Source organism: Haemaphysalis longicornis, unplaced genomic scaffold (genome assembly GCF_048455015.1).
Source record: "Haemaphysalis longicornis isolate Haplotype H1 unplaced genomic scaffold, Haemaphysalis longicornis Haplotype H1 scaffold_9, whole genome shotgun sequence".
Lineage (NCBI taxonomy): Eukaryota > Metazoa > Arthropoda > Arachnida > Ixodida > Ixodidae > Haemaphysalis > Haemaphysalis longicornis.
Window position 1 is genome coordinate 46,190,146 of NW_027526460.1, and position 144,179 is coordinate 46,334,324.

At 46.7% G+C, this 144,179-nt stretch overlaps 3 protein-coding genes and 1 pseudogene across 6 annotated transcripts; 1 reads left to right on the top strand and 3 right to left on the bottom strand.

The window, feature by feature from the left end:
- Window positions 1-14,525: 14,525 nt before the first annotated feature.
- On the top strand, window positions 14,526-24,538 carry LOC144151905 (digestive cysteine proteinase 2-like). Of its 4 annotated transcripts, none has more exons than XM_077683069.1 (8): window positions 14,526-14,661; window positions 17,079-17,202; window positions 18,625-18,771; window positions 20,816-21,011; window positions 22,202-22,393; window positions 22,749-22,914; window positions 23,213-23,321; window positions 24,252-24,538. In XM_077683069.1, the coding sequence occupies exons 2-8, from the start codon at window positions 17,177-17,179 to the stop codon at window positions 24,349-24,351; spliced, it is 936 nt and encodes a 311-aa protein (XP_077539195.1). In that variant the 5' UTR covers window positions 14,526-14,661; window positions 17,079-17,176; the 3' UTR covers window positions 24,352-24,538. The 4 variants fall into 4 exon arrangements, with proteins under 4 accessions (XP_077539195.1, XP_077539193.1, XP_077539192.1 ...); XM_077683067.1 differs by having other exon boundaries at window positions 18,630-18,772; window positions 20,823-21,011; XM_077683066.1 differs by having other exon boundaries at window positions 18,630-18,771.
- A 5,604-nt stretch (window positions 24,539-30,142) lies between these two features.
- Window positions 30,143-90,744, bottom strand: LOC144151534 (neuropilin and tolloid-like protein 2). The gene is made up of 8 exons (XM_077682624.1): window positions 90,517-90,744; window positions 71,409-71,653; window positions 69,016-69,206; window positions 58,765-58,962; window positions 53,234-53,387; window positions 50,891-50,982; window positions 45,531-45,686; window positions 30,143-34,674 (listed from the first exon to the last, which is right to left on the bottom strand). The coding sequence occupies exons 2-8, from the start codon at window positions 71,651-71,653 to the stop codon at window positions 34,382-34,384; spliced, it is 1,329 nt and encodes a 442-aa protein (XP_077538750.1). The 5' UTR covers window positions 90,517-90,744; the 3' UTR covers window positions 30,143-34,381.
- On the bottom strand, window positions 86,786-88,304 carry LOC144153165 (uncharacterized; annotated as a pseudogene).
- A 21,579-nt stretch (window positions 90,745-112,323) lies between the features above and the next one.
- On the bottom strand, window positions 112,324-121,121 carry LOC144152588 (uncharacterized). The gene is made up of 2 exons (XM_077683897.1): window positions 120,782-121,121; window positions 112,324-113,174 (listed from the first exon to the last, which is right to left on the bottom strand). Exons 1-2 carry the CDS (start codon window positions 121,021-121,023, stop codon window positions 112,832-112,834), a joined length of 585 nt encoding a protein of 194 aa, XP_077540023.1. The 5' UTR covers window positions 121,024-121,121; the 3' UTR covers window positions 112,324-112,831.
- Window positions 121,122-144,179: the final 23,058 nt, after the last annotated feature.

Genomic DNA, 144,179 nt, shown 5'->3' on the forward strand with positions numbered 1-144,179 from the left:
GCATCAAGGTGCCTTCATTTTAAATGCCGTCTCTGCATGGCGATGCCAACGTGGGGATATGCCGGTCTGGTACCAAAGCGCCTATGCAACACTTCCGATAAACGCTATCAATGTTTTCTTTGGGTCTGAAAGCACTGTGAAAACTTTAGTTATCGCCAGCACGACGCGGCACTGCGTAATTTGCTGGCCGCATCAGGTCAGCCTCGCGTTTATGCTTTGCTTTTGTGACAACCCTTTTTTATAGTTAGCTACCGAAGGCGCTTATTGCTGAAACTGGATGGAACACGGCCCAATGGCCGCTACACCGCTCCAATGACGTAATTTCGGGGGTCGAAAAACGCCAGTACCGGGAAAGAGAGAAAACTCTTTTGAGCACGTTTCTTAGTTACCTCATGGGCAGAGATCAGCAATTTTTTGGTGGAATTACTTCGTGAAGCCCTGTTCTAAGCACCGGATGTGTTTGTTGACTACAGTCAGAAAGCCTTGAAGATTTTGAAAAAAAGGTTGATAAAAGTGTGGTCCCTTTAAGGTATCCATCATTGGGCGTACGCTGAAACCTGCGATCCTACGGCGCCTCATCGACGGATGGCGAACTAACAGTGGAAACGCGGATATGTGCGGTCCTCATACTAGGCTTAAGGCTACGGTTTGAGCTCTCCCTTTCTCAATGGGTTCCCGCACCTTGCCGTTCAATGAAGTTGAAGCCGTTTGGTACGTAGTGAGCCGCTTGGCTCACCGTCACGACTGCGTAGCGTTAAGCCTAGATACAGAACTAACAAAGGCGATTGGCCAAATTACTTAGTCATAGTAACTTAGCCGAGAAAGAAAAAAACGAAGGAAAAAATCACGGTGACTCTAATGAGAGGACACACTTGGCTATTAAACACTAATGCTTTAGAATTAACATCCTTAAATCCTTAAAAGTGCTTATTTGGGTTTGTAATACTGCGTTCCCTTTAGACAAGCCCATGCATCGTGTTAAAAGTCCTGAGACACTGTTTACGTGCTTCGAGTGCGATAGCCTGGCTATTCTTATCAGTAGCTTTTCTACTGGTAGATCGTGTTTTGCGTTTCTTTCTTCGCTTTCGTTTCTTCGTCTTTTGGTGCGCATCACTTCAGCCGCCTTTTTTTCTGCTACACCGTGTACGCGACTTTTAGTAGCTTCAGTTTCTTCGTCTTACGACGCAATGACGTCAGCAAGCAATCTGGCAGACGCCAAGTTTCCCTAGATACAGCGTTCTGCGTGCTGGTAACCACCCGTTTTACTCACGTGCAATCACGTTCATGTTTAGGCGGAACACGCTACTCTACAACTTTTTCTTTTCCAATTCCTAGTTTTGTGAAGTTGGTGAAGCGGGCACACTGTCAGTCAAAACTCTCCATGCCAGAAAATCCCCCAAGTGTGTATGTGCCGAGGAGAAATAAACAACGACAACAGTTGTTATACGCAACAAACGTGCGGGGATATCAAAATTAGCAGAGCACTGGGCTGCTACTTGGCTGACCCGGGCTCCAATCTCGATCACACACGTGTTTTTAACAACAGAGCTGTCGAGTGTTACGAGAAAACTCATCCCAGCCGAGAGCACGTGAGCGTGCGCCTCCTGAAGAGCGCCCGACGTCATCCAAGTTTGTGCGTGGGCTTGTGCCACGTTAGGAGCGCGCAAGAAATACCAAGAAAGAATACCGAGTGCGCGTGAGCGTGCGCCTTGTGAGCAGCGCCCGGCGTCGGCCAGCTCGACCTACGACAACACTATGTCTTGCATTCATGGCATGATCTCTCGCGTGCTGTTCTCCTCGCCAGTTCACATTCGTTCATTCCTGAAGTGGAGAACATAGACGACGAGTTCCGGAAGCCGGTTATCGCAGGTTCTAGCGGGGGCTAACGCGATCCACTTTGGGAAGAGATGTGAGAGCTTCGGACAAAACGATCCGGGCCTGCCAGTCATGGAAAGCTTTCAGCGGCAAAGTTCGAAAATCCTTGTGAGGTGCAACAGGCGCGTCTCCGACGAAGGGAGAGGGACCCGCAAGCTCGGCTGTTTCCCCAGTTTTGAACCACTAGTGGAAGCTGCACAATTTTTTTTAACACGAAACGGTTTCATGCCGGGATACACTAAGATTTTACTGACGTCATATCCGTCACGGAAATGACGCCAGTACAACGAACCCAAGAGAAACGTTAGAAAAAGTTTCATTGACGAGGGTGGTGCTGCCGTCTGGGAGAGGTGAAGCGAAGTAGTGCATCATGATGCTAACGAGAGCCGAAAGTTGGCGCTTCGATCGGGAAGCGTAAGCTGCGTCGTTTCTCAGCGCGATGGCGCTGCTAAAGGACAACAAGAACGATGGGGGGAATGCCGCAAACATGATTTGGTGCAAAGAGAAACGCCAGGGAGAAGCGGAGTGCGTTCGCGCGTTCACGGTCCATGCTACGAAGTCGGCCTCTCGCGTTCCACAAGCTCAGCTCCTCGCAACACAACCGTCTACCGTGCACGCCACGAGGCAGGACTGATTTGCCGAAGCGACCCACCAGCAGGACGTCGCTCGCCAAGCACACCCACAATACAGCCGCCGACCCGCAAATCATGCTCCTTTCGCTGCAGATTTCGTTGCACATTTCACTTTCGTGTTTTACTGGTTCCTATGACAGAAGAATCAACCACGGTTTTTTATTTACTCTTTGTAGCAGCTATTTTCTTGGCGGAACAGGTACTACAATAACAAAACTGCGGTTTTTAGCAGAATGGGGCATATGAGGCCTTGAAACCGGAACATTTTGTAGTACTATTCGCCATCATATGAATTGTCTGTTTAGGTACGTGAAAGCTGGAGCCCCAATCCCGGCCGAGTGTCTTGGGAAACCGGGATCTCCACTGGACGGCGTGGTTGAAAACCTTCTGGCCTACGCCTGCATCCGGCCCGCCATGGTGGCCACCAGCGCCTCCGGCGACCAGGACCTCCCGCTGTTTACGTCCCCGTTCCTTAACACAGACGCGGTGATGTACACCTTCGCCTGCCTTAAGGTGAGAGCAGCCGCATTGCTGAAGGGTTGACATGGTGAAGGTTTGCTCGAAAGAAGCTCGGAGGAGAGAAATAACGCGGGTAAGGCGAACCGTTAAATTTACTGTTTTAGTCACAAACTGAGGAGTCGCTCGGGTAAGGCGAACCGTTAAATTTGCAGGTTTAGTCACAAACTGAGGAGTCGCTCGGTATAGTGTTATTCAATGACCTTACAGTTTGCTTCTAGAAAAAAAAATGCATGGAAGCTCGAGCTCACGCGCAAGACTTGAATGGCAAAGCTCTTGTAAGTGATCATTGACATACACAAAGGGGGGTCTTAACATCATTGTGGCGTCGTGGCTGATGTCGGCGGCATGACTTTTCAATGACCTTACGTTGAGCAAGGCCAGGGTGAGGTCGTCGTCTTGTTCGACGTTTCCGTACGCCACTCTGCAAGCGCGACTAATCGTCTCTAGAGGATGCATTGCTCGCCGAGCCTCTCGAAGCAGATCGGCTTCTTCCTCGGCCGTGCGAACTATCCGTGGCCGGGCCATGTGGAGTTAATGATCAGTGATCACCTACAGCAGCTTCGACATTCAAGTCTTCTACGGGACAGAGCGCGTGCGCACGACGACATGAGGACGAGCGAGCGAGGGGCGTACGTTATTACGTGTCTTCCTCGTTCCGAGCAAGTGGAGTTTTTTTTTTTAAATGCAGAGCATATCAGTAACTCACGATGTCACCCGCGTTGACGTCCGTAGTCCGCACCGTCGTTGTCCCTACTATATAAAAAAATACTATCCGGCGCCCGGTTTCGATCCCTCGACCCTGCGGGCGGAACGCAATGTACATGGTGCTCTACCCACTGCGCCACAAAGACGACACAGAGTGGGACGCTACGAACGCGCCTTATATCGTTGACTCATTCAAATTGCTGCTGACGAGCGCTCTCTCGTCAGCAGTTGCCACAAGTGCAACAACATTAACGTAACGCAAACTACTTAACGTCGTGCGCCCCCGGAAATGCTCTGCATTTGATCGTGCCCCTTGCGAGGGGGATGTTTTACTGCGTCTTCTCTCGGTCGCGGGACCCGTGGCGCCATCTGGCGGAGGCGCGGCACAACTCGTAGCACTTTGAAAAGATGCGGCGCCAGCCAGCTGTGTGTGCGCGTGCCGCACTTGTACAAATGGCGAGTGCATTGGCTGTCCACAGAGCAAAGCATTCGTGCAAGTAAGCCGTTGCAGTCAGTCAGTCAGTCAGTCAGTCAGTCAGTCAGTCAGTCAGTCAGTCAGTTAGTTAGTTAGTTAGTTAACAACCCCGCAAGCATTTGCGTCTCTTGCTTTGTAATGTTTTCTGTAAGCCTCCTATTTGCTCACCTATTGTGTGTACCAATGTTGGCCAATCTCCCTAAGTGGGTATGCTTAACTTGACGAACGTGCGCTCGGCTTTTTCCTGGTATTTTTAACTGCGGACACCATACATAAACGATTTGCTCAACAGCTTTGCTGTTAAAAAAAGGTATCATACAGGACATTCCCTGTTAGTTATCTAAATACTGCGTGTGCACTTGTATGTACAATATCTCGTTTGTATCCACTAAAACACTTGCTATTTTGCCCGCCACCCCAAACTGTACGCTGTGAGTTATCAGCCTAATAGACACGGAGGAGATAAGGGGCTCTCGCTGCTTTATTCAACGGCAGACGGGCACTGGCCTGGGTCGTTATGGGAACCCACTGGTGAGCTGAGGTAGGCGAGGAAAGCAGCCCTCGCGCAGGGAACCTTTGCACGTGGAGCACGATATAAAGTTCGTTGGGCGGTGGCCCGTTCTGCGTCAAGTCAGTGGTTATTTACACCCCTGTGCAATAGTGTGAGGAAGACGAGAACGTGTGAGCTTAGCGCGAGCCGCATGGACCAGGCGACGCAGCATGACAGGACGCTCAGGCAGTGCGCTCTGAATTCATCATCAGCCTGTTCACGTCCAGTGCAGGGCGAAGGTCTCTCCCATTGACCTCCAACCGATCCTGTCCTGCGCTACTCGAGTCCACAGTTTAGCACCGAAGTTCCGTATTTCATCCCTCCATCGTGTTACTTGTCTTCCCCTTCTTCTATACCCATTTCTTCGTATCCACTATGTTACCGCAACTGACCACCGGTTGTCCGTTGGTCTTATTACATGGCCAGCCCAAGTCCATTTCTTTTTCTTTATTTGAACTATGATATCGTCAACTTTAGTTTGTTCTCTGTCCAGTTAGGTCTTTTCTCGTCCGTGAGGGTTAATCGTAACATTATTCGTATCATGGCCCGTTTAACTGACCTAACTTTGCTTTCTAGTTGTTTAATAAGACGCCAAGTTTCAGCTCCGTATGCCATCACCGTCAGTATGCACTGGTTGTAGATTTTTCTTTTGAGTGACAGAGGTAGCACACTTCTCATTATTTGGGAGTGCTTACGGAGTGCTCCCCAGCCCATACCTATTCTGCGGTAGATTTCTCTCTCGTGGTTGGGGTCAGCAGTAACCACTATCCGAGATAGTTATATTCTGTTACTTCTTCTAGCGTTTCATTTCCCAAGCCTAAGGAGATGTTCTTAATATGCTTATTCCTCATTACTTTAAATTTATTGATGTTTATTTTCAGTCCCACTGCCGTGCTTTCCGAGTGAAGTTCCTCAAGCTATGTTTGCATGTGTTCTGCAGTCTCACTGAGCAAGATTATGTCGTCGGCAAACCTCAAATAGCTCAAGTATTCCCCGTTTATCTTTAGTCTTATGTTTTCCCAGTCAAGCTTTCTAAATACCCCCTACAGACTTGTTGTGACTAGTTTTGGGCGAATGGTATCTCCCTGTCTTACTCCCTTTCGGATCGGAAGTTTGTCGCTTTGCTTGTGGAGGGTTATCCTGCCCCTGCATCCCTTATGTATGTCTTCTAGGAGTCTTATGTAGGTCTCCTCTATTCCCTGGTTTTTCAGGGCTACCAAAATGGCTGCGGTGAGTACGGAATGAAACGATTTCTCGTAATTTATAAATGTCATATAAAGGGGATTACTTGGTTGACAACGTGTGATCAATGGTTGAGTGCCCTTAACTACACCCAGCCTGCTCCCTGGGTTTATGGGTATCTAGGCTGTCACCTATGCCGCTAACTAAAACTTTGGTAAGCAGCTTGTAAACAACAGAGAGTAGGCTGGTGGGTGTGCAATTCTTGATCTCCTTGGGATTGCCCTTCTTAGAAATCAAAATATTGTTGGCGTTTTTCCAGGCTATGGGCACTTTTTTTAGTCTTAAAGCATTCCGAAAATAGTACAGCAAGCTTTTCCAGTACAATATCTTATCCCTCCTTCAAAAGAGCCACGGTTATGCCGTCGTCACCTTCAGCGTCTCCTGTTTACATACCTTAAAGAGCGTTCCCAACTTCCCCTTTAGTTACTAGTGGGACATCGCAGTTTCCCCTGGTCTAACGTTGCTGGCATACAGCCTGGTGTATAATCGTTCTGCCACTTAATTATCTCGCCCAAGTTGTGTGTAATGTTTCCCTGTTCATCTCTGAGTGCGTACATCCTGTCTTTGCCGTTGGCTAGCTTTCTCTTAGTTGCTTTCAAGCTTCCCCTCTATTTGCAGCGTTTCCTCGACCACTGCCATGTTATGTGCACTAATGTCTTAATTTATTTTTGCTAATCAGTTTTGACAGCTGGGCCAATTCAACCTGATCCACCGTACTTGACCCTTTCATGTTCTTACGTTTCGCAAGTAGCTACTTCGTTTTCTTAGTTTGCACGATGCCCGTGTTGTCACTTAGAATGAAGTCAATTTCGTTTTTGGTTGTAACATGGGGACTTTTCCATGTCCCTTTCCTATTCTTTCGTTTCTAGAATAATGTGTTCATTAAGCTCAGGTTATATCTCTCTGCAAATCCTACCAGTGAAGCTCCTCGAGTGTTGCGATTGTCTATTCCTAAGTTTCACACTGACCTTTCTCCCATTTGCTTCTTACCGACTATTGCGTTAAAGTCTCCCATCACAATCGTGAACTGCGTTGTTGCTTTCTTCATTGCTGATTCGACGACCTTGAAGAAGCTATCTGTGGTTTCACATCACAGCTGGTTCTTGGCGCATAGCCTGCACTATCTCTTTAACCTGTACCGCTTGTTTACCTTGATTACAACAGCCGCGAATCTCTCGGTAATGCTGAAAAATTCATCCACGTTTCCTGCTATTTCTCTATGGATTAAAAATCCCACCGTGTGTTCTTTCTTCTGTTGGGGTCCACTGTAGCACAGAATATACCCGCTAGTGATCTCCATGAAGCCTTCTCCTGTCCTTCGCTTAACCCTATAATATCCCACTTAACGTCAGAAAGCTCCTCTGGTAGTACAGGTAAGCTTCCCTCGCAAGACAGAGTGTGCGCGTTGAACGTTGCCAGGGTCAAGTTTTAAAGGCGACCTGTCCGTACTCAGAGATCCTTAGCACATTTCGCTGTATCGCTGATCTGACCACCGCTGTGCACAAGTGCTCTACTGCCCGGGACTGAGGGACGAGAGTTGGATAGTCATGGGAGGTGGCGGCGAATTACTTCATCAGGGTGGCGAGATCCTTCTCTGGTGAGGGAGTGCTGTTTGTGTCCCTAAGAGTCTTCCTAGCGTGGTTGAACCTTTCTAGTGTAGCCCCTTAAGCGTCCGGGATTATTGTTACTTCCGGAGCAGGCAGAACCCTATGAGTTGGGCATAGAAAGCCATATGAAAAATTGCGAGAGAACGAGAAAAGTTTCCGGCCGACGACGGCTTCGCGCGCTGTAGTGGTACTAAGCCAGCGTTTGTCGGTTTTGCCTTTTACCGGCGCGGTTCTGAAGGAGTAAGCTGGCACGCTAACTTGTTAATTAGATTCACTGGCGTCTGGCCATCGGATAGGTAAGCTACTACCATGCTCAAGTGTATAACTGCGAAAAAATTGCTAGTTGGAAGCTCAGCTGGCCAAACAGAAGCTGGTCAAGATAAGCTGAGCTTCTCGGCTGATGTTCAGCTGGCTAGTTTGAAGCTCAGCTCGCGCAGCTCTATCCAAACGTGACCGCCATGAATGGAAGGTTCTCGAAGTAACGGTGAATGCTTGTTTACAATACAGCTTTTGGCTCTCTCTTTACTAAAAATACGCCTAACGAGCTGATTTAACTTGTTAAGCTGTCAGAACAGCAACGCGATAACGCGAGTAGGGCCTTTAAAGGGTCACCTCGTCGCGGAAGTTAGTTGGGTTTGTTTTGCGGGCATTTGACTCAGCGCGGCGCGCGGCCGTCTCGGCGCCGAAGAAACAAAAAACGCTTATCACTTTAAAACTATTGGTGATACGAGTTCAAATTTGGTACAAAGGTGCTGTAGAACTCTATGAAAGAGAAGTGCGAAAGGATTCGAACTTACACGGCAGATTTCCTGAGAAAAATGTGAAAAATTCGCGCACCTCCGTCCAAACACGTCCGCCATGAATGGAATATACTGACGTGTACGACAGTTCCACTTAACTCCGCGTCAATCGTGGGGGGCCACAAATTCTTTAGGGAATGGGTTAGTTTTTTTGGGCGTGACCACCAACTTAGTTGGCAGCACAAAGGCAAATTCTGTGGTTTGTTACAGGACTGCGCCTTGAAGAAAAAAGGGATGCCGACGTGTGGCTTTCCGTTCCAGCGCTTGAAGAACTTTGACGAAGCTTTCTCGTGCCAGTCAAGCCAGCGGTTGTGCAACATCATCTAGGAACCCAGAGCACAACACCCGTGCCCTGATGTCATGGACAAAGTTACAAGTTGACATATTATTCAACGTTGCTTTATAACGGAACTATATGAGCTTTAGAATTTCTCTAATTGAGATAACAGAATTGACTCAAGTGATTCATCAACAGCGTTGTTGGTGTTTCAGCTCCTGAATTGCCTGGCTGAATCGTTCCAGTGATCTATCTGTTTTTGTAGTTTTATACCTGAGTAACCAGCGAGGACTATGAATAAATTACACTTTTGCATTAAAGTTGAGTAGCATTGGTTTTTGTCAACGTGGTTTTTCTTTCATGGTGCAATAAATAGCTAGGTTGTGTTGCTGCTGCAAGCGACGTAAATAAAAAAGAATCCCGGGTTATCTCCAATAATGTGAAACTTAGGGAGGGGCGAAGCATGCAGTTTATAAGTGTATTCTTGGCGCCTTGGCGCTTTTGGCCGACAGAGATTAAACCGTTGAGGGGGTTAAGGTATACCGCTTTACTGTAAAAGTATGTGGTCTTTGAAACACGTAGCACTCAAGCCCGAGGTGTTGGAAAACGAGTGTCCCAGTGTTTTAGTACCGTCACTACATGAGACGAGATGCGACGGCGATGACAGGAGACGCCGACAGCCCAAGCCCCTAAAGAGTTTCGCCCCTAAAAAACGTTTTACACTGAAACCGGATGATTCGGCAAATATTAGTTCGTAAACATTGCTAAGAATACGAGTTGCTGTGTGGTGTTTGTACTTACTGCGTGTTTACGGAGGGTGAAGGGGGAACTGGGGTTACTCTTTTCCTTTTTGGTATACCGTACAGCTTACCTGTAAAGTAGCTCTCTTATTGCACTTATAACTAAAATTACCCTAAATTTACACAGAAATTATTACATCAAAATTTTATCTGTACACGGAAGCCGCACACAGCCAACTTCCTGAAAGGTACGTATACCAAGATGCATGCACTTCCAACGCACGAAAGTCAGAAAAAGTATTCAAGACAAATGAACTTTCAAATGAACTTAAATCCACCGCCAGTGCTATCACACACATCGACCACCAAGCCCGCATACGTAAATATAGTCTCAATGGCGGGCTGTTAGCAATGCCTAAGCAGTCAGCTACTACAGCGGATATCAACGACAATAAACAAGAATATCATGGGGACTATAGCGGTCTACCTGATACCTGGAAACAAATGAGTAAAAGGTAATGAAAGAGCTAATCAGCTCGTCGAGGAGCTATAGTCGGGGCTCCTGCCAACCTAAACTTGGTACTCACTGTACCGACAGCAACTTAAGTGGAGGACTTTTTCCGAGGAAAGAAGGGAACTGCCGATGCCCTCCAACACACCCGCACTACACTTTAATAGGGCAACCTCAGATCCCTTGGATACTACTTCTAGACTACACAAAATATGGGGAGATCCTGCACATCGCCCGCTTCTCACTTTCCAGTAACATGATACTGGACCACAATATTATTTTATTGAACTGCGCAACCATACAGAAGACTGCAAAAGCATCCCACAAAGGATGGATGACTGCAATAAGCGCCAGCCAAGAGAAAAAGCAACTGGCGGTGTTCATCAGGCAACGGCTTGAAGTCGTCACCAGAGGTACAGTGTACAGTACTAGAAGAGAGAGGACCGGCGCTCTCCATCGGTTTTCCCCCTGCACGACACATACCTTCTAGTACACTGTACCAGAGGTCCTAGGCAAGCCCTCGTGCATTATTAAAAGATCTCTCTCTCTCTGGCCTATATTCTTGATGTACATATTTGAACAACAATGAATTAAAACCTCGAGGAATGCAGCGCCTCGGAGGAAAGCACGTGACGGCGTGTGAGGATAAGTGCACCGCAGCCACGGAGTATGCCGATTGTGGAGCATTAGTGGCGTGAAATGACGTCGTCTATATCAGAAATAAATAATCGTAAGTCATTCATCTTGTGAAAGTGAATTACGAGCGAAGCTGTGCAGACGCAGACTTTTGAGTACGGCACGAACTCATTTGTAGTTTTGATCGGTGGCTATCGGGGCGACGTAGTTGCTTCTCCTGCCGTTCTTCCGTAGGGAGAACGTCGCGCCCATCGCGCCCGTCTGCTTTACGCGGGTTGCGGGCACGTCAAAATGTCGCGCGCATCTTGTTTTGTCATGGTCCCTCGGGGCCCCAACTGCCTGACGCCTTCCATTTGCATAAAAATGCATAGTTGGAAAAGGTAACACGTTTAGTCGTTACAACAGCCTAAATGAATTGTATAGGTGGAAGTGAGTTCTAAGAAGCAAAAAATGCAAAATAAAAATATGCCAACAAACAAATGAACGAATTGAATAAAGAAACGTCTGTCTCCACCACCCTCAAGCACCTAAGACAAAAATAGAGAGAGAAATCTGCAGAAAATCAGAGAATTGTGTACAAATGCGTGGCATTCTTTTGCCGCGCTCGTGTAGAGTGTTGATTCTTATTAGTTAAATTTGTTGGGTTTTGTAAATTTTGTTCGACCAATTATCTCCATTTGCGCCACTTAATCTGCAATATTGTGGGAATGCAGGGCGATACGCGGTTTGCCATTTTCGCTATATTTGTATACTTTTCTTTTTTTAAATTTTTCAAAATTCTGTTCGACCAATTATCTGCATTTACGGTATTATAACAATTAAAGGTCGAGAGAGGGAGAGAGAGAGGGAGAGAGTAAAAGAGAGAGAGTGAGAGTGAGAGTGAGAGTGAGAGTGAGAGTGAGAGTGAGAGTGTTGACAGGCAGTTATCCTGGACGCCTGCGCTCCTAGGCTCCCTTGCGCTGTAGCAGCGTCTCCGGCCAGCTCAATGGCCCAGTCTTGATCCACTGGGTCGGAGCTGAGCAATACGGTCTCGTACTGCTCTACACTAGCCATTTTTGCGACCTAACGTTGTCGCATGTGGACAGGCCCACACCATGTGCGCTGTGTCTGTCCTGTCCTTCCACCGGTGGCACTTGTCATAATATTGTCCGTGGTTGCAGTGACAACGCTACCGTCTCGGGGTACGAATTCGTTTGCAAAAGTCTCCAAGCCACGGATTGTCATTTACTGAGGGTAGGAGGAGGTGGGGGGATGCAGGTCCACTCTAGCCTGTACGGAGGAGTGATGTATAGAAAAGGCAGGAGTCGATCTCTGCCCGAACAGCAAAGCGAATGAGCGCTGTGATCATCACCAGCTCGGATAGAAAACCCTCGAGCGGCGTCGTGCACGTTTTCGTGCCCGGCCAAGCCGCCGTGTGCAGGTTCCCATATTTGATATATCTTGCCGGACCGGTTATTATTTTGAACTCCAGTCCTGAGAATTGCGGATGCCTCTGTAGAGATGCGCCCTTGCTTAATTTCTTATAGCAGAGTCGCTCACCACGTATTTGATTTTTGCAGAAGCCGTGATTGCCAAGCAATGGCCGCCTTTTTGCCAACCTCCGGTTGGCTCGTGCGGACCGACCCGGAGCATCCGCTAAATCCACCGCGGAGCTCCCGCGGTGGAACTTCCGCGAAATCTGCATTATTGTGGAAATGCAGGGAGTTACAGGCTTCGCCTTTCTCGCTACTTTCTAATATCTTTCTTATTTCCTGGTTTTTCAAATTTCTGTTGGACCAATTATCTCCATCCACGCTATTATAATGATTAAAGATGGAACTTCAGGGAAATCTGCAATATTGTGGAAATGCAGGGCGTCACACGGTTCGTATTTCTTGCTATTTTTACATTTTTCTTATTTACTGTTTTTTTTCTTCAAAATTATGTTTGACCATATATCTTTATCATTATATCACAACTATTAAAGGGGGACCTCCGTGACATCCGCATTATGGTGGAAATGGACGGCGTTACACGGTTCGCCAATTTCGCTATTTTTTATATATTTGTTTTTTTGTTGGTTTTTCAATACTCAGTCCGACCAAATATCTCCATTTACGCTTTTATAGAGAATAAACTCAGAACTTCCGCGAAATCTGCTTTTGTGGTAATGCAGGGCGTTACATTGTCCTGTCTGATGGGGTTCTCGGAAAAGAATGATACGCATTAAAAGCGCGAAGAAGGAAACTGAAACACAAATTAAAAAGTCGCCCACCACGCAACGCCCTGCATTCATACAAGAATGCATGATTGGCGGAGTGCACATTTATTTGCTGTAACAGCGTAAACTGGAAGTACTTTTCTCGGAGACAATTTGAAAAACAAAACAAAAAAATACCAGGAACACAAAATAACCAATGTCTAAAAAACACCAGATTCGCACGACTTATACAAAAATAGAAAAAAAAATCCCCCCGAAAGCAAACGTAAATGCGCGTAAAAAATGTGAAATTTCACCAACCGTGTAACAGCCCTGAACCAGCCCTGCACAAAAAATTGGCTGGTGGTTACAATACTCCCTCATTCGATATTTGGGCGGAGCAGCAGTGCGCTGAGGCAGCACTCACTCGTGGGTTCTCTGGACGGCAGTGATGATGAGCCTCTGCGTCGGCGGCGCGAAGTGCGTCTCAGGAAGGGATCGCGAACTGCGTATTAAGCTAACGCACATCATAGTTACGCGCACGCCCCCCATCACGTTTTCGCCAAGCGTCGCGTCATCGCGCGCCTCGTACGGGCACAGTATACTGCCCCCTCTCCTCCCGCACCGAACACTTTCGGAGAGCGCTGGCTCGCGCCTTCATGGCCAACCGGCCCCCCCTCCCGATTTCGCGACAGTCTCCTCCTTTGCTTTCTTTCGCTCACTGGTCTTCCCATCCTTCGTGCGGTCACGACGACGGAGACGCCGCTCAGCCCGGAGACGGGGAAAAAGGGCTGCACCCTGAAATGCTTAACTGGGGAGGGTAACGGGTTTAATCGCTATAATAGCGTAAGTGCACAAAACTAAAAAGAGCGAAGAAAACTTGAAGAGAAGCGGCGTAAGAATGCCTACGCATTCGCGGACAATTCTCATAATTTCCGGACATTTCTCCACGTGTAATACGTACACGTAAGAAAATAGGTTGAGTCTTTCTCTGAGAAAGTGGTTCGACAAAGCTCTAGTCGTCACTGGTGGGGTGTCTACGGAGCTGCCCGTGCTGTTTGACTGGTCCGTATGCGGAAGACTGTTCACGTTGTAGTGCCAGAGGTACGTGTTGTATAATCTTTTGAAAGTTATTTAGTCCGTGCGGGTTTGTCTTAAGGCGATTATGCCTGGGAACTGTTTAGGAAGCAAAAAAAAAAGAAGGTGGTGACCTTTTGATACGGACTGGTCGACGATTCCATTGACAGTGCAGTATAAAGGGGGGGGGGGGGGGTTATTGGTCAGACTAGTTTAAGGGGGGGGGGGGGCTTTTCTTTGTGATGCTACACCGATTTTCAACTGATTAAGAGTACGGGAACTTCTAGCTGAAACCATATTGCAAGAAAATTAACTCTATGAATGTTGCCAAAAGCTTACAACACAATTTCTTACAACACAAGAACCGACATCTTTTAATCAACACTGCACACGTATGCATAACTGTTATTGTGGCACCACCAAACTTAACGGTAAAATCGCGGGCATTTAGCGGACGCTCTCAAACACGAAGAAGGCTATGCTACAGCAGAAGAGCAAAATAAACAATATTACACCGAGAATATGGCTTAGCGAATATGCCTGGCGCAGTTTTTGTGCCGGCCAGGCTTTATTTCACAACACCAGCTCAATCGCACTCTTTCTGATAATGTTGGTCTCTGAGCAACAATCCTCTTTGGTAGACATCTTTTAATCGCTCTGAACTTCCCTCCGTTATCTCACTAATGCACTTCTGTGCTGACGTCGTTCTTTCGTGGAAAGCGACAACGGTCTTTTCTCTCGTTATCCAACCCCGCCCGCGGAATGTTTGCTCATCTAACGTGTGCCAGAGAACAACCATCCCGTGTGTGCGACGACGATAACGCCACCGATCCTGGGTAAGTTGAAGCTTTTCCGCTTACATGGGGGCTTTATTTGACGTTTTGTTTGTTAGTGGAGGTGTATGTAAAGATATTCGCCGTCCTCTTTCTTTGGAAGTGACCTCATGATAGCTTCTAAGTACCCCGCATGCACAAGATTTCCGTTTCTCCCAAACATTGAAGCAAGTCCGGGAGAAGAGGTTTATTTTACCGGTTGCAATCACCTCGTTGAACTAGAAGTTTTATTTTAGATTTTTAAACATTCTGGTTCTCAATGACACACAGAATTATGGTAGGCAGTGCTTATAACGTAGCATTATATCTGCAGATTTTCACCTTGCCCTTTCGATGCCCAGCGTGGCTCAAGAGAAACAACCCAATGAATATATTTTTTATCCCGCTCTTTGGTTTTTATTTTCGGCATTTAACGCTATTCGTTGACATACGAAGGTAATCGGGCCTTGGAAATTTTAAAAAGGGTAGGAGCGCTAAAAAACCGAAGTTGTTTACGCCTGTCAACTCGCATCGAGCCCGGCGGCTCGAGGGTCTTGTGACAGGCGAGCGAAATTGTGCAATTTCGTTGCTATTGCAAATGATAACGAAACAAACTTGAGGTTTATGGCCTCTACTTGAACTAATAAATGAGCTTATAGATGCTGATAGAGGTAGAATTCTTATACAACTGATATATATAGCAGCAAGTGCCCGGTGTTGCTCACCTCATTCTGTCCCTCCTAATAAACCTAATTTTCTTTTCTGACGTCATATTTGTGATGTCTGGATTCGTATTAGACCATAAAAATGTTTTTGCAGTCCTCAACAAAAAAAAAAAACAATTATGAGTTTGGGTATCAAAGGGCTATCTACGTCATTGTGCCTTTCCCGTTTTGCCGTTTTTAGAAATCCAGTTGTTGAAACTTAGGACTATACACTCCAAACGTGATCTGCGGTAAACGGCCTTGTCTAAACACGACTTCGCTATCGCCGGCTGCCGGTTTATTTTTACGTTATGGTATTTCTTTCCTTAAACAAAATAGACTTTCTCTTTTTCGATTGATCTTGTTTATATGAGAACTTGTGCCAAACTTACAACGCAATAAAACAATGATAGGTGAATTCTTAATCAACACAATTGGTATACAGTTGAACACGGATATATCGAACACGGATATATCGAATTATTGTCTATATCGAACAGTGCAAACATCCCCTTGAAAATCCCATGCAAAAGTATAGGGCTGTTGTGCGTGTGTATCGAACTCCTGATCACGGGCAAGTTCGATATATCGAATTCCGCGCCGAAGGTGCCCCTGTAAGTTTGCTTCCTCTGATGGGTGGAGCTGATGATAATGTTGACTCATCGCAGGAGCTGCCTAGCTTGGTGAGACAGAGACGGCGTCCGCGGCATTATGTCGCTTCGATGGCCTTCACCAGCTGTTTTCACGCTAGCACGAGGGGCAGCTCCATGATAGCTAGAACGCGGATAGTGGTTGGGGCGAAAGGACATAAAGGAGGAAAAGAAATTTACCGGAGGCACTCTTTTTCAGTGATTGAGCTGTTTGGTGGCTCGTGCAGGGGGACCGTTGTATGTTTGTTTTGTCCAAGGCATTCATTTCGGAGCAACGAAGGCGGGAATTCGTCGGGTGCAGGCTGCTGAAAAGATGTTGGTTGAAAAGGCGTTCGGAATTCCTTGCAGTAGTTTTGAGGGCGATGAACGCATCAACGTTGACGTAAAGGCGAATGCAGCACAACCCGCCCCGGCTATTCCGGAGCTTGTCGGGCGCAAAGCGACTTCGTTGCACGCCTCCAGATGGGGGAGGTGTTCGGTTCGCATACTGAAGATAACGGCACTCAGTGCCTGACAACGTTTCCAACCGCCTACTGCAGTCGAGGTTACGTCAGCGTTATTCGCCTCTGTTGGGGCACAGTGTACAGCGTTGATTTCCTCATTTGTGTGTGTTTGTAATCTTGAAGGCAACTTGGGGAACTTTACGACGCAGGAGAAAAAAAACAAGCGAAGCTAGAAGACATTTCAATGATAAATTAAGTGCGGTGGTCATCATGCTGCGGTTCGGATTTTCCGTGCTTTGAGGGTCGAAACGGTAAACTACCGTTTTCCACGACTTCAGACAACTCTCAGTGATATGCGGAGTTGTCAGATCATCTTCAGATAGGCGTATTTTATATATCGAATTATCGATATATTGAATTCTTTCACGATCCCCTAGGAGTTCGATATATCCGTGTTCGACTGTATACACATACACACTTTCATTTACAAGTAGAATACAAAAATGAGCAACCTTGATTTCAATTTATTTCCGCATAGTGTTTTACGACGAAGTTTCCTTTTCAGAAAACGTCGAGGTACGGTATTGAAGCCAGAAACGTGAAGGGTTATGGATGACCTTACAGAATTACCTATTTCGTTGCAGTTACCCAAAATGCTCGTCTGGCCTACGACAAGAATTTTCGCCTTTGCAGCGCTGTCGGCTGTGGCTACGACAATTCAGCAGCCATTCTTAGACGCTGAATGGGAATTGTTCAAAACGACCCATGGTGAGACTTAAAACCTACTATACCCCACCTTTTATTTCTTGCGCTCTTGAAGTCACAATTATCACAGTACCTAAGTAGCTAAAAGAAAGCTTGTCCTGCTGAATCATATAGTCCTTATAGTACAGAAAAACGCTGCCCCAAAGTGACGTCTGGATATTTTTTCGCGTCTCGTTGTCTTAAATTGATAAGCGGAATGATCAAAATATTGGTTAAAAAAAAAGAAAACGCGCAACTGTCCTGCGGGATTTTTATGCTTAGGTACTATAGGCGAGGTCGGTGGACAACTCCTTCGCAGCTGGAGACGCAAAAGCCTCCAAAAACAAAAAAAAATTCGTATCCGCCTGCTCGCCACACAATATTTAGTATCTCTGCATATCGACTATTCATCGAGCATCGCCATTATTAACTAGTTAGAGGGCAGGCACTCGGGCGTTTTATAACTCTTCGGTAAATAAAAATTTTTTAGGCAACCCTTTTGCCTGACGAACATTACCTATTTCACTCCGAATTTTTGGCCACCAACGACAGATGGCGTTTTATTTTACTTATAAAACCTGTACATATAAGAACAATCTGTTACTGTTATTCATTCAGAGCAACAGTTACCACGTCTCCTCTTGGCAACGTATATTGTGGGCTACTCGATATTCTGGTGAGGCCGTTGCATTCAATACAGTGCTGCCCTCTGTGGTGGGTGGGGGAATTCACATCTTGCCTGTCGGCAAACCTTCCCTTCCGAAAGTGCTGCGGATCAGCTATGAGAGAAAAATGGGCGCGTTGGATCGAGGATAAGAAAAAAACAATTATTACCGTAACTAGACAAGGAGACAAAGAAGGACACGGGACGACGCTAGATTAACGGAATTTTATTGCAATAAACCGGAAAACGTACATACCTAAAGCACCCGATCACGCGTGAGCAATATAACTACGATGACTTAACATACGATTGTTGCTTTTTCTAGCGTTCAATTGCAAGAAATTATGATGAAATGTATGTAATCTCGGGGAACTAATTCTTTATACTTACGTCAAAGAAAGAAAACGCAGTTTGTACATTAAACGTCCGTATAAATCTCTTTAATGTTGTGACTTGGAAGCGTCTAGATTTAGTTTGACTTAATTTGCCTCAGTGCACAAATTTTCATGCTGGAATAGCCAAACCATTGCGATGATATTAAAAAAATATAACAGAATTTTAATTGAATAATAATTGATTGGTCAAATGATTGATTGATTGATTGATTGATTGATTGATTGATTGATTGATTGATTGATTGATTGATTGATTGAATAAACTTGGTTATGTTTTGGTTTCTCGCAGCGGGCTTATCTGGGCCTTGAAACTTTTTTTTTGTCCAGCACTCTAAATGTAAATTTTTGTGAAGTGGTGTTGTACTAATCATATATGCATTTTTCAAGCACAGGCAAATCTTATGCCTCTCCCCAAGAAGAACTTCGAAAAAAGGAGGCGTTTGCAAGAAATTTGGAGTTTATTATCAAGCACAATGAAGAATACCACGAAGGAAAAGTCAGCTACAAACTTGCCATGAATCGTTTTGGAGATATGGTAAAATGTTTGGCCAGTTTCAACTGATTTTATGGATATTGGCTTTTGTTTCTGGATTAGGGGTCTGGGAAAATGAAATCTAGCACTGCGAATCGAACTCAAATATCACAACTCACTTTGAATCTACAGGTATCTTGTAGTCTGAATAGTGAGAGCTGACTGTGAGTATGATCAAATATTTTTAAATACAAATATATTTGTTTTATGTGTATGGAGCTTCTAAAACATCGCTACAAAATAAATATATGATTAGACATTCGGTAATTAGTACATCTGGGTTTATGTACCAGTGCTTAATGCAAAAATGGTAAAAAATTTTAAAAATATATTGGTACAAAATCATAGAGTTGTGGAGCAAACGTTTGGTATACAGTGCAATGACGAAAGTCTGGTTCCTTAGCATTCTCAGAAAAGATAGCAACCCGCCGTGGTGGCTCAGTGGCTAAGGCGTTGCGCTGCTGAGCACGAGGTCGCGGGTTCGATTCCCGGCCGCGACGGCCGCTTTTCTGATGGAGGCGAAAAGCAAAAACGCCGGTGTGTACGAGATTTCGGCGCACGTTAAAGATCCCCAGGTGGTCAAAATTAATCCGGAGCCCTCCACTACGGCGCGCCTCATCGCCTGCGTTGCGTCGGCGCCTTAAACCCCACAATCAAATCAATCAATCAGAAAAGATAGCATATCTGGTTGGCTGCAATCCCCGTGTCATTCAAAACAGGCCCCTGAAAAACTGGTATGACCAGCATTGCCCACAAGTAATAACTGCTGATTTCTCACTCACGGTACCACAAAAAAAAACTGCGAGACAACTTCTGTACTGCTGATAAATTTTACACAAGCAGCGTTCCAGTCCAGCTGACATCATAGCAAAAATTTATTCGCACGAGTATGCCATGCGTTAAGCTTTTTTGCATATCTTTTCTGTTGGGCGGAGAAGCAAACCCAAACAGACAAGTTGTGCGGGGGAGCTTGAAAATTTAGATGTCGTATGGCAGAGCCATCGTCTTTTTATCTGTTAATCGCTTATTTCGAATACTTGAGCACTTCGAATACGTGGAACGATAAAGATTCTCTGAGAGCCGAGTCAAATAGCACACAATTTTCGGGAAGCATTAAAAGGGTCGAATATGCATACGCGTCAATTTGGGATCCTAGATCGCATCGGGTTTGTGTGTTACCGTATAGTTTTTGCTTAAATATCGTTATTATTTGCTTCACTTATTCATTTTTATTTTGAGACTTGGTTTTTTGCTGCTGTATCATGCTCAGGCTAGTAAATGAAGTTAGCACAGCACGTATACAAAACATGCGCACACCTCTTATCCCATGGGGATGACTCATTGTTTACCCTGGGCTCCACCGGCACGGCAGGACCCTCTAAACAATTCAACCTAGCGAATTGATAATGCTGTTTTATCGCTTAGTAGTGATGCAATAAGGTGCGCTGAAATTATTATCATTTTAGCTGATAATTAAGAAATCACCTAGTTACTCCAGGCAATCCGTCGTTTGGTCCAAATTTTAACATACTGAAAATGTTATAACTTTGGTAGAGGGAGGTGAACGTTTAAACACACAATGTTGCGTTCTTAGAGACGTAAATGGGAGGTTAGCAGCAGCATGCTTTGCGCGGCAACGCCATTATAGTCAGAAACGCATGCGAAATTGTTAGTCTAGCCAGACGTATTTCGTTGTCAAGTAATGACTGAGTAGCTGACCGTACTTGCTTGTAAAGTATTTCGCAAAAACTTCTCTTTCCTCGCACGAGCTGCTTCACTGTTGACTACCCTAAGAAAGAAAGTGTATATAGGTGGCCTATAATAAAGCTGCTAACTGTATTATCAGCTCAAAAAATGCCCACACCTTGGTTGCTAGGACTGCAGCCTGTCACACGAAGGACAAAACTATACTACTTTCAATTATCCAGAAACCGAAATAAGTCTAAGCAGCAAACAAGAACTGTAGTCGCGACTAAGCGAAATGCCCTTTATTCGCACGCCTTAAAATTGCATGGAACATTATTTCAAACTACAAAATTATTTCCCGACACAGATGGACTTTCAGAGAGCAAAGAAACGAAACCTGCCGCTCGAAGAAGGAAACAGGTTTGTAGCAGGGTTAAACCGAGAAGTGGCGGCCAATGCAAGTGATCTGCCTGATGAGGTCGACTGGAGGAAGGAAGGTGCGGTGACACCAGTTCCTGATCAAGGACAATGTTATTCATCCTATGCTTTCAGCGCGGTAAGCTATAGCTTGTATTCAATAGCGTGGCACGCATGCACGAAACCATGTGAATGCGCCGTCACTGGTTACTTCGGGCTCCGCGGGATCGCGGTACTTGTCCGTGCTAAGCGCATGATATTGGTTGGACATTCCAAGCTCTAGCCCGCCGAACACAAAGTAATGCCTCGACTCCAATGTGAGTGCGATTTATAACAACTCTGTGGACACCACCATTGAGAATCGGGTCGAAACGGAGCAGACGACGCACGCCGATGTTTTTTTTTTCTACCGTGAGCGGCCGCAGTGGCATAAGCGGCGCTATGTGGCGCTTCGGCCATGTCCGTGGCCATTACAGTGTTGCCAAGCGAAGAAATTGGAAGCTAAGCTTTTCAAAGAATACCACCTATAGTTATGAGCCTTGGCCCCGAGCACTGATAGCTGCACTAGTTTAATATGTTTTATGCACGGCTAAGGTTCCTCGTGTCTGTGAAGTGCGCTCCATAGCGCAAATCCTTTGTGCGTGTGAGTTTTGTTTGCTTGCTTGCTTGCTTGCTTGCTTGCTTGCTTGCTTATAGGCGACGTCAGCCTAAGGAGGCGTCCGCAGGGACGCGAAACAGCATCCGCCATGAGCTATAACTTTACATCAGCCGGCCGAGCACGCGACAGCGGCGCCGCACCGTTGGCGATGTCCTCTCCGCAAAATTTCACAGCAGTACGGTCCCCGTTCTACGGTAAGGGCCCATTTAGTTCCACTACTGCAACCTCAGTATCAGGGGAAAAAATTTATCGTCACCCTGACCTCGTACATATATTCGAAATTACGTGTCTCTTCAGCTTCGCTGGTCTTCTACCTACGCAGAGTGGAATGACTTATCTTTTTTTATATGCTGACTGAAAAAAAAGTTCTGTTCTAGAAAGATGCATTCTTATTTTAAGGCAACAATCTGGCCAGATCGAAATGAAAAACCGAGTTAATGAGTTTGCACATTAGGCATATCAAACCAAATGAGGGCGTCCTAATATTGACTAGATATTTCTCATTGAAAGATGTTTGTAGCTGACAGAAAAGTTCACTATCAATTAAGCATAAAATTAGGTACGGAGAAAAAAGTATTTGTACTTCTACAAACAGTCTAGAACAGAAAATAACCCAGATCTGTAACTGTTTGCTCGTGGTACAAGCGTAAATGACTTTTTTCTTATTCCAGACTGGCGCTCTTGAAAGCCAGATGTTCCGTAAGACGGGAAAATTAGTCAGTCTCAGTGCCCAAATGATTGTCGACTGCGGCCATGTCTTCGGTAACCAGAATTGCGAAGGGGGGTTTATGGATTCCAGTTTTGGGTACATCAAACTGAATGGAGGAATCGACAATGAAGAAAGCTACCCTTACATCGGAACGGTAGGCTTCTGGGATGCTTTTTACGGCTTTTTTCTTCGCTCAGACGTGTTTAATAAGCGAAATAACGGAGTGACTGTGACTGTTCCTAAACGATTGGGAACAGTGCTTGAAGCAGCAGCTAATTGCGGAATAAAGTCACGGGTTTTCGGTCCCGCGGCTCAGCACCTGTAATTACCATTTCGGAATATCGCTACCTTATGAGAACAAGCGCATTGGTTCTAAGAATTTAAGCACAGACAGTCGTAGCCAATCGAAAATTGTGTTAATGATCTTTACTTTGTGCTGGAAAGGATGGTGGTTTATGGTACGGTTAACAACGACTTGACGCTCGTTTTCTTTTTTTTTCCCAAAACAGCAGGGAGACTGCGCATTCGACCAGACTGAAATCGCTGCAACTGTGTCTGGATTCGTCAACATCCGCTCGGCAACCGAGCTGACACTGAAAACTAAATTGGCACAAGTTGGACCACTGTGCGCTTTCATCGACAACAGACACCCTTCTTTCCGTTTCTACTCGGAAGGTAGGCATGGTAGTTTTTACTGTGAAGCTATGTGTGGCTTGGCTCGGACCAAACTTGCGTCTTTCGCTAGAGCCGCATTCAATAAGAACGGTGGTCGCTAAAGCTAGTAGCGATCCTGGAGAAAATATGTACTTAAACTGGCCTTTAAGACGACTCTATCATTACGCTGCGGTATATTTACTTGTCATAATTAGTTCCCAAAAAAGAAAAAGTTGAAAAAAGTGTTGTAGGGTTCCTTTAAGGAAAGCTCCGGATTATGTCAGTCGTCACATATTTTTCAATGACTTTGCACCCCCAGGCGTGTACCACGAGCCCAGGTGCTCACAAGGGGGCAAGTATCACGCCGTGTTGATTGTCGGCTACGGAGCTACCGACAAAGGAGAGAAGTACTGGATCATCAGAAACTCGTAAGTTATGCCTCGCTCTTGGTAGACTGGCAAAACCGCTGTGACGGCCCTAGCGCACGATAACGACCGTTAACGATAGATTGAACGATGACCGAGCCGGAGCGTTCTACGATCATGCCTGGCAGTTGAGTCTAACGAATGCTGCATACAAGCATATCAGAAGGCAGCGAGATGGTACTGATAGCTCAGCTAGGCAAGCACACAAGGCTCTATAGTACACTTTGATGCTCAGGGGAAGTAAGTCGCGTGATGAATTAAAGTTGTGGAAGTTTTGCGCGTGTAAGATAACACCTGGGCTATAGAAGGAAGAAGAAAGAACGAAAAGGCCGGGAGGTTAACCAGGGGTAGAGCCCGGTTTGCTACCCTGCACTGGGGGAGTAGGGCTCAAGGAATAAAAGGGCGGGAGAAAAGGAGGAGATAGGAGTGGGAAAACGCGCACTCTAGTCCCGTTTCGGGCACTATAGTCTTTCACGCAAGTTCGTTTCACTCAGGAAACGTCAAAGGGCTTTTGTCGCCCTCTTCTATGAAGATTGCCGTGGCGAACGGTTACGGAATCATTGAGAGCACCTCAAGATCTTCAGCGTGCGCGCACAAAAAGTAGAAAAAGAGGGCTGTCAGGTAACTTAACGTTGTGTGAAAGGCGTCAACAGGAAACTAAGCAACGGACTTTAATGAAAACACCGCCTAACCAAGCTGTATGTGCGATTTTGTGTGACTCAGTGGTCTCTGGATATTGGCGCCGAATATCAGCAGACGTCCTTTAAGTTTTTATTCACAACACCCGAAAAAAAAGCACAGCTTTGCCCATGAAACCACCTTGGCACTCGCACATACGTTTTACTTTGCGTACTTTACTTTGCGTTTCACTTTGTTTTGCTTTTGCGTTTACTGTCAATGTTGCTCTGTACGTTCGTTTTTTTTTTTTTTTAGATGGGGCACAAACTGGGGCCAGGAAGGATACATGCTCCTGAAAAGAGACGCCCACAACGAATGCGGAATCGGCAGTTTTGTGACGTATCCTGTCATATAATCAAACATATGCTCTTGACGTTTTTCAGCACAAAATATTTAAATTTAAGAAAAAGCCCGTAGGTACTTTACTAAGCCTCTACGCAATTATTCTGAGTCCTAAATCGACGCAGAGAAGGAAAAACAAACACGCGGAATCCTTTGGCCTCTCAATCTCCAAAATGTCAATAAATATGTATGAAGCTTTTTCTCATTCAAATTTTGTGGTTGAGCCAAACCCAAGAGACAACCATTGTGGGCCCTGAGTGCGCGAACTTTGCTTAGATTGGCGTATAAATATTTTATTCGTGGTGCGAATGTTTATTTACGCAAGTTACCTTGAAATGTAAATACATAATTCAAATTTCGATGGTTTAACCCGCAGTAGCTACGCCTCGGCTATGAGGCGCATCAGAGTAGAGGGCTACAAACTAAGTTAAACCACATGTGATCTTTAACGTGCGCCATATTGTGGACAAACAGGAGAGTAGCTTTCGTAGCGTAAGCTACACTGGCCGAGGTTGAGCAGTTTCGCGTGGGCCGTGAAGGGCCATTCTGCGCAAGCGCGAGGAGCATTGGATTGGTTGGGATCGGATCGGATCGGATCGGATCGGATCAAATTGGATTGGATTGGCTTGGATTAGATTAGCTTGGGTTGGATTGAATTAAATTGGATAGTGTTGTATTGAAATCTAATCCAAGTGGAGTACGGGTGTGTTGGGTCTCCCCATTCGCCGGTCTGGGCATTCCAGAGGAGTGATGTCATAGCTGCGGCAGACGCACTGGCGCCGGCGCGTGCCTAGCTGTGCGCCTCCGTTGCGCAGTAGCCAAGTCTGACGCTGCGCAGGAGCCGCTTGATAGCCGTTACGCGTGGCTCCTGGAGAGCCATGCTGCGCATGCGCGAGGAGCAGTGACTGGACTGGACTGGACTGAACTGAACTGGACTGGACTGGACTGAACTGGACTGGACTGGACTGGACTGGACTGGACTGGATTGGATTGGACTGGACTGGACTGGACTGGACTGGACTGGACTGGACTGGACTGGACTGGACTGGACTGGACTGGATTGAATTGGAAATCGTTTTAGCAGCACTACGCATAATGAGCTAATCCTAGACAACCAGGAAGCCTAAGAATAACCAGCTGAACCTTAGCTCACGCTACGTATACCCTGGCATAGCCGAGCTAAACCACTGCTAATTTTGTAGGCATCATCAAAGAAATTGGCGCTACCGGGATCGGGCGGCATACTTGCGCTCAAATAACCTTGTTTCAAATATACATAATGCATATTACACATAACTTGGATTCACGAAGTGAAACGTGACTGCAATGTTTAGTTTAGGTCCCAATAGGTTTGTTACAATGTTTTGTTTAAAGTGTTCATGAAAACAAAATAAAACAAAAATCCCGGGTCATCTCCGCTAACGTGAAACCTGGGGAGGGGCAAAGCATGCAGTGGATAAGTGTATTCTTGGCCCCTTGGCGTTTTCGCCAACGGAGATGAAACCGTTGGGAGCTAGAAATGTACAGCTTTGCTGCAAAAGTCTCGTGTTTTTGAAGAACGAAGCGTTCTAGCGCAAGGCGCAAACGAGTGCCCCGGTATTTTTCAGTACGCGTTACGAAGCGTTCTAGCGCGAGGCGTAAACGAGTGTCCGGTGTTTTAGTACCATCACTACCAGAGACGACGATTACGATGACGACAGTAGACGCTGACAGCCAGAGCCCCTAAGGGGCTTCTCCCCTAGTACAAATTTGCTCAATTTGAAAGACCTAACTTTTGGCAAGTCACTAAGCTCCATTACAGCCGCAAAAGACGCATTTTAACGGAAAAACACAACTACTCTTAAGAAACTAAAATATCGCGTGGCACTTACGTATTATGAGAAGCGGTGACTGGTGATGGGCCGGCACTCAAAACATGGTGGTCAGTGGGTTAACTGCCCGTTAGCGTTCAAGTGGTGATACGATTAAACGGCGCTAGAGGCCCCACTACAATCGTCCAGTCATGTTTCCTGGTTGTGATTTAAGTCGGCGGCTGCCAATTGCACAAACAAGATTACATGAGGTGGGAAGTGGCTTGTGAGTTGCCACTTGATTATTTTAAGTACGGAGCACTTTAGGGGCTCACCTTTTCGCCATAGCTCGATCGCTTGACCCAAGTAGGGCCACAGGGCGTTCCGTCGTAGCGGCTGCCGTCGCGGCGTAACCCAGAGGCTTCGAAAGCCGAGCGGTTTATATAGTCATAAGCGTTCGAAACTCGTGAACCGCTGGCGCTTGTCATACACCTCCCCGTTGTTTAGCGCAAAAAAAACTGCAGGTACATTTGAGGCAAAATATACGTAATTAACCGGCAGCGCCCGCGTTCATTTAGTTAGGAACGCTCGTTGGGTTGATTTTTACGATAGTAGGCAAAAAAAAAAAACGTGGCAGTGCAACTCCGCCACGTGCGGGAGTAAAAACGAGCACAAAAAGAACAGAACTCCCGCCGGCGCACTTTCAGGCAAGGGGCGAGCGAGCACTGCGAAGGCGGGAAATTTGAATTGCACTGGGTGGTAGCAGTGAGCGGATAACGGCGCTACAGCCCATTATGGCGAATCCCCGCTCTGGACTTCCGACAGCTTTCACATTGAGTGGAACGGCTTTAATTTTTTTCAAAATTTTGGGTTTAAATTGGTGTAATTGTAGTCGGAAAAAAGCAGTATTCTCAATGAACCAAACTTGTATTTTGCCCCCTTCAAGTGAGGACGTCGTAGGCCATGGGAATTGGGGAATCGGCCGTGAGCCTCTGACGGCAGGTGACGTCGTCACTAGTCCGTCCGACTTAGTGGGTCTTGAGAATTTTAGTGACAATTGTTATGTCGCAGCTAAATATATGTGTTGATGAAGCGCCGATGTGCTCCCGATGACAGCTGTCATAGTCATTGGCCAGTTCCCTTGGGCCAGCATGTCAACGTCGTAGCCATTACATCAAGGGTCCAGAGAACCCAAAGGGAATTGCTTGTAATTTGGGCCTTTTTCATTGTAAGTTGAAAATGTAAAAGGTAACAAACGAATGAATTGGTGGAGTGGTCACTGGCTTCTGAGGGCACTGTCATCGTCACTGGCCAATCTACCAGAGTGGGTGAAATCTAAGGGTTGACGAAATTTCGTCTGCGGGTGGAAGATTCATAGTTACAAGCGTGAGATCGCCCACCAAAGGTTTCTTTTTAAAAAAAGCAATAAAGACGTTTCGGTTTCCATACGAATGCCCTGCTCACTTAGCGAACAAGGCTCCCTGGGCAAGGCTTCCTTCCGTATGGCAGGTGAAACGGCTGTTTACCTTTATAAAGTAAACCTTTGGTCGGCTATCTCACTGTTTTAACTATGCACCTGAGTGGACATGCCGTTACGCTTATGTTGACCTTCAACGAGGGATTACCTTAATTTTGAGCCCGACTACACGCCAGACAACGACTCGCATTCAGGAGTCCTGGGTTCGTGTCCCGTTTATACTCAAATGCATTTCATTATATTTTCGGCTAATTTTGTTTAGTTTAATATTCGAGCCGTCAACCGTTTTAGGAGCCATTTTGCTGCTACAGACGTTTGCGTAGGTGGTCGGTTTGTCAACTTAGTGGGCCATTTAGATCTTAATAGCAGTCCGTTTTTGCTGTCAGACATCTTTTACGACTTCTGTATGGTACTTTTACTCGTGGTATGAGGCAATTGCTGGTATAACGCACCATTTGCGTACGCTAATGCAGTTCTTCAGGGCCGCTTTATGGTATACGTTCAGGCCAGATGCTCCTGCTTACGGAATTCCGTGATACCGCACTGTGCGCCGAAGAAAATTTCAGTCATAAAACCAGGGGCAAAAGAAAGGTAAACTTCTGTAGCGGAACATATATTTCTGCCCACGCCCTGCTTTAAGGTGCCTCGGGTAAAGTATCCGCCACGAAGAGTGGATATCATTATCTCTCTAGAAACTCTACACGCACCTGGAGGTTTCACTATAGAAATCTATACTGATTCTACAGCAGCAATTCAGCATTTACGCTGCGTAGCCAATGACTCCGCTGCGTCAAGAGACCTAGTGGAGACATACCTCTGCTCTCTGCGGATGTTGTGGATTCACTGTAATACACTCCCCGCGCACACTGCGGCAGATAATGCCGCCCACCCTACCTTTATTACATGGTGAACACATTTGCTTAAAAGCGCACCAAAAGGAAATTTCATCCTACAGTAGTAAGATCCGCGTTGCCCACACGTGCGCTCATCCTACCGTGTGGAACAGACCTCCCCAGTAGACTTGCTCGCTGGTGGGAGGTCTTGCTGCGTAGATTTTGTGTTGGAGTGGCCCTCTCTTCTGCGGTGACTCGAGCGTGGTCTCCACGCTAACATGCGCCGTGCACCGTCACTTGCCCCTTCTGCTGAGCTCCTGCCGAAGTAGCTCACGAATCCCTTATTGTAGAACTGCCGTTCACTCAAAACAGCTAAAACACGACACCACCAAGGCACAGGTCTCCATCCTGGAAGACCCCCTCCCAGCGGTGGCTTTGGGGATTCCATCACCGTTCCCCTTTTGGCCTTCCTCGTCGAGACGGGAGCCAACTTGCATTTGTAAAATAGGCCAATGTATGCCAGAGGGCATGCTATTGCAATAAAGAAAAAGACGGGCTTACAGGCTGAGCTTCAAATTTGCCTATATGAAAGCGGTGTCTATGTTCGGGTACGCCAATTTGTTCACCATTATGCTCATCACCGTTTTGGTTTTAGATGCGAAGCATCTCATGCTCGGGGCTGTGTCCCTCCCTCCCTCGTTGTCGTTGTCCGCCGTCCGCACTCTACTGCGCATGCGCGTCTCTTCAGCCCCGTCAGCGTTGGGGCTGACGTCAGCGCAGTCCACTATAAAAAGAAATAGTTAGGCGTCGCCCGGTTTCGATCCCACGACTCTCTGGCCGCAACGGGAGGGACGTGGCGCTCTTCCCACTGCGCTACAAACCGAGACAGGAGCACGTGCTACGAACGCGCCTTATGTCCTTCACTCATTCAAACTACGTGAAGAAGCTGCTGATATAACGACGGCACGCGAAGCTGAACGTCAGCGGAAACGACGAACTGAAAACTAATGGGAACTTCGGTCGACCCCATGGCTGCTTCGTATACTACTCAGGGTTCCCCTACGGGAAGATGGTGTAATCTTTTTCTTTTTGTAGCTTCCTGAAAATTTGCTGACCACGACCTGCATATTGTTGCGCGTAACGATAACCCATGACGATGCAGTTACCGGTCACAGGTTCTTCTCTTAGAAAACGTTGCCTGGAGCTCTCATTCGGTTGGTGTGACTGGCTGCCTAATTTATACGTAAGTACCATTTTTTTCTTGACACCGTAGTTCTTAACTCTACCTGAGCTTTTAAATAAAGCAACTTAAGTTACCACCCAATCCTTGAGACATTTACATTTGTTTTTGTTCTCGAAGTTTGTGTACCATGACAAAAAATACCCTTAACCTCACTGAAACCCATTCAGTGTTGCTTCTCTTATAAAGCTCTAAGCGGCTATGTTGCAGAGAAATTTAAAATGGCCGAACTGAATGTTGATTTTTCGGCGTCATCTCGGTGTCCATAGCAGGATTAGCGCATGTTAACTAAACAAGTGCACAAATACTAAGAAGGCGATGTTATCCGAATCATTGCTGTTTTCACTACTTAAGGAATGTGCACGGATGGCGCAAGGATCCTAATCGGACGATTTTGTCTCTTAAAAGATTATACAAAAAAATCTTAACAGCGCCGCAGAACTCCCGAAAGAAAGAAGTGCACATTTTCTTGTTTTTATTCGACTTTTCACACATTTCTTTTTCAACTAGGCTCGCAACCTTTACACGACGTGAGGGAAGTATTTGTGTACAAAAGGGTATAAGAGTCTCTGTGCTTTGGTTTTAGTTATATACTATCGACTTCAAAATTCAACAACCTTGAGTTCCTGAGCCTCAAGCCATCTACTTTCGCATCAACATTGTACAGGGTTCTTCTAGCATACAGAATCACAGCACAAGCTACGATGGTTAACATAACGTGAAGCTTACACTCTCGAAGAAGAACTGCGGGGCACACAAACGAACAACTGTGCCTCAAGATTTGTTGTGTATGCCAAACCAACAATTATTTGTTACGCATGTCCACGTTGGTCGGTCCTACACAACTGCTGCTCGTACGGAAACTATACAATGACATTTATACAAGAAATAAGAACAATACACAACACGATCAAGGTACTGTACCAAGAGCGCCGAAACTACCCAGACGGTTTGGTAAAGTTATTAGTAGGTGAGCTAAGCGATCTTTGTTCTTAGTTAATGTAACCGTAGGCACAACCTTGAAGCTGTTTAAAATCAATACACGCAGCTAAGCAAATGCAGCTAAGCAGTGCTCCCTTTAAACGCGCGAAAGTTTCGTGCTGGAGATGTTTGTTTATTATGCCCCACTTCCCAAAATAATCGTATAACGAACGGATCATAAAAGAGTTATTATCTGCAGCGCATCCAACAAAATCTCACAGCCGTACCCAGTCGTTGAGCAACCTTAAACAGCCTCTTTCCGATTTTCTGTTCCGCGCGAATGCAGACAAAAATTATGTAACTTGATGCCAGTTCCGTTATGGTGCTAACAACTGCAATGGGGCTTCAAGAACTCCTTGTTTTAGGCAAACGAGTAAGAACTGGCAGGAGGCATCGCGTTCCCCAAGCGTTTAGGCCGTCTGTAGTAGTTATACGGGAAAGTATACTACGGACGCGGTGGACTCCCAATCGCCATGCTTCCTTTCTTGGTATAACTTCTATTGAGCACCCCTTAGCAAAATCGTGTCTAATATACACACTGTGAAATCTGGACTAGGAATTTACCCTTAGGGCCTTGTTTAAGATGTCGAAACCCATTTCTTGTGGATAAGAATCAAGATCATGGAAGTTCTTAGTTTTATGTCGCGTTCACACATCGCATAAACACATTGAAAAGGCTGCTCAGTGTCAGTTTTCACGCGCTTGCGCTGTGGTTAAGATGGGCGGGCATGTTGACAGCGGTTTTCGCTGAATTCATTTTGGTATAGAACAGAAACACGTAGTGCGCGATGAGTTAAATGTACGAATTACGTGATAATGAACGGCTTTATAACTCAATTGTGGCACAGATACTCAGCAAATGTTCTATGGAAACAAACTCATACCAAAAAGCTCAAGTTATCATAACTCAAGTTCTTAATAGTTTATATATTAACCCGCTGTTTTAATAATTTCCAGCATTGGTATCAGAATATGCGATTGGCTCTCTGAAACTTCTACTTGCTGTGCCACTGAGTAGCTAAGTGCAGTTATCTACAAAACATTGCGTGCACCTGCCTAAAACATGCAACGTCTATAAGTTCTGTACACACTCTATAAATATAATATCGATACATTTACGATTACTTCTAAGCAATCGTTGGCATAGTAACTAAAGTGCATTGCGATATGCGTCTCACGCTGGCAGTACACGACCTATCGTCAAAGGTGAAAATGCTTAGGCCCTTGCCGGTCTAAAATGCCTGAATTTTTTTACGGGTCAAAATTTCTGCCAATGCATGTACTTTTTGACTACCACTTCTTATATGACCTATGGGCAGTTTCGAAATAGTAAACACATACTGGCATTTTAAACGAAACGCCATAGCTCTAGAATACCATTTTGATTGTATCGAAAGGAATTTTAATTTGGAATGTTCACAACCGAAAGAGTTCTCGATTATATGAAAAGGCCTCAAATTGTATTTTATTTTGGCGCCATGCGTGCTGCCTAAAAACGTATCCTGCTCGTACTTGTGGGCGTGAGGCTAGTGTCTGCAGATATTCAGTAACAGTCTCAGACGGCATACAGTCGTGCTCACGTGACCTACAAGCTTCGTTTGCATTCACCGCTTTAAAGAAGTTTTGCTTAAACGTATGGCTCTACAACAGCTACGCAATCGGAAGGTAAGCCTCTAAGGCATAAAGCTTGATTTCAACGTTTAGAGCTAACGTAATTATTCTGGCGGCAATATTGTCTGCGCACTGATAAGAGCCGCAGATGCGCGACAGCGAAAATACCTTGCTTGCAATAAAACAATTCCATGTCGCCGATATGGACACTTAAGTTCTTTACCAGACGGATGCTGCGGTAATTAGCAATTGAGGCCGTTACTTTTGCAGTACAGGTAAAGTTCTGATTCTAACGTGCGCTCACTGCGACATATTGAGAATGACTTGCTTCACTTCGCATCTAGGCACCTGTTTCCTCCTATACTAAGGGTAATGCTAAAAGCGAGTGTTATGCCGAGAGCATGTTTTTGCAACGATGTTTGTGCAGCAAACGTTGTTGCTGCAGCATACTGCGCACATTGGAGCATGGCACAAATGCTTCCATCGTAATCCGGCAAACATATTTAAAAACTACGGCACTCACACGTGGCCAGACAAGCATACACACCTCAAGTGTCTCTAACAGAAAAAACAGAGATTTGCGTTAGGGACTGCAGCAACCTCATTTTTTTACAAGTGAATTTTTTATATGAAAGGGTTTCCAGACAATTTTAAAAAAGCCGGGTGACTGACAAATCAACAAGATTTCTTTTCACGGTGTATAAATCAAACATAATTCTCGTTCGCCTATTGAACGTCATTGTTATCTCCAGTTTCTTGTATAGAACAGTTTCCTCGCACACAGTGCACAAAACGCACACGTTGAAATGTTTCGGGGTCACCGGGAATCTCTGCGAAGAAAAAGCAAGCAAAAACCACGAAATGAACTCGGCGCGAAACAGGCATGTTAATACAAAACACACAGAAACCGACCTTCACACATTTTTTCGACGGTTTCGTATATTACAAAAACAAAGCAGCAAGCATCATTGTACCGCATGGTGCTGTGATGACTCATAACTGCCACGCAGTGGCATCAGTCACGCAACCACATTTGCTTATGCACATAAATACAAGTAATACATGCATATATGTTTCACATCGTTCTTTTTGCCTTAAACCCGGTGAAATAAAACGTACGCGATAGTTTTATTTTGTTTTTTTTTGCTTTCGTTAGAGGCCATGAAGACAAAATACAAGTTTGGTTCATTAAAGGGCTGCTTTACATCGACAACAATGATAGCAGTTTTAATGTGAACTTTAAACGAATATTCAAGATATTAAAAAAGCCAGAGAAGCAGTAACGACTTCTAGCCACTTTTTAGTATTCCTCTGTGACTTCAATCGTACCTGTATTGCGTCGCTGCGGCGTGGCTTTTGAAAGTATTTCACTATTTCCTGAGGTATTCGGTTGGAATAAACGTCCTTCACGGATGGAATAGGGCTGAGTGAGTTCCCAAAGACAAGTTCTCAAAGGCCAGTTCCCAAAAGCCAGTTCCAAAAAGCAAGTTCCCTGAAATTGAACAAAGATGTATTTTGTCATCAGGCCCCTTTAAAATGATCGTGTGATAGCGCGTTGCAAGTTATGCCTGAAGAATAATGACTGCAAAGTTCCCACATGCCACGCGGGGAAACATGTTGCTTGAAATAAACTTTCCGGACGCTCCAAATATCATCAATGCATCAGAGATACGCGCATAGGCTTAGAAAACGCTTCGATTGTTTCAAGAGCCGCCAACGTATATCATGTTTCATCATGCTTTGGCCGCTTCAAACAAACTTGAGCATTTTACACGCACAATAAGGCCAACTTTATTTTTACCGCTTCTGGCCACAGCTGTTCATCTCACTATGCATTTTATAACCCTACTTCTAGTGCATGTTCGCCTAAAGCTGATTGACATGACCCAACAACGGCGGCAGAGCTGTTTTCTCAGCACAAAAATGGCACGGTTACGACCGGTGCCGGGTGTGCCCTCTCAACAGCCCCTTCGTCTTGGCGTCACAATCACAAGGCGACAGAGAATCCGTAATCTACGCATAGTATTTTGTGGTCCACGTCACAACGGAGAGCAGTGGCGACGGATCCCGCCCCATCCGCCCCACACCTAGCACTCCGCTTGGAAGCGCTGCTACACATCCGTGGGCGAGCGGCGAGGCTTGGCGAAAGGGGGCGGCCTCGCGGGCGGCACCGGGCCCGGCAGGTGCTGCGGCCTGTGCAGGCTGCAGTTGAGCTCTGGTAGGAAGGGCGTCTGTCGCGTGGCGCACGTGGGGCTGTGCTCCAGTTGGCGAAGAGGCAGGGCGAGGCCTTGTGCCGCTTGGCCGGCGCGTCGGGAATGGCGACGGCACAGGATGACTGCCATGAGCGCGCACAGCAGCACCACACCGGCGCCGGCACCGCATCCGGCTAGTAGCGGTAGATTGCCTGCGCCGCGCGGATGAGCTCATTAATCGTGGTTGCTCTGCCCCCGTAGGTCGTCTTCACCGTAGCGCTCCAGAATGACCACCTGAACTTAGTAAGTATGCAAATCTGCGAAATGACAGAGCCCAACATACCATTTTGGATTTGAAAAAAAAATGTTTTTGCGCAGGGAGAACAGGCAGGGTGCGAATGGTGTTTTGCAGTGCGCAATGTCCCTGCGCAGATTCCCCTTTTCACTCAAATTGAATGGTGGGGTTTTTCTGGAGCATTGTGGTGAGGACGCCTTACGGGGATTTGTTAGAGTGAAGTACAAAACCGACCTCTGGGATTATAAATTGTTAATCCCAGTAGCTATTGTCACTCTGCAAACGCTTTCAAACGCAACTCCCGTGTGTATTAGTGTATTTTGGCCACGCTCTGAATTTGATGTCGCTATAAAGATTGCTTTATTGGGTAAAACATTATGCGCTATCGTTCATTTTCTGCATTGCTACGACGGGAAGCCGCGCACTCGATGATGAATTCCTGGTAACTAGTCATCACTAGTGATTCTCACTGGTGTTTCTGCCTGTGCTAGAGATATATGCAGAAAACCTGAAGACTAGGCACAAACAGACCCAATTCTGTCTTTTCACACGTGACGACCAGTTTTTAGCGGAATAATAGAGTAAAAGCTTCCTTTGAACTTGAGTAAAGTTTTATGTTTAGACGTTTGCATTTTGTGCCTAAAGGTAAAAGGACAAAACTAGAAATGCTTTGAGATGCGTAATATTGAGTGCAAATTCAGACCACCGCAAATGACCGGTTTGGCAGAAAGCAATGCAAGAAAGCAATGCCACATTATTTCACTGCAAATTTATGCAAACATGACTTGCGACACATTTTTCCCGGCAAGTGACTCTTAAGGCACATTCCCACTGGCGATTTGCCTCGTCGCGCGACGGCGCCCGTCGCGCGATGAGGCCTTGAGGTGGTGTTCGCACTTGCGATGAGCGATGATGCGACTGCGTTCAGCGCAGCTGCTTCCCGACTTGTACGACGTCGTTGGTGCGTCAACCATTCGCCGTCAAAGAAAATGATGTTACGCGACAAAAGCAGGTAGAAATCAAACTAAAACACATCCTACTAACCTGGAGCAATGCCGAAAACATTTTCGGGTTGCGGGAGGAGCAGAAAATAACAAACTCAAGAAGGCTCTTTTCAACATATTATTGCACGAAGAAATGCACACGCTTGCTTTCACGCCACAACACCCGCATCACGGCCCACAAATGTCGCTTCTTTTCACAGGCGCAAAGTTCTGGCGCCACCGAACTCTACGCGTGTTTACCAGTAGCCGATAGAACGAAGGGGCTGCAAGTCAACCTACCGTCTCGCTGTTTCGATGATTACTTGCTTTTACAATCCATACACGCTTCTCCACACTGATGAGTTCCACGCTATTCGTTGATTAGTGCACGCGTACGCTGAAGCCACTGACCAAAGAACCGATGCACACGGGAAGTTGCTTGCCCTCCCGACCCGGCGGGTACAGCGAGCCAGCGGCGGCAGCGGCGGTGGCGGCGGCGGCTCGTCCTCGCCCGCCCGCCCGCAGCGTTTGCATACCGGATGTATAGAGTAAAACTTGTTGCTGGGCTAGTTGGTTCATGATCATAAAAACTGGGATTAGCGCTTTAAAGAACAGGACACACGTAAGAGAAAATGGACAGGACTGGCGCTACTTCAACTGAACTTTTTTCTCTTACGTGTGTCCTGTTCTTTAAAGCGCTAATCCCAGTTTTTATGACGGATGTAAAGAAACGTTTCGTTTCTGGCTACGTCAGCCTACTCCGCGGCCATGATTGGCTTACAGGTTTTGCGGGGCCGTCGCGCGACGAGGGAATTCGGGCTGAGAGCGATCTGCCCCGCCGTCGCAAAACGCCGAAAAGCGACGGCCGGTTCGTCGCTTTGCGACATCGCTTTTCGTCGCGCGACGAGGCGCATCGCCAGTGGGAATGTGCCTTTAAACACGAATTCCAGAAAAGCTAACGCCCCTTCTAACGACAGCGATGGTTAAAACGCTCAACTGTCTTGTGAGGAATTCGTCTGATGCTGTCGTTGGGGCTATAGGAGTTCACAGTTTTGTTGAAGAGACGGTCGCCATCAGTGAGGTCAAGAAAGAATCCATTTAAATCCAAACTGCTTGGACCATGAGGAGAACTTCTTTCTGGGCTTCGACCATGTCGGAAATGCGCAATCGGATAGACGTCAGCTTCATAACGCGAGAGACGAAGTTACGATTGCGACCACCGGAAGCGCTTTTATTTTGAAGCGCTTGACGCGCTTTCGCTTGTAATCATCATTATCGTTTTGTGAAGCAAATTCTGTAAAATTGGCTTTCCAGCAGCGCATTTTTGTGGCGGGATGGCCGCATCAGTAAAGCTTCCCTTTAAAAGAATAATATATACGAAACTTGTTCTGTTTTTTTTTATCAATGAAGCCCACGAAATTACAGACATCGCAAACAGCAGTAAACCGGCGTCGAGGCCTCAATAGTTTTCGCAGGGCCACCCATTTTATTTCTTCCTATATATATTATTCTTCATCAATGAGACTGAACAATCAAGTTTTCGTCTTTTTGCGCTCCGTGAGAAGCGGTTGGATTGAGCTGGGGATGAGTTGTCACCTCCTGGCTTCTTATCTTAAATATCGTACATCAGGATGTCTTTTGTTTTTCATGTTTACCAAACACGCATTTTAGAGCTCGGCACCTGGACCACGTAAAAGTAAGTCCATATTCTGTTTACCACTCGTCTATCCTTGTGGCATTGTAGCGATGAAATTGAGCATTCTAAAACAATAATAACGAAGCTTAGTTGTGAATGTTGGTCTTCTCTGCAAACAACTAAATGATAGACGAAATTATGATTTCTTATCATTATCATGGGGTTTAGGGTCGCCCTACTGACGTTTACATGTCTGCAATTTTGTAGTATCATCGGTCGATATTAAAGGGACTGTGCAACACTTCCGATAAGCGCTTTCACTCTTTCCTTCGCGTCTCGAAGCACTGCGGAAGCTATAGTAATCAGCAGCACGCAGCCGCACTGCGTGATCTGGTCGTCGCTGCAGATACGCCTTCCGTTTCTGCTTTGATTTTGCGGGTTTCTTTTTAAAGCAGCTATCGAATGCGTTTATTGCTGCAAATGATAGAAAGCTGGGCAATAGCGACTACACTTCTGCAATGATATAATTCCAGCGCTTGAAGAAACCAAAACCGGGAAACAGAAAAAATCTTTTGAGCAAATTTCTAAGTTATCTGATGAGCATAGAGCAGTACTATTTGGCTAAGATACTTCGCGACCCCATAATCTAAGTACTGGATGTGTTGGTTGACTACGTCGTGCAAGCATTGAAGGTTTCGAAGGAAGTCAGAAAAAGTGTGGCAGGGTCGCTTTAAGGAAGGTAACTTCCATTCGACTGCATGCGCCAAGAAATTACCAATGAGCAGCGAACCTTAGCCAATTAAATATCAAAGCGGCTTTGTACGGCTGTCCCCTCAGCGATATAACGATCGCTGGTCGCATGCCGTACTATGCTCAACGCGGGTTTTGTTTGAACAAAGGTCGTCAGCAAGGATGGATAATGTAATTACGCTACGCACGCTTTCAAAACGCTGAGTTTACTCAGCCCAATCGTTCACGCGAGTTGCCAGGCCCAGAGAATCCGGTCTCTATCTGCCTCCGCACCGTCGATCGCCTCGTTCTAGACTTATTCCAGGCCATGGCTGCGCTGCGCGATATAATTATGCGCATCGGGGTTAGCGGAAATGCACTTCGCGCCGAACGGCGATTGCTCTCACATCATTCCGTGGGGCTCTAAACGTACCGATGGAGCAACTATTTCCCGTGCGGCCAGAAGCCTAGGGGAAGGGGGGCTTCCCTGGCCCGTTCCTCCGTGGAGCTATTCATCACGGCTTTACGACGTTAGCCGAGGTTTATGCGAAGAGCGATGCGCAGCCGGCCGGAAAAGAGGGCTAGCGTTAAGAAGGAAATGGAGAGAAAGAGAGTAATGGTACAGGGGTGGAACGATAGAAGACAAGCCCTTCTTCCAGACCATGCTTGGCCGCCTGCTTTCCATCGCAGCCGCGGGGAAAAAATTCGAACCAGCTCGGCGCTGCGCTGCTCTCTAAGCCACGCTGCATTTTTCGGCTGTTCCTCCTACTACTTGCTTGCATTTGATCTCGGTGAAATTTTTTTTTCTGCGAAAGCAGTGTTAACCCACCTCGGGAGATTTCGCGGATACAGAAACGCAAACACTTGCTTAAGCCTCTTTCGTGAAGCTAGCCGTATGTTCCGGCTGGTAAATCGTGTGCGCAAATGTTGATGCCAGCAGAGGGGGGTTTCGACGCGGTACGCAATGGCCCCACGCTAGGCCTCACGTCAGGCTTTCAAGTTCAACGTCGTCTACCGTGCCCGCCATGAATGTGTTTTCGGCCCATTGGCACATTCAACGCACTTTCACTTACAAAACACCATGCCGGTTTTCCGTGTATCCTTTTACGTCTCTAGTCACAATATGTCAAAGGTGATCGGAGCCCGCATATACACTGATTCCAGGCAGAGCTGGCATGCCGACTCTATAAAATTTATTGGCACTGTTATATCCACTTGCTTCCTTTATACTCACAATGTAGGGCTTAACACTCTCGTAGACGAGATTTCTGGAAATTAATGGCACTTCAATGTCTTGGATAACATGCTCCCTACCGTGGTACTGACACTGAAGACGTACTGAAACGATACGCTGACGCTGTGTAGCCGTAGCATACGCTCCGAACGCATTTGCCGCCAGATTTGTCATTTAAAAGTCCTTCAGGACTAGGGTCTTCGGGATGCCTTCTTCCACCATTAGGTAGGTGAAGGACGATAATGCAGCCGTTATTTCTGAGAATCCAAGCCCCGAACATCTTCAGCAGCCCTTCGTTATTATATACCTGCATACTTGTGAGACAACCGGCCCATTACGCAGCCATCGCGATCTCAGCTCTCTTCTCCTGCCACGTTTGGTCCCACATAAATCAAACATGCCCCTCTAACACATGCCTTCCTTTACTGCCCTGCGACGATAACGTCGTTTGTACGTAGTGCATAAAGCCGTGGTTGTCGTTGACCGGATTCTTTAGCCATTCTTTTTGTGTATCATAAAATAACAATTTTCATCGCGATTTTTTGAAGGCCAGCAAAGGATGAATCCCTTGTTTTCACTTAGTGACACTACGCAGCACAGCTGCGGTAAGTGGTTGCGAATGCTGCTTGCGTTCAAAAGCCGGGCTCTTCAAGGCGAAAGGATTATATCTTCATGCTTCATGGAACAGGTTGTGAAGTACAGAAAATAGTGAGGTTGTGAAGCGCAGAAAAAGCCCGCACCGGGAAAAAGAAACACGAGCGCCGGATGAGAGACGGTCTGAGAAAATACTACACAGCGAGTGCAGGGAAGGGAAAAATTTTATCCGTTCCACTCAATGTGAAAGCTGTCGGAAGTGCAGAGCAGTGATTCGCCATAATGGGCTGCAGCGCCGTTATCCGCTGACTCTTGCCACGTTTCACGCTCTTTGCCACCCTGTCTAATCCCTCTCCTGATGAATTCAATGGAGGTTTCTACAATGCATTTCAAATTTCCCGCCTCCGTAGTGCTCGCGTGCCTGCCGCCTGAAACTGCGCCAGCGGGAGTTCTATTCTTTTTGTGCTTGTTTTTCCTCCCACACATGCCGGCACTGCCACTTTTTTTCGCTTACTATCGTAAAAACTAACCCAACGAGCGTTCCTAACTAAATGAACGCGAGCGCTGCCGGTCAATTACGTATATTCTACCTCAAATGTACCTGCAGTTATCTTTACGCTAAACAACGGGGAGGTGTATGAGAAGCGCCAGCGGTCCACTAGTTTCCAACGCTTATGAAGATATAAGCCGCTTGGCTTTCGAAGCCTTTGGGTTACGCCGCGACGACAGTCGCTACGACAGACCGCCGTGTGGCACTACTTGGGTCCAGCGAGCGAGCTACGACTACAAGGCGAGCTCCTAAAGTGCTTTGAACTTAAAAGAAACTCCGGAGGAGGATAGACCACTGCCGCACGTGCAATTCGAGACGCTTTCAGAAGTGGAGGCACTGACCAACGTTACTAGAACGTTGGCACTGACGGGGATGAACAAGAGGCTCCTGACAATGGCGAGCAAGCGGAACGAGTTTCGGAGGCTGCTGTCCAGGGTGCTGGTCAAGTGGTGACCTGCCACGGCAGCACAGTTCAACAGCAGATCAACAGAACTTCCAACTAGACTTTTGCCTTCACATTCCTCTAAAGTTTTAAGCATGCACCATCATTTTTTTTTTGTAGTGGCGATTACCCAATCCACTTCTTTCGCGACTTTATACCTTTTCCAGCAGGTATTCTAGAGGAATTTGCAGCGTGCCGTCCGCAGTGTCTGTTTCTGACGTAGGTTAGTATAACAATTGCTGACCGCTGCCTTGTTGGTTCGTGAGGGCCATGGAAGACGTGCTACAATTCGCCACCAGCCACTGATAAGCCGCGATGACGTTGGTTGGGAGACCTTCCAGTGTGGTGTCCGCCAGTGGGGTCGAATAGGTCTCCTAATTGATCTCCAGTGCTTTAATTTCCTGCACAAGGCACTGCACGTAGTCAATAGGCTTCCGCAAACATTTGCCGCCGTATTTTGCTTCAGTCGATGGCACAGACATGAAACGATCGAAAGGCTCTTGAAGAAAGCTCCAAGTGTCAACAAAGCGCTTTTTGACGATGTCGATGTCATCGCCATAACAATAAATTTTTCTTGCCTTGATGTTGCCTTGCTTTTGATGGCGTACTTGGGCCTTTTTACCTACTGCTAGACTGTCGTTCATATTAACACACGTGTTGTGCTGCTCCCAGGAACCAGGTCACTGGCATATTTTTCTTTCAAATGAGAGCATTTCCAAGGCCGCAAGCTTTACAGAACCGTTGCGCCAGAGTTCGGTGCGTTCTTGTTTCAGCCTCGTAAGTAAACGTCTCCTTGAGACCGGTGAAAACTGTTTTTCTTGAGGCATTGATTCCGTTGCCTTAGTTGTGAAAGCGCCCTGTTTGCCGCATCTGCGAACTTTAAAACTGTCACCATCTCAGCGGCGAACTCCGCGGTTTCGACGCCCTCTTCAAACAGTCCATACCGCCTTTCACATCGTCGGTATTTTCCTCCAGTCTTTCTTGTAAGGACGCAAGCGCACCGATGTCGCCGTACCCTAGACAGACTGCTTTATTTATGCTGCAAGCAATCTGCTCCTGCCCAGCAGACCGCTTTTACTTCAGCAGGTTCATCCTTGCTTCCGTACGCCGGTCACGCCACTCGCCTCCCTGATGGACAACTGAAGCCTTCCCGTGTGTCTCTTCTGTAAGGCGTTCCGCCGTGCCGAGTTCCGTGACCCCAGTTGTTGGAAAACTTAAAACGCGATGGATAGCCAGAAAGGGAATTTGCATTTAAATTAATTACGTCGAGTCTGGAAGTTCTAACAAAGCTACCGGAAATTTTTCTTTTTCTCTTCCCCGACTGCCAAGTCCACGTACCGTTGCACTGATGTGCCCGCTCTTTTGCACACGCCATAGCTCTAGCGCGCTCGCGCCAATTTTTACGTTGTAGTTCGTAGTGATGAGAATAATTGGATGAAAATCTTTTGTTAGGGAAGGTACGCCAAAGGTTTTAGCTGTGTTAGAGCAGAAACGAAAGAAATAAAAGCGGTCACTGCAGCACTCGTTAACGTTGAGGTCTCGAAAGTGTTTATTACTAGGTAGTCACAGGGCGACAGCTCCGGATGTGCGCTGTTATGCAAGTCTTGTTAGGACGCTCTTTGAGGTGAATACGTCGCTATGTGGGCGGATAAGGATGTGTATAATAAACATGCTTCGAGTTAAAGGTGTGCAGCGGTGACAGTTTCTTGGTGAATAATTGTTGAACATACCCAGCCTAAGTTCGGAGGTTGGCCGCGAGGCTTGAGTGACAATAGAGGCACCCGGGAGTAAGGTGATGTGAGCACCATTGCTTTTGGTGTAAACGCAACGTTTGTAACAAAAATGTTGATAAAGATCTGGCCAATACAAGATAAGGGCGGAAGATAAGTTAGGTAGCCTGTATGCCGAGTCGTTTGCCGAGTTCCGAGTCGTTTGCGTTCGTCGACTTTGTAGTGATGAATGCGTAACGACGGAAGTGGTGTGGGCGAACGAGGTGTCTCCTTGGCAGTGAGCAGCGGAGTCTGAGATAAAGAACGATCCTGTGCCGCTGCATGAGCCGCCCGTTATCAAACGAATTCGGCTCGCTCCTAGGCAACCAGTCAAAGCGGGCAGTAATATCGTTCCGTTGAAGAATTTGCACTGGACAGGTAATGTCACCCACAATGGAATTAGTGGCAGATGGGAGCAAAGTGCCTGTAAGTCCTCCTAGGAGTCAGTAGGGAGTCGAAGTGAAGTTGACATGACCGTGGTCGAGTCATAGATCATGGATCAGAGAGAAGCGTTGAAAGCATGGAGTACTTCTTCGAAGATCGCATTGGCGAGGTCCAGCATGGGGAAATATCCAGACAGAGCAAGGAGTTCGGGAACGTATAGGCGGGGGCAGTAGATCTAAGTGTAACGCCAGAATCAGTGTATATGTTAATTGCGGTGTGCCACTGTGCCGCCTGTACCAGTAGAATCTGCCAACTGCGTATTCGAGGTTTGTGGCGTCCGACAGGCTGCTAGTGGGCGGCGGTGAAGGTGATCGTTTCCATGGTGCGATACGCATGCAAAATGCGCACGTTGATGACCGTTCATGTTTGTCCCATGCAATGAGTGAAAGCCCTTGGTATCCCCGAGGCCGCTTTGATGGTTGTGCATTGGCCTCCTGGGTGATTGCTGAAATAGGTGGAAGGGGGACCAATTCCTCCACACCTTGGACAAGGGAGGGCCGAGGCAACCCACTAACGGTTGCATCAACTGTACCTGCATGAGTTTCGCGTTATAAAAAAGAAGAATCGGACGAGATCGCAAAACTGGCTTATCCAAATTTGTGCTTGGGCGGTGGAGTACACCTGGGTCTGTTATGTTAAAGCTCTTAGTGTCCATTTTCATAAAAACATGTCATGGGATCTACATATCAATCATGTTATTTCCCGTATTGCAAGGTCTGTTGGCATTTCAGCAAAGATTCGTTTCTTTTCACCGCATGAGATCAAACTAAAATTTAGAGTGTCCTTTTCTTCTCTCATATTAATTACTGTGTCCTTGTTTGGGGGAAAACCACGATAACGAACTTAAATCGCCTACTCGCACTCCAAAAGAAAGCTCTTCGACCTATAGCCAATGAAGATTACCACGCGCACACTAAACCGCTTTTCCATCGTTTTAATTTAGTTTCTACTCGCCATCTTTACTCATAACATCTAGTGATGAGAGACCAATAGAGCATTAATAACTGTGAAAACTTATCAGCGTCCCTTGCAGATCTGACAAACCGGATGCCCATATACAAAACCCGTAACACAGAACCTTGCCTAATACCTTTTTCGAGAACTTCCTATGGGGAACAAGTGCTTCGCTGTTCTCTCCCTACGCTCATAAATTACCTGCACAAACAGACAATAATAACAGAAAATACTAGTAAAGCAAAACTGGGCACATTTTTTGTACATGCTGAATGATATCTTGAGAGAAATTTTGAATTTATTCATATGTTGATGAAATGTTTTCTTCTTATTTGTATGGCACTGTTATCGTGAATAAGTGATCATTTTGCTCTGTGTAGTAATTGATTCCGCTGTTGTGCGCGCTATCTGGTTCCGTGCACTTGACTGTGCTGTATGTTTGCTTGTTGATTTTCTACTCGCTCTACTTTTCTTTACATGTTGATTTTACTCGATTTTACTCTCGCTGTGCCTTGTAAAGCGCGGCCCGAACCCTTGTCAAGTGGACCAGCCTCCACTTATTGTTCGGGCCTCCTTCCAAATGTTCTTTGGAAAAATAAAGACGATTTGATTTGATTTGATTTGAATTATCACCGACTGGCTAACTTTGTGGTCATGACAAATTTGACAAGATCGTATTTTCCTCTGCTATAATGCGGTCGTTTGACAGCGCGCCGCAGTAACCACAGGCTGTGGTGCGTCCCCGTGTTGGTCCGAAAACAAGCCTGGGAATGATCGCAGAAAGGTCGCACATACTCGAGGTAGTGGATGATACGATAATTTATTAATTCTTTCGGATTTTGGCCGAATACAGAGGATAATAATATTGGGTGGGAATTCAGAACTTTGTCAGTCTGCTGGTTTTGCTTCTGAATTGGGAAAATCATCGTAAATTCTAAACGGCTTGAGATTAGGTCTTGTTTTCATAAAGTATTAATTGATCAAGAGGTAGGGCTGAGTCTAGAAGGGGAGATGTATGCAAGCGTGTGTGCATGTGTGCACCCATGTATGTGTGAGTGTATGTATGCATGTAAGTATCCATGTATGTATACATGTATATGTGTGAGTATATATGTCTGGACATGCCTACGTATGTACGTACGTATTTGTGCATGAATGCATGCATGCATGCATGCATGTATGTATGCATGTACATACGCCTACATATGTGCTTACGTATGTACTTTATGTGTGTTGGTATGCAGGCCTGTATGTATGTACGTGTATGTATGTATAAATGTGCACCCAATGTTTTTTCTCACCGTACGAACTCACACTTCCGCTTCCCTTTGTTGTGAATGCAAAACTACTTTGAAATAAAAGGCTCCACTTGTGTAATGTATAGTGAAACTTTCAGTAAACAAAATATTGGCTGAACACCAGGAGCCCCGGCACTCACACTTGTCCTCGTCGCTGAAGTCTTCGTCGCTGCAGTTCGGCAGCCCGTCGCACACGAGCGATCTGTCGATGCAGTACTGCCTCGTCTCCGTGCACGAGCGAGACTCCGAGTTCATGCAGTACTGGCTCCTCGGGCACGTGTACTCTTTGCAGACGTCTGCAAAAAATCACGGTACACATTGATCTCTAATCGAACGATCGTCCACATACACCGACCATCACTTGCACGTAGAATCGGCACAGTTCACCGGGCACATCGCAATTACGGTTACGGCAAGCCCGATAGTCGATAAGAGCTTTCAACCACTCCTATTGATATACCATACTCCCAACCCTGTGGAGTGACGCTCCTCATTGTAGCCATCATACTGATGCGAGAGGGAGCGACAGATGGGTTGCGCGTGAAGCTGGAAGTAATAAAATGCAGACGCTGTCATCTCGATCCCCACCGTAATCGTTCCTCTTTACTCGTTGAGGAGAGATAACCCTTTTCCTTGGGAGGGGCAATAATACAGCGCACGGTCATCAGTAGTAGAGGTCGAGGGCCGGATTGAGCAGGAGGAAAACCGCCGAACACGAAAACAAATATCCAACTGCCTGATGCGCAGAAGGTGTTCAAATATAAAGGCTCCACAATCACAGGCAGCTGGGGCATGCTCATTAGATGAATCTTATCCGATTTACCGAGATGTTTCACCCTGCCCGTGACCAGCTAGTGCGCTTTTCAACCTCATTCGTCGGTACGTCTGCCACCGTCCGCATGGTTAAGTAAACGTCTAGGTGTGCCTGCGAAGAGTGGTACGCCATTCTGGTACCAATCATCCATGCCTGCTGTATGCTACAAAAGGAGCCATAAATGCACAAGAAATTTGTGTAGGTTATCTGCAAGAGTGTACTGGAGCCTAGATCCGGTATATACGTTTCTGCATCAATCAACTCGCTTTCCTCTTGTGCACAGCTTCTTTGTCACCAAACAAAGTTGCATCAGATGTTCGTGAATCTCATTCGGCTCACTAATTTGATCTATAATGTGGTGACTGCATACACTGAGACGGACCGTTTCTTAGTGCGCTGAACGCATCTTTGTATCTTGTCAGCAAATATTACTGACATAATAGCACAGACCAATACAATAACTGGACAGAGTAAGCGTGTCTACTCATTTGATAAAAATCCACCTTCTTTAAGCAGGGGAATTTTCTAAGCTCCAATGGCATGGGAAATGGTTATGACAATTTCTCTAGCTGGCTAGTATCCTTGTATAAATTAAGCGGAAATGCAGGTAATAATAAGGTGTCCTTATCACGCACATCCAATTTCAATTTCGTATCTGTAGGCAGCGAATTTTCGCTGGTGCCAAAAGAGACTGGTATTGAGACTGGCGCATTGAGGAACAAAGTTGTTCAAAGTTTTTACCATTGTTTGCAGCCATTGTGAAAAAATGCCAATGGAAGATTCATCGGTGGATGATATTGTCACAAAGACAAGGACGATGCAGTTGTCTTGAATGAGAAACACGTTTATTGGAGCGAACTTGTGCTCCCCTAACAACTCAAAAGAATACAGAGGCGGCGAAGCAGGGGTCAACAAAGTGACTTGCACAGGCGAGTGTCGTCGAATCGAATGCCCCGGCGTCCGCACTGCAGGCTTTTTATCTTTCGGTGCGCGTGGTTCTCGAAACCTCGATTGACATCGAGAACATAGTAGATCCAAGAAGATTATTCTGGGCTGTTCACGTTAGATCGGAATGCTCTCCCTATCACAACAGATAACACATGCGGCACAGAAAGAATGGAACACGCGCTTCCCTTGGCGCAGAGATAACACAGACCGGCGCAGCCGGGCGGTAAAAGCAAAACACAAATAAACAAACCCAATGTATGGTTCGCGGCATTACCCCCCCTCTAAGAGTGCATCGACCCGATGCTAACATAAGCGACAGTCCGAACAAATGACAATAAAAGTTCGTCATCGTCCGTAGAAAGCTTTTAAGCGAACCACGTGGACGACTTCAGGCCGCGTGCGTTGTCGTGATGTGCCGGAGTCACCATCGGGGATCACTTCGTAGGTAAGTTGGCCAACACGTCGTAGAATCTGGTAGGGTCCGAAATACCGTCGCAGGAGCTTCTCACTGAGTCCGCGTCGTCGGATGGGAGTCCAAACCCAAACACGGTCCCCTGGTTGGTACTCGGCGTCTCTGCGTCGGAGGTTGTAGCGGCCCGCATCGACTAGCTGCTGGTCCGTTATACGAACTCGAGCGAGCTGGCGGGCCTCCTCCGCACGTTGAAGATATCCGTGGACGTCGGCGTTGAGGTCGTCGTCTTCTACGTGCGGAAGCATGGCGTCGAGCATCGTAGTCGGCCTTCTACTGTAGACAAGCTCGAACGGCGTCAGCTGCGTCGTCTCCTGGATAGCCGTGTTGTACGCAAACGTGACATACGGGAGCACTTCGTCCCAAGTCTTATGTTCAACGTCAACGTACATTGACAGCCTATCTGCGATTGTCTTGTTCAGACGTTCTGTTAGTCCGTTCGTTTGGGGGTGGTACGCCGTCGTTCTTCGGTGATCCGTGTTGCTGTAGCGTAATACTCCTTGCATCAGCTCCGCAGTAAATGCCGTTCCGCGGTCTGTGATTAGGACTTCCGGGGCTCCATGTCGCAGCACAACTTGGCTTATAAAGAACTTCGCCACTTCTTGTGCAGTCCCCCTCGGAAGAGCGGCGGTCTCTGCGTAGCGCGTCATGTAGTCTGTCTACGACAATCCACTTGTTCTGTGATCGTGACGTAGGGAACGGGCCTAACCGAGGACCAACCCGCTCACACCGATTGCCGTCGCCCTACCCATACCAGTAGCCTAACCGCCGTAGAAATGCTGATTTCGCACGTGGAAGGTCCCCCAGCCCACGCGGGGGAAACTAAAAGCAGCAACTTCTGGAGGTGAAGTTGCTCTACGGCGAAAAACTGGAAACCCTCCAACGACGCAAGGACGCGCTGAAGACAGTGATTCACGACATGCCCTCATCCCGACGACCCGACCTAACCCTGACGAGACTCCCGAACACGACGACAGCTACACGGCGCGACGCGTACCCGACCTGACCGAGACGTCCGTTGAGAAGACGACGACAACGACGATGCACAGTGCCCGACCGTCAACACGTACAAGCAGAGATACGACGCCCCGACGAACCCAGACGCCGAGGAAGACTGACGTTTGGCGAACGCCAGATCATCGTCCGCTGTGCTACCATTGCGGAGAGGCCGATCACATCTATCGTCGCTGCCCGTACAGGAGACTCGGACTGCGTGGTTTCTCCGTCGACGCCCCACGCCCCCGACCCGGCCAGCGCCCTACTGAGATCTACGAATACCTGTCCAACACCATCCAAGGCACCCCGCGAGCCACAGGCGATGACCTACTCCGCGGCTGTTCGTCGACCCCGCCCTGCTCCAACCCGTCTACAAGAAGCTCCACCGTACCGCCGTCCACTCTCTCCGCCGTCCCCACTGTCGCCGCCGTCGACCGTACCGCCGTACACAGTCCAAACCCAATGTATGGTTCGCGGCAATATAATCTCATCACTCTCCTTCTGTAACTTAAGACTCGGAACGGTGCACGCTCTTGCTCCGTGTGTAGATAACCGGAACGCGGCGTTTCTCGAACGCCCCTCCCGCACCGCGAAAACCGTGCTTCGCATTCGAGCCGTTTCAGTGGTCGCGTTTGCATTCTTTAGCAGCGGCAAGGGCCGCCTGTCATTTGTCTGTTTACCAGCATTGGCATTCCGTCGCTGTCATTACCATTCTTTCCTTTTTGCTGCCCGCACTGGCTGCAGACTCGATTCTACAACTCGCAGAAGAGGTGGCGGAAGCCGCAAGAGCAGTCGAGTAGAGTGACCTGGCAAGCCGCGCTGCAACTTGCCTCCATGACAACGTAGGCAATGTTGCCAAGGCAGCCCTCTCCACATTCAAAGGCAGTTCCCGCCGTTGCGCTACTGTTTTTTTTGCCTGCACGACCAATAAATCTGCGCTTACCACCACACGTATAGTATACAGGAGCTCTCACTGCGCACCCCCCCCCCCCCAACCACACACACACACACGCGCGCACATGTACAGGCACACATTACAATGCTGGTGAAATAAGAAGCACTCAACCGAAGCTGGACCGTGCCTCGCCGTGTAATGTCCTATCCCTATGGCAGTGGTTCCCTTTCGGCCAGATTGTATGAGGCAACAGTTACTCCATGGCATGTGATGCGGTTACTCTTTTCTTTCTTAGTCACGGCAACAAGCAAAATGTGTTTTGTGTGAATAGGTTTTGTTCTTCGCAGTGTGCGGAAGTTTGGTAGCATATGGTGTTATACGGAGTTATGTGTAGTTCGCGGTGTGCGGGGCTGCAGAACCATATTATTTATGCGGCGTGTGGTAGCTATTAATATGCGACGCAGTGTGCAAGGCTACGATCCCTTAAACACGCGCCGTTTGCACGGGCTGGTTATTTTTTATACTGTCTTGATTTTGATCAGCAGAATGGCGAGTTGGGCTAGTTGGTGAAATTGCATTTTGATACCTTCAGAAAGCGCAACACTGAAAAAACGTGAGACGAAGAAAGGGAACACAGGACAAGCGCTTCAGTGTTGCGCTTTTTGAAGGTTTCAAAGTGAAAATTGGTTTTGATCCTCTGACAGAGACTGCAGCGGCATGCTGCTTCCCTACGTCCGTCAGACGCTGAGCAATGCTTCGGCAAATGAGTTAGAGCTGCCATTTCTCTGGAACTAGTATGGTGCAGGGCTACAGTGGTATGTGTGCATGTTGTCAATCTGTGTTTCTATTTTTTTAGTGTAGTAGAATGACATACTGCGCCCATTTCTGTATACACTTACTTTCTTTTATTTTTAGTAATCGGTCCTCTACCCCTTCCTGATGAGCCTGCTTCTCACATTGCGAACTGGCGTGGTGGTCCCTGATTGTTTGCTGTTTGTTTTCATCTACAAAATAATTCTCCAGGGACAATACTTTTGGGCTTTCGCTCCGTTTAATTTATTCTTGTTGGCATTGAGCCTGCCATAGCAGGGCTGAAGTAGGTTTTGTTCTTCTTTTTTTTTTCTTATGGGGAACACGGAATAAATAAAGGAATAAGGAAGGAGTCTCGTAAGATCCAGACGGGAGCATGAACCTTACAGAGCTGGGCATCACGTCATTTTGACTAAAGACATTTTAAACAGTTTTAGGCCGACACAAAGGCAGCGCAATAAAAAATGCAGGAACATACGTAAAATCTAATGAAAGTTCGAAGTTACTTCAAATAACACGCTGTGCAGAGAGGTTCTAAAGTAAATAAAATTGGCGAGGTAGTACTAACCGTTAGGCTGAAAGGTCACAGCCGTCCACACGAGCTTGAATCCTATTATTTGCCCGGGTTGTTGGATAGGGGAGTTCACCGTTGTTCTTAACCTGCAAGCAATGGCACTCCATTTAGAGGGAAACCAGAAGACGTGTTTCTGTCTCTGGGAAACCGAGAACACTTCGAAATATCAGGAGAACCAGTGAGAAAACACGCTACACAAAAGGAGAGACAAGGTACAAGGACAGTCAATGAACATTCACTGGATATTCACTGGACACTGGGTATCCCCCGGACATACAAGGACAGTCACTGGACATTCACTGGGTTTCCTGAACATCATGAACCAACAGGCCTAGTCTTCCAGTTTATTGAAATATCACTTTAACTAAAAGCGCTAATGTTGCAACAGAGAATTTTTGTTAGGCGCCGCGAGTAACGAAACATTATCGAAGTTCCTTCAATAAACACGTAAAAACATATTTATACTTGTTACTGTAGAACGAAAATGTGCAATAAAGTGGTTTATTGTAGTTTATTGTAATCTAGTAATGTAGTGCTGCAATGTAGTAGTGTAATGTAGTGATGTACTAGTACTGTAGTAATGTAAAGTAGTTATGTATTGTGCATATTTATTGCTTGCCACTGAAGCGGCAACACAACTTTTCAAATGCACGCTAAAGAGCAGACATCGTCACCTATTAGAAGTGTACATTTGTGAGTACTGACTCGGGTAATAAAGTGATGGGTGACGTTAATAATACGAGCGTGAGCATAGCTTCCGTGGGCATTGCAGTGCATCCAAGCGAATGTAATCATGTTTCCAGCCACTGGGCAATCACAGGCCCTCGGCGAGGGTTCACTCTTGGCTTCGATTTTTGCCTTTTGATTTTTCATACTACCTCCGCAATAAACACCAGCTTTGGTATAATTGAAGAGGTGCACCGACTAGCCCGCGTGGGTATACTCTCCGTGCGAGCTCGGAACGGCTCCCCAGTTTTTACGACAGCGTCCTTGCCCGTCCCTCAAGAAGTCGATCCCATATCTGAAGGACAGTGAAGTCAAGCCCGCCGGGCAGTCGACCTCTCGGCCGTGGCACACCATCTCCGCATCCCCGCAGACCCTTCCGGTCAGTTCTCGCGGCGGGAAACTTTAATCACACGACGATTCCAGTGGGGAACGCAGCGTACGCGGTTTTCGCTCCACCGATTTCATAGCCGTGAGGCCTCTCTCAGTGCCCCGAGCACCTGCAGCACTTGCCACACTTGGGTTGACCTACAACGTCTAGTGTGGTACTGCCGCCGCAGCCCTCATCGGTGCCGTGCTCTCACCAACGTGCGACTGAGACCATGGCCCACTTCTCTTCAGTGCTGGTGCTGCCCGCCGCCTAAAGCGACTGCCCGGTACGCTATTAGTTTGTGGCGTGCACTGCCGCTCTTCCCCCAGGTCCCGCAGCACCAGCCGTCGGTGAGCGGTTTTGTGTCGATTCGCAGTAGACGATGATACTTACGACTCAAAGTGACCTAAGTGTTACTTCGAGGCCCGCTGAGTCAGTAAATGAAGGCTAATTATTCCTTCCCGCTTTTTTTAACAGCAGAGCTGTTTAAGCTTTCAGTTCCATCGTAGAGCGTTACCAGAAAACTCAGCCCACCCGAGCGCACGTGAGGGTGCGCCTTGTGAGGAGCGTCAGGTGTCGTCCAGGCTTGCACGTGGGCTTACGCCACGTGAAGAGCCCACAAAAAATACCAAGAAAAATACCGAGCGCACGTAAGCGTGCGCCCCGTGAGGAGCGCCCGACGTCGGCCAGCTCGACCTCCGATAACACTCCGCCCAGCGTTCGTGGCGTGATCTTTTGCTTGCTGTTCTCCTCACCAGTTCGCGTGCGTTCGTGCCTAAAGTGGAGGGCACAGACACCGAGTCCACGTTGCAGACACCGAGTTCGATAAGACGGTTGCCGCGGGTTCTAGCGCATGCTAACGCCGTCCACTTTGGGAGCGATGTGAAAGGCTGCGGACAAGACGATCCGGGCCTGTCAGTCGTGGAGAACTTCAGCGGCAAGTTCGGAAATCCATGTGAGGCGTCACAGACGGCTCTCCGACGAAGGGAGAGAAGGCGCCAGCTCCACTATTTCTCCAGCCTTGCACCACTAGTGCAGGCTGCGCCAATGGTTTTTCCTTACAATTCCCCCTATACACGCAGCGTCCAACAAAAATGAATTAAACAAGTTTTTACTCATTCAGTCACTTTGAGGAAGGGGGCATGAGGCTCATGGCTGTGTCACTACTTTAATATGTATCCCGGTATCAGTGGGGGGTAGGGGGGGGGGGGTGCGAAAGGAGACGAGTTGTTAGTGAACGCTACCTGACAAGAATTCGGTTCCTCTTGGACAGCTGAGTCTTCTCTTCGGTGTTCTTGTAGTACTTGAGGTCGCCGCAGTAGCGCTTGAGCTGAACAGGATTCACTTTAAGGTTGGAGTAGCCGTCGAAGATGGCAAGCTCCGCCTCGCCGCAGTTGGCTGAGAGAAAATCACAACAGGAAACGCAAAAGTATTAGGCATCAATCACTTATTCAAGGAATAGAAACGGTGAAAAGGTTGATTTGAGCAAGTGGACACACAGCGCTGACTAACAGCCAAGCTTTGCTGCTACACGCGACAGTACAAATAGGAGAGAAACAAATCAAAAACGAAAGTGTTTGCTTGATAACTAAGCGTCTGTGGCAGGTCATGCTAACACATCTGACGACATTGCCGTTTAATTTAAACACTTCAAATATTTCCAGTGGCCGTTGGCCACGGCAGCGCCAAATGCTGGCGTGCTGTAATAACTTTTATCTCCGGGAATTGTCTCAAAGGCCGTTGCAAAGCGCATTTTGCAAAGCGTACAGGCTACCAACAACACTGGCCAAGATGAGTAATCGTAACTGTTAAAATAAACAAGAATTCCAACACTTGTGTTGGCCTTCACTAATTATTACCGTATTTACTCGATTCTAAGCACCCCCTCTTTCTCACGATCGCGATGCCCAAAGTGAGGGGGTGGTTAGATTCGAAAAAAACAAAATTACCTTAACCCCCGCCACTTTTTTTTTACTGCCGTATCTTGACGAGATGGGCGCAAGGAATAATGTTTTATTTGGCAAACATTCAAAACAAAAATAGGCACAGACCGTGAACCCACCGCTTACGTCTGATACTCAGTCACCCTCATTACCATTCCAGTCCGTTGTGCCGCGTGGGCCGCCGCTCTCAGTATATTCCAGCAGGTCTTCTGTTCCGTTGAAGTTCCTTTTTAAGCGAAAACTTCACAAATTACTTGGCCACTACGACATTTCGGGCCCGCTTCCACGCGTGGGAAATCCACGTTGCCATGGTTGTTTAGAAAATGGGGTGCTTATGTTCGCCTGCATACTCTTTTCCAACAATTTTTTCCCGGAAGTAGGGGAGAATGCTTAGGATCGGGGTTGCTTAGAATCGCGACAATACGCTATGTATGCAAACAAAACTGCCTTTCTGCAGCGCCTGCCGTGAACCACTTTGTCGCGCGCCACACGTTTTTATTTATGTGTTTACATTATTACCTATATTGGCATTTAAAGCAAAGAAATTTTGAGATATAGTCAATGATGTGTGCTCCAAATTGCCCATTTCCGTCCTTGCACTGTTTCTATTCTCCCACCGGGCACCACCTGGCCCTCTTCAACACCATCGTAACTGATTCATCAAGTCGAACAATTCCCCGACTCGCAAATTTTGGAATCTGTTGCACAATGTTTTGTTCTTTCTGGAGCTTCCAAGAAATTAAGGTTCCTAATCTAAATACTATTGGTGTGAGTATTCGTTTCGGTTTTAACAACAGCTATGCTTTTTTTTAAAACGTTACCAGGCGATGGTTCGGCAAGAATTTAAATTTTGCGATAGCCCATATGCGAAGCTGACAAATGAAAAAGATGTCAGCAGGATAACACTGCATGAGCCATATAGCTCGACAATTCAGATACTTCTGGAAGCATTATGAGGGAATTAGCTCTGCTTGTGAGAATTATGAAAATGATTAGTATGAAATTTCATCAGGCAGTGTACTGTAAATAACTAAATTAGACCATTTAATAGGTACAGAGCTACGTGAATGTTCGCCAGTTTTTTAACGTTCTGCCTGTTAATAATTGGTGTAGCCAGTAATAAGAATACTGTGTGACCATTACTTTTTATATATTTTTATGTACTCATAACTGCTTTACGCCGGAAGTCACAGAGAAGGGAACATAGCTATCGAATACACGAGCAACGTGTTCACAGCAGATTCAGCTGCACACGGTGCGTATACTGTCCTGCCATCTGTTTACGCGTCCGGGGAGACGATGCGATCTTGCAAGAGATTAATTATTTTTCCAGCAGCGCAGCAAACGTGTCCCTTGAATTATAATGGTGTCCTCATGATGCGTGGGAAGGCTTACATATTGTGTTTAGCACGAACGCTGGTGTTCTTGCTCCGTGTTTTAGGCTGGGGGATCAGTCATTTTTAAAGGGAGACTGAAGTGAAAATACAAGTAGCCCTAGATAGATAGATTAGCTCACTGAGAAAACGAACACAGCACTCTTACGCGTAGCTTATTTTTAAAATAAGCTAAGGAAATAGCTAAAAAGTGGGTACAGGTCCCACCGACACTTTAGCCGAAGTCACGGAGCAAGAATAAAATAGGAGGGGAAACTGAGCTTCCTGGGGCAGCCTGATAACGTCACAAGCACTTGGCGAACGTCAAGTTTCCGGCATCTGGCGGCAAGCGAAAGAAGTGTGCGGTCATCGCCACGGCCGGTGCGCGTTCTCTTCGCGCTCGCCCAGTCCAACCCGGCCGCGGCATCCCGTCGGTATTTCGCCGGGCCGCCGAAACATTCCGTGGCCGAAGCGAAAGTGTGTGCGCTCTTCTGCGCTTCCGTTGGTTGAAAAGCCCGCCTTCGCGATTAATTGTCTGTCAAATATAAACCGGCCGGTACGAGCGAATAAAAGGGGCATTTTCTTTTAATGCGTAAGCAGTCTTGCGAGAGCAGCAAGCCCAAAATACAAACCTGTAAAGGCAAAAAAATGTAAAACCTGTAAACGCACGGCCTTATCTCGCATGCAATGCGCTCGAAGCGACTTGAGTGCACCGGACAATTTATTGGTTATGCGGCAGTGCACTGACAAGTGCCAGCATCACCGACGTTGCGGGACGATGACGCGCGGATGCGCGCGCGCGCGCTACGTCCGAGATAAACGCGCGTTCCGTTCCCGCGTCGCGCAGCAGCTCGAGCGCATAGCGGTTCACGCCTTGTGGCGAATGCTGCAAGCAACAGTATTGCTTTTAATACATTCAACCAGGTGCCGCTGTCAAATTGTTCGTCGCCGCAGCTGCGGAGCTCCGTAGGTCACCGTAGTTATCATTGTGACATTATCTGGTCGCTCGGTCGTGCCGGCCGCAATGTGCGTTTCCTCTTCTATATATATATATTCTTGCTCCGTGGCCGGAGTGCTTAAACAGTCTGCGTGCGCAACGTCATTCCTGGCGTTGTATGGCGCTACTCGTCCATACACTCCGTGCGGTGGTACCGCTTTTTGAGGAAGCGTGCGAAGCTGCGCAGGAGCGATTGGTTCGACGCCAACATTCGCGAGGCCTCAAAAGAACAATTAGTTTTTATTCAACAAAGCTTCAGTACTGATCGTGGGTCCCGTGAAGGAACATTTCGCCTAGTGGTTCGGAGCCACAAAGGACGTGAGAATTCGGGAGAACACTAGTGATTTGACCGAACCTGACCAAACCGATCCGTGCGTGGTAGCGTTATATTTGGTTGCTTGTATATCGCTATACATCACCGCTGCCTCGCTTGCTTCCCGTTTATCGTAACGCAAACAGTGAAAGCGACCGCAGTACGTGTTTGCGTCACGTTTTATCAGCGTTTCATTTGCGATTTTTCAGCAATTGATGCCTTTCGCCACCGAATAAACGCAATAATGGCTATGGGAAGGTCAGACTTTCGTTTCAAACAAACGTGCCGGTCACCTTCACTGTCCCTATAAAACAATACTGAGACCGGAAGTGTGGGCACGAGTATATTAATTATGATAAACGCGTTAACACTGACATCCCATGTTGCCCTGATGTTTTTAAATTTCCACCGCAACTGTAGTCGTGGTAAGTTGTTGCTTTTCTTACAAGGCAAAACATTTTTTTTTCACGTATGCTTCTGCATCAATGCCTTTCCTGAATTTTCGCTCAGATATGACTAGATCATGCTGCTCAGTGGCTAAGGCGTTGCGCTGCTGAGCACGAGGTCGCGGGTTCAATTCCCTGCCGCGGCGGCCGCTTTTCTGATGGAGGCGAAAAGCAAAAAATTGGCCGCGTATCTGCTCCTTTCGTTGCAAATGTCGTCAAAAGACGATAGTCTTTATCGGCTATTGCGAAGTAAATGCCTCCCTTCGCTTTGCCGCTCACCTCTCATGTTGTTCCTCTTGCGTCGCGCTCCTCCCAAGGTAAAGACGCCAAAGGTTGGCTTAAATCATTTTAAATTTCCCGCGTTCCACTGCTCCAAACCGGGTGTCTCGATGCGAACGCTGCCGTACGGCGAAGACGCGCGTTAATCGAGGCACCCTACTTCAACGTTTATAGAACCGCGTTTCCCTACTCCACGTGCGTTGCAAGCAGAACGTGGAAACTATCTAGTGGAACCTTGCGTAACTGTTGCCGGTTGATTTCTTAAAATGGCGCAAGAAGCTATAGTGGCGCGGGCGACAGTAGGCGACGGCGAAGTGAATTCTTTTTCTGCAGTTGATGAAGTATTTAATTTCGGAAAAGCAAGCATGTTTGATTTTTTTATAAAGGAACACTGCAAATATCACTTCTGTATTGATTTGCTGTCTCATATTTGCGTAATGTCTTGTTCTTCTTCAACAATGTTGACAAGTATGAACCTTACACCGGACATAGACGGGTAGATTTAGCTGTGACTATATAAGACTAATGGGCAGGCATTGTTTTGCTTTGGCCGGGTGGCTGAATCGAGTCACAGACAGACAGACGGACAGACATACAGACATACAGACAGACCAAAATTTCTGGGTTTAAGGAGCCCAAGAAAGACTATCGTCTTTAAAAAACGCCCGTGCGTACGATATCTCGGCGCACGTTAAAGATCCCCAGGTGGTCAAAATGAATCCAGAGCTCTCCATTACGGCGCGCCTCATCGGCTGCGTTGCGTCGGCGCTTTAAACCCTACAATCAAATCAAACTAGATCATGCTTCTTGGTGATATTACCGTCTTATGCCCCTAAAACTTCATTTAACCACAGGCGTAACTAGAGACGTAGATGGGCAGATGAGATCAATACGTTTGCGGGGATAAATTGGTCACAGTTAGCACAGGACCGGGAAAATCGGCATTTGCCCTGCAGTTGGTGTAGACAGGCTGATGATGATGACGACGATGATGTATTTTTTATACCGCAAGAAGAGGCAGGCGCAAGCTGCTAGTAAAATACCCACCAGTCGACGCCCCGCCAACCATTACGGCGTAAAGATTACGCACCACACAATGTTCATCTGGTGACGAAGACATTGTCGCAACAGAAGTTGGCATAATCACGACCGACCTACCACTTTACATAGATAATAAGATAGCCCGAAACAAGATGTAATTTGCTTTCGTGTTCCCACCGGAGGCAATCTTAAGGCAGGCATTAGGCAGCCTTAAATCTAATTCCCACACGTAGGCAATGCGGCTTATGGGGTTAACTTAATTGCACACGAACCATCAAACAATTGTTTGATGGTTCGTGTGCACATTCTTTGTATCCGTTATGGTGGATGCTTTGGGAACCAATAATGGCAAGTAAATTCTTGGATGTCGTAGGATTCCTCACCGATACTTCCCTTGAGCTGTAGTTCTAGGATTCGGATGTAGATGTGCTTGTCGTAATCGACGCGTATGAGCCAGTTACAGTCGACGTCCTTCGGGAAACTCTCCGGGTATCCCGGGGACACGAGGTTCCCTCCCACGCCCGTCAATGTGCCGCCGCAGCCGGATATGTTGCGCGTGGACTGCGGAGGATGAATGAAGCCTGCGGAGGAGGGCGGAGGCAAAGAAAATGAACTTGTTATCGCAGTGAGATGAGACGAAAAAATAGGCAGAATTAATATAACCATTTCAATCAGTTCCAGGACAGTGTCAACGGGAACCCTTTTCACGTTACGTGTTTGAATATATCAGTAAACACTGTGCACTCGCACACCTCGACCATGCCCCACAGCCTTTACGTCCACTCCGACAGGAGCATAAAGAAATTTGTAGTGCACTGAGGCCCTTTGCAGCCACTCGGTGCCGGCAACACGATTGGGGGACTTGCATCCCACCGCTCCACTATATCATATCATTCTGTACACCCAAATACACGTGATTCGTGATAGACGTTTTAACAGCAGAGCTGACTACGCTTGAGCTTGATCCGCCATCATTCGAAAAGTGCGTTCGCAAAAAAAAAATTCCAAGGAAATAATGTAGGGATGACGGAGCGGGCTTTGGAAGAATTTGTGGGAAATCCAGGGCCGTCTCCCCTAGCGTGAAACCTGAGTAGGGACGAAGCATGCGGTAGAGAAAGAGAGAGAGTAATTTATTGAATGGAAGGAAAACGTAGGAAGGTCGGCATGATCGTATTGTCTCTGACCTGCTAATCTGTGGGGGGGGGAGGGTAAGGGGGAAACAGCATAGATAGAGAGGGTGACAGATGTGACAATTGACATAGGGGTGATAGTATAACTATATACAAAATGCCTATGTAATGCACAGTACATGTCCCATAGTTCACTACAACTGGATTGGGCTACAACCTAGCTGCCAAACTGCTGCATTTTAAGAATGCCAGCACTGCCTTGAAGGCCTTGTTTGAACACTGCGGGTCTGACCAGGGTCGCAGCAGGACGTCTTTAGACAATGCCCGATTGTCTAACCGTGCTAACGACGTGGTTGACTTTACGCGGTGATGCGTCTAGAAGGGAGAGTTGCACAGCACATGTTCCATAGTCTCCAGTATGTGAAACGATTCACAGTCACGGTCACTCAAACCACCGATGAGGTGTTGGTAGAAATAAGTAAAAGCTACGCCGAGCCGCAGTCGATGAAAGAGCGACGAGTAGCTTCGCTTAGTCGGTTCGGCCATCCGGATCCTGCAATAAGGGTCCAGTCGATGGAGCCTTCTGTGGCGGTGGTCACGGTGGGCCCAGTAATTCGTCGTAGCGTCACGGAGAGAGGAGCGTTCGTGTCTGGTCTTGCGAAGGAAAGGCGGATGACTACTGCGCCTGCTGAAGCCTTTTTGCCTTTGAGTCAGCCCATTCATTGCCCGACAACCCACAGTGGCCTGAAACCCACTGAATCTTAAAAACATGGCCTTGCTGCACCGAAACAGAACATAGCTCCACCGCTTCTACAGCAAGTGCATAATAACGTCCTTGCCACATAACACCACTGAGGACCTGGAGCGCTGCCTTGGAGTCACAGAACATGGTCAAACCTTGAGGTGGTTCACAAGAGACTAAACTAATTGCCTAACTCCGGGTGGCCACACCAATTCTGTAGCAGTAGAGGTTGTCTTGTGGTCGAGTGTAAACTTCGGGTTGCTCCCAGGCTTAGAATCGCCACAGCCGCGGTTGACCTGGACTGAGTCACAGAACCATCGGTGTAGACATGTGTAGCTCTGGCATATGTGCTTTTCAACAACGCCGCTAAAGTCAACTGTTAGAGAGCCACTGAGGGCAAACAAAACTTCTTGATGATTCCCGGAATGAAAAGGCGGATTGGAGGTCTTTATAGCACCCACAGAGGATTCTGTGAAACCACCATTGGGGCTAAACAAGACGGAATTATGCGTTGGTGACGCGAAACTGCTGCTTCAAAACTGGTTGTGGAGCCTGTGGTGGGAAGAATCGACAATTGATTGCGTGCATGCCTCGTCAGACATCGGATGTAGACACGGAATCGTTCGCACGAAAGAAGTAAATCCATCGGATAGACACGTGCCTCGGCAATCGTACCAAGAGTAGAAATGCATCATGGTAGACCCAAGCAGACCCGTAGGGCTTGTGCTTGTTTGCTTTCCAATGTGCGTAGGAATGAAGTAGGCAATTTAAGAGTGACTGGCAGGCTATAACGAAGGTCGAACCCCCCCAAAAAGAGTTCGGTATAACTGCAGAAGGGCGCTCTCGAATGGGCCCTATCTAATTCCTGTCACGAAACTGAGAACTTTTCTCCACAAGGGCCGGCGGTACACAACAACGCCCAGAAATCTGGGGTTCTTAACGTACGGTATTAAAGTGCCATCAATGGTGATGCTGTTTTTGGACCATTCACTTTCTGGTGAAAAGAGTAAAAGCGCATTGTGCTAGGGACAAGCTCACGCCTTGAAGGCGCAAGTACCAAAATACAGCTCGCTGTACATGCGCTCGCAACTGTGGTCGAGTTACACCAGAAGCCCAGATGCACATATCATCCCCGGACATAATCACTCTGACAGTTTCAGGCATTTCGAACACGATGCGGATGAGTGCAATGTTAAACAGGGTAGGGCTCAGAACTCCACCCTGTGGAACACGACGACTGATCTGGTGGCGCCCTGTCTCGCCAGAAGCCGTGGAGATGAAGATTGTGTGGCCAGTGAGGCAACTCGACATCCACGTGTAGGGACGGCTGCCCACACCCGTGGTTTCTAGAGCATACATAATATCATCGTTGGCAACATTGTCATATGCGCCTTTGATGTTGAAAAACAGTGAACCCACAATTCGGCGATGGTGGCTTTCTTTCTCTACAGTAGACACCAGCTCGATGACACTGTATATGGAGGATCGGCCGCTTCGGAAGCCTGTCATAATATCTTGGTAAATATTATTATTCTCAAGAAATCATTCCAGATGGGCCAGTTCCATTCTCTCCATCACTTTCCAATGCAGCTTGCCAATGCAATCGCTCCGTATGAGGAGAGCCCAAGGGGGATTTTCCTGACTTCAGTAAGGCAACTTTCAGTGGCTTGGAACAGAGCCAGAGGTCCATGTTGCGTTGAACCATTATAGGGGGGCTTTTCGGCCTTCTCTGCCAAGCTGCCAAGGCTTCGAAAAATGCAGTACAGGACGCCATCGGGCCCTGGAGCAGATGAACAGCGGGGGGATGAAAGAGTGGCATCAAGCTCCCGCATCGCAAAAAGGACGTTTAGGCGGTTTTCTGATGTCTGCGGCGTGTGCCTTTCACGGCTGACCACGGCGTGGGATGCATCAACGAGCACTTTACACTATGTCTCGGCTGCTTCCTCTTCACTTTGGCCGAGATGGCGAGCCAAAGCTTATAACTGTATTCAGAGATTTAAGACTCGCTCTTGCCACACGGCGCGCGATGATTGGGCTTGCTGAGGTGGTGGTGTCCTTTTTTGCGTTGTTCCGGATTTAAGCAATTAAAGGGACACTGAAGTGAATTTGCCAAGTTCCCAGTTTTTCTTGCACTGCATAGACTGGCTCATATTACCGCACTTTTCATCGTTTATCCGGTTGATAACTTGGAAATTATTTTATAAAGTGGGAAAGAAGAAAAACTACCATGCGTGGCCTGTGGCAGCCACACCAACTAAAGGCTGTGACGACAGGAGGAGGTGCACCTTGATTAGACGATGTCCAAGGTTAGCATTCAAACAAGTTTCGGTTTCGGTTCTGTAAAACAACATGATTGACATCCGACGGCATCGTTGCATGCACATTCTTAATATCTCAGTAATCGTCGTACCGCGCTTTCGCCATGTTGTCGGCTGCAAAATGCCTAAGATAAGCCTCCCAGGACGGCTTGTAATTGTTGCAATCACTAGCCAAGGCCTACGCAGAGGATGAACGCCCTTCGCGTCACCACAGACGCTCAAATGCCATACGCTTTTCCCTCATATTCGGAGCTTGTCTCACTCATGCCTGTATCGTAAAAAGCGTGTTCGCACCAGGCCAAGGCTCTGCTGATTCTGGCCTGTGCCCACTGCCCGCAATTATTTGGTACTTGTAGCAACAGCACATCAACGAGAACTCACTAGCGCATCAGTGTCAGCATGCGCGTGTTCTGTGAACTCGCTCGTGGAGCAGTGGACGTTACGGCCCAAGAATGGCGAACTTAGTTTAGAAAACCTCAATCTCCCCAATCTTCCAGAATATCTCACGTCTAGCAATTGCATTTCTTAGACGAAAAATCGTTCCCAGACGTATGGTCATGCTGGTGACCGCTGTGCTTGTTCACCCAGCGCGAAAAAGTGCTTCCTGCTCCCTAGTTTTGCACTGTACGGTAAAAGTTTTAGTTGATTTTATTTCCTTAGTACCTATATTGACTTCGCTGACTCTTCTCTCGCCTTCAAGTGGCCTTAGGTTTTCCTACTAGCGTACCAGTCAGCGAAGCGTCGCATGTGCACTAGTGCAGCGCTTGTGTGGAGCGACCCGGACTCGGAGCTTGATACAGTGTACAAACTAACAAAGTAACGAAAGGCACATTCTTCCATTCACAAACGTGTTGTGGCTTAGTTTCAACTGAGCGAACCAATTGCGACGACCCGTCGGCGGCCGGCGGACTAAACGCTGGGTCGACTGACTCTGTCGGAAGGTCGGTGAACCGTACAGTAGCGCAGCCAATTGTCAGCTCATCTCATCCAGACGTCACACGAAAACGCCACAGCAAATGGGCGAGGGTGCAGACAGGTGGACAGCCTTTTCGAATTGATTTTTCTACTAAATAAATTCGCGTAAACGCGCTCAGAGTGTCGAAACATGGCCTATGGACTCCGGACTACAATTTGCGCTAGCAATCCCTCAATGTTTAGAAATCACTTCAGTGTCCCTTTAAATGAGACAGACTGGCCGTAAATTGCCTTCGTGTCACACGCCGCAGCATACAAAGAAGTATGCTTTGCAAAAGAAAACCTGGCGTTAGAAACCGATTTCGAGATGAGATTTAACGAATGTTTGTTAATAATGCAATTAAATCCTGATTACTCCGGTATTTTAAATGTTTAAATCTATTTAGTTCATTCTGAACCAGTTATATCTACGAGACACCTTTTTTTTACCATTGCTTAAGCTTAAATTTCCGTGACATGAGACGATGACAGGAGTCGCCCACAGCCCGAGCCCCCAAAGGGCTCTAAAAAATGCCGAGTTCACTTCACCTCAGGTATTCTGCGACGAATGCTTCGCGTTACGCCGAATCCCACCAATGCGTGGGATCCGCCTTATTTTTTGAGAGCTGTTTAATTTTGGGGCTATCCACTGCTCATACGTCGGGTTTATTGGATTATGGGACACACAATGGCTTCGGAATAATAAAATATGACAAATGCACCACAGTGTTGCTCTGAAGGCATTTATGAAGCTTGAGTACAATCTATAAACATATAGTTCTCATTTTTTATTTATAACACACCCGACGCACAGCAGGTGTTAGACATGAAGTCAATCTCTTTTCGGGAAAATGTAGTGGACGCCTTGCTTCTGCACTTGGTTTCTAGTCAAGCTGTTCAATACGCTGTTATAATCAATCCCACGCGTGGTTTAGTTTTGCTTCTTCTAGTCACTCCGAACTTGTCGATCTCTGGTTTAACTCGCGAAACTTACAAAGTGCGTTTCACTTGCTTTCCGGCCGTATTATCCGGCTCCATCAACCATCCGCTCGAGCCAGTTTTACCGACGCCCGCAGACCCGCCAGTTCGCGGAACGGGATTAAAAAATGGCAGCATCTCCACTCCGCGGATGATGGCGAGGGTGTGGAGTACGGGGACTCGAAATGACATCCAAGTTGCGCCCCGAGTGGCGTCAGATTTGCGCTCCAACCGTCATTCAATTTGAGCCGTGAGTTGCACCTTGATTATTCCCTAAATGAAGCTGTAATTCACGGTTCGAATCAAATTTCGCTTGATTTTTGCTTGATGTTTGTGTGCGCACAGATTGACGCAGACGTACATTGGGAGGTCCTAAGGTACTCCGCACCGTTACAGGCGAGGGAGTAAGCTGTTTGACTCCCGGGTACTAACTCACGTTCGTAGCCCAATGGGTAAGACGACTGACACTAACTCTGTCTTGTCTACCAGACAGGCTCGAATCCTGCCTGTGCCTGTGTGACCTTTTGCGATTGTAAATGCTATGCGCACGGACGTGGACAGACATTGTGCGGTTCTAAGGTGCTCCGCACCTAAAAATGCGCTCTACGCACGTGACGTACGATTCACGATGCTCTGTGCACCATCCTTGCTTATCGCTACCTGCCTTAGTTTCCGCGGCAAATTTAATCATTTTTGGGGGGAGCACCCAGGGCTACACTCACATTCCCTTGTTTGGCATTTTTGTTAAAGCCGTGCAACAAGCCTTGAAGGTAGGGTCCAATAGCAAACTTGTTCTTACTGCTCTTCTGTAAAGGCCCGTCATGGCTATCGTTACGACGGCAAGATTGCAAGTTTCATAGCATGGCCTTAGTCATCGATACAACCCGGTGAAGAAGGTAGACAGATTGTTCCAACCAATTAACTTGCTTGTTGAATGAGATTTTAGCAAGATGAGGCCTGATTTTCTTCTTCATCATCATCATCACTGGTGATTGTTGGGGGAACGGCAGCTTGTATAGGGCAGAGCGAAATTATAGCAAGTGACCTCACAAAATAGAAAAAAACAAATAAACAAATTCACATATACGAACTCCTGTCTCCACAGAACAACTCGTGCTTAAAAAACTAACAAACGCACACTCACGAATGCTTCGTGCTATGGAACGCGTAAAGCTTTTGCCGCCAATTTAAGAGCTGAGTTTTTGCACTTCCACAACCTTTGTTTGGCACGATAAATCAGCGGAACCCCAGCCATCAACAGCTTCGCTGTAAAGGATTCATTCATTCAGTCATCTGTTCAGTCAAAGGATTCAGTCATCTGTTAGAAACATGTTGGAGCAGCTGGAATTGAAACCACTTCACCTGCGTCGACAGGTTGCAAGGCTTAAATTTTTTTTCTGCTGTATAACAGTAAAACTGGTTTATGCAGAGCTATGTATGTACATCCCGCACCACTAAGATCAACCAGATTAAATCACTCTAAAGTTGTACGCCCCTACTTTAGCCGAAGTAAACGCTTTCAAATGTCGTATTTCCCCCGCACAACTGAACAATGGAACACGCTACATGAATATATTGTCCAGTGTACCAATGTTAACTGTTTTGAAAAATTGCTTCTAGCACAGCTGCAATAACCCCTCTCCTGCTAGGGCAGCAGTGCTGCCTGCAGTAGTTGTAAATAAATAAATAAATAAATAAATAAATAAATAAATAAATAAATAAATAAATAAATAAATAAATAAATAAATAAATAAAAAATAAATAAATAAATAAATAAATAAATAAATAAATAAATAAATAAATAAATAAATAAATAAATAAATAAATAAATAAAATATTGGCAGCGAAATTTTTTTTTCCTTTGGCATGGGTTGTGCCCTTTTTAATTAAATTCAAAGGATATTTATTAGCAAGCACGACGAATGATCACTTATAATCATTCGAGATTGCTTTGTTAGGTCCAGTGACGACACCTGAGGTTACATAACTGGACAATCCTTCTGTTGTAAAAAATGAATGCGGATACAACAAGCAAAGACGGATCTTGGCAAAATTTTAAAATCACGCCATTAAACAAGAACGAGCTCAAGAAGCAGCCGCCGTTACAAACAACATGTTCTTACGAGCGCCATAAATTTCCTGCTTTCAAAATTTATATTGTCCCTGAAAAAGAAAACGCAAAGAAGCAGCAAGAAAAAAGGGACACCGGCTTCTTAGAGCCGCTGATAAGGCCTCTTGTTCCAATAATTTACTCTGGAGGAAGGGAGTCCTTTTTGGTGCTGGCCATTCTTTCGGATAAAAGTACCCATCTAACAAGTTTCCTTTCTTAAAAAAACACAGAAATTTTTTTCAGCCCCACGCAGAACAGGATCATCATCATCAATTTTGTAGTCTTGACGACCTTTCTGCGGACTTTCCCGGAATCAAGCTTTAGCGCTTTTCTTTATTTCAATCACGCCATTAAAAAAAAAAGAAAAGCGCAGCACAGGCCAATTTGTTCAAACAGCTTTTGCCTATTCTTTCTTGACATCCCGCATCCGTGCGGCGAATCATTCATTCCATTAAATTGTTCAGCGTTAGCGTTTGTTTTTCACTGGGATGGCGCTGTATAGGAGCCTACTCTATCTTTATTTTGAACCACTCTGCTCAATACGCTGGACTGGATAATTGGCTTTAGGAGACCGCTTGCCACTTGTGAAAAAATAATTTACAAGGACGAAATTGGCAAGATTGTTTCTAGTTGCTTTGTCTTATGTAGTCGTGGAAGCCCCTTTGCGATTTTTCTTGTGACAAGACGGCAAATAAACGCGGTGAAAAATAAGATCAAGCTCTACGAGCGCATTTTTTTTGTTCCTTTTTTGTTACGGCACTCATTTTTTGATCGCTTTTCAAGAGGCTTCGACTTTCATTGAAGCACATTTTTCCCGTAGCCTACGCTTTTGCGAAAATGAGATGACTGAAAATACTGACACAGCATCTTTATTTGTACCATGTTCTTTCGTCTATTGATCACACCGGAATTTTTAATAATATACACCTTTTCGACAGATGTACGCAATTGTTCCGTCTCACTTCGGTAGACCGTCGTATTACGATTAAGTGTGTCATACGGCGGAGGGTGGCATTACGCGTAAAGATTTCGGTAAGGCTACGCGTGTATTGCGGCGGAAAGCTGCATCACGACTGAGATTGTCATTGCGGCGGAAAGACTCGGCGATAAGACATCTTACAATATGGCAGTAGTGTGAGGCACAAGCTCACAAAGCTTGGTCAGTTTGCCCAGCAGCGTGACGAAATTTAGGTGTTTTTCGTAGGTTGTTGCAGGTTTTAGGCGAGAGAGTTTCTCAAAAATGTAAGTGTGAGGCTTTATAAACAAATTGTTGTTGTTGTCCGTCAGACAGCAGGGCTGGAGGCAGTTTCTCTTTACAGTATTCCCCAGTTTCGTGTGTATAAACACTCAACATCTACGAGAAGTAAACTCACTCAGGCACAGCGACAAAGTAAAGCAAAATGCGGCAAACTCTTACTAACCGAAACCGCAAGGGGCGGGAAAAGTATCTTGAAAGAAACACACACAGCGCGCAAAAAAACCGGACGAAAGACGAAGGGATGTACAACACAAGCGCTAACTCTCAACTAGTTTTTATTAGAAACCCAAAGAATATATGCACACAAGTGTGCACATGCGCAGAAGAACAACATACGATTAAAGCGACACATCACACTGTGATACGCTAAAAGATTAAATAACAAGCACACACTCCAAGTTAAAAGAGGCACGTGTCGGGTAACTGACAGTTTACGCAAGCATATGACCAACTATCTTTGCTTCCTTTTCGTGGAGCGTGATGAAAGTCTGGCTAACGCAGTCATCTTGATAGAGGTTTATGTAGAAGGCCTCTACTATCTCCCGAACCTTCTGATTTCTGTGCTCGAAGAGCACTTCGGTATCATCGAAAAGAGGTTCACATCCAAGTATTTCACACTTTTTACAATGTGCGGGCAGATTAGCATACGTGCAGTTTTTCATTGTCCCTGCGTGCTCTCCTAGTCTTATATTCAGGCACTGGGAAAAGTATGTTTCTTTTATCAAGATTTTGTTTAAAAAGCGAAGAGCTTCAGCATTGCCCCATGCGATATCTAGGTAATAAGGAGAGCGTATACATGGCTGCAAACTTTAATGTAGATACGTGACTTGAATATAATATTTTTTGCCAGGCACTACGGAAATGTGAAAAAAAAAATGTGCAGAAATTTCAGAAATTGACTACTCATGCGGAAGCACTCACCCGCCACTTTTATTCATTTTAGTTCTCTTTCCTCCCACCAATTATTGTAATTTACGCTGTTATGACTATTAAATGAGTTAACTTCACCCTTTATGCATAGGCTACACTACCCTCTTACACACTGCAAAGCCTGGAGTACGATCAGTCACTATTGGTTTTTTAGGCATAGAATGCCGCCTGTGGAACACGTTCACATTTTGCGTGCACACTCCGGTGTACTCACTCTCATCGGTGAACTGGTACATGCCGAAGAAGCCCGTGCGCTCGTGCGCGTGGTTGGTCTTGAAGATGATCTCCATGCGCGGCTTCATGGTGAGCAGTGGCACGGGCACATCGACGCCGCAGTAGCGTCCCACCAGCTGCCGCACGTTGCTCACGCTTATCGTGCTGATGTCCACGAAGTCGTTCAGGCACCTGTTTCAATGAGGCACACCAGAGCACAGTTGACTACAGATGGCATTCACTGGAAAGGTTAGCTGTCAATTTCTTCGCTTGGAAACACTGGAAACGGTCACGGACACGGCCGAAGCGCCACGGCCATTGCGCGGCGTGTACCCCTGCGGCCGCATGCCGCAGAAAAAAAAAAACACCGGCGTGCATCGTCTGCTCCGTTTCAGCCCTATTCTCAACGGTGATGTCAACAGAGATGTTATTAATCGCACTCACATTGGAGTCGAGGCATTACTATGCTTTCGGTGGGGGTAGAGTTTGGAGCGCCCAACACACATCACGTTGTTAGCACGGACAAGTACCGCCATCCCGCGGATCCTGACGTAACCAGTGACGGTGCACTCACATGGTTGCCTGCATGCGTTCCTCGCCAGTGACTACAAGCTATACCCCTTCGTACAAGCTGGCTCCACCACGGTTGAACTTTCCGCTTAGAAAAACAAGTGCCGCCCCAGGCAAATCTAATGCTTCCCGACCATATTTCTATGCAGATGTTGAGCAGCGCAGTTTTCTACAAGGTTCAAGAAAGCTTTAATAAATTGTCGCATTTGAGAGTTGTGTTATGTGTGTCATCCTACCGAAACTGATAACTAAACGAAAAAGTCAGGAAGAAGAATTTTCCTCCACAAAAATTTGTGAAGACGCAATTGTTACCAGCTTAAATAACTCTGTTCGAGATGTCAAAATTGTGGCAGAGAAAACGTTGCGAGTTTTTTTTTTTTACGGCCTACGTAAAGAATAAAACCACGGCGCGTATTTTGAAATACTATGGGAGGATCAAGCTGTGTAGGATTTATACAATCATTACTATCGCCGAGTTATATAACCATGTACTACCAGAGAAAATTGCTGTCATTTAAGGATTTGAGAAACTGCATGTCTGAAAACTATGAGGCTGAAATTAGGAAAGATGATTTTTGAAGTGCAAAGCCACAAATATTGCTTACGTGATCTTGAACATAGTGTCACTATAATCCCATTGGGAAGAAAAGTTTAGTACGGCGATTTACAGTTTTCAACTCCCATTATTTTTCTATCATATAAAAGCAGATATATTTGCATCCCTTTAGTACTAAGTAAAGGTTTTGACAATCAGTATATGATAAATTTACTTGTGTAAGCTATTCCAGTTCTGTAAACTGGTCAATCATCGAAACCTGGAGCTTTACCTCGCAAGAAGGTTTTACGAAAGATCAAACATCACCTTTTCGAAAGCTTCCGCCCTGTTTTTTTGACACTACACTCTTCGTAATCTTTTTCTTCTGCTTCATATTCACCACAAAGAACATAAATTTTGAAGGCTGCACTAATTCAAGTGTTGCACACGCAGTTCAGTTAGCACTAAACTCATCCAGGTCTCGTGATTGGCGGTCAATTATTGTATAAAGAATAGGTTCTCTGATGGAAGACACATCTTACAGAAGAAATGTTTTAGCGTATACATCTGGCCACTTTCAAAATTGTCCTTTTTTTGCCACGGAAAACTCAATACTTGGTTTATGGGAAAGGGGGGATGGAAAGGGTTTGCAGGCACAACGGCATGGTGCCCCTTCTTGGGTGGACACAGTCACTACGACACCTTTTGCGTTAAAGGTTTGCGGAATGTCCGCAAAGTTCAGAACAGCCTACCTTGAGGAATAATAGTTTATTGGGGCTGTATAGTTGCGGTTGTAGGTGGACGTTGTACCAACTCTAAAGGCAAACTTGGTGACCACATGCGTCATTAGACTTTTACATCGCGAAGCTTCGAAATGAGAAAAACCCAAGCTATACTGGTCCCAAATTAGCGTGTGTGGTTGGCCAGCTTGGTATGAAAGTGAAGAACATGACAATAAACACGCACTACGGTGAGTGTCGAGACCGGCCTATACTCCCTTGCCTTCTGGTTTATTGCCAGACTGGCCAGCTGTTTTGAAGTTTGCGAATGGGAAATTTCCACACTTACTGAAGCTAACGCGAACTGCTCTCTCTCCTACTCCAGCGATAATGTTAAACATTTTTTTTATTACCCCGCATAAATTTAATATGTTTTGACGACTGAAAACAGTCATCTCTGAAATTCCCTATGTGTCTTTTGAAACGTGGAGGCTGTCAACACGAGCTGAAGTTATACCCCGTAAATGACTTGCAACCACAAGAAATCTCGTGCGAGGGCCCGCCGCTCACCCTTTGGAGAATGGCGGCTCCAGGTCAAAATGTAGGAAGGTGATCTTGAGTGTCTCGGATTCCTGGCCCTTGAACAGGTAGTAGCAGTGAATGCTGGCCGGATACGGCTCCGGGTACTGGGGCGACGTGAAGTTGCCGAACTTGCTCGTCAGGCTGTCGAATTCCATGTGGCAGATGCCCATCGCAGTCCTCGCTTGTGACGTTAGAAACATTAGCCATTCAAAAAGTGCTATAACTGGAAGCATCTGCAGTAAAAAAGAGAATGAATGCACAATGATGAAAAGGCCTAATGCTGATACGTTCCTTAAAAATTTTATGTCGGAGGTCACTAGCTAGTTCCTAGAGTATTTTTTCTGAGGACATCATCAAAATTCACCAATACACCATCAATACACCGAACATTTAAAGCATGTACACTCGTTCTTGAATGCCAGCAGAGTAGCCTTGAAATAACCCATCGCAAAGGCACATTTTCATAATGTACCAGGCAGCAACGGCACACAGTATATCGTCTATTCAAAATCCAAATTCTGTCTTTCACTTGAAGAGATCATTGACGTGACAGTCAATTTTGGTGGATTAGATAAATTAAACATTGCTGCCGTCATACAGGAATTAGCCTCAATGGGGTGAATTTGAAATTACGTGCTCACCGAAGAATGGTAGGACGTGGCGCGGACCCTGCGAGGTGACTGAGGGAGTAACGATAAACTGACAGTCGGTAAACTAACTTGATCCCATCGTGAAGATATCGGAATTTCGGAATCCGTGAACAAAGTTAAACAAAGAAGAGTGTTTCAGGGTGTAATAACACATGGCGAATAACGTTCAGCCATGGGGTATGTTCTTGCTCTGGGCGATGATTGGACGATTTCAGCTCGCTTCGGCCATCAGAGCCCTGTACAAAAATGCAGGTGGGGTTTGTTTGTAATTCCTTCGACTGCAAAAGTTGTCACGCTGTTGCGAGAGCCGCTCAAGTGACTCAAGAGGTAGTGCAGCGTGCCGACCGCTCTTACAACAGATAGTAGCGTTCACTTCCACTTCATATGTATTTCATACTCGTTATTGTACTGTCGACGTTTGTTCATCGCTTTATAACGTCCAAATAACATAACTTCTTATCTCAACTATGGCTTCCAGGTGGAACTGCCCGAAACAATTTTAGTTATCGGTTGGTGTTATCACCATGAGCCAATCGCACCAATGATACTTACAGCATCACAAGTTCAGGGGAAAATGTACCTGGTCAGTCGCCGCCTTCTATTCCGTTTTAATGCAAAAATACGTGTTGACTTGGTAGGACAAAGATCCGGCGCCATAACCGAGGGATGGAACAAAAAATTGCCGAAATCGCGAAGAAAACCGAAATAAAGTAACTGAATTGAACTGAAACTTGTGCAGCTTTGTGCAGCTTTGGAGACCAGCACGCATCCCGAAAGCCATGGTTCGAGCCCCAGTAGTTTTATAACGTTTGGAAAAGATCAGAGGTTTTTAAGGGTGATAGACTTTCTTCGACCACTTGAGCTAAAAATTTTGGTCTCTGTCTGCCTGTCTGTTCCTCTATTCAGCCGCCCGGCCAAAACTTAACAGAATTCTCGAAAGAGAATGTTATATAGCCAAACCTTTTCCAAACCACTACATCTGAAAACACATTTCACACTTGTCCACATTATTCTGCAAAAGGAAAGCATTAGTCATATTTGAGCCAAAACACCAGTACCTAAGTGGTACTTCCAGTTTTCCTTTAATTAAGAATACATGGCTGCTTGATTTTTGTGACAGCAAAGAAAAAATACGCGTTGAAAACGGTTTTCACAAAAAACATGAAAAGCGCTAATTAGACTTCCTGGAAGTATACCAAGAAGCCCAACAGTAACGGAAAGTCCCAGTAGATGGTGCTTCAGCAGTGAAACGCACGAAATTTGAATTGACTTTAGCAATCCTCCGGCGTGTTTATCGTGGTAAAAGCGGGACAGGGGAAGAGCGTGAGAGGTGGGCGGAAAAGGGGAGAGAGGCATTTACGTGGCAGGGACGGCAGAAGACCACCGTCTCTTGACGAAATTTGCAGCGAAGTGAGCAGATACGCGGCCATTTTTTGCTGGTACATGTTCTGTTAGATAAATTTAAAGCATTCTCTCAAAAATAGGGAACATTTCGTATCTTTTAGGCGTGTTTAGTTCACTAACAAGTTCAATTCGTTCTACAGCATTTCCCTGTGATATACCCGAAAGACCAGGTGCCATGGCGGTTCCTTTACGGGGATGACGGTTTTAATGCCACGGTTTTCACAAAGACATGGTGATGCTTGCCGTGCTTGCTTGGCGTTGTCCTGTTATTTATATTCAATATAGGAAGCTTTCTGTGCTGCCGAGGGAAAGAAAACGGCCGTGGTAATATTCTGAATCCACGAAAAACTGTCTAACAACTTTGCAGCAATACTGAAAGGGTCCGCAACATTGTGACCAAGCAAAACAGCAGGTACAGTTTAAAGCAAGTACCGTCAATAGTTACGTAGAGGAATTAAGTGGTTAAAAGTTTGTGCGGAGATGTCGAGTTTGCAGTGAATAAGTGCAGCGATTTGTGCACTACAGCAACGCACTTTGTCGGTCACGCAATCAAAGCGGGCGAGAATCGAAATCACGACCATGTGCTCAATACCGGAACAACCTTTTAGCCACTAAGACAGCACGGCGGGGTCAACTGGGTGGCATTCGTTTACATGCTGTACGTTAAAAAGCACATAGATGACTGAGAAGTGCCACCACACATCCCAGAGCTGTTATTGAAAGAACGTGTTTATGCAGGATCCACTAATAAATTGGGCACGTGCCACCTTTGTTAACCACAACGAAACAAAAAAAAACGCCTCTGCCATTTGTGAGTCAAGCGATAGCCTCGAGCGGAGCTCAGTGCACAAAGGAAGACGTCAATTACGGTTGCAGTGAGCACCGGCGACGACGAACACGCCCGGCTTGGATCGGAGAAGCCTGTCAAGACACTCCTCGCGGCGGAGGATGATGCGTGCGCGGTGAATAATATAGACGCCACGTCATTCCCCAGCGGAGCCCGCGTTTACGTGCGAGCATGCAGCCAGCCTCCAGAGAACCTCACTTGTACGTATTGCGCACCCCTGTTTCGCATGAGAACCTAATGCAAGGAACGACTACGCGCCGGCGATCTGCGTCCCAGGAAGCGGGAGAAAACAAGGATGACTGGCATCCATACTTTGCCGTAGAGGGATAGAGAGACGTCGGTCTTTTGTTGTGCGCGGTTGCATGCCATCGTGGCAAGCGACAGCGGGCGGCGATGCGTGAGCGAAAAACAATGAGAGGCGAGCCGCTCGCTGTTCTTTTCGGGTGAAGTCGGTGGAGCGAGGTTCTTAGGGAGAGTGGCGTGTGGATTAAAAATTGCACGAAAATTCCGAAAGTCGTCTAATGATACAGAAGCGTTTTTACGCTGTTTCTCTTCATTCTAAGTTTTTCAATGCCCAGATATGACTATGAGCGTTACTTTTCATCGTTTTTATTTCTCAGTCGCTTCATTGCACTATACTGGGCTTCTTTTGGTTGTGTTTGCTTCTATTTTTGTTTATATTTTGTGGTTCTTTGTTACCAATCATCTATATTTACGCTATTACAACGTCTCACTAAAGGAATTATAAAGGTGTATCTAATTTAGCACTATCCAGTCATTGATCAAAAGAACAAAAACGCAGCAGAGAAACACTACAAACAATCGAAAATGAACTCACAAAGTAGAAAAGATCTATCTAGACCGCCATCACATAATTAAAATACAGAAGCCAGAACAAACAAAGGAAAGGCGCATTGTTTTACCAACCGAAAGCTTGGTGAAACGAGAGGCCGCGCGAGAATGCGCACGCAGTAGTACACAATTCTCGAGATTCCTGTAGCTTTTTAGAGAAGCAGGTTGCTCAAGTCGGAAGCTGGGCAACATCTTGTCCCCTTCCGACAAGAGCTCATATTTTCTAGTATACTATTTGCGTGCAAATGCCTTATACTGCACTCCTGATTCTGTGAAGAAGAACGTCTCGTTGCTCGTGTGAAATTTCGAATTCTGTGTGCTGTTCAATTTAAAAATTAAAGGCGTATCTCAGTTGCAATGCTGCCCGTTGGGGGGGGGGGGGGGGGCTGTAGTCTGATACGACCTTTCAGCGTTAATTCGCGAGTATAGTCCTTAACGCCTGCACCGAATATACCTGCGCACGCGCGTGTGCATACACAGACGTACACAGAAAAGTTCTGCTAGGTTGGCTAAAGAACATGGGCCTCTTTTTATGCCTCAAAAGTAGAAGGTGATCGTCAGTGTAGATCTTATTTTGAAATATTTATCATCCAATACGATCTACTCCGCGTTACAAACACACAATTTGTGTTGTAATACATGTGCATGTACGTAAACGCATTTCCGTCATCACTGTTGTCATTATGATGCGCAGGTATATGACCATAACCATTATATTTTCGATCGCAATTACGTTCCGCGTAAGCGGAAGTAGCAGGATCCCCCTATCTGATCTGTTTTGTCGTTGTCTTTCAAATTTGCCACGACAAATGTACTATCGTGACAAACTGAAATAACAACGGAAGGCGTGGCTTTCAGTACATGCTGCGCATCCTACGGACGGGCCGCATATGCGCAGTGCGAACAAGTTACGAGAGTTCGTTACCAACTTTGATATGGAACGACCATCGTATTTCTATCGCGCGTTGGGCGCTCGGCGCGAAATAAAAGATAACAGTATATAGCTACGTGTGCCGTTTTCACTCGTCGCCGCAACAAAGGTAACGCTTGCGTGGGCAGGCGCCGGATGCGGTGGGAAGACAAACCAAAACGCTCACACGCCGAACGACGGCGTTTCAATATCAACGTTGGGCACACACTTTCGTAAGTTGCTCGCACCGCGCCTACGCGGCCCGTGGCTGCGCGGCATGCACTGAAAGGCACGCGCTCCGTTGTTCACATTTCAATTTATCACGGTAGTACACTGAAAGATAATAAACCATAACTAAAGAAGTTACACGTCCACAAAAACGTTTCTTATGTCTTATGTATGTGGTTCATCGCAATTGGCGAGCGTGAGCCTCCTGTGTCAGAATGGGAAGGCATTACTGGAAGTGCCTACTGTCTAAAGTATTTACAAGAAGCCGTGGGCCCTATAAAGGAATCTAATCAGCCCAAAACGTTGGGAACTGCGAGTGTCTCCTTTGGCGCATTGAGGAGACCCAATTTTCGCTTCATTTGTATAGTTTCTATCCGTAGCGTCTACGTCAAGTTAGCCTGTTGGTTATTTATTGGTGACGTCCCACATAGCATCCTTTCGCTTGATTTTTATGGCAACGACTACTGAAGATTTCAAGGGCCGACAACAGCGGAATTTCAATTGAAGAAATGGAAGGCGTCATGAAGGCGCTGATAAATTATGTGTGCCTGAAACGTATTTAGAAACTAGAACACGAACCATTTTGAAAGTTTGCGGTTGTGTTTTTGCGTGAACAATTTAAGCGCAAATGTAAAAAATTATATCCAGGAGCTTCTAATTCTGCGGAGTGAAGCCCATGACTTACTGCTTTTAAATAAGCAATGATAGCAACTAGGCCGCGATTCCGTAGCTGATTTTGCGGTACGGCTTCCAGGTTTATTTATTAAGCGGGTTGTCAGCACGCCGATGAGGTGGAAAATTTATAGCGGTTTGCAGACATCGCTTGAAACGGAAACATGGCGTTTATATTGATTGCACGGGAAAAGCATGAGCCGTTCCACACTGTGAATGTGGATCATTAGAAAAGCTGTGGAAAACACACGTCACAGACATGCTTAGAAAATGTAAACGTATTCATTTTTCCCGTCGTTTTTTACCAGTAGTGAGTACAGTGAGTAGTAGGAAAGACTACAGTTCTGTTCTAGCAGACAAATATGGGACTGTCCGCTTCCCATCTTATGCCTTGTCCGGAACTTTTTGAAGGACACTAAGCTCTGTGACTTTCGGCGATTGTCTGCGAATGGTTCTAGGAGGTGCCACGTGGTCGCAGCAATTGTGGGAACGTGTCACCAGGCTAGGTCCTCCAGTTTCCAAACGACTCCCTCCCTCCCTCCCTCCCTCCCTCCCTCCCTCCCTCCCTCCCTCCCTCCCTCCCTCCCTCACTCACTCACTCACTCACTCACTCACTCACTCACTCACTCACTTACTCACTCACTTACTCACTCACTCAACCGCTTGCTCACTCACTCCGCCAATAACTCTATCCCTCCAATACTAACTCACTCAATCACTTCTTAACTCCCCTCACTCACTCACACACTCACTCACACACTAACTCACTCACTCACTCACTCACACGCCAACTCACTCACTCACTCACACTCCAACTCACTCAATCACTCTCACACTAACTCATTCAGTCACCAACTCCCTCTACCCACTCCCTCCCTCTACTCACTAACGCACACTCACTCACTCACTCGCTGGCTAATTCACATATTCACTCACACGCTAACTCACTCACTCACTCATTCGCATGCCAACTCACTCACTCACTCGCACGCCAACTCACTCAATCACTCTCACACTAACTCACTCAATCACCCCTCCCTCTACTCACTCCACTCTCTCTCTCTACTCGCTCACTAACTCACTCACTCCCACGCTAACTCACTCACACGCTAACTCACTCACTCTTTCACACGCCAACTCCCTCACTCACTCACACGCCAACTCACTCAATCACTCTCACGCTAACTCACTCAATCACTCTCACACTAACTCCCTCCACTCCCTCCCTCTACTCACTCACTCACTCGCCAACTCACTCAATCACTCTCACACTCACTCACTCACTCACTCACACTAACTCACTCAATCAATCACTCCCTCCCTCTACTCACTCACTCACTCACTCACTCACTCACTCACTCACTCACTCACTCACTCACTCACTCACTCACTCACGCATAAGCGTATGTATGGACAGCTGGCAGGATTTCCCTAACATTTGGGGAGGCGGCCTCGCCAAGGATACCGTTGATACGGCAGTGTTTGTCGTTCGATTCAGGGATAATGTATACATGCCATTCGCTCGTAACGCATGCTGCAGAGCGAACGCTACCATCGAAAGTAGTTTTAAGTGCAGAGCACATTAAGGACTCGGTTTGTCGTCGCAGCTCGCCCGTGGTCACGCTATCTAGCCACCGCAGTCACGCGGCGGAACACACTCAAACAGAGGCTTTTAAAAGATACCCACTTGACCCTCGATTAAGCCTTCCGGCCAAAAGTTAAGAGGGTACTCGAACAAGATGTTTATATACGAGAAGATGTTTATATACGTAAAACCGTTCGAAACTCCGGAACCGCTTGCACTAGTTATACATGTCGCCACTATTTAGCGCAAAGAACACTGCAGGTGCATTTGAGGCACAATATATTCACTTAACAGGCAGTCCCCGCGTTCGTTTAGTTGGGAATGCTCGTTTAAAGTTTATTAAGAAGTTTGCAAATAATTATAAAGGAAGCTTGTTGGGTTGGTTTATACGATAGTAAGCGAAAAGGAGCGGGCGCGGAAGAAAAAAATTCGACGGGTTAAAAATGGCGCCGAAAGGCAGCACGTGCGAGATGAAAACAAGCACAAAAAATTGGCCGCGTATCTGCTCCTTTCGTTGCAAATGTCGTCAAAAGACGATAGTCTTTATCGAATTTTGCCAAGGAAATGCCTCCCTTCGCTTTCCCGCTCATTTCTCATGTTCGTCTTGCGTCACGCTCCTCCCAAGGTAAAGACGCCAAAGGTTTGCTTAAATCATTTTAAATTTCCCGCGTTCCACTGCTCCAAACCGGGTGTCTCGATGCCAACGCTGCCGTACGGCGAAGACGCACGTGAATCGAGGCGCCCTACTTCAACGTTTATAGAACCGCGTTTCCCTACTCCACGTGCGTTGCGAGCAGAACGTGGAACTTATCTAGTGGAACCTTTCGTAACTGTTGCCGGTTGATTCCTTAAAATGCCGCAAGAAGCCATAGTGGCGCGGGCGACAGCAGGCGACGGCGAAGTGAATTTTTTTTCTGGAGTTGATGAAGTATTTAATTTCGCCAAAGACAAGCATGTGTGATTTTTTATAAAGGAACACTGCAAATATCACTTCTGTATTAATTTGTTGTCTTATATTTACGTAATGTCTTGTTCTTCTTCAACAATGTTGACAGGTATGAACATTACACCGGACTTAGACGGGTAGATTTAGCTGTGACTATATAAGACTATTGCGCAGGCATTATTTCACTTTGGCCGGGTGGCTGAATCGAGTCACAGACAGACAGACGGACAGACAGACAGACAGACAGACAGACTAAAATTTCTGGGTTTAAGTAGCCCAAGAAAGACTATCGTCTTTAAAAATTAAACCAGTTCCACTCAGCGTGAAAGCGGTCGGGAGTGCAGAGCGGTGATCAATCCTCCAAAGGGGCTGTGGTGCCGTTCTCCGCTCTTTGCTACCGCCCCTCACGCTGTTCCCCTCCCTGTCTCACTGCTCTCTTGATGAATCGAACAGAGGTTTTGGCCAATGCAATTCAAAGTTATTGCCTTCGCAGTGCTAGCGTGCTGTCTGCCTGGAACAGCAGGAGCGGGAATTCTGTTCTTTTTGTGCTTGCTTTCATCTGGCACGTGCGGGAGCCTTTATTCGCAGTTTGGAACCCATCGTTTTTGGCGGTCCCTTTTTTCACTTAAAAAAACCAAACCAACGGGTGTTCCTATCTAAACGGATGCGGGGGCTGCCGATCCCTTATACAAATTTTGCATCAAACGCATGTGCAGTTTTCTTTGCTCTAAACAACGGGCGAATGTACGACAAGCGCCAGCTGTTCATGAGTTTCGAATGGTTATGCATATATATGTATAAACCACTCGTTTTTAGAAGCCTCTGTATGGGTCCGCTGCGCCACTAGGCCGTGGGATCTGCTTGGATATGTTACGTTGCAACGCAACCTTAATTCGGCGGTGGATAGACAGCGTGACAGCGAACGAGCTAGGACGACAAAGCGGGCCCCTAAAGTGCTCTGCACTTAAGATCTGGAGTTCTGTCGGGCCGCCTTAAGCGGCACGACAGAACTCCTTGCCGTGCTGTTCCAGGCATAACAAACAGAGTACCAAGAGAAGGATGCCAGCGGTCCCAGGAGAAGGCTCGCGAGCACTGCGAAGGAGGAAAAATGGAATCGCATTGAACAAAAATCTGTTCAATTCATCAAGAAAGGAGTGAGACAGGGTGGAGAGGAGCGTCAGGGGTGGTAGCAAAAAGCAGAGAACGGCGCCACAGCCGCCATGGCGAATCACTGCTCTGTACTTTCGACAGCTTACAACTTTAATGCAATTGCTTTAATTTTTTTATAAATTTTTGTTTGAAATATTGGTTTCCCCTAAAACGGATTTTTGTTTTTATTATTACTACAACATTAAAGGTAGATTATGCAACCTGTAGGTACATCTGGTTGCAGGACGAGATACCAGCATGGCCGAGAGTGAATGCCGCCATAGCCAAGAACTGATCTCGGTGCGTCACGGGCGCTGCGGACTGGCTGCTTGAAATATGTCTCTCGACGACCACATTGATTCGTGTCCTAACGGGCGTTTTGTAACACACGGTAGCCTGATTACCCACTTTGTAATAGCCTGTAGCATGTTTCCTCGCATTCAGCCGCTTGCCGACCCTATCGATCGATCGCTCGCTGGCTGGCGGGTTCCCAGAGACCCGAGTTTTCACAATCGCATTACTCGCATGCGAGGAAGCTGGTAACGACGGGCAAGCTCAGTTGAATGCCAACGAAGTTCCTGCAGCAACAAAAAGAACCGTAAGGCAACTCTATGATGATGCAACGGCTCGCGCGATGTAGATCAAGCCCTTTTCCTCTGTAAATTTTGCCGTTACTGACGACGTGTTGAAAGTTCGTTGCGTAGTAAAGATTTTAACGGGCCAGGACAAGATTCTCCTTCCAGCCGTGAAAAAACCAACCAAGCGATGGCAAAGAAAACGTTTGTGAACCTCCACGAGAGACTCGTCTATCGAGCCTGCTTTACCTTCATCCTAAACTTGCGGTACAATCTGTTTCCTTCAGTGCCATAGACGTAAGCGAGCTTTAGTTTTTTCTTTCCACCCGCAAAAAGTCCTTTCGAAGACTTCGGCATGCGCATCCACCCTCGTTGTGTTAACCTGGATAACTACTAGTAAGCTACCCTACTAACTACTTGTAAGCTAACTTCTAGTAACTACTACCCCCAGAGAGCATGATTGTACGCGCTTGTGAAATATACCACGCCGAGCTCCCCCGCGTACGAAGACTATCTGCGTAGTCTCGCGACAGTCGTGTTTCTGTACGCGAATAAAAACGCGCAGTCCGGAGCAGCTGCTTGTCCGATATTCAATTACCCGCCCCTACCAAAGACTCCTCGAGATGAGAAGAGTCTAAAACACTTAACCAGCTTAAGCTAGTAAGGCTTCTGCACTAATAAACGCTGGTAAGCAACACACACCTGCTGTGTCCTCTATCTGCATATAAAAAGCTTATTTGGGCCAACAAACTACGCTGATGAAAAACAAAGAACATATAGAGGTCTATCTCAGTTGTCCCGACCTCTAACTTGCAGTCGAAGTCAAGCTAATTTTTACTGAATTTTATAAGTATCATAGGCTACGGAGTGTAAACTGATCTAAAATTTGCGCGTCGTTAAAATGAACAATTAAGAAATTTTAGGGTATTGAATGAACCGAAACATCCTCCAAGAATGCGTTTGCGTTTCACAAGGCGCGGCATTTGATTGCTTTCCAGCCTTAATTTTATTCCAATTTTAAAATCAGGTGATAGTGCAGATAGGGTCCCTGCCAGCTGAAAGGGTGACCCTCTGCGTTCGAAAAGAGGAGACACCAGTTGCTCCGTTGTTTTTTCTCGCTGTCCACAGACGGCGCAGCCTGTACAAATATTGCACACTTCTGCACAAAGGTTCTATAGGATCTGTACCGCCTAAAAAAGCTGGAAGTGCCAAATCTTGTACCGAAAAGACTTAAACGTGAAAGTGAGCGGTGGGTATAGAATATAGATAAAGGCTTTCTGAGAGAGTTTTGGATCTATGTATGGTAACTAAGGAAAATACTGAAGATTTACAGTCATATCACAAACGGAGAGGGTAAGGTACTAAGAGGGGAGAAGGCGGTACTGCACATTCGCTCAATCATACAAGAGAACTTCAGAAGAACGGAAAGAGGATTCCAACAATTAGCGAGTGGGGCAGCTGAGGTGCGTACAGAAACAGAACTAAAGTTGGAGAAACTAAACTGGAAAAAAGCCGAAGAAAATGTTCCAGCTAATACGGCAACAGGGACGGATGAAATTACTATACAACTGGTCAACCTGCTGGGTCCAAAAATCAAAGCACAACTGATACGAACAATTTAAAAAGTGATAGCATATAAGAAGTACCTGACGATTGGCGTAAGAGCATAATAAAGCTGATGTATAAAGGCAAAGAAGACAGGGCTGATGTTAACTGGCACAGGCCTATTACAGTTACAGCAGTGGCATACAGGCTGGCAATGCAAGCCATAAAAACGGAACTACAAGCGTGGATAAGAGGAACGGCACGTTGGGTGACTACAAAATAGATCCAGAGGAGGCAGGTGCTTGGAGGACAACCTATTTTTGCTAACCTAATTCATAGAGGCATCAATGGCTTAAAAGCGACAATTATTTATTTATTTATTTATTTTAACATACTGCCAATCCCATTTGGGATTTTTGCAGGAGGGGCAATACATCGTTGCAAATACACAAATTTCAAGCATGGTTTTCGTTCATACAGGACGAGAACAGTATAGACATCTGAGAGAGGTTTTCTACATGGCAAGCGAAGGTTGCATATTACATATGAAATCTGAAATCTCGTGCATCAAACGTCACCAGGTCATGGAAAAACAAAGCAGCAAAACATAGTAAAATTCAATGCAGGATGAAACACAGACAGAATTTTGAGGTAATATGTTACAGCAGCGATTGAAGAACGAGCGAAACCAAACATTTTATGAAACCAAGCCAAACATATTACTGAAGAGCTACTCAGTAACAGTGAAAATCATAAGTGACCCAGAGAGCCTAGGAAAACCGTGTAGACTCATTTAATGAAATTTTGGGCGTCATTTTGGTTAATTTGTTTCATGGAGGTGGTTTTCAATTAGAGTTAGAATCGTTCTATAGATACGCTACTCGTAATCGATGAATGCATACTGTTCCACTCTCTTACAGCTAGTGGGAAGAAAGAATATTTAAGGCAATCAGTGCGATAATTGTATTCTTTAAATGTTAAAGTCTGATTATGCCGCGTGGGCCTCGCTATATTGGTAGTGAGATACTTTGAAGTATCAAGGTTTAGGTTTTTATGAAAGAGTTGATGTAAGAATTTTAAACGCGCTAGTTTTGAACGATTCTGTAGGGTTAGCATACCGGCGTTCCTCAGTAGTTCTGTTGGTGAAGCATTTGTGTCATACCGATTGTAAATGTACCTAACCGCTTTTCGTTGTATTCGCTATAATTTATTTATGTGTACTTTAGCATGCGGGAACCAGATAATGTTAGAGTATTCGAGTAAAGATCTCACAAAGGCGTTGTAGGCTAATTTCTTCGTTTCTGGCGGTCCTGATCGAAGGCGTCTTCTGAGGGAAAACAGCCTTCCTAGTGCAACCGATGCGATATGATTTATGTGGGCATCCCATCTGAAGTCTTGCGTAAATATCACTCCTAAGTATTTGTGCTGGTGCACCCGGATTATAGGACTATTATTTATGTTGTAAACGTGTTCGTACCTGTTCTTCCTTCTTGTTATTGATAAATGAGCGCATTTTTCTACATTGAGGGACATTTGCCAGTCATTACACCAGTAATAAACAGAGTTTAGTACAGATTGTATTATCAGATGGTCTTCTATGGTGTTAATTTCCCGGTAAATTACGCAATCGTCAGCAAATAATCGAATGTTGGCTGAAATACTAGAAGGCAAGTCATTTATATAAATAAGAAATAAGATTGGGGCCAGGACGCAACCCTGGGGAACTCCGGATGTGACATGTGTTAATGGTGAAAATTTTCCATTGTATTCTACGTACTGAAAACGGTTGATTAAGTAGTTTTTTATCCAGCGAACCATGACATCGTCGTTGATAACCGCCTCTAGTTTTTTTATTAGCTTATTGTGTGGTACCCGATCGAATGCCTTTGAAAGGTCCAAGAAGATTACGTCGACGTGATTTTGGTTGTCTATGCTTACAGATATATCATGTGTTATTTCAACAAGTTGAGTTATTGTCGAGAGAGAGAGAGAGAGAGAGAAACACTTTTATTGAGTCCTGTGGTCAGCGGTACGTGGTGGCCGCCGGTTGAAGCCTGGCGGCGACGGTGGCAGCTCTTGTGACCAGGTGTGTTTGCAAGTCCAGGTCCGAGCTGCCCAGCGCACGCTCCCACAGCTCATCACTATTTACATACGGGAAGGGGTCTTGGGGGCATGCCCACATAGAGTGGACAAGTGTTGCGGGGGCGCCACAAAGGAGGCAATTCGGTGAGGGATACTGATCGGGGTACATTCGATGGAGTACTGCCCGGCAAAAGAGGGTATTAGTTTGCAGGAGTCGCCAGAGGCGTTCCTGATAGTTGGTGAGCCCTGGATGAGCGATAGACCCTGACGAAAACCGTGTTGGCAAGGCGATAATATATGTTCACGTTCTAGGTGTGTAGTTATGTGCTTTAAGATTATGTGCTCAAGCAGCTTGCTTACTGTGCAAGTTAAAGAAATTGGTCTGAAGTTTGACTCGGCGTCATAGCGGCCTACTTTGGGTACGGGAACAATTTTGGCCGTTTTCCAGTCTTTCGGTAATGTAGCTGTTGACAGTGACTTGCTGAAAATCAAGACCAGATATTTTGCTACCAGTTCGGCATATCTTTTTAAGAAAGCGTTTGGAATATTGTCGGGACCGTTACTCTTTTTTGTGTCAACGTTCAGCAAAAGGTTTAACACACCTGCTTCCGTTATAGATAGTGGATCTAAACGGCGTAGATTTTGGGAATCTATGTGTGGCATATTATTGTCATCGACAGTGAAGACGGATTTAAAGTAATCATTCAGCGAGTCAGCAGTGACAGAATCTTTGTCTTGGGTTTTTACATTTTTTCTGGACTTTTTGGGGCTTAAGTAGTTCCAAAACTTTCTAGGAGAGCTTTCCAGAAAGCCCGGGAGTACTTGGCTGAAGTAATTGTTTTTGGCTACCTTTATTTTCGACTTCATGTCGTGAAGTGCGTCAGTAAGCTTGTTTCGCGCAGATTCTTCAGACTTTGCTTTCAAAGATTTTCTCAATCGTTTTACTTTACGTTTAGCTTGTATTATGTCGCGCGTTATCCACGGGTTATGTTTTCGGGATTTTTTAACTTTATTGGGAACGTATTTATCTATGCAGTGGAAAATTATTTCTTTAAATTTCTGCCATAGCGTTTCGATATCAGCAACGCTGTCGGTTGAAAGTTCTTCGAACCAGGAGAATTCGAAATCAAGGTGGTCTACTATCGCAGTGTCGTCCGCGGAGTTATTCGAACCAGGAGAATTCGAAATCAAGGTGGTCTACTATCGCAGTGTCGTCCGCGGAGTTAAAGTCAAGAAATGTTATTTTAGGTTGGGAGTAAAGTGGCCTGTCCTGAACGGGGAGGGTACATATGGTGAGTTTGTGATCTGATATGCCATCAACAATTTCAATCTTCGCTTCATCCGAAGGAAAGTGCTCGCTAAGGAATATTAAATCTAATATATTCGAAGAAGACCCCTGAATTCGAGTCGCTTGGGTGACAATTTAAACAAGGTTAAAAGAAAACACAATATCAAGCATAATCTCTGAGCACGTGGAAGAAAATTGCATTGTCTGCCAGTTGGCATCTGGTAGATTAAAATCTCCCAATAATATCAGCCGCGAACCTAAAACGTGTCGTTGCATGTATTCTTGTAGTGACTGCATGACGTCACAGTCACTTGTTGGACTGCGATAGAAGCATCCCACAGTAACAGCGCATGATCCAAACATTAGCCTGACGAAAATAGCCTCCACACTGTCAACCTCGGGAAGAACTGTGTAGCTGATTTCTTTCTTTACCATAACAGCCACTCCCCCGCCTCGCGTCGGCCGGTCCTTCCGTATTATTGCATAATTTGGGGGCGCTATTTCATCGTTCATGACAACGGTGGTTAACCATGTTTCGGTCAGGCCAATGAAATCTGGGTCAAGTCCGAGCAGTAGGGATTCTAGCGATTCCATTTTGTTAAGTATGCTACGAGCGTTTACGTTCACGAAGCTTATTTCTGATGTCGCGGCCTGCGAGTGCGTGTTGTTGGTGTATTGTCTTGGGAGTTTTTTGTTGTTGGCGGATGATTCCGGTGATCTTTGATAGGTACTTTGTCATTTTTTTCATTGTCCCAGATAAACGTTTCTTTGTTAATGTACAATTTATCGTATGACAAAGTCACCTTGTCACCCGCATCTTTATTTGCTCTTGCACTATTCCACAGCATCCTCCTGATCTCTCGTACTCGGGGTGAAAAGTCTTCACTTATAGCAAAGTCTGTTTCTTTCAGTTTGTGACAGTTCTTGAACACTTTTGCCTTATCTCGGGAATTTAAGTTTCAGGATTACTGGTCTATTTTTTCCTTCGGCAGCTCGCCCTAGACGGTGTATCCGTTCAATGGCTACAGGCTCTATCTCTAGAATGTTCTTCAGAATTTTTTTATTTATTGTGTCCTCAAGAGATTCATTATTTTCGTTTTTGTCCTCCTCAATGCCGTAGAATATTAGATTACATCTCCTTGAGCGATTTTCCAGGTCATCTAATTTCAACTCAAGAGCTGTTATTTCCTTCTGCAGGTTAGATACCTGGTCCATACACGTTGATATCTTGCTGTCGAGTACGGTCAGGTTTTCCAATTTCGCGTCAATGGAAGCTAACCGTCCCTCTTTGATCTCTTTTATGTCGTTAGCTATAAGTTCTATCTGCTTCGCTATCTTAGCTAAGTCAGGTCCCGGGTTAGTCTCGACGTCACCACTTAAAAGCAGTAAATCTAAAGCGTACAACAGCATGTCAGAAAGCATAGGACAAAGCAGCCTTGGGCACGGCAGCACAATCAAGCAAGGATCGCTAGATCGGAAGCATTTGCCGTAGCGTTTGCTCACCTGGACGAAAAAGACGAACGGATTACTGATCTGCATGCCTGCAGTGCTGCCGTGGCCTGTGAGGCTTGGGTGACGCTGTCCTGGTTTTATACCCGAAGGCGCCCGGAAGGCCGCCAGGGCAGCGTTGTAACCCGCGCAGGCGTGCTGTGTTGTCCCTGTAGGTCGGTGAAGCCAGCAGGTGTCGATGATTCCCAGTGTCAAAGCGGCATTTGCGTCGTAGTCGTGAGTCAGTCTTATCGGGTTGACTTTTGGCGCCTGCGCAGATCCTCCATAGTCCACTGGTAGCGGCAGCAAGGCGACGATAATCTGGACGAAAAAGACGAACGGATTACTGATCTGCATGCCTGCAGTGCTGCCGTGCCCTGTGAGGCTTGGGTGACGCTGTCCTGGTTTTATACCCGAAGGCGCCCGGAAGGCCGCCAGGGCAACGTTGTAACCCGCGCAGGCGTGCTGTGTTGTCCCTGTAGGTCGGTGAAGCCAGCAGGTGTCGATGATTCCCAGTGTCAAAGCGGCATTTGCGTCGTAGTCGTGAGTCAGTCTTATCGGGTTGACTTTTGGCGCCTGCGCAGATCCTCCATAGTCCACTGGTAGCGGCAGCAAGGCGACGATAATCTGGACGAAAAAGACGAACGGATTACTGATCTGCATGCCTGCAGTGCTGCCGTGCCGTGGATGGATGGTAGATGGAGAACTTCTATAAAGCATATTTGAGCGGGAGGGATTATGCTACGACTTCGTAAAGCTGCTGCGGGGAATTTAAAACTAAAGCGAGGTGCAAATTACCTTAGATGACCTAAAGTGCACGGAACCGGTAATTACAAATAGAAATTTAAAGCAGGGTTGTCCTTTGTCTGCATTGCTGTTCCTTCTGTGCATGGCAAGACTAGAAAGAAAGCTCGAAGACAGTAAAATAGGGTTCAATCTATGTTATAGCGGCAAAGGACAGCAAGTGGAACAACATATCCTGGGACTGATATATGCAGATGACATAGTACTACTAGCAGATAGCGAACAGTGCTTCCAACAGCTCACAAATATGTGCGGGGAAGAAGAAACTGAACTGGGGTTAGAGTTTAGCACAGCAAAGTAGGGAGTTAGGTTTTTAATGACGGCGCTCGGAACGAACTGATATTCGTTCAACAAGCAAGAATACCGCGGGTAAAAAAATACGAATGTCTGGTCATACGGATAACCCAAGGTCACGCCTATATAAAAACGCATAAAGAGGATTTAAGAATGAAATAAAAAAGAAAGGCCTCTATCTTTAGACACAGAGCACTCTGGGGTTATAACAAATATGAATTAGGGGAAGAATCTGGAAGGGTGTAGCGGTACCGGCATTCAACTCTTCAAACGCAGTAGCGTATGTCAAACCTGAGATATAATCGGGGCTAGAAGTGAACTAGAGGACGGTAGGTCGATTGGCATTAGGAGCCCACAGTAAAACAGCAAATGAGGCTGTGCATAGAGACATGGGATGGGCCTCCTTTGAATTGAGAGAAGCGCAAAGCAAAATATGTTTGGCAAAGTGACTTGGAAATATTGATGACCAGAGATGGGCAGCCAGAGTGTAACGTTATCTTAACATGAAAAGCACGGAAACACAGTGGAGAAAAAGAACCAGAAGGCTTAGAACAAAGCATTTGAAACCTGGAATTTCAGGGTAAACGATCAAGGCAATAAAAAATGAAGTGAAAGAATCAGAGACAACGAACTGGGAAAAAAAAGCTTGGACGCTAAGAAGTCCTTACATATCTACAGACTCGGGAGGCGGTAGATCACGAGGGAAAAGTTCTCTGATAATACCAAAGGGATTGCATTGCTTTTTGAAGCCCGGGCGGGATGCTTGCGAACAAAAACGCGTATCCCTGAGTAGGTACAGAAAGAAGTGTGCGCAGGTTGCGGCAAGGAGCCAGAAACCATGCGAAATATTTTAATGGAGTGCAAAGGTATCCCTGAAGTCCTCAGGGAGGGAGACATCTAGATTTCGGAAGACTAACGGAAAGGTGAACTGTAAAGCAGTACAGGTTAGTAAACGAAGGTTAGAATGTTTGTGGGAAAAGAGCAGATAAGCAGCTGGGAAGGCATCTGAACTAAGAAGTCAGACCCACAAAATACTCTAATGTTCTTTTTTTTCATGGCAAAAGATAAAGAGAGAGAGAGAGAGAGAGAGAGAGAGAGAGAGAGAGAGAGAGAGAGAGAGAGAGAGAGAGAGAGAGAGAGAGAGAGAGAGAGGGAGAAACCTTTGATGAACAGTGAAGAGGTTAGCCCCACATACGACGGGGCTTGCTACGTCAGATGGGGGTGAATATAGCGAGGCGAAAAAAGAAAAAGGGGAAGAAGGACGTAGTAACAATGAATAATACGAAGCAGACAATGAAATCAGTTCGGAACGTAGAAAAGTCACACCATTAGGAGAGAAACAAAATCTAAGGATCTCAAAGTTAAGGAACCTCGAGTAATCCCGAGTCAGTCAAAAATGTTAAAAGAGCCTTTGTCCCTTGAGCTGCGTCAGCGTGACTTTGTCACGGAGCAAGAAAGTGCTGCAGCTCGAAAGCGTTTCCGCGTAGCAGCCGCAAAAGAATTATTTTCAGTGTTTCTCGTAGGGTTGCATGCTACGGGCAGTATAGTACAATTGAGGCTGGGTGATTGTACAGTGGCATTACTACTAAGGTCGCTGTGCAACGCCACCCCATTAACGCTAATCATCATCATCATAATTGTGCCGCGCTTGTGGGTCCCTCGAACGTGGCAGTCTGGTACACCGGTTTTCCTGATAAAAAGGCGCGCATAAGCTCATAACAGGCCACAACATTGCCAGATCGCGATGAAGTCTAGCAATTGTAGCCGAGACGCTTACCTTGTGTGCAACGTCACCGCAGCGCTCCCCATGAACGAGCCGTTCCAGGAGCCGTCCGTGGTCGCCTCGGATCACAGGCCATGCGGCAGCTGCATGGGGCGAGCTGCCACCAGGGCTTCGGGAGCCTCCGGGACACTCGTCGAAAAACGAAAGCCTGCCGCCAGACGGCCAGGCAGCAGGAACTGTACGCTCATCGCGTACACGGAGGTTCACCCCCTAATGCAGCGCCAAACCTGCGAGTAGAAAACAGGCAATACGATTTTGGACAAGGTTTTTGGACTGCCGCTGCAACTTTATGTTGAAAAACGCACGGCCGCACCCACAATTTCAGGAATAAAAGCGTAAGCGCATGAGATTTTCTAGTGGGCCGAGAGAGGCGACAGCAACGAACGAGAAGAACGCGCCGGGGCCAGGACTCTTCATCGCTTACTTTTGTCGCTGTACTCTTTTCTTTCCGAACAAACAACTTCTCTTGTCGCCAGGAGCGGTTGAAGTGAAAAGGAATAGTCGCAAGCGCCATGTGACGTCAGTACATTTGACTCTCCTTGATTAATTGGAAGTGACGTTCTGGTCCCGGCAATTTTGCCTGCAATTTAATGAGCAAAAATTACTGCATGATTTGAACCCAAAACCCATTATATCGGTCATTTGGAAGGTATTCTGAATAAAAAGCATCGAAATGCCCGTCATTTCTCGATAAAGCTTAAAATTTTAAGCGCCGAAACACCACTGTGCTCTGCACTATGTCGGCGCCATCGCAGCTGAGGCAGCCCACAGTCGATAAAGCGGCAGTTCAGTTGAAACTCGCGCCAGCGTACGCATTGCTACCTTTGCAGGTACTCAACCATCTTTATTGCGTACAGCACCGTGTGAGCAGTTAACTTGGTGGGCGCTTCGGGCTTCTATTTTAGCGATAAGTCTAAACTACATGGCAATCCGTGTCGAGCGCTCGAATTGGCGACGACAGTCGAGTTTCTAATTGAAAACCAAGAAGGGAGACGTGTTGCGGGCTACTAACAATGTTGTACTTGTGCTTTTTGTTTATTCGTAAATTCGTTTAATTGAAGTTTTTTGCGTTCCCCGTGGAGCTCGTGTTAGCGGGAGTCGACCGTACCATTATCCCGTGTCTCCGCGGCGAACGCGCAGTTTCGTCTGTTAGCCGCGTTCAGAGCAGACCGTTCTGGCTCACCATGCTTCTCGTGAGGAACTGTTAATAGGGAAAATGAAGGAACTGGATAACCAACGAAGCAAAATGCGCGAGCTTTCACTTACCCAGCACGACCGGAATAGCCAACAAATTCCTTGTAACAAGAACGATTGAGCGCACGCGAGCAGCGGGAATACGCTCCCTAAAACAAAAAAAAAACAAAGCTGATATGACTAGGACTCCAGGTATTTTTTAGCCGACTGAACGAGAAAAAAACCCGAGAAAGACAGACAGAGACAGGGTTTAATGAATAGTCATAAGGTTAGCCCCACATATGGCGGTGCTTGCTACTTCAGATAAGGGTGAATGGAGTGAGGCGAAAAAAGAAAAGGCAATATAATGAGGTAAAAGCTGATAAGTAAAGGCTTCGGATAAAATTAAAGAAACTTGGAGCGGCGAAAAATGCAACAGGAGCAAAAGATTTGAGTACCAAAGGGTTAGAGGACCTCGGACAACCCTGAATAAGTTAGAAAAGTCAACAGAGACTGCCCCCAGGGCCACGTCAGCATGATTACGCCACGGTCCAAGAAAGTGACCCAGTTTCAACGCGTTTCCTTGTAGCTGTCGTACTAGTGGTATTTTCGTGCTTTGGCATTATGTAGTATGTATACTGTGGGCAGTAGCGCAAGACGTGCCTTATGCCCTCCTTTATACAGCACACTAAACACAATGGCTAATCTGCCGTGCATATCTTAAACAAAAAACTACGAGAGAATACAACGTTTAGGCACAATGTATAAAGGACACCGTCAATTTTCAATGTTTTGGTAGGCCTCGGGAAGCCGGGATTTCGAATGGGGGTCAATCTTATGCAGAGACAAGGGTCTTATAAGACGGTCCTGCCAAGCCGCCGGCTGCTCTCTGGACTGCAGGTCAGAAAGAGCCGTACTCCCGTCTTGTTTGGAATAGGTAATTTCAAAGGACACACGCAGACTCTGGGCGTCTTCCGCAGCTGCACAAAAGATGATGTTCCTTTAAATACCGGAATGACTTAACAGCCACTGAAGCGAGACCCTGTGCCCGTCTCACAATCCAAGTGTGTTAAAACTGCGCAGGCTTCACGTGTCTTCGAGGCGTGTGGCGTTGAATGAACGAGGCTCTTACAAACAAACGTCCAGGTATGTGCGCTATTAGCCCGCACCCATCACTCAAGCCGGACGTTGTCCAAAACATGGTTTTAGAGCGCAGCTCTTACGCGCCCGCTGATGTGGTTTCGCGGCGTCCATCACCGTCGGCCTCGTTATAAGTTGCAACCGAGGGAACAAGGAGGATAGCGAAGATAGTGCGAGGAGAAAAGCGGAGGAGAAGAGTATGGCGAAAGTGTGAGGAGGAAGGCGGTATGCCGAAGGTGACGCGATCACATCTGTAGACGAATGAAGTGTTTACTCCGCCGCTGCCGCTAAACGAGCTGCCCGAACATTGGCTCAGCGCCGCCGGCGCAAGAATCCAGAGGTGCGGGCCGCCGAAGCAGCAGCTATGCGCCGTCGTCGAGAGGACATGGCGGTTCGCGCTGCGCTCAAATTTTGGTGGTGGTGGTGGTGGTCAGAACATTTTTATTGTCAGGTAGACAAAAATCAGTGTGGGAGGGGTAAAAACAGCCTGTACGTCGTATGCCGTTGCCACCTTCTCTGCCCAGTCCAAGACTTTGTCTTGGGCTGTGGGAGTTGAACTGCCCACGGCAGCCTTCCACTGCTCGAACGTGTACTTACATAGAGGGATTTAGGGGGGACCCGTCTGGGGCATCCCCACATTATGTGGTTCAGGGCAGAGGAGACAGAAGGGAGAGTAGAGGGCAGGGTGGATGAGGTGGCTTAGTAATTTTCTGTTAGGGAATATCGTAATCGTCAGCCGATTTTTTTCTTCCTCAAGTTTGTATGTTTCATCCCTTGGATGTGCATTTAGATTAGACTAGGAGTCGATAGGCAGCAGTTTCAATATGATTAAAGTCAATATAAAGGTGCGTGCATGTATATATGGGTCATTATCAAAAATGGCCGCTATCAAAGCTCAAGAGAAATCAAGTGTGCGCATATCTTTCGCCTAAAATCTGTGCCATCTGAGTGCCGTGTGGCAAAAAACTTTACTGGTCATCCACCTTCAAAGAGTAGAGGGACTCATAATTTTTTCTTCATGTCTTCACTACTTCGGCTGGAAGGCCCGGCCAATCGACCCTCGCTATTAGGAGAAACCTGTTCTGCTATTCGCCTAACTATTATTCTGCAATTAGCACGCGGGAATTACTCCAAAGAGAGCAAGTTTCTTTCCCGAGGACGAATATTGCGTGCTTTGTCACAGGCTGCACCTAATAGAAGGCATTCTAGTCTGGTCTGATGCCCTTAGAATAAGAAATGGTGGATGCCTTAGTGGAGACTTTATACACTACTAAAATGCGCAAGGAACAGGATGAAACGCATATTTCCTTTGTTCGGCTCCCTCTTCGTAGTGATATATTTGCCGAAATTTTTTCACGCTTCTTCTCGTGTGATACGCTGCGAACATTACAATGGCACGAGAACGCAATTCCCCGAGGGCGCAAAAGGCTCGCGTTAGGCTTAATGACGTGTCCCCCTGCGAAGCCTCCATTGGAGCGGTGTCACTTATTCAGGTAAGAGCGGGACGCGCCATTGTGCTGGCTGCCGCCCCGATGGTCATGATGGCCGCGGATTCTTTCTTGGGAGCGCTGTTAGAGACCAAAGAAAGGAAGTCGGGGAAAGAAAACGTAAACGACCTAAAAACCCTTGTTGCAGGGGTTAGTTTCTTCCCCTTTTTCTTTGTCCTTTTCCCTAAGAAAAGTGGGGACACAAAAAAAAAAAAAAAACCGAACGCTTTTCCTGAATTCGGAGAAAACACCGTGCGGGTAAAGTGGTTGTCCCTACTCGGCGTTTCTTTCCTTTGGCTGATGTTCAGACAGATTAAGCCGCTCCATCAAAGCCGAAGACCAAGAGAAAATGAAGGTAATCGGGAAGCCCCGCCGTGTTCCGTTTATAGCTGGTTCTCTCGAGGCTTGCACTAGATTGCGGTGCTGCGGGTATTTAGCGACGAACATAAGTATAGAGAAGCAAAAGAAGCGAACGACCCGTGTCTCTCGGTACGTGCGCGTTCCGAAAAGTGTCCTGGAGAACACGCTCGCACTAAGCGGCCCAAATGGTCTTTTAATGAGTTCGTGGCTCTGTCGCCGAAAAGGCTTACCCAGACCATGGCGGTCTTCAAGGAGCGGGCTAGTACGCCACTTGAAGAACGTATGCAATCGGTGTTCTGCTTGTTTGTTCTCCGGTCTGAGCTCGCTGCTGCCTACCTAATCTAAGTTCTTCAACCACGAATCCCCGGCCCTCCATCATTCACAGCTAAAATGCGCGCGGGCTAATTCGGCCTACAGCTCCTCTTCACACAAACGAGATGGTGTATGCAGGCCTACAACTGCAGTTTTACCATTCTAGGTGAGCATTTTGTCGCGTTTCAATAGCCGGAGACGCATAGACTCGACGAGGGAGGATCGAGTGGAGTGACGGGTTAAACTTACCTCAACCTGCCAAAGAATCGGTGTCAGCCGAGAGAGCGGGTGCGAACCGAAGTGGTTCGCAGAGGGGGACCTATTCAACTCCTCACGAGCCGCAGACTCAGCCCTAGCAGCAAGCGCTACGAACCGACACGCCCCGATGGGTTTTCAATTCACCCAATCCACTTATTGGTCGAGTAAAAAAAAACCTGTTTTGCTTGACTCAACTCGCCCTTGTCGAGCCCATGTTTACTGGACTAACATCTAATGAAAACTGCAAACAGCTCGAGTTATGGTGACACTCGTTACAGCCGGTCATGATCTCACACTACACGAACAGCAAGATCCTTTCTGTGCCACTAAACTTTCCTACGCGGTGTGTGGCTAAACGTGCAGCTATATCCCGTCTAGATTGCGGCGCGTATACTTCCGAAAGCTACCTCAAGCTATGCTAGTTAGTACTTGCCAGCGAGAACCATTTTTTTTTTTTTGGTTCCAAGGCACAAATACCCACCGTCAAGGCGGACGCCTCTAGGCCCAAGCGAGGGTTGAAACACGCTCGCCCGCTTGCTCTCTTTCGTTCCCGCCTCCGACTTGGACGGTCTCCCCGTACGACGTGCGAATAAACTCTTTTTAAAGCAAAGCTTTGTGCCTCTACCAGCCAATGGTTTTTCGTGGCGTGCGGGACAAGAAACTCCCAACGCGGCTGAGGATGGAAGGGCGGTTTTCACTCACGGAGCACAATGTAGATGGCGCGGCGAATTTACCCAGCGTTCGCCAAGCACACACGCCGGTGGGCGCATCGGCGCGACCCGGTTTTGTCGTCTGCATTGGCGGCGGTTGTTTTGGGCCTGTTTTTGCTCAGCTTCGCTTCCACTGCGCGCTTCCTTCGCACGGCTTGATTACAAATTGTTCGACAGCACTTCCTGGGTAACACGTACCCGATGAAATTAAGTAGTCGTACGGCAAACATACGTTAAAGATTGGTTTGCAGGGCACGAAAACAAAATGTAGAGACCACATACACAGATCTGACCGCTAAACAAACACTACCTTTTGCGCACTGCTTGCCATGAATTGGACTCCGTTTTCTAAATTGGTAAATACCAATTCGGTTGTGTTTTAACAGGTATTACAAAAGGCGGAAGGAGCAACTGGTTCTGATAAATAGCGATTATAAGAGTTCCCTCAGCTTTCTCGCAATTATAAAACTTTCTAAACTATTTAGTGTAAATCGGTATAAATGGGAATCACTGAGCTCACATGCCAAATTGTTTTGGTGTCCGCGCTTGTGTCGCGTGGTGATGTAGCCCGAGCTAGCGCATCTGGATGGCTAGAATCCGCTGTCTCACCCTTCGAATGACGCTCCTCCCGTTTTCTCTCTGCCGACGCACGTCCGGGCTACAGCGGCGGCGTGCGCCGCTCTAGCCCGGCCGTGGCGGACGCTTCTGCGTTTGGGACTCCGCCCCTGCGAACTCTAGGTAACGGCAGGCAGAATATCTGGTTTTACTTTTTGCAGAGCCACGTGTGTGAATTCAAGTGACGTCACATGGGCAATTGTTGTCGGTGTCGTTCACAGCTTTGCTTTCCAACCACCTTGACAGCGTAGATTGGAGACAATTTTTTACTCCAATTTCTACTCGCCATGCCCATCCTTTAGGCCCAGCGCTCACAATAGGGTACATGAACTCGTGGCTTTGGTGGAATCTGAGGCTCAGCTAGGACCACCCACTCATTCTGTTGGCCCGCAATTCCCCATTCGCTTTTTTTATTTCATACGTTGGAAAAATTCATCTCTTTCAACAAGAAAGTATGACGGACCACTTATATGCCTTCCTAGGCACTCTTGGCTCCCTGCGTGTTTTTTGTGTTCATCCGACAAGCCCTTCATTTCAAATTCTGATTAGCTACACGCATAGCGAGGGCCTCGCTTCTTGCATTCTTGGTACCATAGGTAGCATAAGAAGGCTATCGGGTAGCTGCCAGCTCCTGACGTCGTAGGCGTTGGAGTCACGGCCCGGGAGGAAAGAGAAGGTCCCTTTCAACCCGTGTTGTCGGAGTGGCGCTAGCTACCACCCTTAAGCGTAGCATACAATTGTCCGTTGACATAAAATCAAAGAAGGTGGAGGGGAGCATAGCCTTTCCGCTAGCCTATTTGATAGAACATTAGGCTAATATTGTGGAGGTCGTGGGTTCGGGTCCCACCCGGAGAGCGTGTTCTTCAAAATATATATCTGCGCCATCGAGAAAGAATGATGCACCACTTCCCCCATGCATTACCCGGCGATCTTGGCGGCCGGCCTTCCCCTCCGGGAAGGACAGCATCCCTTTGGATCCCCGGAACGCCGGATCCCCTTGGGTGACCTATCCTTCACGGTGGAACTTCTGTCATGTTCAAGCTACCAATGTGTGTGTATGTTGAAAATTCCAGTTCATGAAAATTGAAGTTCAGGGAAAACCTGCTTCAACGTTTATTGTTTCGCCAAAACTTGCAGACCATATAAGCACACGCCATTGCGAAAGCCATAGGTAGATATTAAGGGTTAAAAACGGCGCTTTGGAGTACAATCGAACCTTTGTCACCCAATTTTGCTCTTTTTCCTGCTTGATTCTAAATAGCCCGTAATAAGATAAGCTCATGGTTTCGTCATTCCCACCTTCGCTATTTTCTAACTACGACTCCTCCACTAGAAAGACTATATTTGTACCTAAAGAAAGAACATGAACGAAGCTACCGCAAAAATCAGTGACTTTTCTTTTACTCGTTGTTGCAGGGGATCGTCTGCGCCTCATCGTCAATTTTCTTCCTTCTGTGCTAACAATTTATTCAAACAACTGTTTAAATCCCAAAGATTGAGCGAGTTGAGTTAACAGAAGAGAGCCTCGGGGTATCGACAACGTTGAACTCCAGCTTTTCGAAACACTTGTCCTCCTTTATGCGCCCACCCTGCGTATGGCCCTCGCACTCCACACTATAGATTTTCCCCCTGAATTCCGGCACCAGTTGGTTCTAGCAAACCACCACAGAGCCCCGACGGCTCTAATGTGCCGACGAACAGAACGAACGGGCTTGTGTTACAGTCCGTGATAATGGAACCGCAGAGCTCAGAAGGCTTAAAAAAAAGAAGTAGTTAAAGTAAGCGGAAAACAAAAGGCTCTCACTCAAAACAATGAACGAACCGCACAAAGATTTCACGGTGGGGAGAATTATACGACCTCTGAGAGCACGAACTTTGTGTCCTCTGCGCCGTTCCCCCGTGCCCCAAATGTATTGCGGTCTCCGGGGTGCTGAAAGGCAGGCCTGGCGCGATTACCTCGTTTCCGGTCGCTAATTACGCAATTAGCCTGAGCTCTTCTCGAACGATATCCTGCGAACGCGTCCTGCACTTCTCCGCGCTTTCTTTTCCTTTCGCCTCTTTCCTGTTTTGTTCCTCGCCAGCACCGCCTCAGACGCGACAGAAAAAAGACTGACGTGTCATCAGGCTGCAATTTAATATTTAAACGGGGCGCTGGTTTCGAGGGGATATGCATTAAGCACCGCCAAGATTCAATCTCGAGTTAAAGCTGAAGCTGTTTTCTTTGCTATTGTTCCACTTCGGAGTGGTACGGTTCCAGCTTCACTTTGAATTAATGCTGGTGGGCAGGTAGTTAACGCAGCTGAACTGGCAAATACGAATTTCGCAACTGTGAGTAAATCACATAATACGATGGAAATATTTGCTGTGGCACCCTCTGCATACTGGACAAATGAGTTAGAAATGAAACTCAGTTCCATCTAGTGTGAAATCTGCCGAAATAGCGGAGCTGTGGTTCTTTTGTGTCGCCAGAACGTCAACGAGGTCCCGCCCCACAACGGCAGCGCCGTCGCCATGCAAATTGTATATGATTCGCGCAAAGGAACTGGCGGCTAAACGTCAGCGGGGGTAGGCTTCCTTCCTTCTCCTTTCTCTAGCATGAGGGAGAGGAACCCGCTGATGATGATTGATGGTTGTTATTCGTTTCCCCTTTGTAGCGGGGTGATGACGTGTCATCTTACAGAAAAAAGAAACAAATATACCTATGTTTTACACTCGTCGTTTAACACTAGCGCTGCACTTAGGGCAGGCACAAAAAAAAACTTATTACGCACAAAATACTTTTCGCAGAAAACACTTACGCATACTTAAATGCTTACGCACAAAATACACAAAATAATACTTTTCGCACAATTATGCACAAAATACTTAATACGCGCAGTGGTTTCGCTCGTGCGAAACCACTGCGCCCTCTTTTGGTGCGCGTGGGGAACTGCTCTTAACGCTGCGTCAGGCACGACCTTCAGCAGACTGACGAAAAGGCGCCACCTACAACACCTACGCTCTTAAAAGCGAAGTCCTCAGCAGACAGTTTTGTGCTTCGTATATGCCTTCCACTCGACAGCGTCAAAGTGGATGGCTCTGAAGGAGCGTTATAAGCATTTAAAAGAAAGGTCCGTGATGCCGTTCGGGTTGTTTATACAGTACACGAGTTCGGTTAACATCGAGAACGCGGCTGAGTCAGGCTGGTTGTGTATTGTCGGGAGACCGCGTATTGCTGCTGAGGAACCTCCTAGGCTTCAAGGGGCCGTCATTTTCGCTATGGCGGAGGCGCAGGCAGAGTGGAACAGGTGCTCGCACCGAAACGTACGCGCAATTTCACATCCGCTATGTTTTAGAGGATGACAATTTCCCTGGGTTGAATGTAAGTGCGTTGAACCACTGCGCAAGTAATTTAAACACCGACAAAAGACTGAATTTTTCGTGCTTGATTGCTTGCGCCGTGGTTCAACGTACATCCCCAACTCACCAAAATTTCGTCGTTCCTAACATAAAAAGATACAACGTGAACACATTATAGACTTCTTAACCTACTGCTTTTTAATCAGCAGTCACACTTCGCCTACTAGGTCACCCGAAGCTCAAGTTTACATATGTCTGACCGACTGACGCTTTCAGAAAGTGAGCGCGTTCACTGTGAGCGCGTTCACTGACTGTTTCAAACGCAGCTTAAATGGCTAGGCTTGGGTGCATTTTTCACGTCTGCGAACAATTATTTACGAGGCTCCATGTGCTTTTGTAGCGCAATTCGATCTATAGCGCAAGGCGTTGGGTAACCAACGTCACGGTGTGGGTGCGGCCACCACCGAGGTCGCCCGCCGTTCGAAGCATAAACTGGATTTCAAGATTATACGCCACATAACGTTGATATGCTTCCTTAGTAAAGACAGTCAAATCTTGATATGACGAATCACACGCGACCGCCCAAAATAATTCGTTATTTTGAAATATCATTATAATAAAAAACTTGCGGCTATATGCCAGTGCTCATACCTAGGAGTGAAAATGACGTAACTTGGAAGCATTCACGTTTGCAGAAAGCAAACTCTCAAATCAAAACCTTGCGCTCACTTGAAAGCAGCCTTATTTGAAGAAATCAGTTACTTTCATCTGGCGGGTGCAGCAGTTCGGTTGACGGATTCCACTCTGCGCAATACCTCATCGGGTACATCATCGCAACGAGCGATGAAAGTGTGGATTCTATTCATGAGCAGTAAAACGTCAATTTTATTTTTGACACTGTCTCATCTTCTGTGTTTTGTGGCCCACAGACGTCTTCGTTCACGTCAGGACGATGACTGCTGTGGCATCTTCTTGGCTGTGTCGCTAGCTGCATTCATCGTTGGATCGCGCACAAACTTCGCAGCAAGATCACTCACAACAAAGAAATGCCTGCCCGCACACTTGAATAGCGTGAGAAACAGCCGAACCACCGAACGGCCACCAATTGACACCCAAAGCAACAAGAGAAAAAAGGGGCAATGACGGCTAGGCTGTCTAGGAGAACTATGCCACCCCCACACCCGGGACTCACCCGCGCGGAGGCAGTGCTTTACCGACAGCTGCAGACTGGATCCCTGATCACCCCGGTGCTTGCCAAGTACATTTGCCCCAGTGTGTATGGTAGTGACGTATGTAGGTTGTGCGAGGAGGAGCGAGCTACGGCAGCTCATATCCTGTGGAACTGTGAGGTGAACCTACGTGAGGCAAGCGAGAAGGCAACGATCCCACCGCAGCTGGAGGATGCAACAAGGAGCTATCACTACGAACTACAACTCAAGGCCGTCCAGCAGGTCGCGGCGGCCCTCGAGAGGCAGCGACCGGGAGAAGCCGCGGGGGAAGGGTGCGCAAGCCCCCCTGGACCCATGGGCGGAACCCGGAAGCGGCCCTCAGGACGCAGTCGCGACGACGTCCAGGTCACGTCACGGTGACGGACCCCATCAAGGGGTAGCCTAACCGCTCTGCAGGCGTTTCAGTAAAGTTTCTCTCTCTTTCTCTCTAGGCTACAGCACATTAAACCCCAGCTTTGTGGTGGCGCTAGCACTAGCAATTGAACTCAACATAGGGATGATGATGATAGATACTCCAGTTGGGGGAACACACACAGAAACGGCGGTTTCTGTTTTAAGCGAGAGTTGCGACGCTATTACTTCACCTTAATTCGTAATACTCATGTTCCTCGACTGTAAAGCAAAAAAATCAATTACATGCATTATTATAAAATATGCGCTATACTGAAATTTATAGTCCTGAAACACATTTTTACATTGAAAGTATAGGCAATCTGGCGGGGATTTTGAAAATGTTCGTAAATGTGAGACATTCGTTAGTGTGGGATTCGTAGTAACGAGATTTGACTGCAAGTTTTCAATAGGCATCATATGCAACATCAGTAGAGTCAAAATAAAGGTGTTTTTGCGTATAACGGTGTCTTTCTGAAAGATGACAGCGGTCAACGCTCAACAAAGTAAAATTTGCTTATACTTTTCACCTAAATTTTGTGGCATCTCAATGTCACGTGCTGGAAACTTCGCTTGTCGTATACCCTCTCAGAGTGGAATCAAACTCGCGGAAATAAAGGAATCATATTAATGGGAAATAAGAAGGAGGAGGAATAACCTTTATACCAAAGCTTTATAGAAAAGGGGGTCCGGATGGGTTAGAGGTAGCTATACACTGGTAGTTCACATTCTGTACTGCCACCTTCCCTCCCCTCCCCTCCAGGATGCCTGCTCCTGCTCCTTATCCTATTACTGCGTAAGCATATTGGAAGTGATATTACAATGAGGATTCACGCGTAAAACAAGCCAGGAACGAAGCGTCTGCGGTATATGTTTTACGTGGTAAAAAATCCCGGGCTATTTCCACTACCATGAAAGGGGGCGAAGCATACAGTGTATAAGTGTATTCAAAGATTATAAGTCTCTCTCTTGCCATACGGCGCACGCTGATTGATCACCGGAGAAGCGCCGGTGGGAGGAGCAATTGCGCGCTTGCGAAGGCGGTGGCGCCCTGTGTTGCGTTTAACCGGATTTAAGCAATTAGCATGCCCCATCTGCCTCAGTTTTGGGTAGTGTGAGGGGTCAACGCGAGTGTAGTGCAATGCCGGCGCGGGCGGAAATATTTATTCGTGACACATGTATACAGGATGGGTATGGAAAGGCACGGGACGGCCTTAGGCCTCCTTGAGCGTCCATGTTGCGCTGAGAGGGCTGGATGGCCCCGCTGAAAGAAATGACTATTTACAAAAGCACAACCACTCTTGGGGGATTTCACATGACAGTCGCCACCCTGGAGGCACAAAAGTATCTCATCTCCTCCAGGGTGCTTCGCGCGCGCACGCACATAGTTCTAAATTGTCGCTCTGGTTGGTGTTTCGTGCACCTACACTACGGACACACTTTTCGTAGGGTTGACTCGTCCTCAATTCGCTAACACGCGTGCCTCACACTTGCACAACACGTGCACTATTCGTCGGGATGAGTCGTTCACGGTTGATCCCTGGCACGTGTGCCGCGCACCACAAGATCCGTTCCCCGCAACCACACCACACCGCTCAAGCACCACGACGCTTGGAAGGATTCCTGGTTCGTTAGGTCAAGCTGGCCTTGGAGGAAAAGCGGCGCCTCGCCCTGGGGACTCGTCCTCCGTGGTCAACGAGGCTCCGGCACCAAGTAAGTATGCCTTTTCTTGCTTTGACCAACCACCCGACTCGATCAGGCCGGTGGATACTTGAGTGTAACACAAATTATAACCCGTGTACAAACAGCTTCTGCTCGTCCTTTACGATTGCTCAAATCTTTAAATCTTGTCAGTTTATTTTGAACCGGTTTTATCTATCATGCTTTTCTTTTAGTACGCATTACGTTCTAGCGCGAGGCGTTGTAAAAGTAGTGCATAGATATTTTAGTACCGTGACTTCATGAGTCGACGACGACAGGATATGCCGGCAGCCACTAAGGGGCCTCGCCCCTTAAAACGCCGACTCGCGGGTGCTATGTATAATGGCTCCCAAGAACAGACTCTCTCACGTTCGATCCATCTGCAGTGGGAGAACACTTAAAGTTTGAACAAGGCAACGAGGACCGGAAAAATCACGACGAACCAAAATATTGAAATCCTCAGGGATGTGCGGTGTTCATTTCTTCTCATTCTGGTAGGTACAAATTCTGAAAACAATAACGAAAAAATTCAGTAGCAGCAATCAATGACGGCCACGTCTGGCTAGTTAGTTTCCCTGTTATCCCATTGGACTACAAGGAGTTCGTATTTTTGAAGGAACACACACAAAAAAAAAGCGCACTTCTATCATGTTTTCGTTATCTTTTTCAGTCCTTCTGCCCACCCAGAAATGCTTTCAAAATGCAACAAAAAATCCCACAAAGCGCAGGGGCTCCCTCAAACCCTATTTTATTCGTTCGCATTTGTGGTTCCGAGGAAACAACCGCGAACGCAACTACGTGACCGTCAGGCCCTCTTCTTTTGAGAGCCTAAGACATTCAGAAGAAACAAAAGAGAAAAACAAGCAGCACAAACCGAGTTTTATGGTGCGCGGTGTTTTGCTTTCGCATCTTCCCGCGTAAAGCCAGTCCAGGATGCATGCATACCGCCCAAGGAGCGCACCTAAACTGCAACAACTGTTACTATTAGAGGGGCCATTGGGCATTGTTTGAAGAGAAGGGACGTTGATGCCGAAGAAAACAAAACGTGCGCGAAGCCGTTACGTTGGAGCCGTCACAATGCCTCGCGGCCGTCGTACGTGCTATCCTGCACATATGTCCACGCCGAGTTCCTGTGCGTGGGTTGTGTGCCTAGATCGGCCGGTTCTCGCGCATGACTTCTTCGGTCGTAGCCATGAGCTCGGTCTTCTTTCTCGTCTTGTGCAGGCCGCGGTGCTCCTTTGGTTTCTCCCTCTCTCTTTCTCTCTGCTTTGGGCTTGTCTAGATCGATCTAACTGGCTTCGACGGCGCCTGCTTAGACTGCACGCCGAGTAGGACAAGAAGCCCTGGCCGGCCGACCTTTGAAGCAGTGCTTATGGTGTGCTGATGTCAACTTTTGCTGGTTTGTAACGGTGAAATGTACATAGTGAGAAAGGGTGCGAGGCGTAGAATTGTTTTTGCCTACGGTGCGCCATTTTTTATGTAAGGAACTTAAGTACGTCTATTATCCCTAGGTCAATCTTCCTTTTTAAATGGCGGGGCTACACAGAGCGGCGTCGAGTATTTGGGCTTTTTTTTTTAAGAACGTTTATTTTGCCACAGGGCATATATATGGGATTATGTGGTGATGGTGATTAGATAAAAATGAAAATGTTCGCTTCGCGGATGAAGTCAAGGAGTGAACGATGATGGCGCCCATGTATCCATGCCGGCGTATGCGGAGGCGTCGTCTACGCGGAGGCCCGTCGCCGCAAGGTGCCGCAGTCTCGTCGGCCTCAAGGCGAGGCAGGACCACAGCAAGTGGTGAAGGTCGGCCGTTTGCAGGTGAGCTACAACACATGTGCCTAATCTAGCCTTCTTTTAAGTATGCGATGCCTGAATCAGGGTGATAAATTCTAAAGGCAGCATTTTGGTGGACCGCCAAAGGAAGCCCTGTCTTTCGATTGGAAGACGTTCGAAGGCGATGCGCGCACTAAACAAGGTGTCCACGAAATCACGTACACACTGCATTCACCTTTTATAATTTTAGTGAAAGAAGGCATTTAGGCAATAGCCGTTCGAGAAGAACGTTGGATATGTTCTTCCATATTATTAATGACCTAGGCTGCACTGCATGCAAGAAAAAGAGGTAAAAACACAGGCATGGCACCCCAAAGAAATGTCCTATCAGATGTAAGCGCAAACAAAAAACAAATACAAATTAAACATAAAGGAGACCCTGGAGTTTCTGCGCCAAGTTTGTGAACTTAAAAAAACGAACAAAAACAAATACAAAGTGAAACACAAAGAAAACCGTTTAGTTACCGCGCCACGTTTGTGCACTTAAAAAAAATTTATCTGCCGAGAATTCCTGCGTTACTACCCAAACACCATTTATAAGATTTATGGTGTGCTTCCAACCGCTTGCAGTTAGCTAAAGCAAGTTTAGAGCACTCTTGAATCAGTTAGCAACTAATTCAGAATTCATGCTTCCTCCCACCGGATACACACGTCGGAAATTCGCTGCACTGCACGAAATTACCTATCACGCTATCACATTATGAGCTATAATTTACCGCTCCTACACAACGCCATGCTTCGCCTTCGGTGCATGTGTTTGCGTGTCTCATGGCCATTGTATATTCCGTGCGCGAATGTTGCTTACTTACTAACCTACGAGGCTTTACGGCCGCGCATGCGTTCATAAACCCTCGTAATTTCTCAAGCCAGGAACTCTGGAAACATAAAAACGGGGCTGATGAGGACGTAAACGTCGAACGCTCGCAACAGCAGAAAAGGAACAAGAAAAAGACGAAGACGCCAAAGCAACACCCTGATTTAAGAACCTGCCGGGTTACAACTGACTGTCAACAGTTGGAAAGTGTATGGGGCAATGGCGTGGTTGTTTTTATTTGATGCGCTTAAATGCGAGTTTCTTCCTTCATTTTAAGTGCAGGGCACTTTAGGGGCTCGCCTTGTCGTCGTAGCTCGCTCGCCGGACTCAAGTAGAGCCACACGGCGTTCCGTCGTAGCGGCTGTCGTCGCGGCGTAACCCAGATGCTTCGAAAACCAAGCGGTTTATATAGCCATAAGCGTTGTAAACTCGTTAACCTCTGGCGCTTGTCGTACATCTCCCCGTTGTTTAGCGCAAAGGAAACTGCCGGTACATTTGAGGCAAAATATACGTAAGTAACCGGCAGCGTCCGCGTTCATTTAGTTAGGAACGCTCGTTGGGTTGTTTTTTACGATAGTAAACGAAAAAAAGTGGCAGTGCAACGCCGGCACTTGCGGGAGGAAATGCAAGCACAAAAAGAACCGAACTCCTGCTGGCGCGGTTTTAGGCAGGGGGCGCGCGAGCACTGCCAAGGCGGGGAATTTGAAATGCTTTGGGTGGTAGCAGTGAGCGGATAACTGCGCTGCAGCACATTATGGCGAATCACTGCTCTGCACTTCCGACATCTTTCACATTGAGTGGAACGGCTTTAATTTTTGTTGGTGAAGAGCTTCGTGAAAATTAAGCGTTTACTACTTGGCTCGAGAAGCGGCGGCATGGTTCCTCAATATACCCGTGCCCCAGCCGCTGCGCGTGTTCTTCCGTCTGCGCACGCTATCGTCCTGATTATTGGACAATGGGCATTGTGCATAATCAGAAGGAAAATCGATTGGACGATGGGCCTTGTGCTTATGGAGAAGGACCGATTGTGCAGCATTTAGTGTTACCATGGATTTGCATGGAGATAGAGGAGCGGGATTTTGTTTTGTGTGGAACAAATGATGTCTACAATAGATTAAAATGTCTGACCTTAACTGCGTCAGTCAACGTTTCACACTGTTGAGACATTGTTTATTAAAAAATGAAACGGTTTTCCTTGTATAATTAGTTAACTTTAGCAAGTCTGTTCCCAACTACACTTGTGCCTTAATTATGTAACGTTGGGATTATTTTCGGACACTATCTTAATGCTGTGGCATGGCGGCACCCAGGCGAAGTTCGGGTGGGGCTTGATGACGATTTATGACGTCATTAGAGAATCAAAGCTGCCACTTATGATCCGCTGTAGAAAGTGCACACGCCTTCGCTCGTTTCAAGCCGATTGCGCTAACAGACGTTCATATTGCCACTGGCTGTTGCCTTTATAAACCCTAGCGGACAGCTGGTACGGGTAACTTTTGGCGTTCACTCGAATATATGCACCTTTTACAGCGAAGCTTTCAGCCAGTGATGATGTCTGTACGCGAAAACGCACTGCAGGAAAGCCAACTTGCTCTGACAATAATGATGATGATCGTGGGTGAAGCGTAGAGAAATATAAACGCTTCCTGCAAAGCCTTTGACTGTACCGGTGCTTTTGTCGTTTGGGGAGACTAGGCTGGGCTGATGCCATAGGGACGTGTGCAACGCCATCTACTTCTTCATTTCGGAGACAGCTCGTCTGCAGTGTTAAAAACATTCCGATTAGGCTGACTTTTACTATAGTTTTCCTACTCTTCTCTGTGTTGTTTTTTCCGTGTTTTTTTTTCTCTCTCTCATTAACCTAGACCAAATTCTTTCTTCTGCTCCATTATTTTGTCTCGCATGATTGATTGTAATGGAAACAGAACTCTTCTTGGCCAATCCCCCTAAGTGGGTATGCGCCATTTTTCGGGCCACCACCACCACCACCTTGGCGACCGCTCCTTCATGACCCCTCCGCTAAAGGTTGATGTGCAGCATAGGGAAAAGGTGGCGAGGGCGTGCGATGGCACCACTTATACAGGTATAACGTAATTTTTCTGAAGCGAACGTCGACAGCCGTTATCAAGAGCTCGACGTACGATCAAAATTACGTTACTATGCATGCCTGTCACAAACTCGAGCGTACGACGTCTAAAAGTACCTTATAAATTTTTCATTTTATTGTACAGCGCCTAATTCTTCGTGCAGTCGTCCGATTCATTCCATCCGGTTCTATTCGCCCGAGACAGGGCTGGAAGTTTCTCGAATGAAGAGGCGGTAATACGATCACCCGCCGGCTCGCCGGCAAGAAAACAACAAAAATAACCCCCCCCCCCTCCCCCCCCCCCCCCCCCCCCGCCGCTCCGGTTACGTCGAAGCTTCCAGTACTTTCGAGGAGGTGCGCGTGGCCTTGTCAGCTCTAAAGAGCGTCGAAGATTCTAGAAGGGAGAAGAGCGAAGTTATTCGCTGACGGCGGCGGGCGCGTTGTGTGTTCTGCTCTCCTTCTCCGCGCCTCCGCGCCGGCGCGCCTATAGGCACCGGACAGTGAAGTTTGCGCGCGACTGCAGCGCCATCTCTCGCCGCCGCTTAGCAACTCCGGGTCGGTGGATGTCGCGACCGGCCGTTCAGCGCACGTAAAAACACGCGCGCTACGTGCGGTTCGACGTTGTGTGGCGGAAGTTTTTTAAGAAACATAGTTATAATTGCAAGTTGCAGTATCCGAAAGGATCAAAATGCTGCAGGAAAGAATTAGTGGCCACGCCGCTACTGCTGCGTGAAGTACTGCCACAATCGCGGAAGGCAGCCTGCCATCGTTCTGTACAGGTTTCTCGGGCAGCGTCGCAAGAAATGGATTATAGCAGTAAGAAAGCCATGACATTTTTTGTCAGTGGAAGGAGTATTATGAGTACGATGACTGTTTATGCGCAGCACAGACACGAAGGGCCGTAAAACTAAAATGTTTGCATTCAGTGTTCCATACACATCGCGCGATGCGATGAATCGCATGCCGTCGTAGTATTTGCATAACACAAAGTATTACGGCTTCCCCCACAATTGTTTTATCAGCATTAACCTTTTTTTAGCGACATTCACAGCACCGAATGGATGCCAAAAGGCGGCACAAGAATATGTTCACAGCACTTCGCGGGTGATGCCAAAAGCAATGTCAAGACGGTCAGTACGCATCCCACTTACTGCCCTACTTTGTTTCCCGAAGTGTACAGAGTTCGACCTCGCATTCCAAGCGAGAGCGTGGAAAGCTATCAAAGGCAAGGTTGCATTCACTCGCGCTGACTTCTTTAGTGCGTTTTGCGTACTCTGAAAGTTGAGGTTGCTATTGTTTAAGCAGAGGATGGGGAGGAGGAGGAAATACTTTTTTTGGAGAATTCTGAACGGCCTGAACAAACTGTATCACAATTAGCCGTTTATACGACTCTAACATTACACACAAGATACAAGTCGAAACTAAACGAAATCTTCGTAAAGACAACCGCAGCTCCACAGCAGATTTCCAACTGTGTGAACTGCGCTTACTTTGTCATAAGCTAATAACGTTTGGAATCCGTTTTTAATCAGTGACAACACCAACCGAGCTGAAGAAGGGCAACCGAAAAAGTAACTGTAGTGTGGTTGGGCGAACAGAGGAAACAATAACACAGACACGCTTCTGTCGTGGAGCGCCGTGGTAAACGCTGGCTACTGACCTGAATTGGCGCTGTAAATAACCTTCCCTTGTGTCAGCTTGATCGTGGCTCATATTGAGTGGGAAAACACTGGGGTTTGAGAATTTAAAAAGATGTTTAATTAACTGAAAAAACTGGGATTACATATATAGACGGAGGAGCACTCAAAGAAGACGTCTGACGCGCTGCTCGGGCGTGGGACGACACCCTTGGGCGAACAGCACACACACGCACCACGCGAGAGTCCAAAGCTCGCACCATACACGCTCGGTGGTGTAAACATCCGGCCGCGGTCGCTGCGGCGGTGGTGGTTTCGAGTGCTTCGTGATCCGAGCCCGGTCCCCTCGGCAGACCGCCGGTGTCTGCTTTCGTTTTCGCCTCTCGGCGCAAGCATTCTCGGCGCGATAATTATCCGATGCTTCGGACACGGCTGACACTTGCTGAGAATGGGACTTCGCAACGATGTCTGTTCCATCAATTTCTTTCACGGCGCACACGCGCGCGGGAACGTACAATCTCTAACTTCTCGCGCACGCGAGGCCGACAGTAGTAGCTCAGCCCCGGAATTGTTATGAAATCGCACAGAAGCACTTGAGACATGGGGAAACTATTTGCCAGAACAGTTTTCAAGCACGAGACACCTTTCAAAAACAATCGCAGAATCGCACAAACAAACAACCCAGAGGTGCCGAATCTATGAACGCGCGCCGGCCGTCTGGCTCTCACCGACCCGGAGTTAGCTCAAGCTTCCGCGGGGCGGCGCTGGGTGTACTTTATTCGTCGCGCCCTCTGAGCAGTGACCGGTGCCTATAAAAAGAGCAGCCGCAGCTAAACAAACCAGCTACGTTTGGACGTCGTGATTGACAACTGCACCTGCCAGTTTGTACATCACACCATCGGCGACCCGCGCCCTGGAGGACACCAACGTGCTCCCGGGCCTCGATTGACCGTGATCGTCTCGGACGGCCTGGCCTACAGCGAAGCCACGCTGCCCAGGTAGCCGACTCGCCTCCGACAGCGGTGCATCGTCCGGCCCGGTCGGTGAATATGCTGGGACTCTGTCTCTCATAAACATCGAACTGTTCATTTTCTTTTAGTTAACTGCTCCGATTCGTAATATTCATTTGTTAACGCTCCTGTTTGTATCATTTTGTCTAATTGGACTGTTTCTTGCATTTGAATTCCATCTAAGTTGTCTGTCATTATCGATCTGCTACCTCGTGCTTGTATTTGTGACTTGCCTGTCTAAATATAAGTCATTGTGCTGTTTTCCGATCAAGGCTCTTGCTCATTCTTGCCGCTCTGTTCGGCGAAAGCCGCACATCAGACGGCCACCCCCTTTGTCACCTGTGCCCTGTAGATTCGGTGGGGTTTGTTGGCTCTCTTGAGTCGACTCCCCATATCTTCTGACAGTGCACCCTAATTTAAGGAAGCGGGTGACAATGCCGTAAGGCTAAAGGCCTAACGTCACATTTTCAGGTTTACCACCTTGAACCGGCATGCCCACTCGAAAGGTACTCACTGTACGCCAAGCGGCAGGTACCGATTCACGCCGTACACCCGAAACCCAAATGTTGGGCCTATGGAGTGCAAGCCTGAGAGTTGTTGTGGGTATCGTAGAAAAGTGGTGCGTTCCTCCAGAGTAAAACATACTCGCAGTGTGGGATTGGCCAACCAGGAAATCCATCACTAGAAAGCTTCGAGTTCAGCCATCGTCGTCGTTAGACGGAGGAGTGCATGCTTCTTTTTAATGCACTCGTACGCAACGCGAAACATTTCAACGAAATCGAAACTGAAATAAGGCCTACCCTGTCTGCTGGGTCATCCTACTTTTTATAGAGTTCGCTAGCTGGGGTTGGCGTTTTGTAAAAAGCACATGACGTGAAAACGTTCTGGCATACTTTTTTACGTCTACGTGTCTTTCCGTCAGATGGCGTCTTCACATTGCCATCGTCTTGATCCTGTTTCTTTGCTTCATTTTCTTGAGTTCACTCCTTCTTCGACCTCGTTATCCCTACGTACACTCTATTACCGTGAGCGTACAGTCTTCATCAAGATTTCCTGGGTCGTTCCGAAAGTGAACAGGCCACAAAAAATTGAATGCACAAGCTTACGTCCCGAGTGAAGCTGAAACATTTTATGCCGGAAAGCTAGACAAGAAAACACCTTTCTTCCTTACTGTAGTAAAATAATTTTGCCACATTCAAAGGTAAAGTTAATTCTTTGAATTATTTTTGGCCCAGGCGGCTTATGATTGACCTAGAAAGATTTAACAAAGGTTTACTTTTCTACTTGTGCAATTAGCATGCCTAAGTTACTCCTTGGCCCCAATCTGTGTCTCCCACACACGTTTTAATTCGAAAGCCACAACGCCTTCACTATAGGTGCACTTTTAGGGAGCTAGAGCCAATGATCCGCCAAAGATCAGATGCGTGTTGGACTCAAATTCAGGCCCCGATATCAATTCCCGAACCCAAATCCACCGAATTTACCTTTTTATCTCTTTATCGTGGTATTCTAGCATAAGCAAAAGGCAACACAGTGGGTTATTTCTGCCTCGCCGTGGTAGCTTTCTGTATTTCAAATCATTGAAAGACAAATTATGACAAAAACTTGTCATAGAGAGAAGAAATGATTCTTAACGAAATTAAGAGACCTTTGCTTGCCTCGGTGTCGGTTTTCCCGCAGTAACAATGATTTCGCCTCCGGTTATGAATTTCCTGCGAGCTATGTCCATGAGTGGCTCAGGGCTTGATTCGGGCATTCATCGGTAACATGGACAAGTCTGAGGAATTTTCCTAATTGCACGCAGCAGCTTATGAAGGATGGAAGCTTTTGTCCCGCCGCCTTGAGAAACGTACGGGGGCCGTCACTCTGTCGACGACAACACTAGCACCCGAACAGCTGTCGAGACTATGTTCGCTAACCACCGCTGCGGTCTCCCTTCCACGAGAAGGACTGTCTTGCAGTCTCTCCGGAGCGGATGTATGGGTACGGATGATTTGCGGATACAACACGCTATGCACCAGCTTCAGGCCTTTCGCTGCTCTCGATTACGTCGTACTCTTCATCGGACAGTGTAGCATTGACGTCCGCACCCGTGGCATTACCTACAGACTTTAGTGTGAGTCCAATAGCTTCTGCTGCCGTGACGTTGGTCGCGGCCACAGCAGGCGACACTTGGTACACCTGAGAACCCGCCGCTTCTTTCAAGGACGCTTCAAATGTCGTCAATCGGGACGCTAGTGACGTGTTTGTAGAGTCCAGCGATGATGACGTCCTTGCCACAGTGTGGTTGGTCACGACCAAGACCTCGTTCGCGGACACCCCTGGCGTTCGCGTTCTGTTTGGCGGTCTTGGGCCGCTGTCCAGGTCGTCGTAGTAAGCAGCCCTGGTGGCTACTGAAGCGGTGGTGGGGACGCCTTGTTCGGTTCGGGTGCGATGTGTTGGAAATGGACTTTCTGGTAACGAGCAGCATGAGGACGTCGCGGGTGGTATCTTCGACCTTCGGGCCCGGTCCCATGGTCTCCACGGTGTCGGGAAAGTCTGGATCGAACGTCGACCTGCGCGGGCGACGCCTAAGGATTATTCATCATCGATGGATATCTCGCTAGTATACGCAGTGCACGGCTAATGAGGGGGCGACGCACTCACTTCGAGATACGCATAATTCGCAAGATTAGCAATATTCGCATTATTATGGTTCGGCCAATTTCAAGTAGGTGCGCCAAAGCATCACTTAAAGACTATTTGCCAGATGAGCGCGAGTTTTCTTTAGTTATTCTTGCACGAATTCGCATGAAAAGATTTGTGGTTGAAGTGAGTGACAACTTCGCAATAACGACAAAATATTTTACATTTCACTCATTTGACCTGAGGATTGTATGGCTTTTAACAGAATTACGTACGTCAAGTTAGGCGTGCAAGAAAGTATTGCGAAAGCTTTGCTAGGCGAGCACACCGCAGCACCAGCTTTGTATGCCCTGTCTTTGCACACAAATCCGCAAGTTTGAGAAGGTAACGCACCTTGTAGCTATAATAGTGGAAATAGAGATCATTAGTAGAAGGAAATGAGATTTTTTTTTAAACCTAAATTCGAAAATATTAAAAACGAACTAAGAAAATCAAACGTACATATCTTATACTCCACCCTCACACGGCGAAGATAAAAGCAAGAAACCCCGAAGAAACTAAACCGAAACACGAAAAATGTGTAAAGAAGCACCAACCGTGCAACGCCCCGTATTTTGACAAAAGCAGAGAATTGAAAAAGGTAACACACTCACCCATTTTATTAGTAAAAATAGAAATTATTGGTTGAAGGATATTTCAGTGCGTAAAAAAACCACCTGCTCCGCACGTAATCCAGCTTTGCTTCTACGTTCATGTTTGGTTTAAGCAAATTGCCGAAGATTACAACGAGCTTTTTCCTCATTGTGCCAGGAGCAGCGGGGGGTGGGGGGTGGGGGGGTGGGGGGGGGGGTTAGTTATGGTGTTTGCCATAAAATTGCGACTACCGATAAACATTTTTAGCGGCATCCGAAGCCGCACGCTTACACAGCGCTTCAGCTTCGTGCTCTCACCACGACCATCAGCCATTTGACACTGCATTGCCCTGAACGAAAATAGCTAAGAAACAAACGGAAAGTTTTTCGGACTACACCCCCTGCACCCCGAAGCCTTTTTTTCAGTTTTGGTGGTTTTCGCATTTCGCCTTCTGTTATCTCGTTATTTTTTTCTCCATCTGTTTTCTTTTTGTCTTGCTAAATCTCTCTCTCTCTCTCTCCCCCCCCCCCCCCTGAATCTTTGATGGGAAAGGAGTCCCACTTCCTTCATAAAAGCATATCTTGCATACTGCTGTAGGTATATGTTAGCTTGAGTATGGTTTCCAGCGAACATATGTTTATTGAGAGAACGTTTACAGGCGAAACTCCATACAAAACGTCGTTTAAACGTAACATAGGTTCCCAGTGTGCGCTATGTTCACCCCGGTAAGCGCCACTTACAAAAAAAGAGTACTGTCCGAAGAAGCACGAAGTAACAGGTACGTGGTTGTGCTCCATCATCCATATAACGTCTTCCACAAATGCGAGTTGAGCGGGAAAGCCTTCTGTGGTATTTAGAGGTCTCCAAAATTGGATTCGCACACTTACTTTACGCCAGTGAAACTAATGAAGCTTAAATAGCAAAGTTTCATTAAAAGGAATTAAGCTATTGTGATGTAATTTAATTCCGGTTCTTGCCTGAAGGTTTCACGCTATGTTAAAGAAACCCCGAGGACAAAATGCAAGTTTGTTTGATTCGAAAAAGTTTGTGTTTTATAGTGCCCCCAGCGTTTGTCTGGCAGCAAAGGAAGCTTTCTTTATTCACAGAGAAATTCAATAATTTCATCCAAAACTTTTATTTTCTCACTGCGTCGTTCGTTTCATTACGTCAGTGATAACATTTACAGGACGTGTAAAAGAGTTAGTATATTCACTAAGGTTACAACGAACGGCGAAACGCCTTTTGCTGGCCATCTCTGCTCCGAGATGACGCTACCAAGCCGTTCGGGATTCAGGACCGCTTTTGGCTCTCGCTTTGCTTTAGGGGCGAAGCACCTTAGGACCTCGCTTTGTCCGGAGCTTGGCGTCCGTGTACACAGTGTTGCGCATGCGCGAGGAGCATCGGATTGGATGGGATTTGGATTGGATTGGATTGGATCGTATCGGATCGGATCAGATCGGATTGAAATGGATTGTATTAAATTGAATTGTATCCGATTGGATTGGATCGGATTGGATTGAAATTGTATATACTGTACACACGCGTTGTCACTCCTTTAGATTGGCGAGTAGGCAATGCCACGGGTGGTTTACGGTAAGAACGATCCCCATTGCTTCGCCCACTTGTCATGATTCACTTCGTGGAGATGCGTGAATTTTTTTGACCGGATTTGTACCTGGTTCATGTTTGTTACAGTTCATAGTAACCATTTCGCAAAACCAGGGTGTCGAACCGGTATTTTTTCGGGTTCGGTTCGGGTTCGGGTTCAAGTCTTTCGGGTTCGGTTCGGGTTCAGTTCCGGAGCACCATTCCGTTCCGGTTCGAACCGGTTCGAACCGGTTCAAACGGGTTCAAACGGGTTCGGGAAAGAAAGGCATGAGTTTTTTTTTTTTTTGCTATTTTTTGTGTGCTCGGTTTTCGTTTCTCTGTGACGTCGGTATAAAAACGAAGTCATAATATAGGTTTATTTGTGGAAATGTTTTGCTTTGGCCAACTTAAAGACACCCTAAACACTTTTGTCAACTTCTTTCTAAATCTTGAATTCTTGCAGAACGTAGACAACCAATACACCCTCTACTTATATTACGGGGTTGCGAAGTACCTCAGCCAAAAATTACTGCTCTATGCCCATCAGAGCACTTACAAACTTCCTCAAAATATTTATCTCTTCTTCCCAGTCTCGACATTCTTCGGCCGCTGGAATTACGTGATTACAGGGATGTAGCGGCTATTTGCCGGCTTTCCCTAAATTACAGCAAAGAACGCACTTGATAGCCAATTTAAAAAGAAGGTCGCAAAATCAGAGCAGGAACGAAGGCGTATCTGCTGCGACGTGCAAATTACGCAGTGCCGCCTCATGGTGGCAATGGCGATAGATTTCTCACCGCTTACAGAAGCGGCGTAAAGACTGAAAACGTTTATAGAAAGTGTTCAAGAGTCCTGTTAACTGTACAATCAACTACAAAATGTTTTCTATGGTAGGTCATCAATTAAAACACTAACTGAAACAAAATAAAGGGTTCACTGGGACACTTAAGGCTGCATATACGTGTGTAGGTGAAATCAGTAGTCTTCATGGCCGCAAGTCTATTTCTATTTGTACGGTTTCATTCATTTGTAGAACTTATTTTAACTTTGTTCTTGGCTCAGTAACCCGAAGTTTCATATCTTGAAGTTTTCTTGAGGAAACAAAAAAAAAATGGCTGACAATTACGATACTCGCTAATGCGAAATTTGAGTGCGGCGCGAACTGCAGCTTCCTCGGAGACGGCGCATAGCTGCTGCATGGCTGCTGCGTCTCAGGAAGCCTATCGCGTCATCAGCGAATGCAGGACTGCGCACGCTATACTCTGTCGTTATCTCGTTGCGCGTCGCCACCGGCGAGCATGTCCCTTCCCCTCACACTTTCACCGTAATTTCATCCTCCACTTTCTTGCTTACGCTATCTTCGGTGGCCTTTTCGTTCTGTCGGTTACAATGAAGGCGACGCTAAGGGAGTAGGCGAAACCACTGGAGCGGGCGCTTAAAAGCTGCGCTCTAAAACGTGGCTCTACGTAGCCGTCGCTGTACTGCATTGTGATCCACTCCCCTCGCCGATGAGTGACGGGCCGGGCCTCGTCTGCAAATGATGTATCTTTGCCTCAGTCTTCTAAAAGGCAAGCGTGTAGCCTCCTGATCAGTTGGAAGCGCCCCGGTGCCTCCGACTCCTCCTCCTCTCATCTTCCTTGGTGTGGCACCCTCGCCAGAACCTTCCGGACAGCCACCCTGCAGGATGTCCATTGCCCCGTCCGTCCACTAAGCAGACGACCTGTCCGTCCACCCTCGTTTTTTGGTACCCTCGAGTGTCTCCGTAAAGAGGCTTCGCGCCCTTCCACCTATCCCCCCCCCCACCCCCCCGCCAGGTCGCCCGTCGTCTCCAAATCCCGCAACCTCGCCGGAATCTTCGGGCCGGCTGACAGGCAGGCAGACAGACAGTTTACTGGCAAGCGGGAAGCCTCTTTTGGGGGCGGGAAACTTATCTGGGTAGCAGAGAGGCTGTACGCCCGCTGTATATTTTGTTAACATCAGATGTCGACGCACGCACGCGCGCAGGCGCACGTATTTTCGCACGGCGAGGGAAAAATTTCACATTTAAAATTAATTGGTTGGTCTGTTACGCTTTTTACTTGCCCATAGTTTCAATGGCGTTTTAGCTTTAACACGAGATCATTAGCAATGCTAGAAGTCGAAAACTGTCCCGCGTCGGCGTTCGCCTCCACTGTAAACCGTTTCAGGTGGCGTTTAAACGGATGTCATTCTCCACACCTTCCATCTGCTAACGTGCTGGTTAGAAGGAAGGCTAAGGGCTCACTGAGCAGCGATTACAACTTGCTAATGACACTTCAGCCACAGGTGGCAGTGATTGGGTTCAGGGAAGATAGTAACTTAGTGTGGTCGCAAGCAGTGGTAATGGTCGCTTGTAGAGAGAGAGAGAGAGAGAATGAGCCTTAATTAAATGGAGGAAAAATTTCAGAGAGGCGTACTCAAGGACGCCTCGAGCTTGGGCCGAGTCGACAGCCCTTCCGATCAGGCGCAGCTGATCTTCAAGGTTTGAGCTGGCCAAGGGTCTGTCCCAAAGGTCCGTAGAAAGGTGGAGGTTTTAAGGGGGTGGAGTCTAGGGTAGATTTGTTGCAGCCACCCACTAGGTGTATCAGGGTCCCAGGCACTCCACACAGCTTGGGACCCTGAGACCGCCATTTTCCTCGGCCGCGATTTTCCCATAGGCGAAAATCGTTTTTACCTATTTTCACAATAAGCAGGCAAGTGTCGTCGTTGTGCCCGGTGTCAAACAAAATATACCACAAAATGCGACCTTTGTGTGAAGTTTGAGTGCGAACCGAGCAGCGGTTCGCTCATGAAAAATTTTTTAATGTTTTAATTATCGTCGTAACACCCCGTATATATTTGTTTTTGAAAACCCTTAGATGAGTATAAAATATGCGTTAGGTAATTATTTACTAACTTCAGTTCTAGATGTCACTCTTAAACCAGAAACAACGTAACAGCGCAAAACGTGGATAAAGAAAGGCATTTTATAGCATTCAGATGGTCGTTTCTGCCGGCTATTTTCTGCGAAACTAAATTTCCTGATTGGTCGAGGAGACCACCGCAATATTTTCAAATGCCAAGGACCCCAAAGGTATCGTGGTTGGTACGAGCCTCTAGTCCACCTTAACCGACCCGCTAATTCCTCTAATCCAAATTAATCAACACACTAATTCCTACAAAATCAGATTAGCTCATCCACTCGTCTCGCACATCCACTCCAGTCTACCTGCTAATCCGCATTATTCGACTTTTTTTTCATGCTACCCTTTACTTTAAGGTAGACAAGATTCAAGATAATACAGAAATTCGGTCACATCTACTTTTAAAGCGGAAATTAAAAAGCCCCCAAATTTTGTTTCAGTTCTCATGCTCTCTGAGAGCAGAAAGTACACAACGGCACTCTACAAGAAAAGGTACCGATGACTTGGAGAACTTGGAGTGTTTATGTCTCATCGCCGTTTTTATATAACTGCCTATTCAAACTAAAATGAGTGGAAGATATGGATTCATTGTTGATAATGTCCCTGAATGCCTTCACAAGGGGGCAGGGATGCACTCAAATTAACAAGAGATTAACAACAAGTTTACACAATAATAAACACCATGCCGATAGAAATCATGAGGAACAATCCATGATGTGCTGCTTCAGAATATACGTTATAGCTTAAAGGGACCCTGCAACATTCTTTGAGCAGTGCAAGTAAACCTGCGCGACGTTTAGATTACACTGCGTGGTTTAGATTACATTTAGATTACACTGACGTTTAGATTACACTGCCAAATATTACACGTGCACGTGAAGCGGTGAGCGCGCAAATAGATGTGAAAGACGCGGAAAAACAACCGCTCTCTCTTCAGTTGTCCTCATTATGCAACCCCTGGCATGGCCTAAGGGACGTCACATAGGCCATGGCTGCCCGATCGGCTGTCACTGGTCAACTTCGCGGCTATATTCTCCCATTTCCGTCGTCGTCGTCGCTGTGTACGAACCTCTTCTATGCCTGAACCTGTAGGCACAGTTTTGCGTTTCTTGTGTGTTTTGAGTGCGCGCGAAGTTTAAGTGATGAGCTCAATACTTCCCTTTCAACGGGACCACTCGACTAAAACCCCTTATTGCTTCAAAAACGCCCTACCAGCCCGAGCGCGCACTTGCGAACAGGCACCCATGCCTGCTTTTTTGTGGCACCAGACCAGGAGGAGATTTCTGGGACAATAGACTTTATCCCAAAATACATTACTAGTAGTCGGTGGCAAGTGTTGCAGGGTCCCTTTAACTTTGTCTGAATGAAAAAGCAAACTGAGGGAGATAAGCAGTATCTAAAGCAAACTGATAGCATATACGGTCAACTTTACATTACATGATGGTAATAATAAGCAGAGAACGTGGTGGGTTATTGTGGTATTGCAGAGTATGCAAAATATTTTGCGGTGCTCTCGGGCAAGTGGTAAAAATATCTTCGAACACAAGGTGGGGCACCAAATCGAAAACTAGAAATTACAGTTTTGAAGCCCCGGAACCGGTTCGGAACGGTTCCTTCAATTCGTTCCGGTTCGGGTTCAGTTCCAAAATGGCAGAAAAAATGCGGTTCCGGTTCAGCTCCGGTTCCGGGTGAAAATTCGGGTTCAGTTCCGGTTTCCGGTTCGGTTCCGGTTCCGGTTCGACACCCTGCGCAAAACAATGGGTACGCTCGACAAACAGGGTCACGTAATACAATCTCCCATACGCCAGTTAGACAGTGCCGCGTCAGACAAGCCAGGACAGCTGTGCAGCTATGGCAGGTATAGTGCGCGCAATACTCCTTGTGCTTCTACGTTTGCGCGTTCGTTCGTTCGTAACTTCCGTTGTTTACCCCACCTTTCTTACTGCTATAAAAAGAATCTGCACTAAATGCAAGAGCAAATAGCTCGTCCTGCAAGCTCATAATCCCCGTCTAATTTGCGCTGGATTTTGTTGGTCTGAGCCAATCGCAACGGGTTGCCAATGATACGTCATAAATTGAGTGCGTAAATGTGGCTAGGGTGTCGCATGCCTATTCTTTTCTGTTTTCCTCATTATACAGCCAATTTAAGCGAATTTCGCGTCAAAAGTGGTGTCAGTACTATTGTAACGTGGCGATCTTTCGAATGAAACAAGCTTGCATTTTGACGTGGTCCCTTTAACGTGGGTAACTAACACCATCACCATCCGAAGCCACAGATCGTCCAATATATGTTGTGTATAAATACAAAAGGAGGTTCTATTTGTAAGCTCGAATAGCGAATCGGCGCCCTCTGTTACAAGGCGGCTCGGCGTTCGTCCGTTACAAAGTTAACCTACCTGGCACCCTTAGAGCCTCGTTCGGCGACGGCGGCCATGAGGCGGTAGTACTCGGACTTGAGGAGGTCGTTCCGACGCACGGTGTAAGCGAGCACGCCAGCGCAGAAGAGCACCGCGAGTGTGAGAACGCCGATGATGGTGTAGAGGCTCGGGCTGGAGAACAGGATGTTGTCGACCTCGGGCGTTTGCTCGGCGGCGGTGGGCAGGGCTTCCGCGCTGTTGCCGTCATGTACCTGCCTCATCGGTGCCCGGCGGCCATCGGGCGCTGCGGCGCCGCCCCTGCCGCCTCGTCAACCCGGGCGTATCCCAGCCCTCCCACTTTCGAAGTCTGCCACGGCGCAGCCCGTCCCCGGCGACCCCGCGACACCGCCAAACGCGTTCACCCCCGCTAGAACGCCACCATGCTGCATTGGCGCACTGGGCCCAGCCCGTCGGCACGCGGGAATGACGATGATGATAATGACGCCTTCGATACGCTTGATTGGCCAGGGCTAAATCTTTGACTGTGCTCTAATTGGAGCTTACAGGATTAATTTATTTCCCAGAAAAAAATTGGGGCTTGAAATAGAAGTCTTTTGCGATAAAAGACTTCTATTCGTATAGTTGTATAGTTGTATTGTTTTGTTAGTTGTATAGTTGTATAATTTGTATAGTTGTGCGAAATTTACACGCATTTATGTGACTCATGCGTTTGCTACTATTTACTTAGTTGTGTGTTTTTTACTTATTTGTGTGTTTTGACAAGTATACGGGGCACTCTCCGAGTCAAGCCGAGCCACGGCTTTTTGATTGTGCCCCCAGCATCTAGAACTCTTGTAGTTGTTGATGTTGAAATAAAGATGGTGTTGAAAACCAGAAGTAGCCAAAATTGTGCCTTCGTAAGCAACTGAAGCGAACTGTAGCATAAAGGTAAACTTGAATGCAATTATGAATGTCCCTGTTTGCGTAACCGAAATTGTGCCCGAGATTATTAGTGTGATGAATATGCTGGGCCACATACAACCAATGACTAATCGGCTCCTTCAAAAGCCCCTGTTTAGCTGCTGAGAAGCGGCGGCAGTGCAGGAAAAAAATATTCTATTGTTTCCCGGACCTGGCACTGTACACGTAGCAGAAAGGCCTGATCCAAAAAAGAAAAAAAAAACTGCAGCCCCGGAATCCGTCACGAAAGCTCAAATGCAGAGATGGTTACGGAGACCTGGGTTGAGTAGTCCAAAAGACGGTCACGTACCAACTCAGGGGATTGGCCAACAAGCAATAGGGCTAACTCGGCTTGTCAAAAGAAGGTGTGAAGAGACAACAGACTGCCGCCGGCGACGGCGTTTCTATGGTAGAATGCACTTGCTTTGGAAAACGGTTTAATTTGAAGAAACTGCATGTAAGATCAACTAAGCACATGCAGCAGGTCAATCACGCAAATCCGGGTCTTCACGCAATCACGCAAATCATCCACGCCCCCTCCCCCTCTCCCCCGTCCCAGCGGCTGTATCTGAGCAATTTTTTCATTCGGTTGGACGTCACGGGCCCTTTTTAGAAATGCCGAAGGTGGTGCACGGCAGGAAGCGATTAATGTTTGTGCTCATTTCAAATGGGTAATAGATGTCTTTTCGGCGACTAAAAGGAGAACTGTAATTGAAAGGTCTTGAAGCGCTGCTAGCATCATTTGTACTCTATAAACCGCACTAAGGCTCAATATTTCCAAATTTATCTCCGTGTCTTTCGAGAAAATGTTATCGCGTAACAATTGCTGACACCAGTGGCAATTCTTAGGCCGAAGTCGTACCGGAGAATTTTCCCCGGTGAAAATATTGCTTGGTTGCTGAATTTGCAACAAAAAAATCAACTCATCGTTATGAACAATGTAGGTTTACGGCGGGAAGACCATGCGAAGTTTAGTGGCTCCTTGACGTTCGAGTGAGCGTGAAGTGGTTCTGGAGAGCTGGCCACTGTGTTCTTGCAAAAAATGACTTTGCGACCACGTAGCTGAAGGAGGAGGAATAAACGTATCTAAAGTTGTCAGCCCTGGGGAAGAGTCCTCATTCCAGGACCCCTTGAGTCCAGGACCCCTTGAGCACCAGCCAAAGCTGGTCGTCAGGGTCCGAGCTGGACAGTGCTCTCTCCCAGTGCTCAGGGGAGGGGAAAGGCAGGGGAGGGGATAGGTGGGGGTTCTTATCACAGCCCTCCTGGTACGGTAGAGGGTGCCCGGAGCCTCGCCGAAGCGGCATTGCGAGGAGTACAGGGTGGGAGCCAGAATGTGCTGAAGCTGTAAGCGAACAAGCCACGGTTAGGGCGCACAGCCTTGGATTTAGGTTTCAGCCGTCGCTTGGTTCATACAACCACGCGGTGCATTTCGCAAGATAATGATCGTGTATGTCGCAAGGCACGTAAGTGATAACTAAACGCTACAGATTGCTTCCGAGGTAAGAAAGAGCACCAAGAGAGCATTAAGCGTGGAAAAAAGAAGCAGAGACACTGTCCCTGCCACTTCCATGCGGGACTCTGATGAGAAATACTTTTGGTCTGGCCAAAGAAGCACGGTTGCCGGACTTGTGCGAACGAGCGCAGTCGTTTACGCGATCAGCGTGTTCGAGCGTTGTCCCCCGGGGAGTACCAGAGTCGTACAGTGAAAGTTAATGGCTCGTGTAATAGCCTCAGGCAAGGAAAACGGCGCACCGCTCTGATGCCGCGCACAACAGCGAGATTTAAAAGACAAGGCTGAAACTTATTTTTCACTGGGCCTGTCCAGCAGAACATGATAACGGTGTTCTTGCAATGGCATGCGAAGCGATTCATTTTTATTAAGACTGCGTCTCAGGGAGCTCGTTCCGTTAGATGAGTTCTAACGTGTTTTAGTTACTGGAGAATCATTTGATCCTATAATGCGGCACGTGTGGGATCCTACGAAATATTTCTTCGTCTGTTCGTACATCAAGGCATCGTCACTTTGATAGCAATGATCGAAATTACTCGCTTCTCACCAACGTCAACTGTGGTTCCAAGGAATCTGGCTAGTCTGCCGTTTGAGGCCTTCTGTTTGGCATAAAAGCAATAGGGTGATCAGCACACCGATTGACTACAGTGCCTTGTAAACGTACTGACAATTTTCGCTATGGAGGCATTTAGCTAAGACGTTGCTTTAGTAACTGTTCCTTATCTCATTTTCTTGTTACTCTTTTGGACGAATAACTTTTTAAGATTGGCGGGAAGCGCGAATTAACACGAGGACAGAGAAGAGAACAACATAGACGGGACGAAGCGCTACTATAAACTGAAATTTTATTTTGAAACGACACCACTTATATATAATAGCATGGTGTTACCGAAACACAACGCACATATCATGGAGCGTAAAAAATAGCATTAAACTATACATTGTCACTAGAAAACATAAAGCAATTCTAGACCAGTTCACCACCAGCCCATAGATATTCCAGTCCTTTTGCTGACAGTGAAACGGACGGAACGCTGATGCAGTCGTCACCTAATCTAAGAATTTCGCGGCTTGGATAATTCCTCCAGTAGTCTTCTCTCTGTGTCGGCCTATCACCTTGCATTCTTCAAACACTGGCCTGCAGCCACACCGGAGGCACTGCGAGCCCAGATGGCCACTAGCAGTACTTCATACGTTGTTGCTGTGTTCGCGCAGCCTTAAATTGGGCTCGCATTACATCCGGTGTGGCTGCAGTCCGGTGTTTGAAGAATGCAAGGTAATAGGCCGACACAGAGCAGACTACTGGAAAAATTTTTGAAGCCGCGAAATTCTTAGATTAGGTGACGACTGCATCAGCGTTCCGTCCGCTTCACTGTCAGCAAAAGAACTGCAATATCTATCGACTCGCGGAGAACTGGTGTAAAATGGCTTTGTGTTTCGAGTGACAATGTATAGTTTTAAGGCTATCTTTTAGGCTTCATAATATGTCCCTTGTGTTTCAGTAACACCATGTTATTGTTATAAGCGGTGTCGTTTCAAAATAAAATTTCAGTTGGTAGTAGCGCTTCGTCTCGTCTATGTTGCTGTTCTCTTCTCTGTCCTCGCGTTAATTCGCGCTTCCCGCCAACGCAATGTATTACCAACTCGCCCAAGCTTCCGCTCTTGCAACTTTATAGGCATTTTCAATGCTAAAACTGAGCAGCTGCACGCGGACAAATGACGGCATTTATAATTTTAAATTGCTAAATAAAAGTGTTCAAGCAAGAATATTAAAAAACAAATAATTAGGTAAGCAAAATCAATTGCAACAGCAATTGATTTTTTTTTTTTTGAAAACGTCTCAACGAACACATGTGGTGACTGCAGTAAGGAGGCACTGTAGTCAACCGGTGGGCTGTTTTTCGCGCATTTTAAAGACGATAGTCTTTCTTGGGCTACTTAAACCCAGAAATTTTGGTCTGTCTGTATGTCTGTATGTCTGTCTGTCTGTCCGTCTGTCTGTCTGTGCCTCGATTCAGCCACCCGGCCAAAGCAAAACAATGCCTGCGCAATAGTCTTATATAGTCACAGCTAAATTTACCCGTCTTGGTCCGGTGTAATGTTCATACTTGTCAACATTGTTGAAGAAGAACAAGACATTACGCAAATATGAGACAACAAATCAATACAGAAGTGATATTTGCAGTGTTCCCTTATAAAAATTCAAACATGCTTGACTTTTGCGAAATTAAATACTTCATCAACTGCAGAAAAAGAATTCACTCCGCCGTAGCCTGCTGTCGCCCGCGCCACTATAGCTTCTGGCGCCATTTTAAGAAGTCAACCGGCAACAGTTACGAAATGTTCCACTAGATAGTTTCTACGTTCTGCTTGCAACGCACGTGGAGTAGGGAAACGCGGTTCTATAAACGTTGAAGTAGGGTGCCACGATTAACGCGCGTCTTCGCCGTACGGCAGCGTTCGCATCGAGACACCCGGTTTGGAGCAGTGGAACGCGGGAAATTTAAAATGATTTAAGCAAACATTTGGCGTTTTTACCTTGGGAGGAGCGCTACGCAAGAGGAACAACATGAGAAGTGAGCGGTAAGGCGAAGGGAGGCATTTACTTCGCAAAAGCCGGTAAAGACTATCGTCTTTTGACGTCATTCGCAACGAAAGGAGCAGATACGCGGCCAATTTTTTACCACTGCCCCAACAGGCTGTTGTAAGGTAAAACTGGACCGCACGGAAGACTAGCTAAATTTGTGGGGACCATACGCAAGCAAAGAATTTGGAGTGGAATCATTATTTCCTGTTTCATGAGACAGTCGAGCCATATGCGGCAATCCGTTCTTAGAGAGGTACGAGCCCGGTACCTGCTGTGCGCGGCCAGCGTCACCTACTGGTTCGTTTGAAACGCTGCCTTCGTTCTGTGCTACTGCGAAAACAAAGCCGTTGTACGGCCTAAAGAACTCTTAAGAAGAAATTCGAATCGACTCCACACGGTATACGGTATCTCGTGTCACCCGCAGACGGTGATGTGCATGTGATTTTTTTTTTCCAAATCCCTCTGCATAGTTTATGTAAAATGCGAATGCTGAATAGGCACGCTGAGCCTATGGTTTCTTCCAGATCACACTTCTGCCAAATGATCATTAATCTTAAATCTTAAGGACATCTATGACCAAAATGATCCTCGCCCTGACTGGTATCCCTTCCTTATTCGTTCTTCACTGTCGCCCCATTTTAAACCAAGTGAACGTAATTGTTCATTGTGTTCATTTCTGTGCTTCACCTTGTAATCAACTCCTTTGTATGTCTACATAGTTGTAAATATGTGTTTTAAATATCATTTCCCGCATTGACATGTAGTGCAATAAATACCACGTGGAAAAAGAAAAAAAGGCCTCGGTAGCCTAGGAATAAAATCGTGGGTTTCAGCGGGAGCGGCCTGGGTTCCAGCCGCGGGCTAGTGTTTTTTTTTTTTTTTTTTTGATGGCCGGTCTTTTTTTCCATTGTAAAGTTGTTTCCTGAGGTCAAATCTCCGCATTGTTATCCTAAATAAGGGCAGCTTGGTGCCTTTCTGGTCGGTTAGGGGCGGTGCGCGGCATATCGACACGCCTAATTAACCTTCTGCAACGCACCGGAAGTGCGATGCAGGATTCTGCTTGGACCTATCTGGGAACGGAATACGGCGAGCCATAATTTACCTGCGCTTCCGGCAGTAATGTATACCCAGCTGAACGCCATACGCGTTGGCTCCGCCGTTTGAAACTTACGCCAAGTGTAGCCGATGTTGACCAAAAATATAATAAAAACAACACTGACACTGTGTCCAGCTTTCATGATTGCACAGCAAAGCTGTTCAAATATCAACGGAACTCGTGTTGCGAAATGAATAAAATGCGCTTCGAATCGCAATTTGGCAGCACTGTATTTGCGACCGTACTGTCTGAAACGTAGTCGCATCGAGCTCTGGGAAGAAAACGCGACTTTTTCGTGTTTTCTATTTCCAAATTTTAGTGCGCAGCACGTAAGCACCCGCTACTGTGGTTTGGTGGCTTCGTCAGCCTCGTAACCGAGCGAACGAAGGAAACACCCAAGACAGAAAGAAAACGAAGGCAGAAACTGTGGCGAAAGTGTGCGGGAAAGGGCGGTATGCAGAGGAGGCGCCACAGAAACACAGGACGCTCTGGGTGATGCACGCACATAGGCCCTTCGACCTCCTCCGCGTTGCTCCTTTCTCTTTCAATAAAGCAACTATCTCTCTTCGTCGTTGCGTGGCTCATCCGAACCACGTTGCATTTGCGCGGGAGGTTCAAACACGATTTAAAACAACATGCTCGGCGTCGGCGACCCGGTGCGAGACAACGGCAGAGTAGGGCGCACCGCCATGCGTTCGCTGATCACGTGATCACTTCCTGAGACGCAGCAGCTAGTGCGTTGTGACCGAGAAGACTGTAGTTTTCATTGACCACAAATTTCGCCTTAGGGAGTGTAGTAATCGTCAGCCATTTTTAAAAATAAATAGGTCGATGGAACTTGGATGGACGTCAGTTTTATGTGTGCAGATAAACCGTGTTCTGTACTTTCCGATGGCGGCCTTGTGTTGCAGATGGAATAGTTCAGGGGTGGCTGCCTTATGATTTGTATTAAGACTGCGACTGGTGGTTACCGATTATATATACCTGCTGAGAAAACTTCCCATGGTTGTGTGGCAGTCTTAACAGTCCCCCATCGTACACTTCGTTTCGGGGCAGTTCCAATAAAACGGGAATCATGACCGTCTTCAATTAAAATACTCATAATGTAGAAGCACATGTTTGACAGCACACACAGATTTCCTTTCCGAATTGTTCTCTCAGGCCAATCCTACGCATCGCGTTCGAAAATAAGACTGAAGCAGCAAATTTCGTAAATTTAATTAGTTCAAGATGATTGATATTAGGCAGTAAACACATTATCGGAGACATTTAAATACACAAAGATGCCGTCAACCACCGTTAAGATTACAACTTTACCACCCGCTACAGGAAAAAAAGTTACCTAGCTTTTCACTCAAGTTACGTGCACAGCCCATACAGGCCCTGGATAATGCAGCTTGAAGACGCCACCAGTGTAAGGAAGAATCTTTCCCCTGGGACGAAATAAATAACCAGGAATTTCAGAATAACAAAAACGAACGCAAGCGTCAGGCTGACCGTCAACGTTGCCCAAGAGGGCGCGTATATCAGTTTGGCACTTCGCGCTCCGACAACATACGTCCTGTCTCCCTCATTCGTCGGTGCAAACACGCGAACGGCCAAACTTGCACCGACAAGGACCGGAGGGGCTCCGGGCGCATCTTGCAAGAACAAATGAACTCGCCGGGCTTGCCGGCGCGAGTCCAATTTTTCAGCGCTATCTCGGCGACTGCATGGGGGCGCTTCGTCGACACGCGCCGCCGCATACACGGCCGGGCGCTGGCTGAGCAGCAGAGTCCCGAGCCATCTGTCTCCTCCGGCTTGGCAAGTTGGGCTTATGAGAAGAAATTGAGGCGAGAGCAGGCACACGAAAGGAAGGGGAAAAAAGACGCCGCATGCTCCATTTATACGTGTCATCATGCTTTGCGCGCGCCGCGGATACAAATCTCCACCGAAAGGTAAGCGGAGAGGTGCGCTGCTGAATTTGTCAAAGTCTGTAGAAGGAAGATGCGCACACACTTTTATAATCAGTTTTTTAGATGGTGACCCCGGCAGGTCTTTGACGCTGACTTTTCCACGTGTCGCTTGTTTGGCCTGGCCCATTCTTTTTGAAACCGTTTTCAGCGCCCGTTAGAAAAGCAGTTATGCTGTAACAAACCGCCCGAACACGAAGCTTGTGTACGGAACGGCTTTCAAAAGGACTAAGCCTGGTGGCATGGCTTACACAGGTCAGCACTCGGAAATCTGGGAAATAAAATCCAAATCTGAAAAATAAAAATAAATCTTGATCCCATTTTGTACCAAACATAAGTAAATAACTGAGAGACCCTCATTCGTTAATATAAAATTATGCGTTAAATAATTTGTACTAGAACAAACGCGAAACGACCAGAAACTGGGTCTAAATAAGTCTCTTAAAAGAAGAAAATAAAGGAAAGGTGCTGGCTTGCACTGCGCCGAGCACAACAAAAATAAAACGTAAAGAAAAAGATGCTGGCTCTCGCTGTTGGCTCCAGCCACGTTCTTCAGGCCACGTCTCTACCGCCAGAGGTTAGTGTTACCTAGTCGGTGTGAAACACGGTGCCGCTGCTCGTAGTAACCAAAGCGGGCCAGCTCTATATAAGAAATTAATAATGATTCCCAGTGTTAATTAATGATTCAATAGCGGTTGCTAGTACCGACTTATAACCTGGCACTAAGTTGGATTAAGATGGGTTAATGGGATTAATGTGGGCTAAGGTTGATTAAGGATGGTAAAAAAGCGTGGCTGTGGTGTCGACAGGTGGACGTGTGCATTAAATGTACCCGTCAAAATAGTACCCCAGGCGTCCGCCTTTGAAGCAGGTAAACAGACTTAGGTGCACCTAGAAATTTTTCTGCTTCTCTATGCGCCCTCATTCGCTGGGAACAAAGATGCCTCGAAGTGAGTTGAAACTTGTTGAAAATAGAAATATACTATCCATTCCATGGCGACTCGCTTAACAATCTATCACGGGAGGTGTCTTAATTATATGCTGATATAAACTTGGTTCCTTAATTATACGCTTCGCAGCATCCGAGGAACCCTCGGAAGGATCTCTTCTCATTTTTGTCGCTTTAATTGCTTGAAGAAACGGCAGTCCGCCTCCGCGAAAAATTATTTTTTCTTTGTCGGGAGGTTATCTTGGAATAATTATACGGCGAGTTTTAAAAGACGACTCTTTCTGAAGCTACTTAAAGACGAACATTTTGGTATGTCTGCCTGCCTGTCCGCTCGACCGCCCGCCCGCCCGTCCGTCCGTCCGCCCTTCAATTCAGCCACCAAGCCAAAATTTAACACAATAAACCATCTAGTAATATTTTAACCACAATATAAAGAAAAAAAAACTCGCCATTGAGCCTCAACTTCCGGGCTCCAGAGCCAAATCCTGAGGCGACGAAAGTCCCACTAGATGGCGTGCCAGCAGTGCGAATGCGGGGAAATTGAATTGAATTTAGTAAGACTCTATTACGTTTATCATGGGAGGACTGAGGCAGTAGGGGAGCAGTGTGAGAGGTGGAAAGGGAAAGACGGATTTCCATTATGGGGCTGCGGCGCGCGGCAGACTATCGTATTTCAACGACAATTTCTTCGAAGTCAGCAGATACGCCACCAATTTTTTTGTTCCGTGAGCAAAAAAAAAGTTCTTTCATTTTTGCAGCCGCTTCATTCTATAGGAGCGATTTCATGCAAGGCGGGTCAACTTCCCAAGTGTTGTAGTTCCACACAAGGGTCGAGCGCCAAGCCGGGGAGTCGCTTGTACCTGTTTTACCGGTAGGTGCCCGGCGCCACTATGGCATGCACATGGTGACTTCCACATCCACGGTGAACGCTCAACCTGTATCCGCCTGTGAGAGGATATACCGCCAGACTCTTTCACCCCCGGCAGTGCGATGTTCAAAAAGACCGGTGGGGGGAGGGGGGGGGGCACCAGATGGACAAGGGTTGGGGGCTCCTCGCCAGGATAAAAACAGCTATCTAGGCTTGAATTCCCCTTTCAAGGGTTCGCACTCTACCAGCGATGCCTGGACCCATTTAAGAAACCGGTGGGTGCACTGCGGTGCGCGTATTCGAACCCGGTACCTCCCGCATACGAGGCGAGTGCTGTACCTCTGAGCCATCGCTGTGGTTAAAAGTTACGACCCCTTCCACCGGGGCAGAAACAGTCCTTTCGCTTCCAATGTTTGCTTTTCTTTGTGGGGCTAAATTGGTACGCAAACATAACTTGCAGTCGAGCACAGCTAAAGAGGTCAGCCAGAAAATAGGTGAATAAGCTTCCATAAATTCGCACCCCGGTAGTGAGGACATTGTTTATTTTAAACAAAGTTTAGTGCAGTGACAAAAAAAAGAAAATTACAATCCCTGTCCGGATTTCCCTCGCAATGATGAACTCCGTGGCTTTTCTTCCAACTATAGCCTAGCTCCCTGATCGGCTAACCTCTCCTCCACCTTGTGGTGACTAGACTTTAAGAGCGCTGAGAGCCAAATGGAAAAGGCCATGCCGTTTTTGCAACCTTCGATTTGTGCCAGCCCGCATTCAAGGATGAACACTCAGACGAGCACTTTCGCGCAAGCAGCGCGAATGCCTTTTCCGAAACACCACGCGGAGTTTCTAGTATCGTGATCAGGGTAGGCTGTCTAGATAAAAATTTCAGAATTCACAAGTGCGGCGCCTTCCTTTATTTCTTCCGGTAGCTGAAAATTTGTCGCACATACTATAAGCACCGTAACCACGAGATCTACAGCGCTTGCCCTTTGTTCAAGAGATGGGACCCTTTCTTTGAAATAAGATATTACGCCGCCTAAATGGCTCATACGAAGAAACGGGAGATAGCTACGCGAGCGATAACTTCAAAGAAGATATACCTAATAATACATGTGACCGCTTTCAGCTTCGATACACCGCAGAAACGTGCACTAATCGTCTTAGAGAACACAATTAAACTTGTGTAGAACAGAGCGCGGACGGTACGAAGGAAATGAAACAGGACGAGCACTGGGTATTATTCGACTGAACGGCTTCAACAGCACGCCGAAGCAAAATAAAATAATAAAACCATCAACATAAAAACATACACATATATGACTAAGCAAGGCAGTCCGACACTTGAGTAAATTTTTTCTGTTGTAGTGCTAATGGTGCTCGCTTCGCAAATCTTTGTTTCTTTTGGTTCCGGTAACTGCTGGGTATTTCTCACTGAACAAAATAAAAAAAAATACAGCCGTATTTTTTAGCGCGATAACAACATTAAATTCCCCGTTACGCGAAAATTGAACGTGGTCTCATCGAGGGAGGGTTAAAAATTCTGTGCCATCCCAGCTCCATGCGATATACCCCTTCACAGAGTGTAATGACTCAATTTCTTTTATTACGTATTTTTTAGGGACAAAACCCCCTACGGGCTCGGGCTATCGGCGTCTCATGTCGCCGTCGTCTCTTGTAGTGATGTTACTAAAAGAACGGGTTACTCGTTTTCCAACGCTTCGCGCTAGAACGTTTCATCTGCGGGGGAAAAACGCGTACTAAAAGAACACACCGGGACACTCGTTCTCCAACGCCTCGCGCTAGAACGTTTCGTGCTTCAAGGACACGATACATACATCAAAGCTGTATACTCCTACCCCCCCAACGGTTTTATCGCCGTGGGCAAGAACGTCAAGGCACCAAAATATACTTACACACTGTATGCTTCGCCCCTTCCCAGGTTTCACGTTAGTGGAGATGGCCCGGGATTTTTGGAACCCTCTTTCGTTGATGACATCGGAGAATGGTATTTCGCGATACGTCTCTTCACTTACCATGTTGGCGACCTTCTGAGCGTTATTTCCAGTTGGTGGACGGTTAGAACTCATTTATTTTCAGGTAGACAGAAAGCAGCGGAGAGGGTTGGAAACAGCCTATACATCGTACGCCGTTGCCAGCTTCTCTTCCCACTCCAAGACCTCGTCTTGTGTTGTCGGCGTTGAGCTGCGCATGGCAACCTCCCGCTGCTCAAACGTAGTTTTTAAAGCGGTAGCTTTCTTAGTGGGACCTATGGCGTCCTGTTGAACTAATGCCTTTCCCCATAGAACGGTTGGTCGACCGAAAAGCTCTGAAGAGATCTCTGGACACAGGTGCGTGCTTGAAACCCGGCATCCATTGTGTCAAAGCGGTTACTTTGAAAAGGAACGCTCTTAGTTAAGAGAATATCATTGATCATTAAGAAAGAGTGCAATAGCATACCTTTAGCTCATAAACTACGTATTTAAAGATAATTCAGATAATGTAATTTATGTACTTTAGAGATAAGTTAGAGATAGATCTTATTTATTTATTTATTTATTTTATTTATTTATTTTAGTACCCTAAGGGGCCGTGATGGGCATTACATAGGGGGGAAGAGGCTAAAACAAACACAATATTTCACAGTTGAACGAGGCGTGACATACAGAATACATCAATCAGTCATCGTTCTTCGTCGTGTCTTTTTTGTTTAGCAGTGCATGTATGAACGCAAATAACTTAGTACTGCAACAGGGTTATGTATAAGGTGCTAGCAAGGTGCTACCCGTAACGTCAAAATCGTTCGTAGTCAAATTGCAAAACATACATACAATAAAATCAAACATTTCCAAACTTCGTGCACATTACAGGCTTGCACAGCCTAATGCAGTTTATCTCACAGACTACGTATACATTTAGATCGTTCGTAGATGCGCTTACTTAGTGCGCGCGAAATCGTCCCTTGGGTTCGCGATTTGGGCCTTTGAAGGCTTTACGACCGACTGGACGCACTTTCAGCCGAGGTTGGACGGGCTTTTAGCGAAGGCTTCGACGCAGTTTTGACGCAGTTTCGATGCCACAAAAGCTTTCGCGCTTCGCTCAACTATCGTTAGGAAAGGGTGGTAGTTTTTTGGAGGGATATAGGAGGAGGCCATCTGGGGATTCCTCACATTATTAGTCTAGGGCGAGAGCGGATAACAAAAGGAGGGAGCTCACTGGAGATATCCGAATAGACTTTAGAGCCTCCCAAAAGCCAGCGGCGATACGAGATACGTAATTTATGGATGCGCTTAGGTTAAGAGGACAGGCAAATGAACCCGTTGTACCGAGAGATTCGTTCAAAAAGCAGTAATTGCGACTTGCTGTCTCATGAGTTAAACTTGTGAAATACAGCGCAAGGACGAAACGACGAAGAAAGCACAACAAGGCTGACTAACAACCAAACGATTCGTTTTCGCGAAAAGCTTATAAAGGCCTTTTGACGGGGATAAACAAACAAATCAATATACAAACATAGCTAAGCTAAGGAGTGCGATAGATGTCTAATTATTTTTCGCAGTACGCCAACCATGGTTGCCGTCACGTGCGAGCACCACATTAATGGAGGTTGTTCACCTCACAACCTAGCTAATGCGTTGGTCCATTTAGGTTTTGGTTTTCTTGCACTCCCAGAAACATAGGTGGCCACGCGCATTTTGCTTACAACGGGCAGCGAGATGACTGGCAACCATTTCAGTGTGTTTGTATGTTCACGCAGGCGATCATAAACGCCTCCGCCGGTTTTACCAATACATGCTCACTTACACCGGAAGTGAATCTTGTAAACAGCTTTCAAGCAAAATTCGACAAGTTTACGAGCGCGTTTCTTGGTTGAAAGAGGCTTTCATTGTATTGTTTTCGTCATTAACCCTTTTGGAAAAACCGGCAAACTTGTTCCGTGCTGAAAAGACTACTTTCGCATCCACGTTTTTGCGCCACCCCTTTCACAATATCCCTTTTACGGCATCCCTTCTACGATTAAGAAATGTGCCGTTCGTCATGTTGCAACGTAGTAACAAAAGCGCTTATCGGGCTAACTTGCCAGTGGCCTCATTTCCTAGCACTCCTGTAGCAATTGCTCGAAACGCAACAAGCTGCTGAAGAAAAGACAGAGTGCTGGCATTACTTGTCTGCGGCAACTTCACGCTGAAAAATATGTAGGGCCAGTTTTGAGTCCATTACAATGATCCCAGGCTTCAATTAAAGCGATTAAACGTCACCTGAATGTCAACACGCCTCTGTATTGTATATTTTGGCATACGGTCGCGGAAAGTAGCCCAGGAGACTTTCCTGGCGGGGTTCACAAAGGACACGGCACTGTCCTTCAGTCCTCCTGGACAGTTTCGTCCATAAATACGTGAGTATTTACGGACGACTTTGTCGAGGACTGAAGTTCTCAAGTGCTCAAATCTCAAGATCCAAGTGTTCAAGTGCCGGCAACTTCGCCTCGTGCGAATCGCTCTCACCGAAGGCGAGTGGTGACCGGTGCTCCCTCTAAACTGCCGAGAGGCCAAGTGAAGTCTGACATTTCTTCCGTATGTTGGGTGCAAAGAACGCTCATAGTGTTGAGTGCCGCGTTTATGTGCGATTTCACGCTTAAGCGCAGACGTATGAGCAATGCTTTCCCGGAAGGCATCAAAGTCTCCCAGGCGGACAAGTTTCGAGAGCGGCCTCAGTGAAGCCCTTAGACTACTCCAAGGCCAAGTGGATACCATTCCCGTTTCAGAAGCAGAAGTGCGTGGGTTGCATTCACAAAACGCCACAACTGGCAAAGGCATTTTGTACTTCCCATTTCTGCTCGGCCGTACATACGTCATGATATGGGCGAAAGACACAGCGGGAGGAACAGAACGGGACGCACACGTGGCGACAGATACACGCCGAAAAATAGTGCCCCCTATCCCTCCCGCATGCGGGAAGAAGGGCCACTGTATTACCTGTCGTAAAATAATGACTATAGGCAATCATGTCTATAGGCGGTGCATCAAGAATAAGGGCCGAACACATGTGCGGAGAGCAACGCGTTTCCGCACTCGTTTTTTCCCTCGCTGTAAACCAGCCCGGCAGCAGTTAGGAACACTCACGAAGGCTATAGGACGGGCTTTGGATAGGGAACAAACGCGCACCGAAAAGCGGCTTTCTTTGCCCATATGTTTGGCCTAAGCCGACGCCTTCGTTTCCAGATACTGCTGCGTAGCTGGCGGTTTTCACAGCACGTCAGTTTGATTGTAATACACAGAAGGCACGACCTGTCGGGTTGTTACCGGTGTTGTTTGTTCCATCATGGCCAGTCGAAATTTAAAACATTCTGTAGGGTACTTAAACTATTGACAATTGTCGCTGCAAAAAGGACCGCTATTGAAAAAGTCAACATGATATCTGCAAGAAGACAGCTCACAAAGCTGCTGTCTGAGCGTTCAGGACTGTGCCATTACTAAAGCATAGCCCTCCTACACAACAGATCGATTCGGAACTACCCGACACACAAAAAAAAAACACAAAAAAAGTTTTCTACGAAGCGATAAGCTCTTCCTAAAAGAAAAAAAGAACGTTCTTTTGTGATACGGGTCTGACACACGGATCGATGGATGTTTAAATGAAATATTTTAGGACTTTTGTACTTCTTTGAGCGAAAGATCCTGTTTGCATGAATGTACGCCTTTTGAACAGCGTTCGAACAGCTCCAGGCGCTGTGAGCATAAAATGCAGGTTGGATTCCCGGGAGGAGGGCGACGCGAGTGACGTTTGCTATGCAAGCGAATGCGCATTCTCTATAGGTCGTTCTGTCTTTAGGCCTCCCGGGCGCGGCAAATACGAAATAACTATAGAAAGGATGCCTGAATTCCAACCCCTCTGAAAACACCCCAAGGTTGTGTCTGGTCTCCATCTATGACACTTCTATTCGTGAAACAGCTCGAGGCATCATGCCCAACTGTTCAGGAGAGGAACAAACAGCGATTGAGGAATTTCTCTCTCGCAATGCCTATATTTGCATATTTTTTCTGTTCCTATATGTTATTCATTCTGAACGAAATGCGGAGGAGATTCGGTGCGCTGATCCTGGAGTAAACAGCGATGTAAATTCTGTGTTATTTATAGGAACCAGGCTTGATTTACGAGCCAGTGGATTTGATTTTATTGTACGCGTGGTGTAAATGTATTTGAATAAAAAAAAACTACAGGGGAAATTTATCTCCGATGGATATCCTTAAGTGTGATGCATTGCACGGCTTGCGTGAATTACTCAAAGAATTACTTGGAATTATTTGAGATAGCCTGGAATTTATTGCAATTTATGTTAATTAGTTATATTTACTTGTAAGTAAAGGAAATTATACGGAATTATTCTAACTTACTTGGGATTACTTCAGTTCACTGGTAAACTTACTATAGGAAACACTTGGAATTCACTAGGAATTAGTTTAAATAACTTGCTAACTTGATGGCGTAGCAGCGATGGCGTAGAGGTAGAACACCCGCCTCGCGTGCAGAAGGACCGTGGTTCGAATCCCGGTGCCGGACAATTCCCACCGGATTAAAAAAAAGAAAAAAAATCTGCGTATTGATGGAATTGCACAAAGGGGCTTGGGGTGCGGCCTGACCCCGGCGACCATTGCCGGTAATGCACTCCCTCACCAGAGCAGGATTGGTCACCCTGGTGTAGTAACGGCCACAACCTCCCATGAATACACCAATTACCCCTCGGCCCTCAGTCCCCAGCGGCTGCGAAGCAACTGACCACGGCGGCGGTCAGACCTGTGACGCAGCAGAGGGTGCTAAGAATCCCTGGATCCGGACAGGCCACCAATGGAATCTGAACCTGGCAACGTTTAACGCGCGAACCTTATCTAGCGAAGCAAGTTCGAGGAATTAGAGGGCATTAAATGGGATGTAATAGGACTTAGCGAGGTGAGGAGGGCAGGCGAAGCCTTTACGGTGCTGAAAAATGGACACGTCCTGTGTTACCGTGGTCTAGAGGACAGAAGAGAACTAGGAGTGGGATTTCTAGTCAATAAAAGCATAGCTGGCAACATAGACGAATACTATAGCATTAACGAAAGGGCAGCAGGTAATTAGGCTCAATAAGAGGTACAAGCTCAAGGTGGTGCAGGGCTACGCGCCCCCATCCAGCCACGACGACCAAGTAGTGGAACGCTTCTATGAAGATGTGGAATCGGCAATGGCTAAAGTAAAAACACAGCATACCATTGTTATGGGGGACTTCAATGCTAAAGTAGGCAAGAATCAGGCTGGAGACAAGGCAGTTGGGAACTATGGTCTGGGCTGTAGAAATAGCGGGGGGGACCTACTAGTTGAGTTTGCAGAACGGAATAACCTACGCATAATGAATACCTTCTTCTGTAAACGGGAGAGTCGGAAGTGGACCTGGAGGAGCCCGAATGGGGAGCATAAAAATGAAATAGACTTCATATTATGCGATAACCCTGGCGTCGTGCAGGATGTGGAAGTGCTCGGAAGGGTAAGGTGTAGTGACCAGACCACCGTATGGTAAGATCTCGAATTAGGCTAGATTTGAGGAGGGACCGCAACAAGCTAATACGAAAGAAGCCGATAAATGAGCTAACAGTAAGACGTAAAGTAGAAGAATTCAGGATCGCGCTGCAGAACCGATATTCCGCCCTTAACGAGGAAGCTGAGCTTACGACACAGGAAGCCCGCGACAACCTTACACGCATTATCACGGAGTGTGCAGTAGAAGTCGGGGGCACTATGGCTAGACAGTATACTGGTAAACTTTCACAGGAGACGAAAGATCTAATCACGAAACGGCAAACTATGAAAATCTCTACCGCAGCTGACAGAATAGAACTAGCCGAGCTCTCGAAGTTAATCAATAAGCGTAAGACAGCTGACATACGGAAGTTTAATATGGAGAGGATCGAATAAGCTGTAAAGAACGGAGGTAGCCTAAAAGGAGTGAAGAGACGTCTTGGCGTGGGGAAAAATCAGATGTATGCACTTAAGGATAAGCAAGGCAATGTCATCCCAAATAGGGATAAAATAGTCACAGTGGCCGAGGAGTTCTATAGGGATCTGTACAGTAGCCGGGACATCCAGGATAATGCCGAACGAGAAAGTAGTTCAGAGGAGATAGACTTGCTATCACTTGCAATTTACTGGAAATGACCTTAAATTTCTTAAAACGAATTTACAATTACTTGCAATGCACTGAATTACTTGTAAAGTACTCGTAATTGTATGAAATTACTAGTATTTCAATAAATTACGCGGGATTACTTGAAATATATCATGAATTGTATGGGACTTACTTGGAACTACTTGTATTTGATTCGAATTACCTCGAATCCATTTGAAAAAAAATTACTTGCAATTAGTAACAATTTACCAAGAACTATTAGTTTTCCTTTTGAGTTATTTCGAACTACTTGGACTTCACTAGCGATTACCTTGATTTTTACCCGGAAATATTAGGAAATATACCCAACCTCACAGTTTTTCAAGAGGCGGTCATGATGATCGCTATGGTGATGTTCAGTCGTGTGTGCAGTGTCTACTATGGTAACGGCAGCTTCTTTTGTTGTCACGAGGTTGTACAGACTACCGCATCATGAGACATGGGAAAGCCAGCAAAAGGTAATTTCGCACCAAAAACATACCTTTCGCGAAGAAATTGCCATTGGTAGTTTTAAAATGCACGATAAAGCGTGCTGGAGAGCGGTGCAACGCTTCGACCGGTGCAACGCGATTATGGCTGAACTCCTCGAGCAAATCTTTACTATTTCTTACAAGGCTACCTTTTTCCTGCCTCAACCTTCGCTAGCTTGAGACATCTTGTATACATGCGTGTATGCGTTTCCTAGTCAGTACAGCCAGCCGTCATCTGAGCTTGCTATGGGGGTTATATGACAGCATAAACGTACCTAAGCATGCAAAACCACCCTAACAGAAATAAATAACAGCCAATACGGACTTCCAATGGTTAAAAACCACGGTGTTTAAAAATTTTCACCAGAAATAGCCGAAACCGATATAAAATGGGCAAACCCACAAAAACGTACAAGAAGCAGTAGCTGAGACTGACCAAAAGGCAACAAAAATACCCGAAATCCCATTTATAATGCATAAAGCTGCCACAAGTAAATTTTATGCGTGATAACAAATGTTAATATTCAAATACGACAAACCCTTACAAATAAAAAAAATACGCGGTAACAGGATTTGAACCCGGGTTGGGATGCTTGCTTCGCAGGAGCGGAACTACTACACTACGAGAGCAAGCGGTTCTGAGCGGTTTAATTGAGGGCCACAAGCAAGTAGTCATAGCTTCAAACATGCCCCTAGATGGCGCCATGCGTCGCTTGGATGTGCTGACTAGGGAACATCTATACGCTGTATACACATACTGGAGCGCCTATACGCTGTATACACATACTGGCGTCTCGCCTCAATAAGACTTAATGTACATCCTTGCTAGATTCGATAACTGTCCATCTGGGACTGACCAATCACAAGTGAGGGGAAGTGTCGACTTAGAGTTTGACAAACTGCATAAGGTTAATCAAGGAGAAAGAGTACAATCAGAACCATAACCCCGGAACTTTGGCTAACATGCATAGCGAAATTTCCGCCTACAATACACGTTCTTTAGGCCGGTGGGGCCGGCATCAAGAGAGTGCGAAGCTATTAGACCTGTAAGTATTATTTCCCTTTCTAAGATTGGGAAACCCTTCTTAAAAAGACCCTGCGACACTTTTTCAACTTTTTTTCAAATATTAAATGCTTGCAGAACGTAGTCACCCAACCCACCAAGTACTTAGATTAGGGGTCGCATTGTACCTCAGCCAAAAATTATTGCTCTATGCGAATACATAACGCGGAAACTCGCTCAAAAGATTTTTCCTTTTTTCCCGGTCTTGACGTTATTCGACGGCCCGAATTACGTCACTGAAGCCATGTAGCGGCTGTTGGCCGGTTTTCCTTCAGTTGCAGCAATGAACGCTTTTCGATAGCAACTTTAAAAATAAAGCGACAAAAACAAAGCAGAAACGGAAGGCGTATCTGGCGCGCCGAGCATATCACACAGTGCCGCTGCGTGCTGGCGATAACCGTAGCTTTCGCAGTGCTTCCAGACGCGATGGAAAGAGTGAAAGCGTTTATCGAAAGCATTGCAGGGTCCCTTTAAAGGGTCCATGAAGACAACATCCAATTTTCGTTCATAAGAAAGACTGCTCGGTCTTGATAAGAAAGACACCAGATTTAGCGCAAACTTTAAGCAAATAATGAAGATCTAAAAAAAAAATATGTGAAGCAGGTGCGACTCCTTCGCCGCTTTCTATGTGACGTCATACTTTTGTATGACGTCACAGAGACCTGCTTGTGCGATTGGCGGACGCCGACATAAACCATCGCTACGGCACATGACTGGACGATTGAAGTGGACCTCTACTTCGGTTCGATCCCATCGCTCGAATGCTAAGATGCAGTTTTAAAATACTGAAAATTCTGCTTTTAGTGCAGGCCCATGTGACGTCACTCCTACCCATTGCATGCCAGTGCGACACGAAATTTGAAACTTTTTCATTATTTCTTGGGTTTTTTTTTTTTGTTAAAAGACGTCTTTAGTGGGTGGAATGGATCGGAGTGAGGTACTGAAGCTTAGTTCATTCAAATAATACAAGGTAGTGTCTATTATCGCGGCAACCGTGAGAATTACCGTCAGAAATTTCTCACGGCAGTCGCCTTTCATTGGCTTAGCACGCTACCCGCAGATTGTATGGGATAAATATTCCCTAAAAAGCCGCGTTTGCAGCTGCCCCTGAAGCGCTGCAGTACAGTAAATATTTTAAACGAGAAGGCTCAGGTTCGAGTCTGGTATTGGAAAGATTTATCTTTTTTTTTAGCTTTCGGAATTTTTCGGTCATGGTGATTTTGTTAATGCTTTTTTGTTCTGGTTTTTACTATATCAAGAGACCGACGCACAGAACTTCTAGATTGGGTTGGATTACGTTTAATACAGGTTGTGTTTTGTGTCGTTGGGCTGGGTTAGATTAGGTTTGTTTTGGGTATGATTAGGTTTGTTTGCCTGGATTTGGGTAGGTTATGATGCGTTCGGTGAGGTTATGTGAGGTTTGGTGAGGTTATGTTATGTTAGGTTACGTTGGGACATAATAATATTCAGCGAATTTTAGGCCAACCAGCTTTTATCGAAACTGCCGCAAGAATTTCCCGGTGGTAATTCTCAGGGCTGCCGTGAGGTTAGACGCAGCCATAAAACAAAGTTCTATTTCGTCTTCGTGGCCCCTTTAAAAGCTCAAGAAATGAAAGTCTAGCGTCGTAAGCTCTTTTTCAATTACTGCCACATGACGCTGCCGATGTGATTTTAATTTTCCAAGTCCAGAGCACGCGCTAAATGGCGCGAGCCTCTGAGCGGCCATTAGCTGAGTTTAGGCTGCCCACCAGTATCTTCGCTTTAAAGACGGCAAAAAGAGTAAAAAAAAAAAAAAGGATCCACGTCTCGTTACTGTCAGCGCTTCCAGTTGCAAAAGCTCCTCAGACGGCTGACAAGAAAACGCTTTCAGCTTCTGGTGCGCCCTTCCGAAAAGGACGTTATTAGAGTGTTTCAAAGGAAAAAATACCCGCAAGAAAGAGTAATATTGATTCATTGGAGATGTTAGTTGAAACAGAAAGGGGAGCTGACCACTTCAAGTTTTTTTTATATGTAGAGGATACAGTTGTATTAATCCGTAAGGAAACGAGCGATATACACTTGGAAGGGCGTAAACACTGAAAGACGTTCTGTGACCGGGACGTAAGATGATACACGAAGTAGAAAGGTATGCGTAGTCTCTTGAAATACTCTTTCAATACATGTTCACAATACACTGTCTGAACATACTTCCGAAATCAATATTATAAAGCAACCAAGTGTCTTTAGTATTTATGCATTTTCCATCACCTTATTGCGATTCGGTACGCTTATATACAATTGCATAACACACAAAATGTCTATACTATATGTATGCGCACGTGCAGCTAAAATACAGAACAAAATCCCCGGGCCATCTCCGCTAACGTGAAACCTGAGGAGTAGCGAAGGATACAGCGTATCAGTGTACTCAAATATGGTAAGTCTCTCTTTTGCCACACGGCTCACGCTGATTGGGCGCCGGAGAAGCGCCGGCAAGAGGAGCAATAACGCGCTTGCTGATGCAGTGGCGCCCTCTCTTGCAGTGAACCGGATTTATGGAATTTGCATGCCACATATGTCCCAGTTTGGGGTAGCAGCAGGGTCAACGCGAGCTCAGTGCAATGGCCGCGCCAACCGCTGTCAGGTGGTGGGGGACTGACACGCGAGGCCTCGCCCAGGGGGCTCGTCCTCGGTGATCCGCGAGGCCCCGGCACCAGGTAAGTATGCCTCTTCTTGCTCCGACCGACCACCCTACCCGATCATGCCTAGCGTCCAGTCCAGAAAGGGTAGGTATTTGAGCAAAAAACGAATTATAGCCCGTTTAAAACAGCTCCTGCATGTACTTGACAATTACTGAATCGGACAGGGAGGGTTATGCAAATCCTTAAATTATGTTAATTTATTTTGATCCGGTTTTATCTATTATACACTTTTAGTACACGTTATGTTGCTACGCGAGGCGTTGGAAAACAAGTGTCCCGCTGTTTTAGTACCGTGACCACATGAGACACCGAACGCGCCAGCCCCTAAGGGGCTTCGCACTTAATATTTAGACTTGACGTGTTCTACCATACTATCTACAGGGTGTTCGGACTCAGCGCACAGCTACCCGTTTCGCGCGTGCTGAAAGTTGCGGAGTGCTCCGGTGCTGTGTTAGAAAGCCTGCTTGGACAAATTACAGCTTGCCGGTGAACGGCCGCCGTGTGGGCGCCAAGCTGTCGGTGACTTGAACTCGGCGGCTGCCAACGAATTTTCATGTAGCGACTTGTCCCAGCGAAGCCTGTTTGGGGAAACAGGCCGCAGCAGCGCGGAACGTGCGCCTGCCGATTGCTAAAGTCAGCAACGGAGGTCCGTTTGATGAACTGGTCACCCAGGTGGCCGTATCCTCACAAATTCTTCGTGAACACAGATACCTATTTTCCAACAGGTCCGATGAGCTGTTGCGTGAGGAAGGTTTAATTTTCGAAGCGCTACCGAGGAAGCACACAACTGAGCTTGCTGCGAAAGGCGCGAGTAAGAACAGTTGCGCCACAACTGGCAGGAAAGGGGTGACACAGGGATAGCGATGAGAGCGCGTTAACGGAGGCTCAGGACACAAGAAAGCGCAAGTCCACTGAGAGTAAGGCCCCTACTGAGAGCGGAGTTGTGCGGGCGTCGATTTCGGAGAGCTCAGATTCACAGGAGGGCTTGGAAACGGCTACCGACCCGAACGCGCACAGTTCGCGAAATAAGGACGCTTCGCAGGAGCGCGTAAACGATGAGGCTATCAACATTAGCGACATGAGGCAGCCCGAGTCCGCTGGAAATGGTGTTT

Coding starts and splice junctions, on each gene's coding strand:
- LOC144151905 (XM_077683066.1), top strand. CDS start 17,088: ATGCTCGTCTGGCCTACGACAAGAATTTTCGCCTTTGCAGCGCTGTCG. Junction 18,772..20,815: donor ATGAATCGTTTTGGAGATAT/GGTAAAATGTTT, acceptor AAATTATTTCCC/GACACAGATGGACTTTCAGA. Junction 21,012..22,201: donor CATCCTATGCTTTCAGCGCG/GTAAGCTATAGC, acceptor TTCTTATTCCAG/ACTGGCGCTCTTGAAAGCCA.
- LOC144151534 (XM_077682624.1), bottom strand. CDS start 71,653: ATGCTTCCAGTTATAGCACTTTTTGAATGGCTAATGTTTCTAACGTCA. Junction 58,963..69,015: donor GTACCAGTTCACCGATGAGA/GTGAGTACACCG, acceptor CCTCCTCCGCAG/GCTTCATTCATCCTCCGCAG. Junction 53,388..58,764: donor ACAGCTCAAGGGAAGTATCG/GTGAGGAATCCT, acceptor ATTTTCTCTCAG/CCAACTGCGGCGAGGCGGAG.
- LOC144152588 (XM_077683897.1), bottom strand. CDS start 121,023: ATGAGGCAGGTACATGACGGCAACAGCGCGGAAGCCCTGCCCACCGCC. Junction 113,175..120,781: donor CGAGGCTCTAAGGGTGCCAG/GTAGGTTAACTT, acceptor TCGCCCGCGCAG/GTCGACGTTCGATCCAGACT.